General features: G+C 42.0%; 2 protein-coding genes across 5 annotated transcripts in view; one reads left to right on the top strand and one right to left on the bottom strand.

Annotated features, from left to right (window-relative positions):
• C7H10orf53 (chromosome 7 C10orf53 homolog) overlaps positions 1-11,720 on the top strand; it is a 20,460-nt gene extending 8,740 nt beyond the window's left edge. The window contains exons 3-4 of the mRNA XM_039481971.1: positions 3,129-3,230; positions 11,599-11,720. Of these exons, the coding sequence (XP_039337905.1) occupies positions 3,129-3,181 (53 nt within the window). The 3' untranslated portion in view covers positions 3,182-3,230; positions 11,599-11,720. The remainder of the gene's footprint in view (positions 1-3,128; positions 3,231-11,598) is intronic.
• A 14,956-nt stretch (positions 11,721-26,676) lies between these two features.
• OGDHL (oxoglutarate dehydrogenase L) lies at positions 26,677-143,897 on the bottom strand. Of its 4 annotated transcripts, none has more exons than XM_039481683.1 (23): positions 143,745-143,897; positions 130,453-130,687; positions 119,630-119,821; positions 107,206-107,308; positions 98,670-98,785; positions 96,548-96,702; positions 90,103-90,249; positions 88,395-88,485; positions 87,691-87,870; positions 87,070-87,198; positions 86,521-86,700; positions 85,640-85,792; positions 83,835-83,937; positions 83,009-83,137; positions 79,186-79,336; positions 66,530-66,657; positions 45,703-45,881; positions 41,372-41,443; positions 34,300-34,425; positions 32,282-32,354; positions 28,858-29,021; positions 27,922-28,076; positions 26,677-26,886 (listed from the first exon to the last, which is right to left on the bottom strand). In XM_039481683.1, exons 2-23 carry the CDS (start codon positions 130,657-130,659, stop codon positions 26,763-26,765), a joined length of 3,057 nt encoding a protein of 1,018 aa, XP_039337617.1. In that variant the 5' UTR covers positions 130,660-130,687; positions 143,745-143,897; the 3' UTR covers positions 26,677-26,762. The 4 variants fall into 4 exon arrangements, with proteins under 4 accessions (XP_039337617.1, XP_039337616.1, XP_039337618.1 ...); XM_039481682.1 differs by lacking the exon at positions 143,745-143,897 and adding an exon at positions 143,567-143,716; XM_039481684.1 differs by lacking the exon at positions 143,745-143,897 and adding an exon at positions 132,644-132,780.
• Between the last annotated feature and the right edge of the window lie 282 nt (positions 143,898-144,179).

Raw genomic sequence — 144,179 nt, 5'->3', positions numbered from 1 at the left:
ATATGCAGAGAGCTTGAAGGAGTGAGCCCTATTTCTAAACAAAGTTAAAAGTTTTTAGTTTATACCGGGGGTGGGCAAACTATGGTCCATCCAGGCTTTGGATCCGGCCTGCAGGATTGCCACTTCTGTGGCGCAACAGGCCCCACGCCACTCCCGGAAGTAGCCGGCGCCACGTCCCTGCGGCCCCTTGGGGGAGGAGCAGGGGCAGAGGGCTCCACACGCTGTCCTCACCTGCAGGCACCGCCCCCAGCAGCTTCCATTGGCCAGGAACGGGGAACCACAGCCAGTTGGAGCTTCGGGGGAGGTACCCACAGGCGGGGGCAGCACGTGGTGCCCTCTGCCCTCCCTCCCTCAGGGGCCACAGGGATGTGGTGCTGGCTACTTCCAGGAGTGGCGCGGGGCAGGGCAGGCAGGCAGCCAGCCAGTGCATGCCGCTGCCACACTGGAGCTGTTCCAGGTAAGCAGCACCGGGCCGGAGCCTGTACCCTGAATCCCTCCAGCTTCCAACACCCTTCCCATGAGCCCCGTGCTGCACCCCTCCCCCCTGCCCTGAGCCCCCTGCTGCACCTTGCACCCCTGCTGCACCCTACACTCTTCCTGCACCCCAACCCCCTTCCCTGAGCCCCCTCCTGCATTCCATACCCTCTCCCACACCCCACCCCCTTGCCTTGAGCCCCCTCATACACCTTGCACTGCTCTTCCACCCCAACCCCTTGCCCTGAGCCCCTTCCTGCACACTGCACCCCCTCTCACAACCCACACTCTCTCCCGCACCCCAACCCTCTGCCCCAGCCCTACATTCATGGCCCTGCATGGAATTTCCCCACCCAGATGTGGCTCTTGGGCCAAAACGTTTGCCCACATCTGGTTTATACAATACAGAAGGACATGTCCTCTTTTTAATTTCTTACAAAGAACCTCTCATATTTGAATAAACATTAAATAATTCAAAATATTGTACTAAATTCAAAGTTGAAACAGAGTGCCTCTGATCTATACTGTGATCCTTCAGGAACATGCAGATGTGAATGATTTCAGGAGATACTCACTGTTAAGAATCTATAGGAACCCCAAAGTTGTTTATTAAACAGTTGGTCAGGAGCTACATTTTTTAAATAAAAACTCACCAATAACCTACTGAGGGTTTCATTCTGCATTCTTTGCACACCCAAATCTCCCATTGATGCCATGTCGCCAAATTCATCTCTGCTATTAGCAGCTACTGCTCTCATTGACATTAGTGGAAGCTGAGCCTGCTTTTGCCAGGATAGAGTTTTGGGTCTGGAAGGAATGTGGGATAAGAGTCTGAATTCTGAATTCAAATAGAGGTAAAACTTCCTTTGGGTTAGAGCAGTGGTTCTCAACCTATGGTTCTCAACCACAGAGCTGTGGCCCATGTGACATCTTCAGGGCCATACAGGTAATATTGGAGGTGGCCCATAGAACACATTCCGGGCTGTGTATGTGGCCCACAATGGTAAATAGATTGAGAACCACTGGGTTAGAGTATCATCACTGCTCTGCAGCACCTCAAACTAAGAAAAGATTCACTACTATCAGGAGTAAGACAAAAACTAAATCCATCAAACTCTTAGGCAGCCTTGTTACAACTTATTAGTCAGATCTTAGGCCCGATTTGCTTAATTCTGCCCAAGCATGTGTGAGGTCTCCTCTACTGTTTTATTGTTACAAAAGGAAAAAATGTTTCAAATACAAATTTAAGTACTACTTTGAGGATTTCAACCCCTCCATCCAAAAGTTAGTGGCAATTAGTTGCCATGGTGTCTTTAGATAGCTGGATATCCTATTGCACTGGATTTTAGCAAAGAGATTTAATGTTTAAAAAAGTTTTAAAGTGACTACTGTAATTTCAAATCTTTATGTTTAGCATGTCCTACGATTAGAGCCATATGGGGGATGACTGAACAAGGAAATCTTATTTGTAGATTCTCTCTACAGTGACTTCCATACCATCTATTGTGAAAGTCAAATCATGAGGAACACAGAAACACTAAATTGTACCAGTAGGAGCCCAAACTAAATTGCTATGCGGCCTTTACGTCTTGACTAATTGTCTCATTAAGACACATTTCTGATCACTGAAATGGATCTCAAGTATTCTTAATCACTGAAGAAATTGTGCCATTAAGTGCCTTTCTCCCTTCTGTCCTCAATACTATTTACAATGGAAAACACACAAAGATCCTTGTTGATTGCAGCACCTCTGTTGCACAGTTGGCAGTCAAGTGGTACTAATGGCAGAATAACACAATATAACTAAAATAGTTTGCCTATTAGAGTGATAATCTTGTATAAGATGATTATGCTGTATTGCATGATTTTCTTTATACTTTACACATGCTTCCAAAAATCTGACTATTTTCCAGTAATTTTTTAACAAGTGGAAAGAAGAGAACAACCAAACTGTCAGTTTTCACATATTTGTAGTTCTGACAGAACGTAAAGACATTTCATAAGTTTTTAACATTTGGTAAATAAAGGATTAAAACAACTGCAGCAAGCATAGATCACAATAGGGCTATGGTTATGTGGTACCCATGTCATTCCTTTTGCAGAATGAACACTAGGAGAGCAAATAATCTGAGTCTTTTCTGTCTCTGATGGGTGTGTGATGTTTTTATCTATAAAGCATTACACTGAATGTGCACCTGAGCTCCCATTTAAAAAGGTGTAATCTAGCATCACATAATATGCTGCGGACACACCATTTACACTGTTAGGTCAAAGTCCTGGCCATTATTTCCAGTGGCTGTATGAACCATGCCTTGATGCAACACATTTTCTTTGCAAGATCTAAGAACTGCCACGAGCAGTTTTAGTGCACATATGACGGGATGAAAAAGGGAGCAACGCTCTGCAGGAAGAGCAGCCAAATGGATAACACACTGGTCTGGTATGCAGGAGACATGGATTCTATTCCTGGCTCTGCATCTAACTTGCTGTGAGACTTTGGGCAGGTCAGGTCACCTCCCTGTGCCTCAGTTCACAGTCTGTAAAACAGGGATAATGTCACAGCCGTCCTTTGTAAAGTGCTTTGAGGTCTACTGATGGAAAGTGTTATCTAAGAGCTAAGTATCATTATTGTTATTTCACTTCATTTTTTTCAGGCTGTGAATTCTCAGGACTCTATCACAGCCATGGCAAGAATTACCACTGGTAAAAGAGTGTAATTTAATGGAATTCAATGCCTTGGAGAGGACTAGCAAAAGGCACGTGCACCATTTCATTGAGATTTAAGCGTCGCATAGGCCTTGTGAAAAGCAGTAAATATCTCCCCACATGGATAAGCAGAATATATCTTGTTTGCTCACAAGCCTCTTCTGCTTATTTTATACATTGAAGTTACAGTATCCCCCATGATAATCACTCATTTCCCATAGGTGCCACAGTCAGTTATTTACTTGGAAGAATAAAAAAAAAGGGCTGATGCCAGCACAGCTCTGGGAATAGTGTTTAATCAGTAAGAGGTCCATCAATGGGTATTAGCCAGGATGGGCAGGGATGCTTAAACATGCTGCCTCTGTTTGCCAGAAGCTGGGAGTGGAAGAAAGGATGGATCACTTGATGATTGCCTGTTCTGTTCATTCCCTCTGCAGCACTGACCACTGTCGGAAGACAAGATACTGGGATAGATGGACCTTTGGTCTGATCCACTATAGCCATTCTCATGTTCTTATAGGGACACTGTCAGGATGTTTTATCTTTAATTGGTCTGTTATCTGTTACTAACAGCACTTAACATTATTAAAATCCAAAATACTAAGAAGTCTCATTTACTTTTCACCATGTATGTTGATTGAATATTTATTTTTTGTGCTGCACTTATCTAGGCAGTGAAACTAGAAAAGGCTGAATGTCAGTTTTATTCTTTTGTTTCTCATGCACTAAACCTCTTTCTTTCCCCCTGCCCCATCTGAAATGGAGATAATCCTCACCTACATCATAGGGCTGTTATGAGGCTTAATTCTTTAATGTTTGTGAAGTGTTTTGAGATTCTCTGATCAAAAGTGCTGTATAAACACATACTACAGTACTGCAATAATCTGGATGCAAATACTATAGGGGAATGTTTAAACAGAAAAGTACAATTTAGTTTCACAGCTTTTAACCAGTGAACAAATGTAAGATTTTTGTGCTTTAACTAACATATTTGAAGTATCTCTGTAATTGCTAATAATGGTTTAGGGTTATTCTGAGATGCTATATTTAGAATCTTGAGAGCATTCCCTTCCAAATTATATTTTTTTTTATTATTATACTGGAAAATAACAACACACAATACAGAAGTGAGATTTTTCTGTTCTGGCAAGGAATATATGATTCAAGATAGCTAATTACTCCAAATAGGCTCATGCAAGAAATCGTGAGCTGCATTACTAACCTGCCAACTGAATGAAAAAATGTTTAACTTTGTTACCTTGTGCCGTATGTTAAAGATAAGGAAATATTTCCATTCATACATACATGTATGCGCAGAGGCACTAAACATATACAATGTTATATATACATATGCATGTTACTGGCAAGGAAATTTGAAGTACAGTTTGAAGTATCATGAATTTGTAAGGGTGGTCATGTGCTTACTGATTAATGATAGGGCATAGAAAATACCAGAGAAACTCAGTTTGCTCTCTCTTGGGTTTCATAACAAAGACAGATACCATAAAATTACTACAGTTCTCTGCATAAATATATTTATTGAGCTCATGAACTTTGTAGTAGTGGGTTCACTAAAACAAATAGTATTGTATTAGTATGTCTAATAAAGGAATTGAATGGTCTTTGAAACAAGACCTAAAAATAACCACCCCCAGTCTGGAATTTCTATGTCTTTTCTTCTCATACAAATGAAGATCACAATAGTGACACCCAAGAGAAAGGGAAATATCCGAAGAATTTGATGACAGTCTCTGCAGGAGCAGCTTTATTTATATGGGACCATATCCTGATATCCATGCTTAGGTAGATCTTCCACAGAAGCCAGTGGAAGTTTTGCCTGAGCAAGAGCTTCAGAATTTGGCCCATGTATAACAAAAGAAGTCTCTTGCCATTATAAAATCTCAGTATATTGTAGTGTAAAGATTCTGGGTTATTGTTAAATAAGAATTGATGGTCAGAAATGAGCAAAGCTATTTTTCAAATAGCAGTATTCACATTGTAAGAGAAGTTAGTTACCCAAACACTGCATAAGAATCTGTCTAGCTACTGTTTGGAACCACTGGAACAGCGTTAAACAGCATTAAAATGCCACTTCCTCTATTTGATTAGTCAGTACTATTATCAGAGAAAAAAGAATCTGATTTAAAAGCATCAGAAGGCAACACACAGCTTCAGCTCTGAATTATCTTAAACCAGAATTAGAATTGTGTCAACAATAAGATTTTGACAATACAATACATTTCCTCAGAGTAATTTAACAGCATATATCATGCAAAAATTCCTATGGAAGGCTACTTGATTAGTAAAGCTGCAAAATATTTATGACTCCTTTGGTACCTTAAGGTGAAAAATAAGGAAATAGCCTTACACCATTTTTGTATTTCACATACGTGTATTTGTCAGGTATATTGCACTGAAAAAAAACAGACAAACTCACACAAAGACTGCTTTACAATTGATTGTTAGCATCAGAGAATATCCCAGGAGTCATATGCAACTCAGCCATATTAATAAGATATTTCATGCTTTGAAAAGCTATTCTGCTGCAGTCCAGATGCCAAATTGCTGATCTGATGCCAGCATCTGTGCCATAAAACTCAAGAGCAACTGTCAACTGTTCACAGTGCAACACCACAGGCTGAACATTGTAAATATTGTTTAATTAAAAGAGAACTGAATGAAAGTTACATTATTTTAGCACCAAGAACCTCCAACACAGGAAGGTTTAACTGCACAAAAATCCAAAAGAGATCAGCCTTGTTTGCCCCTCCCTTTTTTTAAATTATTCAAGCACTGATGTAAATCCTTAATTAATGTTTAGTAATAAATATTGCATCTCTAAAATGCCTATTGGGAACAGTTTGTTAAACATTTCTTTCCATTCATTGGGGGTTATGTACCACCATTTTATCCAGTTGTATTCATTATACTGTTTCAAGAAAACATGTTATTTTATTTCATCCTTCTGAATAATAGTATCAACAGAAGCGAAGCTACTCATCTGAGGAAAAAGTATAATATACACTGGAAATTAATGTTAAAAATAACTGGGTTACTAATCAAGTTTCCTTGTAAAGATCTGGCTGGTGTACAATAAAATGATACATATACTTAACTGTAAAGGAAGATAGTGAAATGACTTACTGTAGGTAAAGTATCAGAGACATAATTGCAAATACAGTGTAAATTACCTTTGCAGTGACATACAATACAATCTTCCAAATCCTATGGTATAAGAGTTTGTATCTGACTATTGATTCAGAATCCTCAAGTTATAGATGAGTGATCAGTATTTATCTCTTGACACTATATAATCAACAGAAATAGGCCCCAGACTACCATTCTTTCCCCATGCAAGTACAAGTACAACTTGTATGCAAGATGAAGAACTTCTTATGTTGTGTTGAAGGGGGCCTTAATAAGGATTTTGTGGATTTCAGATCTCCACAGTCTCCTCTGTATTGCTGTGGGTTGCTTGTGGAGATGAGCAATGTGGAAGTAAACGGTGTGGGTATTGCACATAGTATCTATGATAAATCCTTGCCTTGCACTAAAACACACAACTTACTGCATGTTGAGGATGAAGGCTTAAAATGCAGAGAGTTACAAAATGAAAGAGTTGAGGTTCCTACAGAAATGGTAATGTAGCCGCATTGCATACATATAGTATTGCATTTAATATTGCTACTATTCCTGGTGTTTAGTTAACTGTGTATCATATACGATAACATATATAGGACATGGGTGCCAAATCAGGAATATCCCAACTTATTGACAACATGGAATGTAAAAGCCCTGTGCTTTCCTTGAACAAAGTCCAGTTGCTCTGCTGAACCTGAGGAAAAGTAGGCCTTTGTTGGGGTGTAGTTTGCCTTTTCCACTGGAAGCGGGTGTCTTGTCACTTTCTGTTTACAGGGAGGCATGTCTGGACTGGAACTAGAGGTATTACTCTACCTAAATACACCTACTACTTGGGATAAATGACCAGTTCCTTAAAAAAAAAAAAAAAAAAGCTTGGTCTTTTGGTGTGGGTCTCTGGAAAGAGCAGACCTATAGAGACTAAGTCTTCAGTATGAGAGAGGTTGAAGATAAAGAACATTTCCTTGCCTCCACAGCAGGATGAAAGGCTTTGCTATCAGCATGTTGCTATTTTTGGTTTCAATAACCAGGAGGAGACATTTAAAAATAAAACATTTTTATAACTCTAGACTCAAACAATCTTGTCCTTCAAATCCCACAAAGAAGGATCCCAGTCATAAGAACAGCTGTACCGGGTCAGACCAAAGGTCCATCTAGCCCAGTATCTGTCTACCAACAGTGGCCAATACCAGGTGCCCCAGAGGGAGTGAACCTAACAGGTAATGATCAAGTGATCTCTCTCTTGCCATCCATTTCCATCCTCTGATGAACAGAGGCTAGGGACACCATTCTTTACCCATCCTGGCTAATAGCCATTTATGGACTTCACCACCATGAATTTATCCAGTTCTCTTTTAAACACTGTTATGGTCCTAGCCTTCACAATCTCCTCAGGTAAGGAGTTCCACAAGTTGACTGTGCATTGCGTGAAGAAGAACTTCCTTTTATTTGTTTTAAACCTGCTGCCTATTAATTTAATTTGGTGACCTTTAGTTCTTGTATTATGGGAATAAGTAAATAACTTTTCCTTATCCACTTTCTCAACATCACTCATGATTTTATATACCTCTATCATATCCCCCCTTAGTCTCCTCTTTTCCAAGCTGAAGAGACCTAGCCTCTTTAATCTTTCCTCATATGGGACCCTCTCCAAACCCCTAATCATTTTAGTTGCCCTTTTCTGAACCTTTTCTAGTGCTAGAATATCTTTTTTGAGGTGAGGAGACCACATCTGTACACAGTATTCAAGATGTGGACGTACCATGGATTTATATAAGGGCAATAATATACTCTCAGTCTTATTCTCTATCCCCTTTTTAATGATTCCTAACATCCTGTTTGCTTTTTTGACCGCCTCTGCACACTGCGTGGACATCGTCAGAGAACTATTCACGATGACTCCAAGATCTTTTTCCTGACTCGTTGTAGCTAAATTAGCCCCCATCATATTGTATGTATAGTTGGGGTTATTTTTTCCAATGTGCATTACTTTACATTTATCCACATTAAATTTCATTTGCCATTTTGTTGCCCAATCACTTAGTTTTGTGAGATCTTTTTGAAGTTCTTCACAATCTGCTTTAGTCTTAACTATCTTGAGTAGTTTAGTATCATCTGCAAACTTTGCCACCTCACTGTTTACCCCTTTCTCCAGATCATTTATGAATAAATTGAATAGGATTGGTCCTAGGACTGACCCTTGGGGAACACCACTAGTTACCCCTCTCCATTCTGAGAATTTACTATTAATTCCTACCCTTTGTTCCCTGTCTTTTAACCAGTTCTCAATCCATGAAAGGACCTTCCCTTTTATCCCATGACAGCTTAATTTACGTAAGAGCCTTTGGTGAGGGACCTTGTCAAAGGCTTTCTGGAAATCTAAGTACACTATGTCCACTGGATCCCCCTTGTCCACATTTTTGTTGACCCCTTCAAAGAACTCTAATAGATTAGCAAGACATGATTTCCCTTTACAGAAACCATGTTAACAATTGCTCAACAGTTTGTTTTTCTATGTGTCTGACAATTTTATTCTCAACTATTGTTTCGACTAATTTGCCCAGTACCGACGTTAGACTTACCGGTCTGTAATTGCTGGGATCACCTCTAGAGCCCTTTTTAAATATTGGCGTTACATTAGCTAACTTCCAGTCATTGGGTACCGAAGCTGATTTAAAGGACAGTTTACAAACCTTAGTTAATAGTTTGCAACTTCACATTTGAGTTCTTTCAGAACTCTTGGGTGAATGCCATTGGGTCCCGGTGATTTGTTAATGTTGAGTTTATCAATTAATTCCAAAACCTCCTCTAGTGACACTTCAATCTGTGACAGTTCCTCAGATTTGTCACCTACAAAAGCCAGCTCAGGTTTGGGAATCTCCCTAACATCCTCAGCTGTGACGACTGAAGCAAAGAATCCATTTAGTTTCTCCGCAATTACTTTATTGTCTTTAAGCGCTCCTTTTGTATTTCGATTGTTAAGGGCCCCACTGGTTGTTTAGCAGGCTTCCTGCTTCTGATGTACTTAAACATTTTGTTATTACCTTTGGAGTTTTTGGCTAGCCGTTCTTCAAACTCCTCTTTGGCTTTTCTTATTACACTCTTGCACTTAATTTGGCAGTGTTTATGCTCCTTTCTATTTGCCTCAGTAGGATTTGACTTCCACTTTTTAAAGGAAGTCTTTTTATCTCTCACTGCTTCTTTTACATGGTTGTTAAGCCACGGTGGCTCTTTTTTAGTTCTTTTACTGTGTTTCTTAATTTGGGGTATACATTGAAGTTGGGCCTCTATTATGGTGTCTTTAAAAAGCACCCATGCAGCTTGCAGGGATTTCACTTTAGTCACTGTACCTTTTAACTTTTGTTTAACTAACCCCCTCATTTTTGTATAGTTCCCCCTTTTGAAATTAAATGTCACAGTGTTGGGCTGTTGAGATGTTCTTCCCACCACAGGGATGTTAAATGTTATTATATTATGGTCACTATTTGCAAGCGGTCCTACTATAGTTACCTCTTGGACCAGCTCCACTCAGGATTAAATCTAGAGTTGCCTCTCCCCTTGTGGGTTCCCGTACCAGCTGCTCCATGAAGCAGTCATTTAAAGTATCGAGAAATTTTATCTCTGCATTTCGTCCTGAAGTGAAATGTTCCCAGTCAATATGGGGATAATTGAAATCCCCCACTATTATTGGGTTCTTAATTTTGATAGCCTCTCTAATTTCCCTTAGCATTTCATCATCACTATTACTGTCCTGGTCAGGTGGTCGATAATAGATCCCTAATGTTGTATTTTTATTAGAGCTTGACATCTCCATTCATAGAGATTCTATGGAACATATGGATTCCCTTAAGATTTTTATTTCATTTGAATCTACATTTTCTTTCACGTATAGTGCCACTCCTCCCCCTGCACGACCTGTTCTGTCCTTCCGATATATTTTGGACCCCGGAATGATAGTGTCCCATTGATTGCTCTCAGTCCATCAGGTTTCTGTGATGCCTATTATATCAATATCCTCCTTTATCACAAGGCACTCTAGTTCACCCATCTTATTATTTAGACTTCTAGCATTTGTGTACAAGCACTTTCAAAACTTGTCCCTGTTTATTTGTCTGCCCTTTTCTGATGTGCCAGATTCTTTTTTATGTGACTGTTTATCATCTGATCTGGCCCTTACATTATCTTCTTCTGTCCTCTGCTCCTGACTATAACCTGGAGATTCTCTATCATCAGACTCTCCCCTAAGAGAAGGCTGTGTCCGATCCACACGCTCCTCTGCAGCAGTTGGCTTTCCCCCATCTCCTAGTTTAAAAACTGCTCTACAACCTTTTTAATGTTTAGTGCCAGCAGTCTGGTTCCACTTTGGTTTAGGTGGAACCCATCTCTCCTGTATAGGCTCCCCCCATCCCAAAAGTTTCCCCAGTTCCTAATGAACGTAAACCCCTCCTCTCTACACCATCGTCTCATTCACGCATTGAGACTCTGAAGCTCTGCCTGCCTACCTGGCCCTGCACGTGGAACTGGGAGCATTTCTGAGAATGCCACCATAGAGGTCCTGGATTTCAGTCTCTTCCCTAGCGGCCTAAATTTGGCTTCCAGGACATCTCTCCTCCCTTCCCTATGTCATTGGTATCTACATGTACCACAACCACCGGCTCCTCCCCATCACTACACATAAGTCTGTCTAGATGCCTCAAGAGATCGGCAATCTTCGCACCAGGCAAGCAAGTCACCATATGGTTCTCCCGATCATCACAAACCCAGCTATCTACATTTCTAATGATCGAATCTCCCATTACTAACACCTGCCTTTTCCTAGAAACTGGAGTTCCCTCCCCCGGGGAGGTAACCTCAGTGCGAGAGGATACCCCAGCACCATCTGGAAGGAGGGTCCCAACTATGGGAAGGTTTCCCTCTCCTCCCATTGACTGCTCTGCTTCCCTGGGCCTTTCTTCCTCCTCAACAGTGCAGGGGCTGTCTGACCGGAGGTGGGACACTTCTAGAGTATCCCGGAAAGCCTCATCAACATACCTCTCTGCCTCTCTTAGCTCCTCCAGTTCCTCCACCCTGGCCTCCAAAGTCCGTACGTGGTCTCTGAGGGCCAGGAGCTCCTTGCACCGACTGCACACATACGCCACCTGCCCACAGTCCAGGATACAAATTGCTGTAGGAATTTTACTATTTGCACTTTCTTTTTTATTTTGACTGTACAACCTTAATGTTTTACAAAGTGAAACTTTTCCAGTTAATACATATTTCATTTCTGTATATAATTCACAGGTCCAATTATAATGTAACTTACTGAAGATGGAGCCAGGGATGGTGCATGGCCCTTACTTCCAAATCTATATACGCAGTAACATTTGGAGTGTGTATATTGCACCTCGTAATATTAAATGGGCTTTAATGACCTTTTAATTAATGTTTTTCTCTCTCTATTCACTCACAAAATAATTCAGTTGAAAGAATGAGAGTACTCAGGAGGAGTGAAATGAAGATTAAATTTAGGAAACTTTCAAATTTACTTAAAACTTTACAGCTACCCAATCAACTTTAATTGCCCACATGTATCACTTTCCTGTGAATATCAGAATAGATTGTGCTGGGGTGTGCATGCCACAGCAACCCTGATAAAGTTAATGAGGGCCCAAGAGCCAGGGCACCAATTGGGGGGGCAGGGCAGGGCAGAAGTTTCATACAGGAGGTGTGCAAGTTTCCAGGTGCAGCTCTTAACTACAGCACAGCAGTAGTATGAAATGTAAGTTCTTCAGAGGAGAGGTGCCCCTGGGGCAGGGAGTCAGTATTTTGTTTACAGATGAAGGATGATTAAAATAAAGGGCTGGTGATTAAATTAAGGATATAAATTAAGGATATAGCCTCTAAAAGAGAAATCCCTCTGTAGGGGGGAGAGAGAGGAGGGGTTGTTTTAGAGAGAACACAGGGGTCTCAGAAAAAAATACAGCAAAACACTGAGCCTAGGACATTCAGAAAAGGAACAGGAGTACTTGCGGCACCTTAGAGACTAACAAATTTATTTGAGCATAAACTTTCGTGGGCTAAGTGGGTTGTAGCCCACGAAAGCTTATGCTCAAATAAATGTTAGTCTCTAAGGTGCCACAAGTACTCCTGTTCTTTTTGCGGATACAGACTAACACGGCTGCTACTCTGAAACCATTCAGAAAAGGGGGGCATTTGGGGGCATAGGTGAAAAGAAGGGATCAAACCCAGGGAAGGGCTAGCAGTGTACAGAGAAGTTCCCACGCTACCTATGTGGCCCCCTCACCATAGTTTCTGAGGCTGCGCCTCACACTGTCTAACCAATTTCTCCTCCCGCCCGTCAGTGAGGTAGAGCAATGCTGTTATCCCCATTGTACAGATGGGGCACTGAGGCACACACAGATTAAAGGCCAGATTTTCAAAGGTATTTAGGCACCCAGTGAAATTTTCAAATGCACTTAGAAGGTTTGGCGCTTTGTAAACCCTACTAGATATCTAGCTGCATCTTTGGGTGCCTAAAAAGCTTTGAAATTTTGTCCTTTAAGCACTGGCCTGGGGTCAGACAGGAAGTCCCTGCAGGGAGTAGAACCCAAGTCTTTCAGGGCTAGCTCCCTATCCAGCAGACCAGCCTCTCTCTTTGCTGCATGCTGCAAAAAACGGACTCACAGATGGGAGCAAACCCAAGGCACCCAGTTCTCTGAGACTCCAGAAAATGGTCCCAAGATGGATGTCATCGTTGACAACATGAAAAGCAGCACAGAGGGTAGGAACAATGGAGAATGAGCATCAGATGAGCGGGGATCACTTAACTCCCAATAGATGGCAGGTAGAACAATGGTTGTGGTGCAATTTTACATTTTAACTGAAAACTATTTTGTTCGGTCATTTTTTGTTCTGAGTTTGAGAAAAGGAAGGAATGAGAGTGTCATAAGTATCAGATGTGTTTATGCCTCAAATTCTTAGGGTTTCAGCTGTATTCAGGCCAATTCTAGAACAAAGAAAAGAAACTGCATCCACAAAGTCCATAAAGTTGACGATTATTGTCATGATTTGCCTTATTCACTGGGCACCATCTGTGTGCTCAGCACTGTTCAGAATATGCCAGAAAATCCAGTCCCTGAACCAATGCATATAGTAAGACGTGTAACTCTGGATAAGATGGCTCAGATATTTAACTATGACGTGTATAGTTATTGACCACACATGTTATCACATGTTCACTGTGATGTTTATATCTATGAGTGGCAATAGATGTTTTAGTTGATTAAGGACTGGAAGATTTTACCCTCCAATTTTCTTTCTAAAGGAAGAGCTGCCCAGAGCTCCAGTGCCTGTTTATTTTCCTTTCCTGCCTGCAGTGGCCCTGATATACCTCAGAAGTCTCAGGTTTTTTTTTCCTCAACTTTGAAATACAGAATTTTCTTGGTGTTTGGTTTAAAATATTCTCCTGTGAGAACTGCAACTCAATCACTGTAGTGTTGTGTTTAAGAGCCTTCTGGGAAGTAACTAGCAGTGTTGCCAACAGAAGTAAAAGCAGTGTTGCCAACTCTCATGATTTTGTCACGAGTCTCATGATAATTGTTTTCCTTAACGCCCCAGCTCCTGGAGTCAAGTGGATATGTGATGATTTCAGCCTTTGTTCTTAAAGAAAAATGAAGTTTCTAGTCCTTGTGGCCGCGGAGAAAGCTTCAAAATTTGACCCCCATGCACCCTAAAGGCTCAAAAGCAGAAGGCAAATAAAACAAATTTGGGGTTATTTTTTACATAATTTCATTATTTTAAAGCCAATCATGATTTTTGGTGAGCCGGATTCATGATTTTTGAACATTTGGAATTGGCAATACTGTGAAAGTGACTTGAGAGTGTAAGTTTCACTCCTGTTTAAGGTCAGTTTCTAGTCTATTATTTGTAGTGAGATGACACCTCTAGAGCCCCAGGCAGGTGCAGTATATACTCATGGGGCCTTGCCCTAGTAGGATGTTTCCAAAGTTAAATGATCTATTTCAAGCTTGGTGAACTGCAAACAAGTGATAGAAAGTCACCTAGATTTTTCTACAGTTGTTGTATTCAAGAGTTAGTAACAAATATACATTAACATTTTAAACCTAGCCAGTGTTACTTAAGTGACTTGACACAAGATGTGAGAACATGTTAGTATTAGGAGCTGAGTGGGTCTAATATTTATTAAATCCTCTCTTTTTTTTAAATATAGGAATTAGGTACAGTGCTCCTATCAGCTAATTTCTAAGTTATCTGCAAAAAACAACAAACAAACAAACAAAAAACACCCTAGAGTTTTCAGGTACCTAAGTAGTCCTTGGAATCATGGTTAAAGTTGCCCCCCCACACACACACACCAAAATCTGAAATAGCGCCCCTGTTAGGCCAGTTAGGTCACCTGGCATCATCTGAGAGAGGGAAGGCCAGAGTTAATTAAGATTGAAGCCCAGCTGGGGAAGGGCTGGAACAGCACTGCAAAGACAAGAAGCTGAGAGCAGAACGGGGGTGCAGGGGAAAGTCTGTAGTTGCTCCCTGGGGGACAGGAACAAGGCGAAGTCCAGGGGGAGAGTAAGTCCTGAGAACCTGTCTTAGAATAAGGAGTCTGCAAAAGAAGCTAGAAGTGGGTGAAGTAGCCACAGGGGGTAGAGTAGGTGCCCATGGTAAACCCAGAACCAAGCAAGAGACGAAAGTGAGGCTTGGTAGGAAGATGCCCAGGGAAACAAGAAGAGGGGGCCTGGATTTCTAGTTATAGGGTCCCTGGGCTGGAACCCAGTATGCCAGGTGGGCCTAGATTCCACTGGCGGTCACTGGTAGAGTGGCATAGAACCCTAAGCTGTGGTTAAAAATTGTCTGGAAACAGTATTTGGACAGTTGTCCTGCTGGACTTTGTAACCCTGGAAGAGGTGGACTAAATGGTGACCTGACCACCAGGCCACGTTACCATAAAACAGACTACTGCAGAGCAAGTAATGAACAGCAAGGGGGTACCTGGAGTGGTAAGATGGTATCTGATATAGCAAGTGCTACATTCCCAGAGCAAGATGCATGGAGATAGGCTAGCAGTTAGGGGTAACTCCGTTACAAATTCTAAGCAGTTTTACACCTAACATTTACCAATTAAAACAGAAAAACACACCCTGAAAATTTTGCTCTGCCTCATATTCTAGAGCAGTGGTTCTCAGCCAGGACACTGTGTACCCCCTAGGGGTACACAAGGGCTTCCAGGGATACATCAACTCATCTGAGAAAAAATGATCTAATCTGGGGGTTGAGGGATGGGTTTGGGGTGGGAGGTTGCAAGTGTAAGGCTGGTGTTAGGGGGAGGCAAGCAGGGCAACTGCCCAGGGCACCACACCACGGGGTGGGGGGGGGCACGAAGGTAAATTACATGACTCAGTCTCTGTAAGCAGAAGATGTGTGAAGCAGGTACATGATGGCATATACCCATTTGGAGTTCAGCTTTCAGACTCACTCAACCATCTGCAATGACAGAAGATTGCTGTCCACTACTCATGGAGTTAACCTACCTTTCAGGTGTCACAGATGTTGCATTTTGGATTATTCTCCCCGTTGTGCAGCACCACTGTCAGGCGATGTTCTGTGGACACAAGTAAATTTAAAATCTTCCCTATAAGTTATCCTATAGCCCAGGGGGAGGGTGCACTGGTCCAGGACCCAAAGGTTTTTAGTTCACCTCTTTCATACTGACTGTTTAGTTTTGATGCACTTCACAAGCCAGGCTACTGAGAATGTCCTCATCTCTACTTTAGGAGGGAGGCAAGCTGCATTCTTCCCATTTTACACATAAGTTAAGAGGCTGCACAAGCTTACTTCTGGCAGAACTCAGGTCTCTATTATGGCACATCCAAGTTTCATCCACAGTGCCTCTCAGACACTGTGTGCCAAATGTATGGACTTATAATTGTTCTAACCTCTAGCCCACGCTTCCCCTAGGGCCAGGAACAGAACCCAGGAATACTGTTCTTCACTCTATCACAGTTTAACAAATAGTTGTATAACAGACTGGCAAAAAATGTGTCACATCCCCAGTAGTGACTGATCCCCACCCCAGTAGATTGAGTGAAAGAGGCTTACACTGTGGAGATGAGGGTCTAAACACTACTGGTGACGTGCTGGGGTGCAAGCATATGTTTGCATGTGATGGGATTTTGGGTTTTCTCCCTTTTAAACAACTGATTTACTTAATTCACAAAGTAAAGAAAACAAAGTTAAAACTCTTTAATCTGGCAGGTGTTGCACAAATCAGTCATTTGAAAATAGATTTCAATTGCTTCTGTCACAGATGGGCAGGTTCAAAGGTTGAGAGGTAAGACAGCAATTCCTATAGGTTCTGCTAGTTATTCCTACATTCACGGGAGTCTAGAAAGTGCCCTTTTTCTGTGGAGAAAGAGAATGCTACTCTGCTAGGAGCAAAGTTGGTGGAACACAAATTTCTCCTACTCCTGAACATGAGTAAAGGGAATCAACATGTTTATAGGCCACCTAATAGGATGTGGAACTAACAGGATCCCTGCAGTAGAAATTCTGTTTGTGTTTTATTTGAGAAGGTATCTTCAATGATTATTAAAACTGGTCCTGTCTCCCCAACCCACCACCAAAGAGACTAGATCTTAATTTACCTTTAATGACTACATCACTTTTAAATAGCTCAGAAAGCAATTGACCGATGCACTTTATCAATAATTAAACAGCTTTTGAGAAATTCTGCAAAACATTTTCAATGCAAAGCAACAAACCCAAACACATTTTCCTTTCCTGTATAAATCCCCCCCCCCCCTCATTTTTTCATCCTCTCTTTTAGGTAATAAACCACATTTTAAAATAATGGAACAACAAGATTTAATGCTTCATCTGAACTAAGTGTCAGGAAGTGTTTAAAATCAAAAAGGTTAAAATAAGAAACGGGAAACTAATGTACAGTGTCAGTATGTGGAAAAAAACCCTGCTCTTCGCTCACTGCAGACAAATATGTTCATTTTGTATTTTAGTCTGCAAGGGATTTCCGATCTTATTTTTTTTCTGAAGACTAAGGAAAGTTAACCGAGTCTGTGTCCTTGATCTTTAATGTTACCTTGTTTTTTAGCAAGAGAATCACCCTTATATAATCCATGGGCTCCATCAAATCAAGATTCCTGTTGCAATGCAACACCCTACATGCTGAAATATAAAATGACTGAGGGCAGATAAAATAATACTTAAGACCTTTGATTAAAATGGGATTTCAGGCATTGAGATTTAAGGCATTGTAAGACACATGTAATTTCTCTCCTGAATTGGCCTCTGCTACCACTAAACCTACAGAAGTGGCAGAACGGGAAACAACGTACACAAGGCACCAGACTCAGCTGCAGCGATTTCACTAGTCTACATGATGCATCTGAAGAAGGGGGGTTTTTAGCCATGAAAGTTTATGCCCAAATAAATCTGCTAGTCTTTAAGGTGCCACTGGACTCCTCGTTGTTTTTGTGGATACAGGCTAACATGGCTACCCTCTGATACTAGTCTACATGTTTTTCTGGTTTTGGAATGAAATTGGTGTTTGTGAAAAGTGCTGGATCAAGAATCCAAGACCTAAAACCTTTTCCCTACAGAAAATAGGCAGCCCAGAAAGCAACAGTGCAATCTTCCCTTGCCTGGCCTGCTGCCATGCCTCATATCCCCTAGGGACCACTTCAAGGGCCAGTGAAGACTGGTCATTCTTAGCCTCCTCCAACAAAGGTGCCACTGAGAATAGTGGAGTTTTAATAGGTTTTATGGAAGTGCAAAATTCTTTCATCTAAGGATCTCAAAACACTCTACAAAGGAACCTCAGCACACTCACACAAGGTAGGTAGCACTATTTTACTGATGGGAAAACAAACAGAGGTTTTCTGCATGGCCACACAGCAAGCAGGTGAAAAAGCGATACGTAAAACCTGAGTGATTAAATCAATTAAGCTCCAGGTGGGTGCAGTGATTTGAACTACAGGTCAAATGAAATGTTTTGGATATTTGTACCTTTAAAAAATGAAATTGAAGTAAGATTCATAGAAGTCATTTTGAGCTGAAACATTGAAATGTTTCAAAAATGCCAAAACAAAATGTTTTTGACTTTTTTGGGTCCCCCCCAAAATGAAACAATTCAGTGACTTGACACAAATTCAGTTAACTTCTGCTTCTCCCTCACCCGAGCCAAATGCATCACCCAGCTGTGTGTGTAATGCCAAAGCATGGTGTTGTTCTAGTGAAGATTATCACCATGTTTGCAATATCACTCAAGTAAATAAAGTTTACAGCACAAGTCTAAAGGAAGCCTTTTCTTCCTCCAGTTATTTCAGAGACAAGGTGGATAAGGTAATATCTTTTAAAGAGCTCTGTGTAAGCTCAAAAGTTTGTGTCTCTCACCAGCAGAAATTGGTCCAATAAAAGATATGATCTCACCCACCTTGTCTCTCTAATATCCTGGGACTGCTATAGATACAACATTCTAGCTATTTGAACAGACCTGCTACTATAATGGTTTGTGTGCTCTTTTCAGGATTAATGTGTACATAAAGGATTTAGGATACCTTCATGATTTCATGTGCATACATAGTCTCACACTAGGTTTGCTATTTGATTACATTCTAGTCAAATGTCCAGTAACAAGTTGGAAAAATCAGGGACTTTTAGTTTACTGAATGACACTTGGATATCATTAGTTTCAAAGAAAGAAAGAAAGGTAAAAGTTGTTGGGGTTTACCTAGAGTCTCTTCTCTGGATAGTTCTTGAAAAACCACACACCCTAAAATAAATATTTTTAGACGGGTGGGGTTTTTCCTGTGTTTTGGGAGTTTGTTGTTTTTAAAATAGATCATCAATCAACAGGCTCTGCCATTTCTTTTCCAGTCATAGATGTTACCTGACATTGCCTTAGGATGAGTGCAAACAATGTTTGAAAGGTCCCATCATTCTAAGAAAGTGATTTTCCTTTGTTATGGCAGATTGGTGATGCAGACAACATAGAAGGCAAAGCAGAAAGGACTCATTCAGCTACCACTGTTAAAAACAATCAAACTCTTAATTTTCTTTGTTACAGACTGGAAACAAAAAATCCATATCACAGGCTGTTCACCCTAGCAATCTGCTGTGGATACACACAGTGAGAGATCTCACTGGCAAATATGACACACTGGATACGTTCTTATGCTGTGGTGGTTTGCATTTTTCCCTCTTAATTGAGTGAAGAAACACCTTAATATGTCACTTAATAATGACTCGGATTTCAAATGCACAAGATTTGCAGGATGGAGCCTATAATACTTGACCTCTTTCCAAGCACTATACAAATATTAACCACTTCTGTTTTACATAACAGATATACTAGCCCAAATACTGCAAGTACTAACAGCCTTCTGTTTCAAAGTTTTCAGGGAGCCATCTAGCTTATTTCATTTGTTTTAAAAAGAGTGGGAAATGCCAACCCTCTGGCTCTCAGTGGAAACTTAAGTTTGGAATTGATGCACAAGCACGCATTTTTAGGAGCCTTCATTCAAGGTCCACAAACGTTCTTCTATTCAGAAGTCATGTTCCGGCACTGCAGCAGGATTATATATTAAACAAATTAAAACAGAGCTTGAGCATTACTGGCAGGATTTTGGCTATTCATTGTCATGCCTTATTGCAAACTGTGAATCTCAACTGAGAGTTTTGAAAGTTTACTGTCCCGTGAGTGGAGCCAACAGCTAACGTCTAAGCAGTACAGACTCGCTAGGTAAATAACCTTTTTGTACCAAAATGTTACTCCAAAGAGGCCTCTAACATCTGTTTAAAAGAAGGCTCTGATAGTTTATAAATCTGCTTTGAATTGGTACAGAGTAATGTACTCCTTTAACCGCTCTAATTTTTTTATTAGGTAAATATTTTATTTATTTTAACCTCAGTGTCATGCAATTATTTTTTATCAGATTGTTCAAAATCATCTACTGCTTTACTTTTTTCTACCCTATCAAATAGCCCAATTCCTTCCCTTTTACTAAAGTGAAATGACCTCCACTGAGGTAGAAAACAGACAGAGAAAGCAGAAAAAATGAGAGATGCCAGCACTTTTATGAATGGGATGCTAATACCAATCCCCAAAGGAGAAACTGTCAAAAAACAGCCATAGGAGAATTTATATATTTTTTTACATTCTTGGATGGATTCTTTTTTTAAACCATAATGTCACAATCTGAAACACAATGAAAATGGAAACCTGTCATTCACTACTTTTATTTCTATGTTAATTTTGTTTTCTACTTTTGTGAATACAGAGCCATGTGTGCATCTATCACAGAAATGAAGACTGAAATATTTCATGTTGTACTGAGATGGCACACAGAGTACAATAAATAGTCCCACCATTATTTAGCTGCACCCAGTTCTTGCCACTGAAATATGCATTTATAACAGCATTGAAATAACAGTCAGTGGCCACAATCCAGTGCAAGACTAATCATGTTCTCAGCTATAGGAATGACCAGGAGACAAATTTGAGTGGTCTAAACTTGCAGTAATTTCCCAGCACCTATAAAGATTGTTAAACTTCAAACACTGAATCAACTATAACGTTTCAGAGGTGAGAGAAGAACAAGCAGCCCAATTTAAAAGGGACACTGTTAAGGCTCTTAAATGTACTAAGCTTGGTTTTGGATGCCAGGGATAGGTGAGCACTTCATCACACTGTCCATCTGCTCTGGCAGATGGATCATTCCACTAACCTGCTATCTCGCAGGGAGAGGGGACAGATCGGAGGAGGTCTACACCCATTTGTGATCCTGAAGAAAGCTAGTGTCCTGGTTGTGTTCTTGGCTGAAACTCACAGCTGCAAAATTAAGTTTTAACAGGGCTATTGCTCACTTTGAGGAGATGGACTTTGAGATCTGAAGGACAGTTAAAGAAAACAGTAGGATAAAGTCTGGGCCATCAATCCTAGTGACATCACAGGCCAAACGGCAGCAGCAACACAGGGGCGGACCTTATTGCCCATGGACCAAGCACACCCCAGTGCTGCAGTACACAAAGGCTGAGTAAGCATGCGTTGGGCAGGGAATACAAGATGGGTTGAGGGAAAAATTCCTTCAATTTGCTTCCCAGTGGCTTGACATGATATGATGGAATAACTGCTTAGCTGCTATGACTGCAGCCCATGGACTGTAGCAGCAACAGGGAGGTATAGTCATGTGGTGGAATCACAGGCCACGCTTCCTCTCCAATATATGGTGGCTGTGAAGTACCCCATACAGCCTGTGGCCTCCTACCCTGCACAGCTTACTGTTAGGATATAGATATTCAGGCCTGTCTGTAAAGGCCTATACTTTAAGAATTTAGGTATATGTTTATCATTTAGCTAGTTATAGAGGTATAAAAGAAAGAATCAAAATCACTATCTGCTTGTGTAAGGGCCTTCACTCACTTTGACAGTCTGAGGCCGTTCTTAAGAGAATTATGTTACAATATGTTAGGATTGGTGTAGTGAGGCGGCCTGGCTCCCAGCCACCCCGGAGAGGGACGAGGCCCTCTGGATGCCAAAGTGGGCGGAGCCACTGGAGCCTGCGCCCGCCCCCCAGAGGTCAAAGCTCAGGACAGGAAGTACAAAAGCCCAACCCCAGGGCTCAGAAGCAGGCTGGTCACCAGAGAGGCCAGATGCTGGTGCCCTAGCTCCCGCCTGGGAGACTCCTGCAGCCTGCGGACCGACCTGAGGACTGGCCATACCAGTTGAGGATGGACGCCGACCAGACGCCGGAGAAGCTGGTAAGCCCACCTATGAGAAGTGACCCAGAGGAGCTGCCAAGCCTACCGCTCGCTGAGTAACCTGAGGAGCCCATGGTGCTTGATGCCGTGGAAGACGCCGACCAGATGCAGGTACTGCTAGAGGGGGAGGTAGGAAGTAGCCCAGGGGCAGCCAACCCTAGTCTGGCTGCGGCACACCCAGAGTCGATGTCAGTGTGTTGCGGCCAGGATCCCCACTGACACAGCAGCAGGCTGCTTGCCGCTGTTAGGGCCCCGGGCTGGGATGAAGTGGAATGGGCAGGCCTGCATCCCCCCTGCCACCCCATTCATGGGTGGCAGTCTCCCCCTCACCCCGACGCTCAGGACCAGGAGCCTGGGTTTTGTTCTTGAATTATTTGCTCAGCCCCTGCCTGAGGGCCTGAGCCCTTGACTGTTTCCTGCCCCACCAGGCTAATTCTCCAATGCACTGGACCTAAATAGTGAGGCAGCCTGACTCCCAGCCACCCCGGAGAGGGGTGACCTCCAACCGAACCCCTCTACAATTGGTTAGATAGATTTCAGTAAAATGATTGGTTAAGGTAGGGTGACCAGATAGCAACTGTGAAAAAAATGGGACAGGGGTGGGGTAATAGGAGCCTATATAAGAAAAAGTCCCCAAAAATGGGACTGTTCCTTTAAAAACAGGACATCTGGTCACCCTAGGTTAAGGTATAGCTGAGAATATTACTATATAAATTAGGGGCAAACAGGAAGTAAGTTGGGATTTGAAAATAAGGAAAAAGGAATTTGGATTTAAGCTTGCTGGAAGTTCACTCCAATAAACACTGAATTGTTTGCACCTTTGGACTTGAGGTATTGTTGCTCTCTGTTCATGCAAGAAGGACCAGGGAAGTGGGATGATGATGGAATAAGCCCTCTAATATTTACTATGGTGATTCTGGAGCTGCCTGCACCTGCAGAAGGAGAGGGCTACATGTGGCCCAAGGAGGGGAAGATTCACTGCCACTGCAAGACCTTTAGGGCTGGAAGATAACAGCTAGAGTCCAGCAGAGGGACAAGCCAGCCATAATTGCCAGAGAAGAGGATGAGTTGTGGTGTTCCTAGGGAGATCAGCAGCTTTCATTATAAAATCCTGCATGTGAAACTAGCTCACCTGAGGTTAGTCTGCCTGCTCCAGATAACCCACTTTGTAGGCCTCCTTAGAGCTGCTGGCCCAGGGCAGGAAATAAAGTAGAAGAAGCCAGGCTTCTGATACCACTAAATCCTATGCTCTAAGAGAGAGCAGGAGAAGGGGCAAGACATGACAAAGTAGGGATCAAATGTATTTTCAGTAGCACTCTGACAGATGGTCTAACATGCAGGGTCTTTGTGGTAAAACTAGCCACTATTTCCCCAGAGGTGTTCCCAGGGTTTGACTCTAGCCGGCCAGGCTGGCTCTATCAACAGGTGGTTGGTCCCCTGGCCTTAACGAGGTCTTCTAAGGACAGCATGTTTTCCTTTCTTTGGCCACAAGAGGTGCCTATGACAGCAGAAGCAGCAGGGGCTTATTAGTACCAGAAGAATGAGACAAAACACAGGGATCAAATATCTAAAATAAATTGACATTGTTTTTCCTTCTGAGCTATCTAGGTATCTATACTGCACTAATGAGTGCCTAACAGGTTAATTAAGTGTTCAGAAGGATCTTCTCTCACATCTATCGCTTCCCCCCCCACCTCCTCCCTGCTCTGATTTCCCTGCTCCCCTCACCTCTTTAATGCCCTCTTTCTTTCTTTCATTCATTCATGAGTCAATCCAGCTTGAAATGCAAAAGTGAAACTCTGAAGCATAGGACATAAAATTAGGATGGGCAACATTCTTTGCAACTATCTAATTAGAGCCACATGCAATTATTTTGACAAGTTGCTGGTCTACATTTTTGTGATTTCACTGCATGTGATTTTGTGCCTTCAAAATGTTTTTTCCCCACAAGGCTTTGAGAAATAATTTTTTTGCAACGCCATGTTGGGATATGAAGTGTGTCTTCATCTGAATACTATTTTGAATTTCAAAACTGGATTATTTATCTAAACGGGACTATTTTTTGTATGAACATGAGCCCATTGTCTGCTGAAACTGCATAACGTGCTAACATTAGCATGCAACTCCATTTGCAAGTTGAATCAAGTTAAAAATGTCTGCAAGAAAAAAAAGGGATCCTGTTTTCAAGGTAACAATGAAAATTTTTGAAGGTTTTGACTAATTGGACCTTTCCCTAAAAACCCCCACAATCAAACTGTCACCAATGTTTTCAAACTTCACTGCAAGCATTTTGTACAGCCCCCGTTTTCACTCTTGGATATTTGTAATGATTTCAGGTATCTACAGAGACCGAGAAGGAGCACACACATTAAGAACACAAGGTTCTACCTGGCAGCATGTTTCAATCACATCGTCTCAGCTTCTATTCCTCTAAGCCTGAAATCATGCTGTATATTAGCTGTTTTACCAGAAGATCAGCCTGGCTGTTGGAAATGGCTAGTTTTTACATCCATATTTCAGATTCCAAGGAAGTCATAGCTGAGGAGGCCGTTAAGAAAATGAAACAATTACAAGTCAATAAAAACTCAAAAGCCTTGGGTCAGCGAGCAACAGCAAAACCACCAAACTTCAAAAAAACAAAAGGCCCAATTCCCTTCTCATATCAGTGTAATTGAAGAGTAACTCCACTGCTGTCAACAGTTACTTCAGCAAAAGTGAAAAGAAGCAGGCAGGAGACTTAGCATTGCACAGAATAGGGAACCATATAGAGAAAACTGACTTTCCATCAAAAGTGAATAAAGGGCCAAATCTTTGTTCCCCTTACCCCAAGTGGGCATGAAAGCACCTAGGAGATAGAAAAGCCACATTCTGGCAGTAAAGTGGAAGAATGGGCTTGTCCAGAAGCAGAGAACCTGCATAGAAAGACTCTGTACTATTTTCTCTACCATGATGCTTAGAATTGTGGGCAGCCACAGGAGCGGAAATGGATCCATGCATAACCAGCGGATTTCCTTTAAAGTCCCTTACTAGCCTCTGCTTCACTGCCTTGTGCTCTCTCATGTCTCTCCAACTGCTCTGTCAATTGTCCCTTTGTGCTGACTCTCTTCTCCCACTGCCAACATTCCTCAAGATTCTGTTCCTGGTCCCATTATGTCCCACATCTACCCCTCATACTCATGTGACCCCAAAGCTTAAATTCTATCTCAGAGACTCCCAAATCTACCTGCCCCCAATCCATGACCTCTCCTGCTTAAACCCTCCCACCCCTTTCTCCCTGCTCCACTGCTGTAAAGGGCACCCCCATCCTCCAAGACTCTCAGCCTTGGAGTCAAATGTAAGTCTTCTCTCTAGAGGCCATCACCAAAACCTAGCTGGTTCTCTCTCTACATCATTCCCTCTATGGCTTTGCGCCTCCTCACCACCCTCCAATGTATCCAAATGGCCGCTGCTAAAATCATCTTTCTTGTGTGCTGCTAGGATCATATAATTCCCTTCCAATTGCTTCCTCTTGTCACCATGTTCAGGCTTCTTGTCCTCAGCTTCAAGACTCTGCATGACTCCATCTGTGCCCACATCCCTGCTCTAATTATATATGATCTACTACAGCAATGCTTACCAACCCCCAAAGAGATTAAGCCCCATTGTGCTAGGCATGTAGATACACATAGAAAGAGACAGTTCCTGCCCTAAAGAGCTCACACGCTAAGTACACAAGATAGACAAAAAGTGGGAGTCATTATTCCCATTTTACAGAAGGGAAACTGAGGTGCAGAACAGTAAGTGGCCTGACCCATGGTCACACAAGTAGCATGTAGCAGAGCAGAGAACTGAACCACATATTTCTAAACCCCAGTCCAGCAGCTTAGCCACAAGCCCACCTTTCCTCTCCATCTATTCTTATTGTCTTCACGCCACCCTTCCTGCCTCACTATTCTCTTATGCTCCCAGGCTTGTCTTTGGTTTTTCATGCTGCTCCGTGAGTCTGAAAATTCCTCATTTCCCCCTCTTCATTCAGAACTCCGAAACTCATTTCTTCTATAGATCATTCCAACATTATCCCACCAGAGCAATGCTACCATACCTCTGTCACTATACATACCAAACCTGCCATGCTCTATGATGGAACCAATCTGCTGGCCATCTAGGGTATTTCCTGTCTGAATGGCCTTCTGTCTACTGAGACTGTAAACTCTTTAGGTCAGGGATCATGTCTCCCAAGTGCCAAGCACACGGTTAGTGCCTACAATAGCTATGTAGGGTTGATCAAATAACTATGTTGCCTAGAAAAGGAATTTCTTCAATTAAACTTAAGGTGGGAATTGGGTGTCCTGTGACTCCAAAAGACTAATATACTTTCCCCTAACTCCTCACCACTTTAATTTTTTCCATTGTTTTGGCCTTATTATCCTCAGACTTGTAATTACCTTTTACAGACATTGGCCTTATTACCCCCATACTTGTAATTACCTTTTACAGACATTTGTAAAGGCTTTACTCCTTCATTTATTCCCCAGTTTGCCTACAGCGCTTTAGAGGGGAAGATCTACTCACAACCTTTTATCTTAGAAAACCAAAAACCAAAATCCTCAATAGTTTTCCCATGTGCTTTTATTTACTCCTTTGGAAGTGGGGTTTTATAACAATGCTGCATGGAGATGGTGGATGGTGTCTCAGAGTCAGAACATCTTTCCTTCAAAGGCCTCCAGGTTGAAAACTGTGTCCAGGAATCTCCGAAGCGACACCAGGTGAGCATTCTTGTTACCCGTAGCGGGAGCAGCAGCTGGTTCTCGGCCAACATACCTTTGTAACACAAGAGACAATTGGGTAGACAACAGTGAGGAGAGAAGAGACAGAACACTAAAACTAACAAGGATGCGTACATGCAATGTAGACAGAATATACAGCTAAACAACAGCTTTAGAATACGCAAGTGTAAGACAGGAAAACTCTCCTTTCTTTTGCCCATGAGAGACTTGCTCTCATGCCTCCAGTTCTAGGTCCACTGGAAATTTGAAGTGATATTGCAAGTTTCTGGTTATAGAGCAGACCGCTTCAACAAAGCTTCGACAATTTCACTAGCTAAGGACCTGGCCTAACAGATCTATTTGATGTCTGGGTCTATGTGAGTGGAGGAAGGGATGGCTTTCACTAATTAGATAGGCTGCTATTGGTGAGGAAGGGACCAGAATCTGGATCATTCTTGTACCAATCTCCCTTCAGTGATATAGAAGCAAACAGGCTGGAAAAATAATTGTGAAGGAAGCTTAGTGGCTCAGATATTGTTCCATTCAATAGTTGTTTCCTCCAGAGAAGCACAATTTGGAATGGGATTTTTAGAAGGGAAAAGCAGAACATTCAGAAGTACAAAAGATAAACAAAAGGCATGAAAATGTGATCGGGCCAAACAATATAGACAGTGGTGAAGAGGGTGCTGGCTTGATAAATTGCTTTGGATTTTTATTTAACTAAAAATGAAGTCACCTGTTAGAGACTCTGGTTTGGGATGATCACCAGGCTCTCTCTATTTACAATAGCAGGCATGGTTAGAATGTACTGCTGTACTGTTTATGTACTGACCCACCATAGTAGGTGAGCAACGCAGGTGCAGACCAACCAGAGCACGAGAGTTCGGTGTGGACCACACATTGGGAACATAAAGACCAGGTTGAAACAGAAGAATGGCGATGGAAGCCCCCAAAATCAGACCTTTCAAGGTCTGTAGAGTTTGACTTTTCCGTACATGCATCACCCCATCTCAAAGTAACAAACCAGTATGAAGCCTGGAAGGCAGATCATGCCCGTGATGCAAAGAAAACACAGACGTAAGTTTCATACCATATGGGCCGAGTGTGATTAACAATGGTGCGGAAACGAGGTTTGACGTAGTCATAGTAGCCAATGTTCTTGTGCTCTTCCTGACACCACACTAAGTCAGCTCCAGGATACTTCTCAAGCTCTTCCTTTACCAGATCGAAGGGGAATGGAGAAATCTAAAGAGATAATACACTGAAAACAAATGGCAATGCTTTCTTTTACATGGACAGATATCACGTAAAGCAAGGTTGTCCCTGGCAAATATAGGGCACTGCAATTGTTATTATCCATTTACTACTAAGATACTTAGTACCTGTATGTTCTTGTAAATTATTGCACTTCATTCTAACAGAGTAAATATAAGTAACTACAATGTAACCTCCACTCTAAATTAAAAGACAAATAACCACATTCTGCAACGTCACGGTACTCACTACCATTGGGAACAGCAAGTATAATAGCACACTTTTCTGCTACTCTGTAGTATAGTTGTTATGCACAGGTCTTCATGGAAAATGTCTTCTGTAGCGCTGAATCCTTTGCTAAAGATGCTTTGGGAAAACTAGAGAGCTGTACTATTTGGTCATTCTTGGCATACATGACTGTTTTCAAGACACATTTTGATCTAGCAGGTTGAGCATGGGGCTAGGAGCCAGAAGCTACCAAATTCTAATCCTGGCTCTGCCACCACTGATTCGCTATACAGCCAAGGCATTTAACCTCTCTGGGTCTCATTATCACTACAATAAAGATAGGAAAACTAGACCTTCCCTAGCTTACAAGTGCTTGTGAGGAATACTTAATGTCTTGGAAGATACAACATGCTATACAAATGTTAAGCATGATCATTATCATCATGTCTTGCAACTGCTAATGATTTAGAAGTTGGCTCAGTCACAGTCCTTGGCTGAGACTCGTTTCAAAGTCTGAGTTTTCAATTAGGTTCAGGGCACTCACCTGCTCCAGCCTAGTTATAGCCACTTGTTTCTCCAAATCTTGATTCTTTCTCTCTTTAATGAGATCATAGTACACCTTCCCTGTGCAGAAAATCACCCGCTTAACCTCATTTGGTGCATGTGCTGCAGCCCCATCCTCAGGAATCACACGCCTGAAACTGGTACCTAGTCATACCAAAAATTAAAGTAAAAATGCATTCCTCTAGTGATGGTCACATTCAGTCAAGAAATTCTACTGAGGCCGGCCCAATCTTGAGTGATCCACAGAGTAATTGTGACAGTGCTCTGTACACAAGAGACTATCATCCCATCCTCTGTATTCCTAGATCTTTTCAGACTCCAGGTTTTGACACAGGTTATTTAAATACAATCCAGTTTAAAGAGGGAGTCCATTAAAGGGTTTCTGATAAACAGCTCTTCACAACTTAATGGGAAGGAGGACTTCAAGACTGGTATCTGTCTTGTCATGCCCAGGTACTAGGCTCACATTATCACAGGTCAGGGAAACTGCACCTGTATTTCCCCTTAGTGGTCCAGCAAGGGCACCCATTCTCATGCTTCTAGCTCCCCAGCCATTGCCTTCCTTGGGTGGAAACCCTCATCTCACCCCCTTCTGATGAGGATATTTCCAGGCTGCACAGTTCCCTGCCTTCACTGTGTTATTCCCAGGAAAGACAGGCTACCCAAGCACCTCTGCTTGCTTTTTCTTCAGAGACAGTTAACAGCGTGACTAACCACAGTCACAGACACGACACAGCTCTTTCGATGCAAGCCTTGAGGTAAAAGCACTTCAGAAAAACAGCAGAACCTACACACATGCTAATAAGCTTACCCGAGATCACCCTCTCACTCTGATAAGGGTTCTGGTTAGTGACAAGTCCTTCCAACCCTTCCCTAAGAACTGAGGCTCACCTTGGACCAGGGTTCTGTCCATTTGTTGGACCAGAAAGGTGGCCCTGAACCAGTTTAAAACCAGGCTATTTATCAAAAATACTTTCTTTGTCTGTTGGTCCCTGGACAATCCAGTTTGAATTTGTATACACAGACCTCTCCAGGAGATGGAATTTCTCTGAGGATGTTGCAACAGGAGTGAATTTACCTAATCACCTCCTGCTGTTCTTCTATTTACTCTTCCAATGGAAGTATCCAGAGTCCCTCAATAACACACAGATGATTGCATTTGTAATGCAATGCACTCCAAAGATATTAAAAACTCAATTTAATAAGGTTTAACCCAATTCAATAAGGTTTGTCCAGGATATTACCGGATATTGTTAGTCTGTAACATACATCACCTATTTATAACCTGTGTTTTTGGTGTTGAGGAGCTGGTTTAATAGCGCCGCATAGCTGACCCAGGTATATTTTTAACAACTAAACATGCCACCTAAAAAAAAAAATCTTATTTCCAAAATAATCTTAGCTATAGAATTAAGTAAATACCTTCTAGAAAGCCTGCAAGAATGCTTGGTATATGCCGTAAATTTACTTTTCATTCCAGTAAAATAGGTTTTTAAAAAGATGCGTTTGTATATTTATTACACCAGCAAAAACCTTCAAGTAGCCAGAATGGATGGTTATAATGGAGCTTCTATTATGTAAGCAAGTACATAACTAGCATCTTTGTTGTACTGTGTGATCAAGATCTTCTGTTTGAGACATTAAAACAGAATTATCCAAAATGAAGAATTAATACGGTACGTGGGTATATAGCTTTGAGTACCGGGATAAAATTTAGATTGCTTAACACGAAGGACTTCCTGACAGTGGGATGTATTTTCCCTGTGGAACAATCTCCCAAGAGAATAGGTAGAAGCCCTTTTGCTTGGGACACATAAAGCTAGAATGTACTAGAATTACTCCCTATTGATGGCCTAATAGGTCTTATCCATCGCTCGCTTCTATGATTGATATAGAAATATAGTTTTAATCAGCCAACTGTCAGGTTGCAAATAGCAGCATGACCTCCAAGTCTGAACCAACACAACACACCCACTTATCAGGAGAATAAATGTGTCATTCATCTTAGGGAGTAAAACAGGCATAAATGCTTGAAAGAAAAACTGATTTATGTCTGAATTATCCAGTCTGATGAAGAACCAGAGTTAATCGTTAAAGACGACTCAGAATCAGTGCTTTATCGGGTCAGCTAGAGTTAGACTCCTCAGCCTTCACAGATATAAAAGAAGTCCATCTACAGCAGTAACACAAGTACATCTGAATTAGCAATTAACTAGGAGCTTTGGCCGCTATTGTGGGCTAATGTAAAATAGACGGGGAACCCAGGAAATAAACTAAGAGTGGACAGCGTATAAGGGAACCAAACCACAATTATTAATGAATCCTGAATTTCATTAGTGTGAAGTTTCCAGACTGACTAATTCTAAGGGCTACAACACAGTAAAATCTAGGAAAATCCCTTTGATGATCAGCACTGCATTCATACAAAGCACACACTGTCTTTTCCTGGTGACAATCTCCTCAAGAAGAAGAGAATAGAACAAAGATGAAACCAAGCAAATACTAAATGGCAACAAATGCTTCATTAATTATCATGGAGGTTGGTGCAAATGACACAAAGGTTACAAACCTAAGCTCTAAGGAGATGAAAATCTGACCAATAATTCTTCCTTTAAACACAATGCTAGAATACCAGTGTGTCCAAGGACTCAGCCTTAGGCACAGGGCCCTGCTCTTTTGTTTACACTTCCTGATCACTCAGCTATTCTGCATCTCTCCTTGGGTGGCAAATTCACACCCTTTTTTCCCTGGCTGCATGGAGACGGTGGGCTTGCCACCACTGCCTCCTGGTGCTGTCCAGCACAAAGAGCAAAGGTTCAGACTGCCAAGCGCTGACTTAACACCTCGCTTTTACTGGCTAGGATCTTCCTTTAGGTTAGCAGTGGGATAAGGCAGGCCCAAAACTGAGAGTGGAAGGAAGTGACAAGTCAATGGAACCAGAACCATTCCTGCTTTTGACAACCATGGAGTTGTCAAAAGCAATACAAAGAACATTTCAACTTTTTAAATAAAGACAAGTGATGAAAATGGATCCCTATAACCTTATGAGGATGGGAAGATCCCTGCAGAGAGATGAATGCCACCCGCCACCCCACCCTCCCGTTAAGAGAACAATTGGCCATGAGATATGCCATTATATATTGAAACTGAAGTCTAAGAACTCTCATTATTTGGATGCAGATTATTTTGGCACAGGAATTATATTTCTAAATCCAGGCCAGATCTCTCCCACCCTTGCACACAGGAACTCCTAGGGAAGTCAGTCAATGAGAGGTGCATGCGAGCTCCTTGAGGTGAAGTTAGCTCTCTCTCTGGACTGGATACTCAGCATTCTGAATACATAGTTTGGCACGCTGACTGCATACAGGTGATTGTGAGTTCACAACATTTGTAACTTGACCTACCAGATACCATTTCGTCAAAACTGGATTTAGCTTCAGGATGTCTCAGCAGCGACTTCGGTGTAAAGATAATAAGCTGTAAAATACAGATTGTTACAACTCTCAGAAGCTGCTGCTTGATCCACTGCTTGCTGTACATACACAATATTATTCTTGACACACAAATGGATACTGCATGTATTAGACACAAGGAATCTCTATGGCTGGGATTTTCAAAAAGCCCCAGAGCAACTAGGCACCCAACAACTACTGAATTCCCCAACTCCTTAGGGTCCTTTTAAAGTCCCAGCCTACATAACTATTGACCTCTGAGGACAGAAAAAATTAGTGTGAATTATAAATTTTTGAGCTGGACTATGGTAGAGAACCATCAGAAAAACCTCTTGCACTTCTGTTTAATGATAAACATCCAACTGCGTATTTTAGGTTTCAAATTGTACAGAATCCAAATTGCTTCAGAAACTTGCACCGAGATTCCTTAAAAACACTAGTGCTATTCAGTGCTAATGGGACGGCATCGAACAAAGCTTAAGTCACATTAGGATCTGGTGTAACTCAAGGCAATTGCCCTTGGAAAGGGTCTCATTCTTAGCACAAATCTTCCCAGAGTGGAGAAGTAATTAGAGGTGTGCTAACTTGGCCTTAAACCTGAACTAGAGAGGATGAGAATCTCAAACTGAATGAGTGCTTAGACAAGCCCTTTGTCAACTGGACTGTAGCGGGGTGGCTACCCGCTCCTGCCCTTTGGGGGCTTTAAAACAGCCCTGGGAAGGGGCTTTAGGCTGGGCTGATTGGAGAAGTGGCTGCAGCCGGGGCCACGCCCCAAACAGAGCTACCGGGCCTTATAAGAAGGCCAGAGAAGCCAGAAGGAAGAGAGTCTCTCTCTGTATTCAGAAGGAGAAGGGCCTGGCTGCTTAGGAGCTGAGACAGAGTACCTGAGTGGAGCAGGGCTGGGGAAAGGCTGAGGAGCTGGGGAGCTCTGGCCTGGAAAGCCCCAGGCTGCAGCCTAGCATTGGGCTAAAAGGGTACTGGGGATTGCAGTGGGCAGCCCAGGGGTAGGCCAAGGCAGCAGGTCCAAACCCTCCTTGCCAGTGATGAACAGGCTGATACTGCACTCTGCCCCAGGACGTGGGGCTAGAGAATGACTGGCAGTGGCCAATTCTAGGCAAACTGGGGATAGTAGGGTGGGGGTTCCCCTGGGAGGGGGAGACCCAGTTAAAGGGGCACCCCCGGTCCTGGGAGGGACATGGGGGCCAGTAGCTGGAAGGTGGATCATCAGCCTGCAGAGGGCGCTCTGGACGCTGGACTGAGCTAATTCCCAAGGACGAGCAGCAGGAGGCGCCGCAGGGGTGAGTCCGACTCTGTTACACGGACCATAAGGGCACCAAAACTTAATTATAGAGAGACCAGGTTCAACTTCATCTTTAATGCCTTATCTACATTGTGGTTTTAGCAACCAGTATAGCTATGCCAAAGAAAATCCCTAATGCAGATGCAATGCAAAGATATGAATTGTGACATACTATACAGTTTACCCCAGTTGAAATGTGGACTAACCTGCACCAGAGCAAGTCATGATTTACATCAGAGCAGCACGTTAGCTCTAAGTGTCTGCAAGAGTGACAAAAATCATTGCAGATAAGGCTAATAAGAGCCTGTTTTGCAGAAGGTGGCCTCCTTTTGTGCACAAACACACACACTTTTCAAGCACTAGTACCTATGTCTGCAGGTGACAGAATTTACAAAAGCCATTTGAGCAACACCCAGGCATTAGTGCTTAAAAAAAAAAAAAAAAGCACACAGGTGGACAAAAGGAAGCTAGGCTGAAAACCAGGCCTTACAATTCTAGAAAGCAACGCTGAGATTTCATTAATCACGTCCTCAGTCTCTAACTTGAGTTTCATTGAGAAATACTAAAATGCACACATCTTCCATTCAGTTATATGTTATATACAAACAAAACCCTGCATGCAAGTGGTTTAGTATTATAATTAGACAACAGTATCAATTAAGCTACTTACTGGTTTTCTGAATGGCAGCAAGATCTGTCTTCTGAGGACATGAAAATAATTGGCTGGAGTTGAACAATTCACCACAATCCAGTTGCATTCATAGAGCTGGGAAACTTCAAACTCTGCACTGAACTCCTAATAAAGACATTAAAGGCATCAGAAAAGCTGCCTCCTTTCTCTTCTTCCAAACTCTGCCCCCAATTCACTTTTTTAGGCTCCAATATGTTATGCATTTTGGTGCACAAGGAAGGAACTATAGTAACCTTGGATGCACTTACCACTACCAGTGAGTAAAACTGCAGACTCTCCATTCTTGAGCTTCAAGATTTGTCTCCCACACTTACCTGATCAGGAGCTCGGCAGGTTTTGGATCATAATCACTATGTACACACAATCCAAAAGGCAAGAAAACCAGCATGCTCCCATCATGCTTCCATTTCCTACTCCCTATAGTCCCCTCTCCTGAAAGCCTCATCAGTAGATCTCTTTTCTTAATGTTTTGTTGTATAGATAAGTGCCCCAGCAACTCAATCTCATTCTTTCTCAAGTCAAACTTTCTCCCAAGATTTACTTCAGCTCAAAATGTATCTTTAAAGCAGTGGTTCTTAACCTGGGGTGCACACACCCCCTGGGAGTGTGAGATGCCCTTTCTGAGGGTGTGAGACATGCACGTAAGTACAACTACTTTGTTTAATCAAATCTATGTAGTTATTAAAAAAATTTATAATGTTAACTATTACTGTATTCTTAATTTTACTGCAAAATTAATATATATATATATATAATTGCAGACAAGCATTTCATGCCTTTTTCCTGATTGATGATAGCAGGGATGGTTATCAGCCATATTGCACCATCTACCATACCATAAATTGGTAATAAGATGATTGTGGCTACCAGTCCTTTTTGCTGTTCCAGTCCCCACTTGTGTGATGAAGTTATAAAGAATGCAGGAATAAGACACAGTGATTTGTTAGTGAGATAGCATTCAGTAAAGATATTTAAACCTCTCTTTCATTCTATAGTTATGATATATCTAGGTTTAAAGAACTGACCTACTTCAATGATTTTTGATAAGGGAGTGAGAACATATTTTGAGAACCAAAGGGGTGCAGGCTGCAGTAAAGATTAAGAACCACTGCTTTAAAGGGACAGTCAAGTAGGAAAACAAAATCACACTTGGATCTGAAAATGTTGTACCTATTATTGTTACAAATCATGTGTATGATTATTCTAACAGAAAGACTAGAGGGTGTATAAAAACCTACCTCTACCCTGATGCCTACAGATATCCACTAACAACATGAAGGCAGGTGATGAACTGTGATCATGGCGATTGCTACTAGTCAGCTTATTACATCTACCAATTGTGCACACAGCTAACCCATACTAAAACATCCTATTATTATCCGTGCAGCTGAAAGTGCCATCTATTATTAAGGTTTCCCATAACTTTTTATAAGACCTTATTTTCAGTTGTTTAAAATTTTGCCAAACTTTAACAGTTTGTGCTAAATGTTTCCATGCTGGGCATCTGCCTCAGGCTGATTGAGTTATTTATTTATTTTAATTTCAGCCAAAACAGTTGAGTCATTCCTAAGAAAGAAACTAGGGGGAAATGTTTTCCCCATGTTAAAAAAATGCTGGCAACCTTTCTTCTGAACAGCTCTAGTGCCTGTATGCTGTGGAGCAGGGACTTCTTTCTTGGTAGGAGGGTAGCCTTTGTTTAAGGGATGCTACTCCTGTAAAAATCTGCCAAATTTGCCAAGATACAAGCTTTTGAAAAGAAAAATAATCAGTTTACACATACTTGTCTTTTGCATTTAGCTGCCAAAATTAGCAATTTGGCAGCTAAAATGTCAGAGGATTCCATCCTCACCATGTGCTCCATTCCCTCACAACTCCTTATCTGACCAGACTGCAGGTATGGCTACACTTGCAGCTGTACAGCGCTGGGAGTTAAAGCTGTCTTTGTACAGCTGTGTAGGGAAAGCGCAGCAGTGTGGCCACACTGACAGCTACCAGCGCACTGCTGTGGCCACATTTGCAGTGGCATTGGGAGTGGTGCATTATGGACAGCTATCCCAGCGTTCAAGTGGCTGCAACGTGCTTTTCAAAAGACGGGGGTGGGGTGGAGTGTGACAGGGAGCGTGGGGGAGAGAGAGAGAGAGAGTGGATTTTTGGAGCTAACACTGTGTCAGCTCCCTGCCTTGCAAGTTCTGACCCCTTCCCCCACCCCTCTCTTTCACTAAATGCAAATAGCCTTCTTTGTTTTTTTCCTCACAGACCAGATAAGCAGCTGCTCCAAAATGGACACATCCCCCGCCCGCCCACTGTGCTGCTTCTCTCCTCAAGCAAACACTAGCTGTGGACATTCCAAAGGGATCCCCTTCCTGCCTCATTCACAGCAAACAGTAGCTGTGTTTGTTTTTTAGATAAGCAGCTCCGGAAGCCCGGAGTTCACAACAAAACAAAGAGTGTAATCTTTACTTAAAAGCATTATGGGAAGGTTCCGGAGGTCAGTTACAGCGTAGTAAGATTAATCACTGTTTACACTGGCACCCCAGCACTGCAGCACCAGCGCTGTTCTCTTTATTCCTCTCGTTGAGGTGGAGTACATGCAGCGCTGTAGCCAGGGAGATACAGCGCTGTATGTGCCTTGCCAGTGCGGACGGGGAGTGAGTTACAGCGCTGTAAAGCCACCATCAGCGCTGCAACTCTCAAGTGTAGCCAAGTCTGCACCATCCCCACATAGTGACTGAGCATGCTCTACCCCAGAGCCACAAGGGAAAAGCCAGACTTTCCCTATAACTGCTGCTCCCAGCATGAGTGGAGCTGAGCACTGGAAAAAAGTTATCTACCTTTCCATAACTGCTGTTCTTCAAAGCGCGTTGCACATGCCTATTCCACTGTAGGTACGTGTGCGCCTCATGCACAGTTGTTGGAGATTTTCCCCTCAACAGTACCCACTGGAGCAACATCAGCACTCTCTGGTGCCTTGCGCCACTGCAGGTATCAAGGACTGCACTGCCCCGACCCCTCTCACTTCCTTCCTACCAGAAAGGCTTGGGGGGGGGAGAAGGAGGGTGGGTCATAGCTTGCCTATGTGCAAAACATCTCAAAGAACAATAGTTACAGAAAGGCTGGTGATAGTTTTTTCTTCTTCATGTGATAGCACAGGTCCATTCCACTGTAGGTGACTCACAAGCCGTTTGAACTCTAGGTGAGCTCGGAGTCTACTTGAACAAGGATTGTAGGACCACCTGTCCAAATCGGGCATCATCTCTAGACTGATGAGAGACGGCATAGTGAGAGGCAAACGCATGGAGCAGTGACCAGGTTGCTTCCCTACAAATGTCCAGTATGGCTACACAAGCCAGAAAGGCTACAAAAGTCGCCTGCAACCTGATGGAGTGAACCTCCACTTTACGTGCAGGTTCGATATCCACCAGTCAATAGCATAAACGAATACAGCTGGAAATCCATGCAGAGATCCTCTGGGTGGATAGTGGGTGGTCCTTTGCTCATCTGAAATTGCAACGAAGACCTGAATGGTCTAGTCTGATCCAGGTAAAAAGCCAAAGCTCTTCTAAATATCTAGAGTATGGAGTTTTCTTCCCCTTTACTTGAATAGGGCTTTTGAAAGGAAGTGTGTAAATAAACTTTTTGGTTAATTTGAAAATCAGAAGCCACTTTAGATAGGAATTTAGGGTGAGGTCAGAGGAAACCTTGTCCCTAAAGAAAATTGCATAGGGAAGCTCTGATACCAAAGCTCACAATGGGACAGGTGGTTGGCAAAAATTGGGGTGGGGAAAGATGGCACTCTGGTAAGTGGTAGACTGCTCTTGACCAACTGGTCAAAATGAATGCTTAGAGGACCCAGTTTGCCTAGAACTGTCAGCTACAGAAGAGGTGGGAGGAGGACGACACATGGTAACTTCTGTTCCGCTTTTTGGACCTGTCCTGGGCACATGGCAGGAAGGGCTGAAACCTCTGAAACTGCTGTGGGTGTAACAGCTTTCTTTTTGCCACTGGTGTATAGATCTTCAGAGACTTAAGGGTCAGCCTTGACTCCTTAAGGCTACGAAGCCTCTCGTCTGTCTTATCAGAAAACAGCAAGGGGCCTTCATATGGGAAGTCTTGAATAGTTTGTAGCACCTCTAAGGGAAGACCTGAATACTGCAGCTAAGATGCACACTGCATAATAATGGAGGAAGCCATAGCTCAAGCTGTGCAGTTTGCCACATCCAGGCTTGCTTGCAATGCTGTTCTGGCAACTAATTTGTCCTCCTCCAATATAACAGTGAACTCCTGCTTTGCTTCATTAAGAAGCTTGTCTTTGAACTTCAAGACATTATCCCACCAGTTGAAATCGTAGCAACCCAGCAGAGTCTGCTGGTTTGCAACACTAAGCTGTACAAATCCTGTGGAGTAAAGTTCCCTGCTGAATGGATCTAGCTGTTTTACTTCTTTCCCTTTCAGAGCAGAGGCTTGGGGTCCCTGTCTTGCTTTTTCATTAGCCACATAAGGGAGCATTGAGGAGGGTGGTTATAGGGACATCCCTTTCCTCCACCCTTTTAGCAGTGGAAGGCAGAGAAGAGGGCATCTTCTGCCATAAAACCGTGACTGGTTTCAGGATAGCCTCATTAATAGGGAGAACTGTTGCAGTGGGTCCTGCAGAGGCTAAAACATCCATGAGCCTGCGAGATCTTTCCAGCACCTCTTCTGGTTGGATATCCAGAGCTGCAGCAACCCTCCTCAACAAGGCTTAATGACTCTGAAATCATTGGGGGAGAGAGAAGAGGGGGAAAATAGTCTCAGTCACTACCGCCTCATCAGGTGACAAGCAGCAGCTAAGAGTTGTTGCGGAGGTCCTTCCTCCAATTCCTCCACAGGAGAATCCTGAGAGCACTTTCCCCCTGCATGGTATCGGTACTGGAGGAGGGAAAATGGTGACCTTCCTGCAGATGCTCCCAGCACCTAGCCAATGTAGAAGGGGCAGGAAGATAGAGGAGAGGCTCTCCAATGTGGAGGGAAACCCCGAGGGATCCAAAAGGGCCACTGATATGGAGGTGGGACTCAGCTATGTGAAGGCAATTGGCCCATACCATGTTGGGCAGGCACCCCACTGGTTGAGGTTGAGTCACAAATGATCCCATCTCAGAGTCCTCTTCCTCAGACCACGGGGAGCTGACCCCATCGGTACCAGGGAGATCATGCTGTTCAGGAGTCTCCCAAATAGCAGGATTAGAAGTGCTCACTCCCACAGTCCTGGTTCCAACCCCAGACCACGGTTTATGTCTTCTACAGTTGTGGCACCTTTTCTGTAGGGTTCCATCCAGAGAGGAGCGCCAGTGATCTCACTAGTACCCCATCTCCAAACCCATGTGCAGTGACATGAGGCACCAGTAGGAGTTCATGCTGCCCCACTGGGTACTGCTGAGGGGGAAATCTCTGACAACTGTGCACACGCCCCCAACCTCTCACAGTTCAGCTGAGGTAGCATGGAGGAAACAGACTTCAATGCAGAGAGGGATAAGAGCCATACTGTGAGGGATGGAAAAGACTTGACAGACAAGGATTCTGGGGATGCAGGGAGCAGACACTCAAACTGATTGGTAAAGAAGACTGGGACTGGAAGCTGGAACAGGAGGGAAGGCTGGGATTAACTGAGCAAGGAGATTGGGACTGGCTGGGACTGAGGATCCTGGGACTGAGAACTAGAACAGATGGGAAGCAAGGACCTGCTTGGGCCAGGACACTGGGCTGGGAGCCAGGTGCAGAGGCTGCAACAGCTTAGGCAAGGTGACTAATTGAGAGCTAGTGAGGAAAACAAGGGGGTAGTGGGGATGACCCTGACTTTGGATGGGGAACTGGAAGGCTGGAAAGACTATCATAATGCACATTCTGGAATTTCCTAACTTCTGAGTGCCTGACTCTGCAATCTTAATAATGTTCTTTTAACATATGTTTTTTGGGAGTAATTATTGTTAACTCATCCTAACACTCCCTGCCTATATTTTTTGTCATCCACCTGTTTTGCTTTGATTTAGACAGTAAGCTCTTTCGGATGGGAGCTGGTCATTTACTCTGTTTGTACAGCACGTCCTGGTCTATAACTGTGGCTCTTGGGCACTACAGGATTGCAAATAATAATTTTTAGTTTGCTTACAACATACATTTGGCAGTGCTGAATATATAATCAGTCAATTTCCCCTGTTTGGGTGGGTCTTTCACACACAAAGCAGAGAAAATAACCATTAAAAAAATGAAGACAATGGGGCTGTAAAGCCATAAAAACTGGAATACAGCTGCAGAGCAGCTGTATCTAGCACCCAAGACTACTTTAGCCTATTTTTTTTTTAACTGGCTGAATTTTAAGTCAATGTTTAATAGTTGACCTTGGAGAAGGGGAATATCTAGTTGATCTTTAGAATTACAGTTTAGCTGAAAAAAAATATCTTGATCAACCTTTAAAGCACTTAGATTATTCAAATATAGTAATAAAATACATTTATAGGATTAAAAAACACTGAGAACTGATCACCTAAACATAACATCACACACACTCGGTGCAGATATTTTTACACTGCATCTGCATTCTGAAGTTCCCAGCTGGATGGTTTGCTCTGTTACAAGAACACTGGGTTTTAGTGCCATCTGATCTTCCTTAGAAATGTGTTACAGACACTGACTTGTGGTACATCCAGCTATATAAACTGAAGAGTTACTGTCCCCTAGGAACACCCATAAAGAAATAATACTACCAGAGACAAATTATATCTGACTTCAGCTTTCAAATGAAATGCAGACTAGACTAGTCATCTTTATTATTTTTATCAAATGAGCTGAAAGTTACAGCAAATATTTGAGCTAAACATTAAAATACACCAACTAGCGGTCTTAAAAGGTGACTTCCAATCCTGCAGGAAAATATTCAAGCTGTTGGGGGAAGACAAGTGCTGGTTGATGGCAATAAATTGATTTCTTAAGTAATAAACCCAACAAAACCTGGTTTAAAATAAGTCTCTGAAAAACTAAGAGCAGGAAAAAGGACAGTGCTGTTGACAAATCTACTTACGGGATAAGCATCGGAATCATCATTGCTCATCTGCAGAAACCTCTCCGGCCTGGCTGAAGAATGCTCTGGACCCTAGTAATCAAATCATTTAAAACAAAACCAACAGTTTAGATGTCTTTCTAGATCACTCTCTGCACAAGTGCTTCCTGTCAGCCTAATCATCATGGAGCAGCCTCGATATAGGCTGCTCACCCCACCCTCCCTGCCAAAACAATGACAATCAGAGAAGAGGGAGAGCTTTGAAGAGAGTAACATGGTGGTGCCCCTGAATAAAGGAGCTGTGATCTTGAGTATCCATCCGATCAGATGGAGATGGGTTACATAGAACTCCAATGTCACTACCATTAATTAAAGGTTAAATACTCAATGTGGTTGTGCAAGGTGGTGCAAGAGACTGAGTGCTTGGGGCACTTAGCCTTCCTGCCAATCCAGGACAGAATGGTGCAAGATGATGTTAGGTGGTGTGGTGCAAATCTGTGATCTTTTAAAAATGAGCAGCACACATTCACAAGCCAGTAGGTCTTGCACGCTTGAGACCATGGATCACCTGCTAAGGCAGAAGCTGGATCCTCCAATTATTTATGTCTTGAGCACTAGGTTACAGTCCTACCCTACAGCAGCATGAGTGTGTATGGAGGAGAAGGGAACGTCTCTCTTCTCCCACTAGCACACCAGTTTGACACAAGACAGGATGCTCTAGATGGGTATATGTACTTTGGCCAATTTCCTGGAGAATCATTGGTAACCCATGTTAGGTTGAGTAAAGTTTAACTGGCATAGCTAAGCCAATTACTCCATAAAACCTTTTTATAGGAATTTTATGTTATGCTATAATTAAAATATCTATCACCCAGATAGTGCTTTTCACTAAATCTCAAGGCACTTTACTGAAGTGGGTAAGTGTAACTGGCCCCCCATTTTACAATCGGAAAACAGAAACACAGGTCACAGAGTAAGTCAGTGGTAGGGAATGGAACAGAACCCATTGTCTCCCAACTCCCACTCTTCTCCCTTATTAATAAGGTTGGAGAGAGTTAATTGCAATCAGCAAAAGAATATGGTGTGTGGTTTTATTTATTGCTATGCTGGGTGTCGTTTGTAAGCGTGACAAATATTTATGATTAAGAAGGGCTTTCATACCAGAGAAAACCATAAGGTATCTCATCCTAGAGATATAACTGCATTTAACCTTCCAACTCATATGTTAGTTAATTCCACTTACAAACCAGGGCTTGCTCCCTTACACATCACCTTCTGTTTTTTACTGCACTGATGTCACAATGGGAAATCCCAGAGAACACCACTGTGATGGCTTTGGCTTTGTCTACACTGGAACCTGAATGACAAAACTTTTCTCATTCAGGAGTATGAAAAAAAAAACACCCCTGAATGACAAAAGTTTTCCTGACAAAAAGTGCGGGTGTGAACAGCGCTTTATCAGCAGGAGAGCTTTCCTGACAACAAGGTTACCACCGCTCATTGGGGTGGAAGTTTTTTGTCAGCAGGAGAGCTCTCTCCTTCCAACAAACTGTGTGCCTTTTAGTGGCACATCTGTAACGGCATGACTGTCTCTCTAAAAGGTGCGTAGTGTAGACATAGCCTTAGAAACTGTTGCTAAAAGAACAGGAGAAAGTGATGTGTACTGCTCGACTCCTCCCTATTGTACCGGCAGAGCGAGCCCCTAACAAAACACTCGGTATCTTCCCTAGGCACAAAAGGAACACTAAGATGGAGCAGCTAGCATATCTGTGTCTCTTGCAAGCTGGCCTCAGTTTTGTGGTGCAAACTTGTCTTCTCATTAGTGGATGAGAACCACAAAGCCACACAGTTCTGGCACATTGTGAGTCTAATATTGTTACTACCACTCCTGTTACCATCTATTCATGCGCTGCAAATCAATTCTCTCCACACACACACACCCCCGCAACCTCCTCCTCCTATTTGAAAAACATTTTAAATGGTTTACAAATGAACGAAGTCCAGGTACACGCCCTGATCGTGGGAGCCTTGGGCTCATGGGACCCCTGCAACGAGCCGGTTCTGAGAGCGTGTGGGGTTGGTCGACGCTACACCCAGCTCATGAGACAGCTCATGGTGTCTGACACCATCAGGTGGTCCAGAGACATTTATACCGAACACATCACCGGACACCACCAATACCACACTGAGTAATTGAGACAGCCGACCAGAGAAATAACCCACTTCCTTCCCTGAGGGACTAAGGGACGCACCCCACCCATGTACCTATCCGCTCCACCGATACTGACTTGGACTCCTTATTCATTCCATGGGTGGCGAACCCGAGCCCACTTATTCACTGACACTTTAAAAACCCTTGCACCCCAATCTGGGTCTATGCCGGTTATGCGATATGTATGTATCTTTTCATCCTTGCAAACGATATCTGTAACCCCTCATAACCCAAGCCTGACCCCAGATGTACAGTACCTTCCCTCTCGACCTGTGTATATTTCATTTTAAACATTTACTTTAATAAAATTTTTAATAAACATGCTGAATTCACTGCACTGGAAACAGAAGTGTATCTACAGAGGAGACAGCAAAAATGCAAGCTTCCCCCCAGCGCTTCAGTGATAATCCTCAAACCAGACTCCGCTCATTGTCTGTTTAATTTCTTTGCTGAAACTGCTAACAAGACTGCCAGTTACTGGAGGGGAGGGGGGGGGGGAAGGTTTCAGACCCCCTGTCCAGAATCCATTAGCTAGTTGCACATGAGCCACCGAGGAGCTATCAGTCAGCAAAGTCCTTCAATCACAACCAGCCAGGCTGTATGTTAGCTAGCGACCTAGAGGTGAAAGGATTCCCATCTCATTACCAATACCTCCCCAAGCCATCCTGTCCCTAACAGATTTCATGCTGGAGTCTTTGTTTTTTGTTTTTGAAGAGTCCTTAGGATCCATCTTGGGCATGATCTGACAGTCCTTACTCAAACAAAGCTGAATTCACCAGGATATTTGTCAAGACTGTGCTCTTGTCTAAACAGAAAATCCATATAGAAAATCACCCAATGGGGACGAACCAACAGCAGTGTGCCAGGAAAGGTTATATACCTCTACCTCGATATAACGCTGTCCTCGGGAGCCAAAAAAATCTTACCGCGTTATATCAAACTTGCTTTGATCCACCGGAGTGCGCAGCCCCGCCCCCCCAGAGCACTGCTTTATTGCGTTATATCGGGTCGCATTATATTGAGGTAGAGGTGTAATTGCATGGAATTAAATGTACAGAAACAGAACAGGAACAAGAAGAAACGCCTTTACGTACACTTGAAGTGAATGAAAGAGAACATTTACAGCTATGGAAAGCACATCAGTATCATTGTAGCATGTATTGTAATACTGTAAACATACATTAAATAATACACTGAGTGTAAGTGCATTCTAAAAGAAAGTTACTATTTCAAATAGCACAGGGCAGAATGCTTATGTCACTTTTAAAAATAATTTAAAAGATGCCTAAAAGTTATCCTACTGCTAACTCTTACTTCAGAACAGAGGAAAGTTACATGCAGATTTTATATAGATCTGGTTCCAGACCTTTCGTGGCTAACTCACTAGGAGTTACAGAGAAGAGGAGCAGGCAGCCATTCAAAGGGGTTCTCTCCCTAAAAGAGCAGATTTCTTATTTCCTCCAAGTCACCCAAATCATCAACATTTTTTGCATGCTGCATAAAAACCCCTTGGAACAATGTTCTAAATTAAAAGTAAAGTTTATACAGGTAAAACACATGTATCTGAGAAGCTGAGGTTTGTTTCAGGTCATCATAAAATAAAGTGAAACAAGTGTTGTAAAAACCTATTGAAATTTTAACTGTACCTGAGAATCCCAGGTCGCCTCCTTTATACTTTGCTCTTTCTAGGAACTTTTCATTTTAAGTTATAATTTTTCATAACCACAAAGCTCTAACAAAGAAAAAATATATTTTTTGCATTGACACACGTTGTATTGACCAAGTAAGTCTTTTAAATAGTAGGGGAACAATGCCAGACACCACTGCAAATTAACCCATTTGGAGAAGGGCATAAGGAGAGGGAGACTGAATGTTCAGAAATATATCAATGCTATTTTCCTTTTTGTTCTTGTTCCTGGCCAATTGTCAAGACTGGTCACTGCAAGCACATTTATTTTTGAGACAGAGGAACAGTCTAACGTATGTCAGCAATACTCTCTTTTTTTTTTCCATAAAAGTTATAAGATCCTGAAACTGCATTTGTATGCTGCAAAAAAGGAACAATAAAAAGGTTCTACAGTTTCTATTCTACTACCTTATGCCAAAGCACATTTATTGTTCCAATCAGTGAAAGCCTTACCATTCCTTCCATTCCATGTGGCAAAAGCAGCACAATCCCATTGTGTCGAACCCACTTAGCCTGTCCTGAGCTGATAAACTGGTCTATTATGCACTGCGCAGTGTTGTGGAAGTCGCCAAACTGCGCTTCCCAGCACACCAGAGCATTGGGACTTGCCATGGCAAAGCCAAGTTCAAAACCTAAAAACAAACAGGTAGAAAGAAAAAAGGAAAGACCCTGATTAGAATTATATTCCGTTTTCCATAATCTAAGACACCACCTTTCTATTGTAACTAATTAAACAAAGGAGAGCAGAATATGTATCAAGAATGTTTACTCATCAAGTGCAACAGTATTTTCAATACTACCACTTCTGCTAGAAGGATTAGCAGACATTTGTTTATACATATAGGATCCAATCCTGCAAACTCTTCCTTACGTTAGTAGTCCCAGTCAATGACATCATGTGGAAACTTCAGTTTCCATGAAAAAGCTAAGGTATTAACACTTTTTTTCCTCCTGGTAGTAAACATTTTTATACACAAATCTAGATAGATGCCACCCTTTTAATAAAAGTAACTATAAATATATTTATAGTTAACATTTAGGGTTCAGTTCAACAAACTATTTGTCCACCTTCTGCATTACGCAAGCCTGCACAATGCTACGAACGTGCCTGCACATTTATACTGGTGCTGGTTGGAATCATTTGCTCTGGCTGGTCTTTTACACCTGTAAACTGGATCTTTCTATGATCTTTTAATGTACATTTTATTTACCAAATGGTGACTAGATAATGTGGTGTTTGGAAATGCTTATTTATTGAGTAAGCATATGGCTGTTATCAGTCATTCCCCATTTCCTTTCCTTAGTTACAGAATCCAACATGTTCTTGTGTAATTTTAAGCTAATGCCTAAATTTTCAGACCATTTCGAGAGATTCTAAAGATGAGATTATTATTACAAAGTCAACGGGATTTGCAAATCCGTGGATCATTCCTTAGGTGTGCAAAACTGATCAAAGAAAATAAAAAGTTTCAGACAAGTTTCTGGAGGCAATGCAGCAAAAGTGTTCCCTCCTCAGAGATAAGAGACTAACACCTCCCTCAAGAATCATGCCCCCCTGTGTTCTTCACTGACATCTGTCTCAATACTGTGGTAAGGGAAGCAGGCATGGGGAGCACATCTACTGCGGAGTGGGTATCTCTGCTTAAGCTAATGCAAACAGGAAAATCACTGCAGGTTTCCAGGAGGATAAGCAGGAGAGAGCAGCTCTCTCCCTAGCGCCTCCCAATCAGCAGAGCCAGAACTCCACAGGGTCCATGGGACTGGGATAAGACAGGGCGGGAGCATGCTGCAAAGTCTCTACTTTCCTTCTTTTTGGACATCTCAGCCAAGATGCACCTGATCTGGGGCACTTCCAATCACTGTTCCCTCCGCTGGACTGAAGTCCAAGGTAGGCAGGGAACACTGAGTTGCACAAAGGCCACAAGACTTTGCCATCAGGTCAGCAAGTCAGTAACGGCTGGGACTAGAGCCAAGGTTTCTCTAGGTTTCATGCTATACCCACTAGACAACACTGCCTCTCTATACTCAAACAAATGTACACATGGATTCTGAATACACACTCCAGGGCTGAGTTCTACCCAGATATTCAGAAAGCTCATGGTTAAATGCAGTGGGAAGCACACAAACTGACAGCCATCTGATTCAGTATAAATTACATTTTGCACACTTTGGAATGTAACAGGCCAGACTGCTTTTTGCCTGTTCCTAAAACCGGTCATGTTCCAAACCCAACAGTATCCCCACCACAGGCTATGTGGGCATCATTTAGATGCAGAACAAATGCCTGCTCTTGTTGGAAGAGATCTGTGGCAGTGCTGTAAAGCCCCAGTTCTACTGCAGGGACTGGGGTGATAATGACTGGCAAAGACAAAAAACAAACAAAAAGTTATTAGAATACAAACCAGCTACTGTAATTCACGCTCAGCAGCTGTGCTAAGACACATTAATTGCAAACTGTTAAGAGTATTTACATCTGCTACAGAGCTTTGTGGTGCAGCTTTAAAATGCAAGATTTCAAGCAGAGTCAGACTTCATGAAAATACAGTTAAATACAAGGCATGTAATAATAATCTCCTTTTAATGACCTATCTTAACTTCAAGATATTTTCCCCTACTTATGTCCCACAGTTAATGGCTTATTTGTGAAAATCCACCCATCCCCCCCCAATCCCAGTGCTCCCACTTACACAGGTCATAAGACTAGTGAGAGCACAAATATTCCTACAGCACTGGAGAATGACGCCACATGGGGCTAAATTGCAATACAAGGTGAAGACAGTGGTTATGACGGACAGACCACTCTGCTTAGTCAAAGGGTAAAACTGACCATTTAAAGCACAGTTCCACAGTACGGAGGGTGTGAAGCTGCAATGCCTCAGAAGGAGCTACTGGAGGCAGTGTACCACAGCTTCTTCAGAGGCCCCAGAAAGTGTGGGCCTGAGACTCTTTTGCTGCATCCTTTGATGGGGGCAGTATGTGCTCTAGTCTGGGTTGATACAGCTCTACTCCATGTGTAAAGGGGTAGGAAGCCAATAGCAACTCTGTATCCCTGTTATCTTTAGGCAGACTAGTATCCCAGGCAGTGCTAGCCTCAGGAGTGTAAGCACTAGATTAATGTCTGGGTCCCATGCAGAGGTTGAAGGCTCTGTGCGCCCTCTGCTCCCATTCACACCTGCAGACAAGCCAGGTACTACTTTACTCCAAGTTATTTTCAACAATTTCACATTTAACTGTACTTGTGTAGCACTTGCCCACTGGCAGCCAACCATGAAAACCAACTGCATCTTAAAATACTGAACACCTAAAGTGTTAATTAAAAACCAAAAAGTTAAATTCTACCCTCTGTTTTACCACTGCAAAGCTGGGCCACTCCAGTGGGGCTACTATAGATTTATAGGGCTATGACTGACGGAGAATATGGTTGACCATCTTTAGAGAGGACATCTGTAAGAGTTGTTTGCTTATGCTGAAGTCATGCATTTAATATATTTTTGTTTGTTTTACAGAGTCTAAGCATTTATCTTCAAATAATGGTAGTGTAATATGAGAGAGCCATCCCATCCAACACATACCAAATAGAGCAGCAGATTGGTATAATCAGTCTCTGCTGTCCAAAGGTTTTATTAGAAAATTCTTTGGACATGTACACGTACCATTGCTCAGAAACAAAGACCTGAGAAGAACCCAACTGAAAGCATGACAGTTTGGTGTGAATTCTGTTCCTGTACAGACACTCTCTCTGCAACCTAATTACCCTAAGAGACAAGGTGGGTGAGATAATCTCTTTTATTGGACCAACTTCTGCTGGAGAGAGAGAAGCTTTCGAGCCACTCAGAGCTCAGGTCTCTGACCTAAGGAAAAATTCTGTGTAGCTCAAAAGCTTGTCTCTTTCACCAACAGACATTAGTCCAATAAAAGATATGACCTCATCCACCTTGTCTCTCTAATATCCTGGGACCAACACAGCTACACAATTCCACTGCATACCTAATTACATAGTGAGATTTGAAAAGTGAGAATGCGTCTTTTTCCTGGGGTCTGTCTATATTGATCCCTGCTTTCTTGTTAGTTTATCAATAAAAAATCCCCACCCCACCCCTTTTTGCTTCATTTTGCCCCCTTTTGTTTTTTCCAAAGTTTGCTGCATGTTACACAGAGACCAACACAAAGGTCATTCTACAATGTAGCCTGCATGCGCCCAGCAGAAAGCAAGCACACTGACTCAAGTTACAGAAAACCTAAAGTATCAGAGAGGTAGCCATGTTAGTCTGGTTCTGTAAAAGCAGCAAAGAATCCTGTGGCACCTTATAGACTAACAGATGTTTTGCAGCATGAGCTTTCGTGGGTGAATGCCCACTTCGTCGGATGCAAGAGTGGAAATTTCCAGGGGCAGGTAAATATAAGCAAGCAAGAAGCAAGCTAGAGATAAGGAGGTTAGATCAATCAGGGAGGATGAGGCCCTGTTCTAGCAGTTGAGGTGTGAAAACCAAGGGAGGAGAAACTGGTTCTGTAGTTGGCAAGCCGTTCAGTCTTTGTTTAATCCTAAACTGATGGTGTCAAATTTGCAAATGAACTGAAGCTCAGCAGTTTCTCTTAGAAGTCTGGTCCTAAAGTTTTTTTGCTAGAGGATGGCCACCTTAAGATCTGCTATTGTGTGGCCAGGGAGGTTGAAGTGTTCTCCTACAGGTTTTTGTATATTGCCATTCCTAATATCCGATTTGTGTCCATTTATCCTTTTCCTTAGAGACTGTCCAGTTTGGCCGATGTACACAGCAGAAGGGCATTGCTGGCATATGATGGCATATATTACATTGGTGGATGTGCAGGTGAATGAACCGGTGATGGTGTGGCTGATCTGGTTAGGTCCTGTGATGGTGTTGCTGGCGTAGATATGTGGGCAGAGTTGGCATCGAGGTTTGTTGCATGGATTGGTTCCTGAGCTAGAGTTACTATGGTGCGGTGTGCAGTTACTGGTGAGAATATGCTTCAGGTTGGCAGGTTGTCTGTGGGCGAGGACTGGCCTGCCACCCAAGGCCTGTGAAAGTGTGGGATCATTGTCCAGGATGGGTTGTAGATCCCTGATGATGCGCTGGAGGGGCTTTAGCTGGGGACTGTATGTGATGGCCAGTGGAGTCCTGTTGGTTTCTTTCTTGGGTTTGTCTTGCAGTAGGAGGCTTCTGGGTACACGTCTGGCTCTGTTGATCTGTTTCCTTATTTCCTCGTGCGGGTACTGTAGTTTTGAGAATGCTTGGTGGAGATTTTCTAGGTGTTGGTCTCTGTCTGCGGGGTTAGAGCAGATACGGTTGTACCTTGGTGCTTGGCTGTAGACAATGGATCTTGTGGTGTGTCCGGGATGGAAGCTGGAGGCATGAAGGTAGGCATAGCGGTCGGTAGGTTTTCGGTATAGGGTGGTGTTAATGTGACCATCACTTATTAGCACCGTGGTGTCTAGGAAGTGGACCTCCCATGTAGATTGGTCCAGGCTGAGGTTGATGGAGGGGTGGAAGCTGTTGAAATCGTGGTGGAATTTTTCCAGAGTCTCCTTCCCATGGGTCCAGATGATGAAGATGTCATCAATGTAGCATAGGTAGAGAAGGGGTGTGAGTGGACGGGAGCTGAGGAAGCGTTGTTCCAGGTCGGCCATAAAAATATTGGCATATTGTGGGGCCATGCGGGTGCCCATAGCGGTGCCACTGATCTGGAGATATATATTGTCATCAAATTTGAAATAGTTGTGTGTGAGGATAAAGGCACAGAGCTCAGCAAACCAGTTGTGCTGTGGCATCATCAGGGATACTGTTCCTGACAGCTTGTATTCCGTCAGTGTGTGGGATGTTTGTGTAAAGAGCCTCTACATCCATGGTGGCTAGGATGGTGTTTTCTGGAAGGTCAGCAATGCATTGTAGTTTCCTCAGGAAATCAGTGGTGTCACGGAGATAGCTGGGAGTGCTGGTGGCGTAGGGTCTGAGCAGAGAGTCCACATATCCAGACAGTCCTTCAGTGAGAGTTCCAATGCCCGAGATGATGGGGCATCCAGGATTTCCGGGTTTGTGGATCTTGGGTAGTAGATAGAATAACCCTGGTCGGGGCTCTAAGGGTATGTTGATTTGTTCTGGTGTTAGTGTAGGGAGTGTCCTGAGTAGATGGTGCAGTTTCTTAGTGTATTCCTCAGTGGGATCTGAGGGAAGTAGCCTGTAAAATTTGGTATTGGAGAGTTGTCTGGTGGCCTCCTTTTGGTAGTCAGACCTGTTCATGATGACAACAGCACCTCCTTTATCAGCCTCTTTGATTATAATGTCAGGATGGTTTCTGAGGCTGTGGATGGCATTGCGTTCTGCATGACTTAGGTTGTGAGGCAAGCGATGTTGTTTTTCCACAATTTCTGCCTGTGCACGTCGGCGGAAGCAATCAGTGTATAGGTCCAGACTGTCATTTCGACCCTCAGGAGGAGTTCATGTGGAGTTGTTCTTCTTGTGCTGTTGGTGGGAGGGTAACTGTGTATCAGTGCGCTGTTCAGTGTTGTCCTGAAAGTATTCTTTGAGTCGGAGACGGCGAAAGTAGGCTTCCAGATCGCCGCAGAACTGTATCATGTTGGTGGGGGTGGCAGGGCAGAAGGAGAGTCCCCGAGATAGGACAGACTGTTCTTCTGGGCTGAGTGTGTGGTTGGATAGATTGATGATATTGCTGGGTGGGTTAGGGGTACCACGGTTGTGGCCCCATGTGGCAGGTAGGAGTTTAGACAGCTTACAGTCCTTTTTCCTTTGATGTTTTCCTGTTTGCTGTATAGCATTATCATCAAAGAGGCTGATAAAGGAGGTGCTGTTGTCATCATGAACAGGTCTGACTACCAAAAGGAGGCCGCCAGACAACTCTCCAATACCAAATTTTACAGGCTACTTCTCTCAGATCCCACTGAGGAATACACTAAGAAACTGCACCATCTACTCAGGACACTCCCTACACTAACACCAGAACAAATCAACATACCCTTAGAGCCCCGACCAGGGTTATTCACCCTGATGGTTATGGCAACACCATCACAGAACCTAACCAGATCAGACACACCATCACCGGTTCATTCACCTGCACATCCACCAATGTAATATATGCCATCATATGCCAGCAATGCCCTTCTGCTATGTACATTGGCCAAACTGGACAGTCTCTAAGGAAAAGGATAAATGGACACAAATCAGATATTAGGAATGGCAATATACAAAAACCTGTAGGAGAACACTTCAACCTCCCTGGCCACACAATAGCAGATCTTAAGGTGGCCATCCTCCAGCAAAAAAACTTTAGGACCAGACTTCTAAGAGAAACTACTGAGCTTCAGTTCATTTGCAAATTTGACACCATCAGTTTAGGATTAAACAAAGACTGTGAATGGCTTGCCAACTACAGAACCAGTTTCTCCTCCTTTGGTTTTCACACCTCAACTGCTAGAACAGGGCCTCATCCTCCCTGATTGATCTAACCTCCTTATCTCTAACTTGCTTCTTGCTTGCTTATATTTACCTGCCCCCGGAAATTTCCACTCTTGCATCCGAAGAAGTGGGTATTCACCCACGAAAGCTCATGCTGCAAAACGTCTGTTAGTCTATAAGGTGCCACAGGATTCTTTGCTGCTTTTTTAGAAATCCTAAAGACATTCCCAAATCTGGATCTTTCCCACTACCATCCACTTCTGCCACATTACTAGTGCACAATCCCATTAAAAAAAAACAAAGATGCAGAGCCAAACCAACTCATATTCAGAGGCTGTGTCTCTCTCTAAATCTGGTGTGTTAGTTTGGCTCCTCTATAGTTGATCTAAAATATTGGACAAGAGTAAGTGATTGAACTGATATAACTTAAAATTTATGGGTTAGATTTTCAAAGGCACAAAAGGCAGTTAGGTGCCTAACTCCTGTTAACAGTTAATGGGCACTGGCTGCCTAACTGCCCTTTGGCCTCTGAAAAATCTTGCCCTAAAAACACTGCACATGGGTAAAATCCAGGAGCATTTTTTCTTTAACAAGCAATATTAGTTAAGCAAGTGCGAGACCTATAGAGAAGACATGAAATAAACATACAAAGAAACCTTTGCAATCACGATTTCTGGCTATGATCAAACTTCTTATACCTTTAATTAGAAAAATTTTAGGAACTCTGCAGCTCACACTGACTGATGGAGACCAACTTGGCATCTTGATATTCTCTGCAGACAGTAGGCTACTGCTTCAAACCCATCAGCAAGTGCTCAGTGACAGGCTTCATGTACTTGTCATTTGTGATTTACACCATGGTGACTGGAGGCCCTCCAGGAGCATCTCTCCTATGGGAATTTATTGGATATGCGGATTGCTTCACAGAGTGCTGTGATATAGAAATCAGGCAAAGCATACCTACACCATTGGAGGAGGAAAGGGGATTTTAGCCTGTCACGGAGTTCCTGGGCGATGCTCTGGAACTGCTCCTTACAAAGCCAGTCAGGACTCTGGTGAAGTCTCCTCTCTGTGAGCAGACTATCTTCAGGGCAAGCTCACACGGCTTCCACTTTCCTGGGTCTGACCTTGGAGCATTCAGCATCCTCTGCCCCTCTGTGCGCTTCCCACAGCGAGTCCGCCCAGGCGGGGTCCCGGGGAAGCCACAGGGTCCTGCACCCCCCCTTTGCATTCAGACGTGACTCTTAGCCAGCCAGTAAAATAGAGGTTTATTAGATTACAGGAACACGGTCTAAACCAGAGCTTGTAGGTACAGAGAACAGGACCCCTCAGCTGGGTCCATTTGGGGGGAGGAGGGAGGAAGCGAGCCAGACACCCACATCTGCACTCACTCCTCATCCCCAGCCAGCTCCAAACTGCTTCACCCTCCAGCCTCTCCTCTCTGGGCTTTGTTCCTTTCCCGGGCCAGGAGGTCACCTGATCTCTTTGTTCTCCCACACCTTTAGCTATCTCCTTGCAGGGTGGAAGAGCCCTGGCCATTAGTTGCCAGGAGACAGAGTGCCGGCCGTTTACACACACTGGCCCTTTGCTCTGCAACAATCTCACCCCCTAGAGACTTACGAAATGCATAGGGGAAACTGAGGCACCCCTACCATATTCAGAGGAAACATTAAGAACAGTCCCACTTCGTCACATCGCCACACTAAAAAGTTGAGTGTCTGATACGCATCTGTGTCTAGAACTAGATTAGGATTTAAAATAAAAGGAAACCAAACACACTACAATTAAAAGCCAGATGAGAGCAGTATGTTGCACTTATGGTATAGGACTATTTAATTTTTAAAGTCATCAGCACATGGCTATGAACTTGGCCCTGTAGGACCAATGCAGGATTAACCTCCACTGAAACAAAACCTTTCCCTTTTGTTTAGCTTTTATTCTGTTTTTTTTATATTCCCATTTACATTGCTCTGCATCAATTTCCTACTTCTCTCTTTTTAGACCATAAAGTCCTAGAGAAATCAAGGGACTGCAAGATACATTAATGATATTACAGAAGCACCTAGAGGCCCAAACCAAGTTTGAGGTCCCATTGTGCTAGGTGCTAGACATACACATACCAAAAAACAATTCCTTTGTTAAAGAGTTTAAAATCTAAATTGACAAAACAGACAAAGGATGGGAGTGGGGGAATCTCCACTTTACAGATTGAGAACTGAGATCACACAGGTTAAAGAGAGTGAGACTTGCCCAAGGTCGCACAGGACATTTATGCTGAGTTGGGTTTTGAACCTAGATTGGCTGAGTCCCAGTGCAGTGCTTTAATCACAAGAACATCCTCTTGCCATATTTCACCTGATTTTTTGAAAGTTACAATTAGAAATACATAAACCAAAGATATTTATGTCAAAACTTTTAATGGCCACTGCTGCAATCTGAAAGTCTGTCCTTCCACCTGGGAGGACCAGTATATACTCTCCTGGAATGTTGATGAATGTGTAGAACAACTTGAATATGTCAATTATGGGGTGGGGGAATGAATCCTTTTATACATGAATATACATTGTTTGTATCCACTTTTGGAAAGTGACTTTTTATGCACAGTTCCTATTGAAATTCTATTCCAGATGTTTGGACCCATCTTGATGAAAGAAAGTTGATGAACCACTATGTCCCTGTGGTGCTGAACTCTGTGAACGGCCCATCCATGACTCCAACAGATGCTCCTTGTTCTCTTCTTGCCAAAAGAAGGCTAAAGCCTCAGAAAGACTGGCCTTTTCCCTTCAACTTAATGTCCTTGGATGGTCCTAGCTGCTCATCCTTACCCCCAACAATGCTATCTTCCAAAAGATATTTTAAACCTCAGCCCTCCTTTTCGGTGTGGTCTTGCTGTCTCTAAGAACATTCAAAGAGCGTAAAGCCTGTATACCTTCTTCACTGCAAGTTCCCAAAGGGTATTTACAAAATAGATTTCCCCAGATAGGTTTGAATCCCATTCTAATTTTAAACAAACATTAAGAGACTATTTCTGCTGATTGGGTGACATGGTTGAGAACATATGCAATATGGCTAATTTGTTCAAGGCTTATTTGCACATATGCTGTGCTCTATTAGGACAGGGGTAGTCTAACTTTCAGATGAGACATAAAACTAAAGTCCTGATCACTTGTGGTCATCAACTTTTAATAAGTATAGGGAGCTTAACTCTGTCTCCTGGCCAAAATTTTGACCCAGGTAGTTAAGTTCTGTATACCAATATTATCTTGAAATTTCAAATGAATATGGTACCCTTCCTTACTTCCTGTCCTAAACTGTTATTTAATGTAGCTGTTGAGACAAATTAAGGGGGTGGGGATAAGCTGTAAAATCCCTCTTGGTAGCTGTTCTTTACTTGCTTTACCTGTAAAGGGTTAAAAAGTCCCCCAGGTAAAGAAAAATAAAGTGGGCACCTGACAAAAAGAGCTGCTTAAAACTGTTTAAAATGGGAAAAACTTTTACTTGGTCTGCTGTTCTTTGGGCTGCAGGGACACGAGCAGCAATGCGATAGCAGGAATGCTGTGCAAGGTTTGAACCAGATATGAAAAGGTATCTTCCATACCTAGAAGAAATTATTTGGATGGGGGAATGTTTTGTTAGACACAATCAGGTTTGTTTCTTATTTTGGCGTGTGGATCTCCTCTGTGCTAACCCCTGATGCTTTTGTTTGCTTGTAACCCTTAAGCTGAACCCCCAAGAAAGCTAGTTTGGGTGCTTAATTTTTGGAACTGCTCTTTTAAAGTCTAGCAAAAGCCTAAATTCCAGATGTATTTTTTCCTTTTTTTTTTTTAAATAAAATTTACCTTTTTTAAGAACAGGGTTGGATTTTTGGTGCCCTAAGAGGTTTGTGCATGTTGTTTGATTAGCTGGTAGCACAGCTAATTTCCTTTGTTTTCTTTCTCAGCTCTTCGGCCGGGGGGGGGGGGGGGAGGGGAGAGAATGAAAGGCCTTGAGGGTACCCCACAGGGAGAAATTCCCAAGTGTTCCTTCCTGGGTTCAAGGGATTTTGGAGTTTTTTTTGCAGTTGGGTGGTGGCAGCGTTTACTAAGCCAAGGTCAGAGAAAAGCTGTAACTTTGGAAGTGTAATACAAGCCTGGAGTGACAAGTATTAATTTTTAGAATCTTTCCGGGCCCCCACTTCCTGCACTCAGAGTGACAGAGTGGGGATTCAGCCTTGAAAGCTGTGCACCACTAAACACTGTTATACTGTACCCCAGAAGTGGCTGTGTTTAAGGGGAAGATCAAGTGATCCCAACACACATGTATCCTATACCAGGCTCACAAGGGGACTGGGTAAGGCTTATTCATTTCAGTGTTTGCAAAGTGCTTTGAGATCCTTAGATGAAAGGCAAGGTAGAAGTGCAAGTTATTAGTTCTGTTCCTGTTGCCTGTGCTCTCTCGATCATTCTTTTGTCAGTACAGCAGGGATAGAGGTGGTGTTAAGCAAAGTGTCAACTTGCACAACCCATTCTGTGTTTTCCCCCACAGCAGTTTGCATGACTGTCACAAAAATTTGCATCTTTCAAGAAACAAAAGTAAGGCTGCAGCTTAATTCATATGATTTTCAAGTTTCCTAAGGCATGAAAATTAAAATAATCTAGCAAGTGTTTTTGAGATGGCCACACATCACTTCTTAGTCTGATGTCAGTAAGAGGAAAACCGTAAGGAAAGACTTGCTGCTATATTTAAAGAAATGAAACACCGGGGACGGGTATTGTGATACACAAGCTCTCTTTTAAATCACTAACTTGAATACAGCCCAGGAGAGCCAGTGAAATCATTAACATCTATTTGGTTTCTGAGCCATGGAAACATGGATGCTCAAGAGGTAGGGGAAGCCCCCTTATGCCCTCCAACAGTCCCATTATATGGCCCTATAAGAACCTGGCTCTCAGTTTTTTCACTGTCTACCTAATTTCCTGCTGCAGTTTTAGTTGGATAATGATATTGGCTCTCTCTCCATCTATAAAAAAATGGTGTAGTGCTGCCCTAGTAACATCACTGTCATATTCCAACACAGAGAGAGCTGCATATCAGTGGTGAGATCATTATCTCTATAGAAACATAGGGATCATTCACAATGAAAGGTACTGTGGACTTTTAGAATACTATTGCTGTAATGATTTTTTAATTGTTCACTAGGAAGAAAATGGTTCAGAAAGCCTAAGCACCAGCCTTATTCCAAATGACAAGATGAATTCAAACCTTTAAGACTTCCAAAAAAGTTTACATCAATAGATTAATATTCTTCCTTTCTTCCTCACCTTTCCCAGTCAACCATAAAATCATACTGAATTCCACCTCCAGCCCTAAGAAGGTCCAGGAGTCTCTGCTGATCCATCTGTTGTCTTCAAATATCATGTGTCTGGGAATTTCCTCTTTTCCCAGAATGAAGCATACAATCTACTCAGCTCTGATGAAGCCTCAATGGGAGTAGTGTGTCCAATTCTGGTCATCACACTTTAGGAAAGATGTGGACAAATCAGAAAGAGTCCACAGGAGAGCAACAAAAAGGTTTAGAAAACCAGACCTATGAGGAAAGGTTAAAAACACTGGGCATGTTTAGTCTTCAGAAAAGAAGAATGAGGAGGAATATGATAAGTCTTCAAATATGTTAAGGGCTGTTATAAAAAGAAGACAGTGAGTGATTGCTCTCCATGTCTATTGAAGGTAAGACAAGAAGTAATTGGCTTAATCTGAAGCAAGAGAGATTTAGGTTAGATATTAGGAAAAAAAACTTTCAAACTATAAGGATAGCTAAGCAATGAAACAGGCTTCGAAGGGAGGTTGTGGAATCTTCTTCATTGGAAGTTTTAAAGAACAGGTTAGACAAACACCTCTCAGGGATGGTCTAAGTATGCTTGGTCCTGCCTCAGTGAAGGGGGCTGGACTATATGACGACATCTGAAGGTCTCTTTCAGCCCTAGATGTCTATGATTCTATGGCTCTGAGGCACCTGAGAACTTGGGAAAGTCTTAGAACTCAAGAAGCAAGTATCCAGCCAGAGCTCAACAGAGAGAATCATACTCCCATAAGGAGAATATCATCAATAAGAGCCCTGTTGGAGGTTCAAGAGAATGAAGAAAGATAGGCGTATACAAAAAAGCACATTTAAAGTAACAAATGAATATGTATTAGTAGGCTGAGTGTGTATAAGGGGCCTGTAAATTATGTCTGCTCTCTTCCTCTATTAAGATGTCCAGATAAACTGGTGAAACTATATTCTGGCCTTCTGCTCAATATAGGGTTGCCAGGCATCCTGTTTCAATCAGAATGCCCAGTTGAAAAGGGGCTGTTAAAAATCCGGTCGGTGGCACAGCAAGGGCCCAGGGCTAAGGAAGGCTTCTGCCGGCGTGACGGCAGCCACAGCACACAGAGCCTCACTGATGCACCTAGGGGCTGCAGGGACCTGGTGGTCAGTTCCTGGGAACCACGGTAAGCACTGTCAGGACCCCACACCCCAACCCCCTGCCTCAGCCCAGAGTCCCCTCCTGCACCCCAAATCCCTCATCCCCAGTCCCACCACAGAGCCAAAACCCCTAGCCAGAGCCCTCACCCCAACCTCCTGCCCCAGACCGGAGCCCCCTCCTGCACCCCAAACCCCTCAACCCCAGCCCCACCCCAGAGCCCACACCCCCTCCCATACTCCGAACCCCTCGGCCCCAGCCCGCAGCCACCTCCTGCACCCCAAATCTCTCATCCCCAGCCCCACCCCAGAGCCCACCCCCACACCCCAACCCCGTCCCAGCCCAGAGCCCTCTCCTGCACCCCAATCCCTTCATCCCCAGCTTCACCCCAGAGCCTACACCCCCAGCCAGAGCCTTCACCCCCCACCCCAGCCTGGTGAAAGTGAGTGAGGATGGGGGAGAGTGAGTGACAGAGGGAGGGGGGATAGAGTGGGCAGGGGCGGGGCCTCAGAGAAGGGGCGGGCAGGGGTGTTCAGTTTTGTGTGATTAGAAAGTTGGCAACCCTTGCTTAATAAGCAACTCAATTATGCTTCCAGACTTCCCGATTGCTGAAACTGAATAACCTGCAGCTAAATACTATCTTTATGAGACTTTAATTGAATTGCAATAATCCAGCTGCAACTAAAACAATACACTCAGGTTAACAGAATGCTAATGCCTAGCTCTTATATGTGCTTTTCATCTTTAGATCTCAACGTACTTTAAAAAGGTTAGTATTATCATCATCTCAATTTTACAGATGGGGACACGAGGCCCAGGGAGGGAAGTTATTTGCTTAAACTCAAGAAGCAGACTAGTGAGAGCCAGGAATTGAACCCACACCTGCCAAATCCCCATCTAATGCCCTATCCACTAGGCTGTACTGTAACAAACAAAATCTAAAACAGATTTCGAATACAACCCTTAAACGTACACATCCCTCTCACCTTGCATCTGAAAACAAATAGTTTTTTACAATGCAAAGTAACTAGCCTGTTCTGGTTTTATCACTGAGGCAAATCAGTCTTGTCAGAATATCATTTTAGTGGAGCTATTATACCCCAGATGCTCCTAACAGAGAAAGCAATAACTTGGTGCAGAGCTCACAGCTCTGAACAGGTGCCAGCACTCTGCTTCTTCACCTGCCAGGGAAACAATTTGTGGTATTGTCATGCAGGGCTATTCAATCCATTCTTACTTAATGAGCTCTAATCCACAGAAATTTAGGGAATTCCCAAAACGATTCTGAGTTCTTGCATGTTTACACAGACACAAATTAAATCCACAATCTTAACTCCTTTTTCCTTCACAGGCACACCTCAGTATTAGAGACTTCCAGTACAACCACTCCAAAGCTTCTTGTTGAACAGTGGCTGTGCATGCAGTAGTGGTAACAGGAGAACAAAATAGGGTGACCACACATCCCATTTTGGCTGAGACAGTCTCTTTTTTAAGCCTTGTCCTGTCCTGGCTGTCCTGACCTTTTTGGCAAAAGTTAGCATTTGTTCCATTTGCTCTTGCCAACGGGTCAAAAAAGTTGGGTATGGAGGAACGTGGGCGTGGGTGGGATGGGTGCGGGGGACGAGTGGTGATGCCAGCCTTGCATGGGGAGGGCTGGGGCAGGCAGGGCTCAGGCAAGCAGCAACTCCCAGTCTCGTGGGGGGACGGGACTTGGGTCAGTCCCCCACTCAGGGAGAGGGAGGGGCCTCAGGCTAGCCCCCCCCCCCCCCCAGTGTCCCATTTTCCCTTGGGAAATATGGTCACCCTAGAACAAAATAAACTCTGCTCCTCTTTCCATCTTCCTCTTGAAGCAGCAAATCCTCAGATTGGGAAATTTTGCATTTCCCCCCCCCCCCCTTGTATTCAAAAGAGGACAGCCCAGAAAGGAGAAGTCACTAACTACTCTGCATAGAAAGCCCTCTTCCCACCACTCTCTAATAATCAAACTTACTGCAGAAACAACTGACACCCAAACAGCATCCTGTGTAAATTAAGCCAAAATAAGAGAGTTTCCACATAGAAATTTGTATCAGTTTAACACAGAGATTTAAGTTAAATTGAGGCAACTATCCCACGTAGACAAGGCCTTGATTTAGGGGCGCAAATACCATGATAAGCAAGATACAATATATCTGCTTTAATATCTGCAGTCCTACTGCAACTTGTGAAGTGAGTAAATAAGTCTAGGTATTGTATATGGACTAGAATAATTAATCCCGTGTCTGTGCAACTGCTGTTGTTGGGTTTCTGTCCCATATAATGTCTTTGGTTATTAATGTTTTTTTTGTTTTGTTTTTTACAGGAGTGATTGTGTTACCCTCTTGTACAAAATAGTTTTGTTTGAATATTAACCTTTAGAACAGATAAGATAATACTGAACAGTTCCTATTTCTAGCTCTATACAACTATGTAGATATGAACTAGAACAAGGTGTTGATTTCTCTCCTGAGGAAGAATCTATTCCTTGTGCACAAAACTTTCTGACCACTTAGAAGCTATGACATTACATTAATAAACTATCCATTCAAAAAAACCTTTCCTTAAAAATGTTACTGGCAAAATGGATTAGAATGATAAATAAGTTATGTTTGATCAAAGTTCTTAATAAAAGAGGTAAACATCCATTTGGAGCGCTCTCATCTGAAAACGATCTCTCTCCATAAATACAAATTTGCAAAGGTAAACATTTCAAAGCACCATGATGTATGGTAAATGTTAACAAAATTAATTAAAGTCATTACAGCTAAAGAAAGAGGGAGAGGACTTAATTATATTAAAATTTTAACCCATTCACATACCAGATGGTATTTCTAATAAAACATTTCTAATTAAAAAATCTGGCTTGTCACACTCATCCACTGTAAATTGCTTTGTCCATTTTGTTTCCTTCATTGTTGGAGAATGCCATAGCTATGGATTTTAAAATTATATTATTTTAAAATATCAATATCAGTAATATTAATTTGTGCTCATATGTACCCTTCATCCACACATATTTAAGAAGAACCGCAAAACAATTTTTTTTACTGCCCTTTTAAAATGTATAAAAAGAGTCCAATTATTGTTTACTTGATGCTTTCACACCCTGGAAACATCAGATTTGACTGGCCACATTATACAAGGCAGTACCCTGATCTGATGGAGCGTCTCAACCTAGATGAGAGAAGAAGCCATGCTATTATATATCTATATCTATATAGCTTCAGTGTTCACTTTTTTCAAAAGCAGACATTTGGCTAAGTATTTGTTGTTTTAAATACATTAACACCACCACCATCACCACCCACCTAGTTGCAGAATTTGAATTAGTGCACCCATTAAAAAATGAACAGGATTAAAAAAAAATAGAGCAAAAATATAGAAGGGGATTGCAAAAAAAAATCTTATCCCATATGAAATTCTGCCCTCTTGTCCACCTCAAGTAAGTATCAATATACCCATTTTACAGAGGGACAAACTAAGACACAGAACACTGAAGTGTCCCATCACTGCTCACACACCAAGTCAGGGGAAGAACACATAAGAGCCCAGGAACCTCCAGCTCCTAGGCCTGTGCTCTAACCACACTGCCTTGTTCTGTCTGAATTTTAACACTGTAGACCTAACTGACTTACACACATTAAAATACAATCCTCAAGATGTTTATACAGCCAAATATCCACATAACAGATACTAATCTATTATAAGCCACTGTTATCTATTAACTCTTCATTTTTTCCCTTTTGCTTTCATTTGAGTTGTGAAATAGATATGTAATAGTTCATTATTTATCCACAGAGTCAATAAAACTTACTGATATATTATTAAATGTGTCAGTTTTATTCTGTGCTTCACATATCATCCTCTTGCCACCTACAGCTTGTCAGAGAGGTAATCATTCACCCCCAGCTGAAGGTGAAATGTCTGGCCAGTGCCAAAGTATAATTTGATTCACTACGATTAATGCAATTTCTAACAAAGATTTGTGATCTCAATTTATGTAGTACATTTGGAATAGCACTCAATACACAAGGTTGGAATAGGTTTTCATATCTATATTCCCATCATCCTTGATTTTACTCATAGCTCCGCCTCTCATAATGTTGTTAATAAATTTGCAAAGCCACATTATATAGCTAAAATCCCTCTTTAGCAACTGTATACCCTCAAAAGAACCCCGCAGCTCTATGATGTAGAGATGGTGTATTTTCAAAGTGCCAATACATGAGAAGATGAAACATTCTGAACCATTTTAATTTCAGTTTGGACTCTTGACTGCTTCATAATTCTTTCCCCCATAATCTTTGCTGATGAATTTCTGCATATGTTGCCCAACATCCTTCTGCAAAAATAGATTTTAAGTATGACTTCACCATTACTATTAGTATTTAACAGAAAATTGTATAAGATGGATGCCTGGTGTGTTTCAGCTCTATGCTCCTTTAGTGATCAATGTCAACTATTCTCCAGTAGGAGTTCTGAATTTGCACCCCCCTTTTTTCCCTCCTCTCACACGATGCACAATTAGGTTTTAAGCAGCTGACAGGAACAGTGGTGGAGAAGAAGGGGGGAGGAAGCATTTTTATAGCATGTGTGTAATGATGCTACAGTTTGAGCAGACCTGCATGCATGATATTGTAGGCAGGTCATCATAGTCTCAACATTAAAAAACAACCACCACTTTTCTAGTCCATTTTACATATTTAGTATCATTTTTTTGAAAAGACACAATGGACCCAATCATGCTGTGACGGGTTGGATCGCAGAACCCCCCTTGGGAGCTGCTACCTGATGTGTCAAGACTACTTCTGCCCCTGCTTTTCCTGCCAGCTTGGGACCCCAGCACCCTGTCTTGCTGAGCCAGACATTCCCGTCTGCTCCAACACAGACCCAGGGTCTGAATTACTTGCCCCAAAGCTGCAGACTTAACTGAAAGCAGCTAACAGAAGTGTTCTTGTCTTTAACACTCAGATGCCCAACTCCCAATGGGGTCTAAACCCAAATAAATCTGTTTTATCCTGTATAAAGCTTATACAAGGTAAACTCATACATTGTTCGCCCTCTATAACACTGATAGAGAGAGCTATGCACAGCTGTTCTCCCCCTCCCCCCCCAAGGTATTAACACATACTCTGGGTTAATTAATAAGTAAAAAAGTGATTGTATTAAATACAGAAAGTAGGATCTAAGTGGTTCCAAGTAGTAACAGCCAGAACAAAGTGAGTTACCAAGCAAAATAATATAAAACACGCAAATCTAAGCCTAATGCAGTAATACAATTGAGTACAGTTAATATCTCACCCTGAAAGATGTTTCAATACATTTCTTTCACAGACTGGATGCCTTCCCAGTCTGGGCACAGTCCTTTCCCCTGGTACAGACTTTCCCGCTCAGGTGGTAGCTAGGGGATCCCTCAAGATGGCTCCCCACTTTGTTCTGTTTATATATCTTTTGCACAAGGTGGGAATCCTTTGTCCCTCTCTGGGTTCCCACCCCTCCTTCTCAATGGAAAGACACCAGGTTAAAGATGGATTCCAGTTCAGGTGACTGGATCATGTCACTGTAAAACTTCATTACCCACTTGCCAGCACACAGGTATACAGGAAGACTTACAGATAAAACAGAGCCATCTGCAGTCAATTGTCCTGGTTAATGGGAGTCATCAAGATTCCAAACCACCATTAATGGCCCACAAGTTGTATAATTACAATAGGCCCTCAGAGTTATATTTCATATTTCTAGTTTCAGATACAAGAGTGGTACATTTATACAAATAGGATGATCACACTCAGTAGATTATAAGCTTTGTAATGATACCTTACAAGAGACCTTTTGCATGAAGCATATTCCAGTTATATTAGCATATTTTCATAAAATTATATAGAGTGCAACGTCACAATGGTCCATTATAGAAGGGCACAATTTGGATTAGGGTCTATATCAGGGGTGGGCAAACTTTTTGGCCCGAGGGCCACATCTGGGATGCGGGAGCAGACACATCTGGGAGGACTCCGACTAACGGGTGTGGGCTCTGGGGTGGGGCTGGGGATGAGGGGTTGGGGGTACAGGAAGATGCTCCAAGATTGGACCGAGGGGTTTGGAGGGCGGGAGGGGGATCAGGGTGAGTCAGGGGATAAGGGCACGGGAGGGGGTCAGGGATGCAGGCTCTGGGCAGCGCTTACCTCAAGCAGCTCCCAAAAGCAGCGGCATGTCCCCCCTCCGGCTCCTATGTGGAGGCCCAGCCAGACAGCTTTGCACGCTGCCCCATCCGCAGGCTCCACCCCTGCAGCTTCCATTGGCTGCAGTTGCTGGCCAGTGGGAGCTGTGGGGGCCACACTTAGGGCGGGGGCAGCATGCAAAGTCCCCTGGCTGCCCCTACGTGGAGGAGCTGGAGGGGGGAAATGCTGCTGCTTCCAGGAGCCACGCAGAGCAGGGCAAGCCCCCAACCCCACTCCCCAGCGGGAGATCGAGGGCCGGATTAAAACGTCTGGAGGGCCGGATCTGGCCATCGGCCATAGTTTGCCTACCACTGGTCTATATAATAAGAATCCAGGATTGTCACTATCTTTGTCTCTCTGAAGCCTAGAACGTCTTTGGTGATGGAAATAGCTACGAGCATAGTTGAGAGCTCTTTTTGTTTAGAATATCACCCAATTCAATAAATCACTGGATTTCAGGGTCGTTACCATCCAGTTTATAAATTCTCAGCCATTCTGACTTTACCAACTACACCCATGAGGTGTACAGCCACATCAAGGAATGTATCTATGCCATACCAAGAGACCTAGACCCCAGTGATATCAGAGGTAACTCAACCAATCACCACCTTTATTCTGCAGCTAATTTGCATGTAACGATTGCATTGGTTGTGAGAGAGACAGAGAAAGCACAGATGGTGGATTATGCCACACCAGTGCAATAGCAAGAGCTCTCAGCTACTAGTTGTAATAATAATTTTTATAACCCCACCTTAATCAAGGAAGGACAAACGATAAATAAAATTACTAGAGTAAATTTGACAAAATATTTTTCAGGTAGTTCAATAAAAAGAAAAAACTGATTAGCAGTTATACTATTTCATTTTCACGCCCTTGCCCTGCATGTTCCTACTAGAACAGAAGCGCTAAGATATAAAAAAAGCTGTTTTTGTTGCATTTCCAGCCTGACCAACCGCAGGAAGCACCAGAAATCTAATGGAAGAGCTAAGAGGCTCAGATAAGAATCTGAATGTCTGAAATATTAGCGGAACAGAACCTTTCAATATGTGCAGGTTCAACCATCTTTAATTTACAATTTAAACAAAATTGCTCCTAATTAGCAGTCATCAATTCCCAAATCTCATTTGAGACATCTTACTGCATAAGAAAACTTCCCAGGCATTTTCTGACTTACCTAAAACTCCATACTCCGAAAGGGAGCTATTGCACACAGTGTAGGGGGCTTGCTGTTCCCAGAGGTGATTCATGGGAACACATGTCCTCTTGTCAACTTCTTGATCATGGAGTACATGGTGGCGATGGCTACAAATAGATGTAGACACAAATGATTATTTGGCTATAGTTTTTCATATGTTCCCAAGGATTAATTTACCTTAAATCTTAGAAACTATTTCCTGACAAATGTGACTTCAATGGAACTACCCCTTCTATACACCATTGTAGCTCCTGTCTGAATCACAGAAGTACCACCGTACATAAGGTTAAAGTATTCACATGAAAATGAACGTTCCTTCACTGGCTATTCATAGTTGGTTTTTCGACACCGGAGGGATTAAAGAGTCATGAAAATGCATCAGCATCACTGCAGTTTTTGCTAAAAATATTTATAAAAATTTAGAAGATCTTTTACAGTTAATACTCGGTTATTAAAATAGCATTATGCCTTCTCTATCAGATAGAATACTGTAGTTTTGTTGCTAGGTAATAGGTACAGAAGTTAGATTGACGTATTTCTGCACTCCACACAACATGAAAGATGGAGACTATTGCACAAAAGGTAGCCATTTCACAAATTACAACGAGCTGTGAAATTCTATTAGTCCTCTTCCTAAAATGACTGTGGTTTGTCTTTTTACAGCAAAATCTCACCTATTGAGTATTTTTAAGGACCAAGACTTAGAACAGTTGCATCCTCTTCTTCACTTTGCACTGCCATTCCCACCTTTTACAGCTCTCCAGAACTTCATTAATCAGCATTAGAATGGTGCACCAAGGAACATTATCAAAACAGAGATGACTGAAGTAATTACTGTAATCCATTCACTCCCTGAGCAAGACTAACTGAGTGAATCACACCAATATGTTCAGCTCTACAACCACTAAGGTAAGGAGGGCTATTACACTGATAATAGCTATTATGTGCTGTGTAGCTGCCGATGCTGAACAAATTAGAGACAGACTCTTTCTGTAGCCCCCTCTGTTCTAATGCATCTTAGCAAAACAGCTCTCAAATCTATATAGAAATTAATTAATAGCATAAAATCATGGACAGGCGGGATTATTGAAGAGCAACACTAAAAACAGGAAATAAAGAGTAGCTCTGAGGCAGGAATACCTTCTTGATACTACCTCTCTTCCCCTATCCCTCAAACCCACACGGGGAAAATAAAACTAAAATGTGGCATGCTTTTTGGGAAGACAATTAAGTTCCCTAGTAGATGTTGACTAGAGTAAGAGTAGCTGGAGAACCTCTTCATCAGAATGATACACAGACACAAAAATCACATCTTGATGTTGCCAATCTCTCTGCAACTTTTCATGCTGATGCAGATTCAGGTTCCCTCCCTCCACCCCCTGTCCTCCCTCATTCCTAGGTGCTGGAAGAGAAAGGGACTGTACTTTTATCTGCAGCAATATCCAGCCCCCTTTCTACTGCTAATTATAAACAATATGGAGTGCTGAGGTGGGAAGTAAAAGGCTCATTATAAATTCTACACTTTTAGCTGATCTTTGTATTTACTAGTGAGAGCTAATGGGGTTGTGTCCCCTGAGAAAAGAAACAAGACTGTTAAAATTAACATAATGGGGATCCTGCATGGAGGCTGCTGGATACGGGACAGCCTCCTGTATCTTGCTCCAGATCTCTGACTAGCCTCTGTTGCCCAGTGCCCCACAAAGATATGGCTGAGTCCTGGTGTGAACCAAACAGTCATGGAAAGTACTGCTAACTACACGACTGCTAACACCTTAGGAAGCTACAAGATAGCAAAAACAATAATGAATAACTGCCCTGATGTTTTCATGACGACAGTACAGTACTTCCAGCACTTCTAATTGCTTATCTCTCAAATGTTACTTAATTTGATTTTTACAGTAATCACAGGTTGAAGCAAGGGTACAGTGGATATAATCACAGTTGCCAACTTTCACGTGGTAAATAAGCACCCCAACTTTCACAATAAGACAAAAATCAAGCTAATCCCATTTCAAAACAAGCCCAAAACAAGCCAATCCCCAAGAATCCCAACACTCTATGTTACTAGATCCCCCCCGGCGTGCAGTCAGGGACTGTGGTGGGCCTGCTGTGCACCCCTAACTCTCTCCCCCCCTTGTCCCTGCTTGCCCTCCCCCCTTGCTGGGAGCCAATCCAAAAAAAGAAGCAACAAGCAACAAGCCAAGAACTAGCCAACAAGCAACTCACACCAATTAAGCCAAAAACAAGCCCAATTTCTGCATTTTTTTTTCACATGGGTTGGGCATGTCTGGATATAATGTTCATTCCTCAGTCTCTTGTAGAAGGACTTGTTCTAATATCAATGCATGGGAATTTTGAGAACTCCTGTTAATGATTATGGGAGTGACACACATTTATTATAACACATCAGGTCACATAATCTGTGAACAGCAAACAAGATTTATTTAAAGCTACACAGTCTCTTAGTTGTGCCCCCATGCTGAGCAAATGTTTCTGCCTCATTCCCCTGTTGAAATCAGTCTGAATATTACATGTTAAGCCTTACAAATTTCTACAGGGATTCCCCCCACCCTCTTTTTAAATACCATCATTTGATATATTAGGACCTAGCCTGATTTTTGGGAGTAATTTCTAATTTCATTCCATGTTGTCCAGTTGTTCCTAACCAATTGCAATTAAGATATACAGTCATTCCACTCTAGCAAAAGCACTTGGCAGATCTTTTACTCTGCTGCAGGCAAACATGAGCAGGCTACCATAAATCAAACAGTTATGATCATGGAAGACTTCAGTGTTCAACTCCACAAGCATTTATGTTATTTCATTTTTACTAGGGCTGTCAATTAATCGCAGTTAACTCACACGATTAACTCAAAAAAATTGCAATTAAAAATATTAATCGTGATTAATTGCAGTTTTAATCACACTGTTAAACAACAGAATACCAATTGAAAATTTATTAAATATTGTGGATATTTTTCTACATTTTCAAATATATTGATTTCAATAACAACACAGAATACAAAGTGTACAGTGCTCACTTTATTTACATTTGATTACAAATATTTGCACTATAAAAGTGACAAAAGAAATAGTATTTTTCAATGCACCTAATAGAAGTACTACAGTGCAATCTCTATCATGAAAGTGCAACTTACAAATGTAGATCTATTTATTTTTTGTTACATAAGGGCACTCCAAAACAAAACAATGCAAAAAACTTTAGAGCCTACGAATCCACTCAGTCCTACCTGTTGTTCAGCCAATCACTAAGAGAAACAAGTTTGTTTACATTTACAAGTGATATTGCTGTCTGCTTTGTATTTACGTCACCTGAAAGTGAGAACAGGCATTCGCCTGGCATCACAGATCAGCTAAACATTTATGCGCCTCTTCATGCTTTGACCACGATTCCAGAGAACATGCTTCAATGGTGATGATGCTTGTTTAAAAAAAATGCATTAATTAAATTTGTGTGTGTCTCCTGCTCCATGGTTTTGCCCGCATTCTGCCATGTATTTTGTGTTATGGTTGTCTCAGATGACGACCCAGCATATGTTGTTTGATTTAAGAATACTTTCACTGCAGATTTGACAAAACACAAAGATGGTTCAAATATCAGATTCCTAAAGATAGTTACAGCACTCAACCCAAGGTTCAAGAATCTGAAGAGCCGTCCAAAATCAGAGGGACGAGGTGTGGAGCATGCTTTCAGAAGTCTTAAAAGAGCAACACTCAGACATGGAAACTAGAGCACTTGAACTACCAAAAAAGAAAATCAGTCTTCTGTTGGTGGCCCCTGACTCAGATGATGAAAATGAACATGCTTTGGTCTGCACTGCTTTGGATCATTATCGAGCAGAATCCGTCATCAGCATGGACACATGTCCTCTGGAATGGTGGTTGAAGCATGAATGGAAACAGGAATCTTTAGCGCATCTGGCATGTAAATATCTTGCGACGCTGTTCTCACTTTCAGGTGATATTGTACTATTGGGTTATCCGGGAGAGGGGGCGGGCGGAAGCCCCCAGCTGCCCACCCCCCCCAGCCTAGGGGAGACACACAGGGCCCAGGGAACCCAGAGTGCGGGGGGACAAACAGACAGGGGACAGGAGAGTGGGGTCATAGGGTCAGGAGGAGGGGGCCTGATGGGGACACACCAGACAGCACCCCAGCCCACTGCTCTCGCGAGGCGTCAAGAGAGCCAGCGGACGCAGCCAGAGGCCGCCGGAAGAGGAGGAGGAGCGAAACAAGCCCCAAAGAGGGCAGCATTATCTCCTGCAAATGTAAAAAAAAAATTTGTTTGAGTGATTGACTGAAAAGAAGTAGGACTGAGTGGACTTGTAGGCTCTAAAGTTTTACACTGTTTTGTTATGGAGTGCAGTTATGTAACAAAAAAATAAATCTACAATTGTAAGTTGCACTTTCACGATAGAGATTGCACTACAGTACCCGTATGAGGTGAATTTAAAAATACTATTTCTTTTGTCACTTTTACAGCGAAAATATTTGTAATAAAAATAAATATAAAGTGAGCACTGTACACTTTGTATTCTGTGTTGTAATTGAAATCAATATATTTGAAAATGTAGAAAACATCCAAAAATATTTAAATAAATGGTATTCTATTTTTTTTTTACATGCAACTACTTTTTTTTTTTAAACTGTGTAACAGTCCTAATTTTTTCCTGATTTTCCAAAAGGCTGATTAATAAATTCCAGAGCTATAATCAGATAATGTAGGAGCCTCTTGCTAACTTAGCTAGTTTGAATGACTTCTCTTAAATGGCATGTGGTTTTGTGTGTTCCTTATAGGTAGGTCTACACTGCAGCTGTCAGGTGCTATTTCCAGTGTGGGTACACAGACTTGCACTAGCTATGCTCAAGCTAACGCACTAAAAATAGCCTGGACATTGCAGCTCAGGCTGGCATCCAAGCTTGGACCCGGGGGTCAAGTGAGCTTGGAGTCAGGTGGCTCATCCAAACTGCTACCTGTGCCACAATGTCAAAACTGCTAATTTTAGGGTACTACCCAAGTCTGTGCACCCGCACTGGAAATCACAACCCGACAGTTGAAGTTTAGACATACCCTATATGGCTATGCAGCCGCTAAGTTTTGTACTTCCTTGCATATATATTGAAATCAGGCTGTTTGTTCTAAAAAGAAAATTCTCCCACAAGCTATATTAGAGAGTCAGGATGTTGCCTTGTTGCAGGTCTTTGGAAGAATGCCACTACATTAATCAATCACTTTAAGAGAGCTGACTAATGCCGTGAGTCCACAAAGAACTGAGCATCCTTAACTCCTACCTGAATTTAAGGAGAGCTGGGGGAGCTGAGCATCTCACTGGATGTGCTGAGCACCTTACGAAAACAGATCCTAACACTGAAGCTAGGAAGATAAATCCATTGAAAGCATCTCTTCTTAAAAAATGCTTGTCCCAATGATTCCGTTAAAAAAGTAAAAGATCAAGGGGGAGAAGAAAACCTCAAAGGTTTGATACTAAATGAAGTTAAGCAGAGACATGTGGAGCTACATACCAGAAGAAAACAGGCTAACAGGCCAAATTGGTTCATCATGAGCTACTGTAGGCAATCACAATCAAGCATAGGGCAGCTGCTAGTTCATTCACTACCAGCAATGGGTTTTGCATCAAAGAATTCAATTAAATACATCATTAAGATTTTACTCCATTGAGAGTCAGATCGGGACAGGGGCACCACTTATATTTTGTCAAGCGATCAAATTCTGTATTCATTCATGTCTAAGGCCCTGTGTAAACCACGATTCTGCCTCCCCATTGTTGGGGGTGGGGGTAGGGGGCGGCGGGAATCATAGTATTGAGCTAATTCGACTGCTTGTGGAGGGGATGGGGAGTTGGGGGTATCACTACATTCCACCATCTATCTGTCTCAGCTGCTTCCTGCCTGTTTGGTTGACTGGTGGGGTGAGAGGAGTGGCACTGAAAACATGCAGTAATTAAGAGCCCCACACCAGCTCCCAGCAGGCCTGGGAGAGAGACCGCTTGAAGCATGGGAATAATATTGCTCCATCTTGTCTAATGACATAGTGCATAGCTACAGTATTGTCTGTCTGCATTTGTATTGTGGATCCCTGAAGAGGAGGCAGGAATGCTTTGCATGCCAGGTAGCTGGCTCTGAGCTTTAAAACATTTGTATGATGGAGAATTTCTTGAGAGGACCACAAGCCTGAATTTGAAGCTGATCTAGGTAAACTGCCCCACCCCTGCATGGAAACATCTGTCACCAGAGTCTTGGCAGGTAGAAGTGCTTAGAAGAATACAGTATTGTGCATCTGAGGGGATCCTTCCACTAGTTTAAATGAGGAAAGGATTTCTTGGGGGACCATGACCACCACATGCATGTGGTGTTTCTTAGGTAGATAAAGATTTCAACCACTCTTGCACAGAGCATAGGTGAAGTCTGGCATGCTGTGTAACAAGTGCATGAGGTCACAGAAATATGAGCCATGTTTCACTGATGTTCTTGGGTGGGCTTGGAGCTGGTTGATGAGACCTACTATGGTATGAAATCCCTGCTGTGAGAAGTAGGCCTTGTTGTCCTGGAATTTAACACCACTCCTATGAGCTATGCTCTGAGTCTGAGTCAGTGTGGATTTCTCTCTCTTGACTTAATAGTAGACTTGGATCCCTTGTCTCTTTAGATGAGCTGCCAGCACTGCTGAATACTCTTGATGCCATTAAAAAGACCAAAGAGTAGGACCTGTTCTAGTAGAGAGATGTGCCTACCAGGAATCTGAGGTTTTTGCTATGGGCTAGATGGATTGATATATGAAAATAGGCATCTTGCATCATGAGAGCAGCAAACTGGCCCTGAAGATCCAATAAGGGGATTACGGAGGCGAAAGTCACCATCCTGAAATTGAAATGTCAAATGAAGATTGAGATGTCAAAGGTCCCAGATGGGCTGCAAATCCCCTCTCTCTTTTTGAATAAGAAAAAAAAAATAGGAAAAAAAAATCTCTGCTCCTGAACTCCAAGGTTCCATTGCTCCAATTTGTAGGAGGGGTCCACTTGTTTTAACAGTCAGAAGAAGGGTACCCAAAAAGAGATGCAGAAACTAGGGAGAGGTGGGAAGGAACTGGAACTGAATACGCTACTTCTTGCTTATGATCTCCAGGACCCAATGGTCTGAGGTAATCCTAGCCCAAACTAAAAAGGCCTTTCTGAAAATAAAAGAGACAGCTGTCCAGAGGTGGTGGAAGAGGTGCAAGAATGCAAAAAATTCTCTCGTAGTTCTATCAGGTTCTCAATGATGGCATCAAACCTGCAGCCAGGGGGAAGCCCTAGACTGTGGGGGAGCAGAAAAAACAGCAGAGAGTTGTTCATGATGGAATATCTGTCTCACCCTCACTGGCTCTGAGGTCCTCTATGCTGATGGTAACATTGGAGCACTGTCTAAAAGTCTGCTGCTGGGGTGATCATTTTCTCCTTGTGGTTGGTACACAGAGGCCCTGTAACCGGGTGCTTGGAGGGCCAAGCAGCCTAGTTGTTGGTGCACCTGACCTCTGGGCGAGGTGCCAAAGTCTTTTATGTGGGGGGGAGGGAAACCCAGGCCCTCACTCTCCACCGGGTCCCATTTGAGTCAACCATTGAACAGGGGGACCTCTCAGAGGGGAGTCTAAATCCACTGCCCTGGGCTACTTCTTACCACTGTCCCTTCAGTTTGGGGTGTGCCCCTATAGTCCAAGTCACTGGAGTGACTTGCCTCCAGTAGCACCCCCTCGTGGACCTGGGGCAATGCTGGGGTGACCAGATGTCCCAATTTTATAGGGACAGTTCCAATTTTGGGGTCTTTTCTTATATAGGCTCCTATTACCCTTCATCCTCTGTTCTGATTTTTCACACTTGCTGTCTGGTCACCCTAGGCAATGCCCTGCTGTGGTCCCAAGTTCCTTTGGGTGAGGCAGCCATAAGTTTGGTGAGGCCAAACTCCACAATGTCTCTGTGCTTCAATCACCCACCTACCTCAGTTGCTGGAGGCTCCTGAGGCTCCTCCACAGTCTCCCTTGGCTGGGAAGACAGTGCTTACTCCCTGGTGGCAGCCTTGGCTGGCAGGCTAGTGACCCTCCCTCTCAACTAGGTTGGCAGCTAGTTCATGCCTCTTCACCAGTCAGATTCAAACTGAGCTACGTTCTCTCTTATTCTCTCCCCTCGAGGCCTGCCATTGGCTACAGGTATAATGGTGCAGGGCTAGCTGGGCCCAAAGGCTCTCTTTAACCCCTGCCGTGCTGGTGGGCAGTTTCTCCATTTCATCACAGACCCAAAGAGCTCAGAACCATCCCTGAATCTTTGAAGGAATGGAGGGCATCATCTGTTCAATGTTAAATAGTTCATTGCCCTCAAATTGGAGGTCCTTGATAGTGGCTTGGCCCTCCCTGGGCATCCTTGAGGACTGAAGCCATGTTGACTTCCTCATGGCTAATCCAGTGGCCACAGTGCACACCAGTGTCAGACATGTTCAGCGCAGCCTGTAATGACATTTGGACAGTCAACCATTCTTCTACCGTGATAGATTTAATCCTGGTACTCCTTCAGGGGGCAACTTAACCCAGTATATTTGGAGAGACTATTTAACCACCTTCATATGGAGGCTAGCAGATGAATACACCTTGTGGCCCGAGACATCTAATTTTGCTGGGTCCTTCTCTCTTAGTATGGACTTTGAAGGTCCCTGCTGTCTTGATCCCTTGTGAGCAGCAGCCACTATGTTTGAAGAAAAAGTGACATACTGAACACCACTCCAGGATGTGTCCTTTTCCCATGCAGTGGAAGCATCAGGAATGCCTATTGTTAATAGGCATATAAGCATCATGTGAGGGACAGGTCTCAAAACCTGGAGATTTAGCCTCTGCCACTTTGCTAGTATCCCTGTATGAGGGAATAGGATCTAGCCTAACTGAAGTTTATCTAAGGAAAAATTCTAAATTTTATATTAGATCTGTTGCTTAATCACAATTAACTCATGCAATTAACTCAAAAAAATTAATCGCAATTAATCAGTTTTAATCACATTGTTAAACAATAGAATACCAAGTGAAATTTATTAAATATTTGTGCGTTTTTCTACATTTTCAAATATATTTATTTCAATAACACAGAATACAAAGTGTACAGTGCTCACTTTATATTATTTTTATTACAAATATTTGTACTGTAAAAATGATAACCAAAAGAAATACACCTAAAAGGTAATAAGGTAATAATTGGAGATATACCAATCTCCTAGAACTGGAAGTGACCTTGAAAGGTCATTGAGTCCAGCCCCCTGCCTTCACTAGCAGGACCAATTTTTGCCCCAGATCCCTAAGTGGCCTCCTCAAGGATTGAACTCACAACCCTGGGTTTAGCAGGCCAATGCTCAAACCACTGAGCTATCCCTCCCTCCTGCCCCACCTCATACAATACAATGCCATACCATAATGCAATCTCTTTATCGTAAAAGTGCAACCTACAAATGTATTTTTTTTATGTAACTGCTCTCTAAAACAAAACAATGTAAAACTTTAGAGCCTACAAGTCCACTCAGTCCTACTTCTTGTTCAGCCAATCACTCAGACAAAAAAGTTTGTTTACATTTACGGGAGCTAATGCTGCCCTCTTCTTATTTACAATATAACCTGGAAGTGAGAACAGACTGTTGTAGCCGGTGTTGCAAGGTACTTATGTGCCAGTTATGCTAAACATTTGTATGCCCCTTCATGCTTCGGCCACCATTCCAGAGGACATGCATTATTTTTTTTTTAAAACAAGCATCATCAGCATGGAAGCATTAATTACATTTGTGACTGAACTCCTTGGGGGAGAATAGTATGTCTCCTGCTCTGTTTTACCTGCATTCTGACATATATTTCCTGTTATAGCAGTCTCAGATGATGACCCAGCACATGTTGTTTGTTTTAAGAACACTTTCACTGCAGATTTGACAAAACACAAAGGTACCAGTGTGAGATTTCTGAAGATAGCTACAGCACTTGACCCAGAGTTTAAGAATCTGAAGTGCCTTCCAAAATCTGAGAGAGACTAGGTGTGGCACATGCTTTCAGAAGTCTTAAAAGAACAATACTCCAGCATGGAAACTACAGAACCCGAACCACCAAAAAAGAAATTCAACCTTCTGCTGGTGGCATCTGACTCAGATGATGAAAATGAACATGCGTCGATCCGCACTGCTTTTGATCATTAAAGAGCAGAACCCCTCATTAGCATGGACGCATGTCCTTTGGAATGGGGGTTGAAGCATGAAGGGACATATGAATCTGTAACGCAACAGGCACGTAAATATCTTGTGACATTGGCTACAACAGTGCCATGTGAACACCTGTTCTCACTTTCAGGTGCAATCGTAAACAAGAAGCGGGCAGCATTATCTCCTGCAAATGTAAACAAACTTGTTTGTCTGAATGACTGACTGAACAAGAAACAGGACTGAGTGGACTTGTAGGCGCTAAAGTTTTACACTGTTTTGTTTTAGAGGGCAGTTATTTTTGTATATAATTCTACATTTGTAAGTTCAACTTTCATGATAAAGAGACTGTATTACAGTTCTTGTATGAGGTGAATTGAAAATTATTTATTTTGTTTTTATAGCAAATATTTGTAATAAAAAGTATAAAGTGAGCACTGGACTCTTTGTGTTGTGTTGTAATTGAAATCAATATATTTTAAAATGTAAAAAACATCCAAAAATATTTAAATAAATGGTATTCTACTATTGTTTAACAGTGTGATTAATCATGATTAATTTTTTTAATCGCTTGACAGCCTATTTTATATATATTTTTGCTAATGGGTGACTAACTATATATACACCATGTACTTGCCTAACTACATAACTCTAGTTCCGACTCACACTAGCACAGAAAGAGTGGACACCACAGGGGTTCTGTCATGCTGCCATAGGCAGTAAGAAGGAATTGAAGGATGGCTGAGCCTGCTCTGCCTTTTATGTCCTTGGGGAGAACAACTACAATAATGTCAAGGACTCCCCAATCTACATTTCCATTCTCCTGGCCTCTCTCCCTCCACCAAATCCCAAATCTCAGCCTGGCTCTCCAGCATTCTCACCTAGATGTCTTGTCATCAATTTAAACTCCACTCAGCCCTCTAACCCTACACCATCCATGCTATGTCCAAAACGTTCTTCACCCACTGCTCTAACTATGCCATGCTCAAGTTACTTGACCTCAGGCAAAAGGCCATTTGTAACTCTGCCCCTCCCTGCTTTTCCATTTGTTTCTTATTGCACAGCCTCCTCTGTCAGTTTTCCCCATAATTATCAGTGCCTTCTTCCACAACGTCCTAAATGCACAGACACCCTCCAACACCACAGCCACCACCTTCTCCACAGTCAAACCCCACTTTACTACTTACCTCTCCTGTAACAGCTATAAGAAATTAGCCGGTTACTGATTTTTAATTTGGGGGGTTGGGGCATGCGAGGATAGCTGACATGCCTTTAGTTAGAAAAAATATAAATGTATTTAAAAGTTGTATACACTGGGCTGTACCCATTCCCCTCCCCTCAGTATGTAACTCATCTTTGATTTAAGCTCTTCAGGGAAAGGACTGTCCCCTCATACAAGTTTAACAGCACCTAGCACAATGTAGCCCCAGATCTAAACAAGTCCTCTGGGCACTACTGCAATATAAATGTTAAGCAATAATTACTATGATTAAATATTAATAAAAACAAGTATTCATTTGCTGCTAATTGTATATCCTTCCATCCTATGGAAGTCAGGGCCGCCCAGAGGATTCCGGGGGCCCCGGGTCTTCGGCGGCGGGGGGCCCTTCCGTTCCGGGACCCGCCGCCGAAGTGCCCCGAAGACCCGCGGCGGGGGCCCCCCGCCGCCGAATTACCGTCGAAGCGGGACCCACCGCTGAAGTGCAGCCCGGTCTTCGGCGGTAATCGGCGGCGGGGCCCCACCGCGGTCTTCGGGCACGGCGGCGGGTCCCGAACGGAAGGGCCCCGCCGCCGAATACCTCCGAAGACCGGGCTGCGCTCGGCGGCGGCCCCCGCTTTCCCGCCCCCAACCTCTTACCCCCGGCTCCCTCCTCACCCGGAGTCTCAGCGCCTCGCCGGAACAGCCGCAGCGTGTGGCCGGCGGGGCCTGAGCTCCGTCCCGCTCAGAGCCACATGGGGGGGGGGGGGGGCTGGGAGCTTCACGCCGAGCGGAGGGAGCCGAGCTCAGCCCAGAGCTCCCAGCCCCGCCCCCTCCCCACGCGGCTCTGAGCGGGGCGGGGCTCAGGGGCCCCGGCGGAGACTCGGCGTTTGATGCGCTGAGGCTCCAGGAGAGGGGCGGAGGCGGGAGCCTCCGCTGTTCTCTTGGGGGCCCCTGCGGAGCCCAGGGCCCGGGGCAAATTGCCCCCTTTGCCCCCCCCTCTGGGCGGCCCTGATGGAAGTATATAAATAAAAAAAATACAGACGCCTGATTGATTGATACACACAGCATACAAAACATATATGTAATCATTTACTGTAAGCCTATAATTCCTTCCAGAGTATCCTAATCCATAGGAGAACCCCAAATTGTATTTCCATGCAGTTTTTCAATCCACTAGTATTTGGCAGCAGCCAACTTGGTACTTACCTAAAAGTTCCCCTTTCCACATCCTGCCCACTCAGTCGGACATGGATCCCTTCTTTCAGCAAAGATCCAAAAGCCATGTATTCTCCCAAGGCCCAGTCAACCACTCTGTTCTTGGTCATTTCCAATCGGCCTTTCAAGATCCGAGAAAGCCCTATATGGGGGTAACAGTTGGGAATTAATGAGGCTAGTTTACAAAATGTTCCACATGCATATTATATCCACATCTCTCAGAATGCAGAGGCTGAGCCAGGGAAATGTGTCAAGTTTGAATGGTTACTCCCAGTTAGATGCTGACCCACTGTACTTGGCAAATCCAAACCAGCAGCAGCACAAGTTAAAAAAACCCACACAGATCTTAGTATATCCAAGAACACACAACCATGCTTAAAATACAGATCAAGAAGAGGGGGCTAGAAATAGCTAGCTCCCTAGGCAATAGCTGACAGAACCAACACTTGATAGTATTAAACTACACAGTTATTTATACCATGGTTTAGTGAGATGGAAATAAGGTGAGATACAGAGTTTGCCAGGAAGATCGTTGTGCAGCAATACAAAAGGATTTTTTAAATAGATTTGGTTCTATTTTGTAGAAGATTGAAATTAGGAGACTGGGGTTGGTTCGGTTTTTGTATTTTACACTACTAGACTTGTCTCAACATGGACTTTTGTTTAATTTGAAATGGATATGGATTTTCAGTTAGCATATGGTTTATGCACCAGCTGTTTTCCACAGGAAAGATTTTGTAATTTCTTCATTCTTTACAATTGCACAGAAATTTTAAATAAAAAAAAAAAGCACAAGGTGTACCCTCACTGACTTTCACAGAGAACAAAACTGAAAACTCCTTATGTCAGTGTAAATCAAATTGTGAGACTACAAGCCTCGCAAACTGGGTGTCATATGTTACTCTGGTCTCTATTTCTGCCTCCATATTGATACTGTTACTAAACCCTGCCATTCGCCCCCTTTGCAACACCTTCAAAATCCTTCTCTCTGCTTCTCCCCATTCCTATCACAAAAACCCTTGCCCTTGATACATCTCATTTCAATCACCACAACCTTCTCATCTCCAGCCCCTTGAGTCTTTCCTTTTTAGCCTGCTTTGAATCTGTCCAAAACATTCATCTACACTTTCCATTTACCCAACCTTTTCCAGCCCCACTTCACATTCCTTCACAAGATTCCCAACAATCATCCTCATCTTTTAAATTCTGTACATTTAGCTTCTGCTTCCACTTCCACTCTAGTGTCTCTTCATCTGACTTGTGTCCCTGCCCAGGTTACCTAACTAACTACTTCCTTCACCACATCCTCGTCTCCAAGTTGTCCTCCAGGGAGCCCCATTCACGTGAAACCCCCTTTACTGACTCAGTCAACCAGTTTGCAACTCTCTTTTCCTTCAAATCATACCTTTTCCAAAATGCCAATATCCTCCCTAACAAACAATATTCCCTTCTCCAGATAATCAGGTGCTCTATTTCACCACTCAAATACATACCTTTTTCTAACTTTCCAGCCCGTGTCTCTAATTAGTACACTGACTGGTTTTTTACACTGTCATCTCTTTGCAGAGGATTCTTATCTTCAGACCTCTCTGTAAAGCACAATATTGATGCTGTACAAATAAACATAACATGCCTTCTCACCAAGTGACCCAGATTGTACTGATGTGGATTTTACAAGAAATCTGTATGTTAAACATAGCAAAGGATTATGTATTTGAGGACTGACTGCTACACTGTGTACAATCAGAATCTCCCTCCTGATTGGTAATCATAGTTAGACTTAGACAAATTATTTATGTTAATTAAATGCCACTTGAACACAAACACTGAAGATGTTTAATTGAAAGCATTGCTGTAATGTCGTTTTAGGAATTTTAAATCACATAAAACACTCCCAACCAATAAACTCAAGATTCAGTCACCAAAAATTACTTCAAATCTTAAACAGCTCATCTGGTGGTTTACAATTAATGCGCTATAATGGGGCACTTGGGGAGGTCCATTCCTCAACCTGGATTCCCAGTCAGAGATTTGCACAGTAAAGTTCTATCAACTGTGCAAGGCAGAACCACAGACTGGCCACTTACTACAGCTACTGCCAGACAATCTGAGCAGTGGCTTTTAGTCTGGACAAAAAGCACGCAGACATCTTCATGGAGCACCTCCCATTCAAACTCCTCAACCCCTTTCCTTCTCCATCTACTCTGTTGCCTTTTGAACCACCTGAAAGAATTCTGTGGACCACAGTCTGAGCATTACTGCCTAAGGCTACATCCAGACTAAAAGCTTGTGTGTATACGAGCAGGGGAATCACACTCATAGTATACAGATAGTCTTAGAGGAATGCCACTCCACAGAGAAGTAGAAAGCTATGTTTAATTAGAAGGTGTACAATCCACACCTAAAATTATTCTTCCAGTAATATTAATTTAAAACTAATCAAAGTGTCACAGCAATCCAGTGCCTCTTGCACAAATGCGCACCAGATTTTTAAAGTTACTACAGTAATTGCTTCAATAAACATGCTAACATAATTCGGGATCCCCTTACCACTGCTTGTTACATTTAATATTCCTGAAGGAAAACGTACGCACAGAAGGTCCTATTGCAACTGCTGACATTGAGAGATTTCCAGATGTATATTGACATTTCTTTTTTTGAGGAGTGCTTAGAGAATCTCATTCCCCTCTATAGAGAGAGGATCCTATGCTGAAGAACAGCCCTCACACCCAGGTGAACTTCCTTCACCTGATATGGACAAGATGAGTGGGAGTTACTGTGTCAGGCAGTTCCATTCTTCCCCAAAGGCTGAGCATACTACCTTTCTAGTGCCTCCAGATTCTACCATCCCAGGGAGAAAGAAATTATGCTCAGACCATGGCATGCTAGTGCAGACCACTACCCATTGAGCTAGTCATATGTTTAACTTTTAATCATTAGAGTTACTAGTTCAGAATTAAGCCCCTTGATGCTAAGGGTTAAGATTTTTTTTTCAGAAAGCACTTGACTCTCAGTAGCAAGACTTAATGTAGTCACTGGACTACGTGTCATGTCTGCCCACAAGCTGAAAGAAAGTTTGACCAAACTTCCTCACACTAAGCATAATACAATGATATGCCATGTGGTTGTACTAGAAAATGATTCCTTGAAACAAGCAGTATTGTCTGACTGGACTAAGCTGCATCCTTGTAGGAAGAGGAAATTATCACCTACAAGGAAAGCATCATAAGGAGTGGTCTCCACAATCATAACTGTGCCTTTAGTATATTAAAAACATACTCAGATTTAGAACCTCCATTTCAGGAAGCAAGTTAGATTTGTACTTGTAGTACAGACATCTTTTCATACTATGCATTAAAGAATACAAGCACATGTCCATCTGCACAAGTGAAGACATGCATTGCACATCTGGGAAAAAAAAGATGTCTTGATTAGTCTGGTTAGTTACAGTCTTACCCTCTTCACTAAGAAAGATTTAGCCAGCTGCATGTTATAAAGATGTTTTCACTTCCCTCCACATTATAAGACCACAGAGAAAAGGAATTTACTTTAATGAGGTTAGGAAAGAGATGCTATGATAACAAAGGAATATTAAATTCTTGAAGGAGAATAGTTCAGTAGGATGTTCACTGCCACCTTCCCACCTGTCAGTAAGGTGGCATATGTGAATTGTGAAGGCAGGTCACCAGCTCCTTCCTCCCCTTTACCAATGTACCTCAGAAGAGCAACTACCCTGTAACTGATGTGCAGAAACAAAGCAAGGACAAAGAAAGCAATGTCTGACATTTCAGAAATAGCAGAGAATCCAGCTGACCTCCATGTATTTTGAAACCCTCAAGGGGCACAGAGCTAGCTCCATTGCCAATGTGGTTCAGCATGTCTTCTGGGATGCCTGTTGGAGGACAAGTCATGCTCTTTGGTTCTCCATTCAAATTAAAGAACCCTGGAAGGAGAAACATTATAAGGCATTCTGGATGAACAGAGGCTTCTAATTATTAAGAGAACTGCTACACTATCTGTAATAAAAATAAAAACATAAGAATTTTACTGTTAAAAGAAACACTCTTAAAATATCCTAATGTTTTCAACAGCCAAGAGCCATTTCCACACCTTTTAAACTAGGGAATGGATTATTTCCAGGTCCTATACAGAACAATTCTTGGTCTCTCACACACACAATATGGCTCTTTTGTTTGCTGTTTTACTTTCACTCATTGAGAGTGAAATTCAACCATGTGCAGAGAGGCACAAGGCACATGCACCATTTCAGACCTGCTTAAGGCCTGAAAATAGAGGTCCACAGAGGTGGAATTTCCCTCTGAAGGAATAAAGGCAGGTAACATTACAGACAAATCACTTCTCTGTTAATAGTAGACTGAGAAAAGCTCTTTTCTAAGTGATAAAGTGTTGCTTTTGCCACATCCATTTCTAAAGATGTACTGACAACTGCACCTCTGCCAAACTGTTTTGGCATCCTTTCATTTGCTAGCATATGCAAACCAAGAACCAAATCCTTCACTTCAAAAGGATGTAGTGCCTGGCGAAGGGCTCAATAAAGGTGGCAGGATTTTTGTTCAAAAGGAAAGCACAAATGGCACCAACCAGTCTCACTGGCATTCAGGTATTTGAAGGACACTTACCAGGCCAAGGTGAATCAAGCCAGTGTTTAATGTGTAGAATTTTCTTATCCTTAGATCTAGTATAAGCTTCTTCACAGATTTTATCATACTTTGCAATTTCTTCCTATAGAACAAGGAGTTAGAGATAAAAAAAACAAAAATGACACACATGCGTCTGACGAAGTGGGTATTCATCCATGAAAGTTTATGCTCCAATACATCTGTTAGTCTTTAAGGTGCCACAGGACTCTTTGTTGCTTTTTACAGATCCAGACTAACACAGCTACCCCTCTGATACTTGCTTATAGAAAGTGCATACCATTCCAAAGTGATGAAACATCCACATTACAACACACAAAATTCCAGTTTTTGATCTCAGTTACGCCAGTGTAAACCCAGAGTAACTCCACTGATTTCAGTGGAGTTACTGGAGTTTCACTCAGCTCAAAAACTCTTAAAACACATTTATCCATTTCTTAAAACAAAACCACCAAGCTATTTGGTTCTTTGGGCAGATTCTGCTGATGAGAGATCCAACACTAGAATAGCAGGTGGTATTCCATGTCAGCATCAGAACAGCACACGTAATTTGTCATATGTATGAAGATTAAGGTTATCCAACTGGCTTCTGGTGTCACTACAGGGATCAGGAAGGAATTCCCCATGCACCTACGTAGCTTAGCTGTATAACTGTCTCTGTGCATTATTTGGGTACTGTGGGCAGACTGGCTCAGAGCCACAAAAGTATTTAGTCTCCCAACCTCCATTAATTTCAGTGGAAGTAAAGAGCCTACACACCTTTGTGTTCCAACTTTTTAGGAATGTAGGATTCTAGATTGAACCAAAGATCACGGAGTCTGGTATCCTGCCTCAGGCAAGAACTGTGCCTAATAGTTAATCAGATGGCCCAGATCCACAGTCTCCCCATGCAATCCCTTGCTTTACAGTGCTGCTACTACTACTACGTCCACTTCCACAAGCATAAAAGTACAATATAAAAAGAGTTAGCCAGTTTAGTATGAATAACGATATAGTAAAAAAAATGCAGATTTAATTTTTATATGGTAGTTCAGACTTATCTCTTTGAAGTCCAAGTGCAACAAATTCAATACAACTGAGGAACAAAACTAATGAGTTTGTTATCCTATTCTGAGTAAACATCAGCATATTGCCTACAATTGCCAATTACATAAGATGCTCCAACAAGAAGCTCCCATGATTAGAGATGCGGTAGATATAATAATGAATATTTCAGACACCTCTGAATTGGTGTTGCCACAGATCCAAGGCAGGGAGGTGAATTCTGATTCCCTGTATCTCCCCTCCACTCAAGCTCTTTCAATCATACTAATTTGCAATTTTCAAAGGCTCCTGAAGCACTAACACAGCTAATATTAAACAGTCTTAACAGCCCTATCTTATCACTGTATCAGTCTAAGAATTGAGGAGAACCTGTTTTTCTGGGTACCATGTATTATTTTAATTACTACACAGCATTTCCAGTCCTCCTAGGTTGACAGTAGCTATGTATATAGCAGATCAACACAAGTGACTCAGCTTCACCAGTTAGAGACAATCATCCATTTTTCTCCATCTTTAAGCCTTATGTAATGTAATCAATGAAAATTAAGCTCATCTCCTGCCACACATTTCTCCAGTAGTACTATTTTCTATTTTATGTAAAACAAAACAAGACAGTCAGAAAAAGGCATAGAATGAAGGCAACAAAGTAGTGAAGCAAAAAGTAGTTAAGGAAACAGCATGCCGTCACTTCCTTCTGCGAACAGCATCACAAACAGCCTTCTAGCTCTGCTGACATACTGTACCTCAAACTCCTGTAGTGTTACAGTCCCATCTGCAATAAGTTTGTCAGCATACTTCTTCAGCACTGGCACCTGCTTGTGAATCTGCTTGTACATCAGGGGCTGGGTGAACAAGGGTTCATCCATTTCATTGTGGCCTCTCCTTCGGTAACAAACCTACACAGGGAAGATTTATATCTGTCAATAACGAGAGACATGAAACTAATCTCTTAACATTTCCTGCTTTCTAGAGATTTATGGGCTTAAGGCATTAAAGTTGTTGCTTAAAGAGACATTAAAATCAACATAAGTCTCTTTGGGGTAAGGGCTCCCTCTTATTTTGGGTACAGCATCTAGCACAACAGGGCTCTGGTTCTGGTTGGGTCCTCTAGGCCAGAGGTTCTCAACTGAAGGTCCACAGACCCTGGGGGACTGCAAACAGGTTTCAGGCGGTCCACCAAGCAGGATGAAGCCATGGAGCCTCACCACCTGAAGCCCTGAGCTGCGCCGCCTGGGACTGAAGCCTGAGCCACTAAGCTTCGCAGAGGCCCCTGTGGCATGGGACCCCAGGCAATTGCCCTGCTTGCTACCCCCTAATGTTGGGTCTGGCTTTTATATGCAGAAAAACAGTTGTGGCACATGTAGGCCATGGAGTTCTTATAGCATGTTGTGGGGGGTGGGGTTCAGAAAGAAAAAGGTTGAGAACCCCTGCTCTAGGCAGTATTATAATACAAGTAATAATGTAAGGTAGGGAAAACTGCTTAACAGTCGCATTCAAGCCAATAAATGCAATGAGCATAGCAATGTTTATAAACACTTAGTAACATATTTGACATTACTGACTTACTTTAAAAGACTAGCATAAAATATGTAAAGTGAAGAGTTAAGATTAACCCAGTACTTACTAAGTCTACAACCACGTCTTTATTGAATGTGTTTCTCCATTCTACAGCTACATTGCACACATACATCACTGCTTCAGGGTCATCAGCATTCACATGGAATATGGGTGCGTTGACCACACGGGCAACGTCTGTAGGGTATGGAGATGAGCGGGCCATTCGGGGATCTGTGGTGAAACCAATCTAAGAAAAAACAAGCGTCTGTTAATATGTGGGAGAAAGGGGTTCTTTTTGCTTTTGTTATGAATGCCTGAAGTCTTAGTTTAATACTTAGTTATTTACATGACAGTAATTATAGGCTTTTCACTTTGGAAGGTAATTTCTTCTTTAATTCATCTAACACAATGCATCATTTTTACATACTCATTTGGGTTCCACAAAATCTGTGTCGCCTACGCTGAGCACAGCCAGATGTGCTGACCATTTTCAGGGTATAATCATTCTAGTCAATGAAAGAGGGCTGGTATATACAATCTATCATGACAAGAACAAAACAAAGGAATATATGGGAAATCATTAGACCCAAATTGCTTAAGAAATTCTGTTTTTCACCTGGTTATTGACCACAACATGAATAGTGCCATTTGTGGTGTATGATGGGAGGTCACTGAGATGAAAGGTTTCATAAACCACTCCCTGTCCAGCAAAGGCAGCATCTCCATGTAGTAGTATGGACATGACCTAAGATAAGGGAGGAATGGAAAAAAAGCATTAGGTAACAGGAAGTGTAACTGTCAGTTCCTCAGGGCATTAACTTTTTGTTATGTATTATTACAATGCCCAGCACCATAGGCCCTGGTCTATGACTGGGATTCCTAGGAAGGACCACAATTCAAATTTAAAAAAATGTAAGAAATCAGAACATGCATGCTTGGCTGCATTCAAACTGCTTTGTTTGATTCCCAATTGAGTGAAAGTTACAATCTGAGGTTTCCAAGTTCAGGAACTAAATTAATCAACCTGGTAATCAGTCAGAGAATTAGGAAGTTTTACCCTGTGCTAATTTAAAATTATTAGTTTAGTTCAAAGGCCAACATATTCAATTACACAAAGAAAAGTTTCGGTGTCTTGAAGTACCTCCCACTTCTGCAGCTCAAAACTTTTGTAAAGTGGGCTATTAGAAAAACACACACACACACACCAAAAGTTATCCTAGCATGCTTGTAATTTTACCTTTTTCCCTTCTGTATCCCCTCTGTAAAACTGCTCAGCTTTGGTCTTCCCCTGAACAACAGGGTTTACTGCTTCCAAATGAGATGGGTTAGCCACAAGCGACAGAGTGATGTTCTTATTTGTTGCTCGGTTGATCCTCTCATGGTACATTCCCAAATGATATTTTACATCCCCAGACCCCTAACATACAGAGACAGTCAAGGTTCATGTACACCAGCCATATAAACTACTTCCAATTCAACACTTGAAATTTCCACTTCATACTGAAAAATGAATCTGGCTAGCTGTTATGTGTCACACTGCATGTTATTTTTACTGAAAATAATTTAAAATTTTAAACATTTGTTTCTGTTTTAATACCTCAGGGTCAGAACAGAACACTTAATATTAACTAAGCACTGACAACATGCTTGTCTCTGCAAAATAGAGGAAGATGGTTGGAGCTAAAACAAATTATGTTAGAGAGATACCCTGTGACTTGAATTCACTGTTTAGAGTTAATGACTAGGAATCTTTCTGCATTTGAAAGATGTGCTATAGCGTTTTGTAAAGAATAAAGTTACCAGTAAACCCCATTGATTCTGATCACTTTACAAAACAAAATTATGCACTTTAATAGTTCCTAGTACTGCATATTTACATGGACAAGAACATCCAGAACAATTCAGTACTTATTCTCTATCAGTAATAAAGTTGCATGTTACCTCATCAGCTGCTTCAAGTTTTGGATCAAATTGACAGAAGATCTGCTCCAACTCCTTTCGGATGACATTGGCCAGTACATTCAACCTACCTCTAAACAACAATAGAAGGTTCTTTGATGAAATCTTACCATACAATTTTGGAAATTAAAAAAAAAGTGTATTTTAAACATCTAAAATACTGCCCCTTCATCCTCCAACCACTCCCCACCCCTCCCACACACCAGTGTATCCCTACTGCATCTCCATTGGCACTCCATAGTGCCTCGGTATTTAATGGCAAGCTAGAGATTTCTCTTCTGTGGGTTTCTATCACAACCCTAACGTGCCATCAGTAGAGTGCTATTATCTAGACCAGTTACTTGACAATTATCACAGATGAGAGACTGGGGGAGTTTTACTTATTTGGGGGGGGGGAGGCACCATATTTTACCTTCGGATACACCTGCAGAGCTACTCTCATGCACACCCAAGTGCAGGCAGGATATGACCCTTTGAAAATATATTTTAATTAATGGTTATAGCAATAAGCTACAGAGGGCTGTACATTAATTGGCTATTGTTGCTTGCTTCAGTCATGTGAGGCAGAAGGCCAAAAAATGCACCAGTAGCCAACTAATGACCCCTGGAGTGGCTTATTGCTACCACAGAACAGCTCCTTCATTTTACATTTCTTGATCTTTGTACTTTAGCTAAAAAAAAATCCCCACAGTTTTGTGAAATTAATATAACATTCTGTGAGTATGAAAAGTAGCTCTTAGTACAAGGTTATGAGAAAATAGCATGGAATAGTTATGAACCCTTTCTCCTACTATGATGAATATAATATATTGTTTGCTAATTTTTCCTACCCCTTCTTTTAAGGTTCCCTGAATTATAAGTACCCTTTCTCCCACCTATGAAAAAACTGACTACCCTATCAACAAGAATCAGCGGCTCAGCAGCTATGTTCCAAATACCAAAGTGTTTTCAAAGTTGATTCTACTGCCACCTGTAGCAGATTGAAACCTGGGAATCAAAGAAATCCCACAAGCAAATGTGCATCTCATTTTTTAAATAAAAGGATGTTTATTTCCCCTTTTTAAATGACTCTGCCCCTGCCTAAGATCTTATTCGTCAATAGTATCAGAGGGGTAGCCGTGTTAGTCTGGTTCTGTAGAAGCAGCAAAGAATCCTGTGGCACCTTATAGACTAACAGACGTTTTGCAGCATGAGCTTTCGTGGGTGAATACCCACTTCTTCGGATGCAAGTGGGTATTCACCCACGAAAGCTCATGCTGCAAAACGTCTGTTAGTCTATAAGGTGCCACAGGATTCTTTGCTGCTTCTATTCGTCAATAGTGTCCCCATTCCTGGTAATGCCTTCCAGAGTATAGATAGGATGTACCAATTTCCCACATCTCAATTCCAAGCTCTCCACAGTGGGGAATGAAGTATAATGCCTGTCAGACTCACTTCTATTTCAAAGCAAGTACTTGACTAGTCTCCCATGATGAAAGCTTTAGCCCCTCACTGAGAGATAGCTCCCTTAGGATTCTGTGATACTGATACTCAGTATATCTTTTAGCTGGGATAACTAACCTGTTTTACCAACCTCCCTAATAACATCACATTCCCAGTCTCTAAAAGTGGCCAGAAACCTAAAGCAGCATATACCACACTGTGCAACTGAGTCCATTATTTGCCTTTTTTATTTTAAATGAACAGTTACCTGTGAGGCATCCCCATTATTACATATTCAACCCCCATTTCACTGGATTTGTCAATGATGGTTTTAAGAGCAGGAATCATTACTTCACACCCTTCCAAACCAAAGCGCTTCTCTGAGGACCACTTGCGGGCAAGGAAGTCTTCAAATCTTGCCAAAAGAGGGAGAAAAAAGCAACAAGTTAAGGAAATGCATCAGATGGTGATTTTTTTTAAAAATCAACTGAAGGGCATTTGGAGAAGTAACATAAGATGCCCACTGTAATTTTAGAGAAGACTTCTAAATACATACTCATATTTCTCAGAGCATGAATTTTATTGGGGGAAAGTAAGTCTATAAAAGAGGAAGGATCTCTCTCTCTCTCTCCAACCCACCTTTAAAAGTTCTCACCAGCACTTTGTGAATTGATCCTGACACTTGGAAAATATTATGATGAACAAAATCAAACCATAGAAATTACGGCAAAAATCTCAGGTCAGATTTTGATTTTTCTAGTCTGCACTTCCTATATGCATGAAGTTCCCCCTGACTACAAAGGGGAAAGCCTCACAAGCAGGCAGAACGTCAGAAGAGTAAACCACCCTGCAGATCCAAGTGGAGACAAAAGAAAGTCCCATATCGTCTGGATGTAACAATGAGTAAATAATTAAGGGAAATGGCAGCATAAAAACTTGCAGCAGAAAACATGTAATTCCAGAGGAAATCTTGGAAACCCTATTCAGCGGCACAGCTCCTGAGACTAAGTAATGTAACAGTTGGTAATTTGCCAAGAGCCGCTACACTGGAATCTATGCCTCAGGAATCAGTAACTACAGACATAAAAATCTGTCCTTTACTGACAGTTCTATGTTGTTCCATCTTTTAATGGGTTAGGGCCAGAGGCACTGCACACAGTTAAAGTGGCTTTTAACAAACGCTGAAAGGATCATTTATAAAGCCTAAAGATATTGAACACAAAGAAAAATAAATCTCCATGAAATAACGTTAGTGGTTACATCATCAGTGTAATGCAAGGCCTGATAATGTCACAATGTCCATTAATACACATCTCCAAGTATAATGCTGAAGATTACCTTCCTTCTGATCTAAAACATAAAAGCCATAACAGCAGTGAAATGGAATGTTGCCAGAAAACTCTCCTAAGCTCACCCAACAGTTTAGATCTAAGGCAGTGTAGAACCTTAAGAACAATGGACAGATCCTGAACTGATGTTAATTTGATAGCACCATTAAAATCAATGGAACCACATTGATTTACAAAAATTAGAGGGTCTGGCTCCTTGAGAGCAAAAGCCCTCTAGACAATGGGGTGAATTAAAATGGCAGCTGTATCTGCGATTTTCCATCCTTTCGGGGCTTCATGTTAACCCAGTAGTGCACAGGGTAACTTCCCCCTCCCTTTCCAGTTAGCAAGTGTATTTACCAGAGCACATTGCCACTAACTTTGGAAGCATTTTCAACATTTCAAAGTGACACCTTGCACTTGGGACATCTTGCGTCAGGGTCAGGGGGATTCTGGTTATATATGTTTAGAAATAGCTCGTTATCCTAGTGTCCTTACCAAATGCAAGTCGGAAATGTTCACGAGAGGGCAGGCAGTAGGTGGACAAGGCTAATAAGTTGTGTTCACCATGTATTAAAGCCTTGCATACGATAGAACAGTCACAAATTGATAACATTAAAGGGTCTCCTCCTTCCTGTCTCCCTTCATCCACACATGGGAATATGGAAAAAAAAGTTACTAACCTTTCCATAACTGTTGTTCTTCAAGATGCATTGCTCATGTCCATTCCATGTTAGGTGTGCACGCCCTGCATGCACTGTCACCAGAAATTTCCCTCAGTGGTATATGTTGGGCTGGCTTTAGCATCCTCTGGTGCCACATGCTTATGTGCCGGTATAAGGGGCACTGCTGGCCCTTCACCCTCTCGGTTCCTTCTTGCCGGATAACTCAGACAGAGAGGCAGGAGGTGGGTTGTGGAATGGATATGAGCAACACATCTTGAAGAACAACACTTACGGAAAGGTTAGTAACCGTTTTTTTCTTTGGGTGATTGTTCATTTCCATTCCACGTTAAGTGACTCACACGCAGTACCCAAGAAGCGGGGCTTGCAGTTCCTGGACATGAGGATTGCAATACTGCTCTCCCAGTTGTCATCTCGAGCCTGTTGGGTGATGGCATAGTGGGAGGAGAAGGCACGCACTGACAACCAGATCACTGCTCTGCAGATGTCTTGGGCCAGAAACACTGATGAGGCCTGAGTTCTCATCGAGTAGGCAGTCAAGATGGCAGGAGTTGGGACGCCTGCCTGCTTGTAGCATGTACGAATACGGGAAATTATCCAGGATGAGATTCTCTGGGCTGAAACAGGTAGGCCTTTCATCCTATCTGCTATTACCATGAAGAGCTGAGTGGATTTACAGAACAGCTTGGTCGTCTCAGTGTAGAAGGCTAGGGTATGCAACATCCAACGAGTGGAGATGCTGCTCCTCTGAATTCCTGCATGGTTTTGGGAAGAAAACTGGCAGGAAAATAGCCTGGTTACTATGGAACCACAAGACTACCTTTGAAAGAAATACCGAGTGGGAGCACTGTTGAACCATGTCCTGGAAGAATACCATGTACAGTGGTTCTGACGTAATGGTCCTGATTTCGGAGACCCTTCTGGCTGAGGTAACGCCACCAGGAAAGCGACCTTCCAGGAAAGATACAGCAGAGAGCACAATGCTAGTGGTTCAAAGGGAAGGCCCATGAGTCTTGACAGGACCAGGTTTAGGTCCCATGGCAGAATTGGTTTGTGAATCTGAGGGTAAAGTCTTTCTAATCCTTTAAGGAAGCAAATGGACATCTCATGTGAGAAGACTAATTAACTATGCTAAAGAGAAACCACTAAATAATGACTTGCCAAAGCACAAGGAGTTGTTCCAGCAATTGTCATGGCCGGTAAGAAGGAACTGAGAGGGTGCGGAGCCGACAGTGCCCCTTATACTAGTGCATAAGCATGCAGCACCAGAAGGAGCTAGAGACAGCCCAACGGATACCACTTCGGGAAAAAATTCTGAGCACAGTACACACGGTGTGTGCATGTCTAATGTGGAATGGATATGAGCAATCACTCAAATAAGAACAAAAGCTTTCTCTTCCCCTTCCCCTGGTAACATTTGGGTTCTAAAATATCATTTGGAAAAACAAATCCTTTGTGGCAGTTCAAGAGGACAATATGCTCGTATGTGGATAGTAAGGAGGTATCAGTGCACCTCACCTGAAGGACTGCCTGTAACATCTAAAGAAACATAAGACTTGGTTACCACCACTAGAAGGGTGTTCTACGGCTTTATTAGTATTTTGATCAGATTCTGACTAGTCTATATTCTGAAGAAGAGAAAAGGACATGTTGCCTAGGGCCTGACATCTTAGATGTAACCTCCAGGTCCACAGGATATTTGAACCAGTCAAGTCAGAAACTTCCCAAACAATCAATTTGGTAGTCTCCTCACACCCTTCAAGGGACAATGGCAGTTAATTCAGGCCAAGGTTGTTAAAGTTGAAATTTCACCAAAGGAAAAAAAAATCTGTCAATAATTATATAGATATATGCAAAACAAACTTTAATAACCTAAATTTTTCCCTGAATTAGCTGAAATTCAGGTTGAACTTTCACAAATATATTTTACACACACACACACACACACACAGAGTGATTTGTTTGTTTTTTTAAAGTAGCAGCTTTCATTAGATTTACACATCCTCCCTGCCAGACTGTGAAACTAAACACCATGGGGACTTGTACATGAGAAGCAGAGAGGGAGAGAGACAGACATGCCTAGAAAGGCCTTGATCCCGCCAGCTGGTGTGCAGCCATTAGAGTCTGGCCACATGAATCAGATTGGACAATCAGGGCCTAACATTTCCTATGTTTATCATTTGTGTGAGTCTCCAGAAATATACAATGGACATATTTTCTAAAATAAAAATTTGAGTTAGGTGCCATTTCTACATCTACCAGGAAACAAATGAGAAGATGTTAGATTATTAAAACTGAATTTTAAAATCTAAAGTGATATTAGCAACATGTGAAGGAATAAACATTTTAAAAAAATGATTCTTAGCATGATAATGCCCCCTGAGCTACAAGACTGTAAACTCAAAGAGTATGAAGCAGATTTTGCACAGCAATGGATTTAGCACTTTCAACCTTTTTCAGTAGGAATTGTGTCCACAGCTGGCTGGGACAGTAATTCATCTAAAATACTTCTTTCTGGATTTTCCATAGACAAAACAAAATTTGGTAAAGTGTTTGGCTCCTTCCTGTTGGTCAAAATCAGGTCCCTCCACAGCTTACACAGGCAGAGGTAATGTAAATTTCTGCATCAGGAAGATAAATGAGGAAACGTCATACAGACAAGTTGTTTAACAACCCGTCACTCAAATGCCATGTTCACCTGGCTATTAAGTGTCTGACTAAAATTCCTTTCTGTTTCATTAACATTTAAAATTGGACAAGAATGATGCACTGCTGTCTCCCCAACTGAAAATATTGCCAAACTCCACAGACAGTGACAAAAACTTCAGTACCTTCTGTTGGAACTTCATTTGTAACAGTTTTCTACTGCCTCTCCCTCTCTTTTTTTTTGCGGGGGGGGGGAAAGAATCTAGTAAAGAAACATATTCCCATTAATCACTCTCTAAATCAGTGTCACTATCTTGTGCTGACTGCAGTGTTTGTCAAAGATGCCAGATGGCCAGCACTGAGAAATGAAGTCCTGTCCTGTGGTTAACTATGTAGAGAACAGGCAGCAAGCCTTGCTCCCCATGCAAGAAGGTAGGGAGGCCTTCATACTCTATGACCTCGCAACAGAAACAGTCAATATGGGTGCCAATGGGGGGAGTGATTGTTGAGATGTGGATTTCGGTGTACTGAGAACTAGATGCCTCCTTCAACTGGTTTAAAATTCAGATCACTAAACAGACAAGAGATGAAAAAAAAGGCTGTGGGTTCAGACAGAGTGCCATGGTAGAGCTGAATTTGGCATAGCTCAGAAAAGGCTAAACAGACATGCCTTTAAGTTACCTTTATGCTTCCAAATCCTGTTCTCTCCTGGTACAGCTTTCTGATACCTGGGAAGTGCGCTAAGCTAGTTTTCAAACTTTTTTTCTGGGGACCCAGTTGAAGAAAACTGTAGATGCCCATGACGCAACGGAGCTGAGGATGAGGGATTTGGGGTATAGGAGGGGCTCTGGGCTGGGCCAGGGGGTTGGGGTGCAGGAGGGGGTCACGGCTCTGGGCGCAGGCTCTGGGATGGGGCCAGGGATGAGGGGTTTGGGGTGCAGGATGAGGTCAGGGCTCTGGGCTGGGGGTGCAGGCTCTGGGTTTGGGGGGGCTCAGGGCTCTGGGCTGGAGTTCAGGCTCTCGGGTGGGGCTGGGAGGTTTGGGGTGCAGGAAAGTGTTCAGGTTTGAGGGGGGCTCAGGGCTGGGGCAGGGGATTGGGGCGCAGGGTTGGGGCACGGACTTACCTTTGGTTGCTCCCGGTCAGCAGTGCAGCTGGGGTGCAGAGGCAGGCTTCCCACCTGTCCTGGCACCATGGACTGCGCTGCATCCCAGAAGCGGCCAGCAGCAGGTCTGTCTCCTAGGCAGAGGTGCACAAGTGGCTCTGTGCGACTCTCGCCCACAGGCACCGCCTCCCCAGCTCCCATTAGCTGGTGCTCAGGGCAGAGGCAGCACATGGAGCCCCATGGCCCCCCTGCCTAGAAGCCGGACCCACTGCTAGCTGCTTCCGGGGCTCAGCACGGTGTTGGAAAAGGTAGGCACTAGCCTGCCTTAGCTGGGCAGCACTGCCAACAGTACTTTTAAGGTCCCAGTCAGTAGTGCTGACCAGAGCAAGGTGACCCAGTGCCTTACATACGCGATCCAGTACTGGGTTGCGACCCATAGTTTGAAAAACACTGCGCTAAGTTATGTCTGGCTGTCCTGACCCCAAGGGGCCATTCTGGCAGTAGAGCATCAGTTGGTTGCAGGGATAACCTGGCCACGCCACCTATGTCCGATACAGGTTGAAAACGTCTACTCTACGCACCACCTGGGCATTCTCCTCACACCAGGGAAATTCTGAGAGGGCCAGTTACAATGGCTTTTCAGTTTTGGGGCACCCGAGTGGGGAAAAGTACACAGAGTATCGTGGACAATCAGGTACTTTAGAAGGTAAGACTGGCTGGGAAACCTCAGCAACCGCATTCAAAGCCACTTTTCATAGTTTGTCTGAAAAGAACTCTAAACTACTTATATGGAGTGGTTTATTAAAACATTTGCCCAAACCTCCAACACAAACCAGTGAATCTGCTGCTAACTGTGTCACAAAAGCCATGGAAATACCCAAGAATGTGATCTATCCCTTCCTCCCCTCAAAAGAAATAGAAAACAAAATGTTGCCGGACAAACCCCAACATACCTCATGGAGCGCACCAGCCTAGCTAACAATGTCCGTTTTTCCTCATTTGTAAACTTCATGACACCAGGAGTTTCAAACTTCTGCCGGATCCACTGGCATTGCTCCACGTCATTGATGAACATGAATTCCAGTCCAACGTGCTGACAATATGTATTCTAGGAGGTGAAACATGAAGTCCAGAAACTTACAATTTTGGGAGTTCATGGACTGGGAGAAGTAGGACAGGTATTTTAAAATTAAAGCAAATAGTTTATTTACATTATCATTCCCACCACCTCCCTGTATTAAACTGTGATTTCCTTCCTTTTTGTACTAATTCTTTCTAGGGGCTGTAAGCAATTTGGTTCTTTTACTAAATCCTGAATTTGCCTGTTCCCAAGCCCCACAAACTTTCACCACAGAAACTAATATTTCAGTCACTTGGAATCTGGAAGATTTTTCTCACCTGGTAATAACCATTAAAAGTAGGTCAATATATATGCTCTAAACTAATTAATGAAGTTCATCTAACTGACAACAAAAAAACTTATAGACAGATCATAGTCATTGCTTTGGATGCTCCAGGAAAAAATTCAAATTGGTTATCAAAATGTATCGAAAGGGTTTTAAAAAAAAAATCAATCACCTGAAATCAAGTAATAAAGACAGTGAAAGATATTTATGAAGCCCCATGCAAATTGTCTGATAGCTGTCAATTCTTAAAAGGCTAGGAATCAGTTTCAGATTTCCAACTACACTGACAGGGTAAGGGAAGTAATCTAATTTTGTCTTTAATAATGGAAAAAAATCAACATATTTTGGAAGTAACTCCTTAGTTCATCATTGTGTATATTTATGTTTTTCATTATTTATTTTAGAGGAAATGTTCACTGGACAGATATATTATACATAAAAGAAGTTAATAGGAGCACCAAATACAGAGATTTTTACAGGAAAAAAAGCACCAAATCCAAATATACAAGAGAGTCTGATTGTGATAATGTTGACAAAGCCAATCCAAACTTCTGCAATTAAAAGATTTTTTTTTACTTTATAGCATGTTTTGTTTTATGAGTATGTGATTTACAAATAGATAAAAAAGCCTGGCACTTTTAAAATTGCCACATAAATAGCAGGGAGATAAGACAGTCAGGCACAAAGCAAACTGAAAAGATACATGCTAAGGCTGCAATGTAGAAAATGCCCATGGATCCCCTACAGTGCCCCTGTATGTGCTATGAGTCCGATCCTGCAAAGTACTGAAGAGCCAGTGGTGAGAGCATTCAGTACTTCATAGGAGCATCCAGAAAGATCAGGCACTGTACTGATTCATTTCTAATGTTCTCCTTTCTCATTTTGGGTTCTTCCTGCATTATTTTGTTAACCATTTCGAGTTTCACTGAATTCATACGGCATAATTACATCAGCTATTGGAGAAAAAATATAACTATGCAAGAGTTGGGAGGAAAGCTACTATCATACAAGCCGTTTCCAATCTATACTGAGGTGAGTTTAGGGCCCTATCCCAAAGTCATTACACAGGAAAGAGTCACACTGATGTCAAGGCTGCAGGATCAAGCTCATAATGCATCCTGGGGAAATGCATGGAACGGAAGCTAGTGGCCTACAAGGAGTTTGTCTCCGAAAGACCCAAAGAAAACACACAGGAATGTTTTAAGGGCCCTTATCCTGCAAAGCAATCGGCTAGCATGATCCCTTTGCAGGAATAGGCCCTATGTTAGAATTATGCTGCATGGCCCACCACCACCTCCTCCATTACTCTGATTATTTGGGGCATTTGAAAAATGACCCGACGGCTTGTACCATTTATAGAAACTCTAGGGCAGTGGTTCTCAACCTATTCACCACTGAGGGCCGCATATGTACCCCACAATGTATTATGTGGGCTGCATCCAATACGATCTGTATGGCCTTGAGATGACACATGGGCTGCAGCTCTGTACTGATTGGGCTGCAGGTTGGGACTCACTGCTCTAGGGTCACCTTTAATGCCATGTGAAGTTCTCTTATGTGTCTTATCAACTGAAGTGGAATGGACCAATTTCATAATATACAAACTGACAACAGCAGCTCGCTTCCATCTGGATGAAAGCAGTTACACAAAATAAATCGCCATACTGACCTCCAGCCGCTTGATGATCTCTCGTAAAGAAAGAGCAGTCTCATCTCCTCCTATGAAGGTGATTATAGGCAATCGAAAAACCTTGTCCAAGTCAGATTCGTGCAAACCATAAAGCCCTACAGAGTGTCAGTTGGTGAGAGGGGGAGGGGAGACAAAAAGCACAAGATAAAGCGGCAGTATGTCCTGGTCAAGACAATACACAGTGAAAGTTTAAGCAGGCTGTAACACACCTTACCCTTGGGGAAAAGGGAAAATATTTTCAATTGCCAGATTGTACTGCACACCACACATTTGGAGAAATCCATATTTAACAAGCACATTGGCAGAGTTTTCAAGATATTTATTAGATGAAGGTGCAAATTTCATCTATTGATTGGTACCTGCTATGCAAGCAAGTGGTACAATATTCCAATGGAAGGCTGCACGTGACAGAAAACCTTCAACATGGGGAATAATATGGCACCTTCACTATGTTCCAAGTTCCTGTTACTTTAGGGTTTTTTTTTTTAATTTCATCTTAACTCACTTCTGCCATGAAATGTGGCAATACACGAAAAAAGAGTTTTCAACAGATTCAAGATGCATACATAGGTTAACCCATCACACCATAACCCTTGTCCTACCTTCACAAATTTTTACTTTATGATCCTCACTGGTGTAATTTCTAAATTTAAACTGGAAGCTTTTTCAGGGAGGGACTGGACAATTCCCTTACTACTACTTTTTTTTGTGCCCAATGCATTTTTGGGAACAAAAAAATACATACTATATTTGAGTTTATTCCAGGTACTTCTGGCAACTCTCCTCTTAACATCTCTCTTTATAATCTTTTGAAAACAATGATAGGTGCATAAAGTTGTATTCCCTGAAACTCTTCCTACAACCTAAAAGTGTAAAAATTAGAAAGTCTATAAGTAAGATCATAAATAAAATAATTAGTAGCCTTTTGGCCAATAGAATGCTTTTATACAACCCACTGGGCAATACAATAAATTACTGTCCCCATTGCCTAAAAATAGCAGCAGCAGCAAAAATCAGAAGTAATTATACAGACTGAAGAAAATCCAGATTGAAGGAATAACATACATATTTAATCAGAGATGCAACAGAAGCTGAGCTATAATTGCATTAAACACACATTCAGTCCTTGGTTTTTGAGACTGCCAACTAGAATGCCAATTAGTTTACAAGATGGGGATATTCACTGAGATTTTCAATGTATTTTACACCTGCCATCAAACAGCTTATCTATGTTACATTTGACCTGGAAGCCCACAGGGGGAAAAAATCTTAGAGTCTCATTTTAATGTTAGGAGGTGAAATTGACCCTGGCTTTGCTATTAGTAACAGAAGTCCTACAAATAACTTCAGATTTGAACCAGATGGTACATAAATCAGTTTCTCTGGAGGCCAGGTACTGTGAAAAGAATGCATCGTCTCCACCCTTGATTTAGGGATCTCTGAATCTGCCGAGGCCAAGAAATCAGTTTCTGCAAATCTTTAACCTATCTTTTGCAGTTCCAAGAAATGAGGGATGTACAAGACCAACAAGCATCACAGCATGGCTCAAAGTACATGGTGAAGGTTCTGCACGAGGAAACTTAATCTTAACCCATTACAGATTGAACACATACTGTAAGCAAGTACTTTAGCATTCATTGACTGACAGCCTGAATAATATCCAGAGACCTAAGAGTTAACAAGGAAAGAAAAAAGGGATCAATGTTCAAATTCTAGAAGGGGAAAGAGAATTAAGCAATTTAAAGGCCAAACCACTATGGAACTCAGTGTACTACTTAACAATATCAGTGAACTGACACTGTTGCATGGTATTACCAATATGTAATCTTTTCATTTAAAATAAGTAAAAATGGTAACTGTAGATAAACAGCACTTCATTTTTCACTTTAAATTTGAAAAAGGCGCATATAAAGACACACAGAATTGAATCAGTTCAATTTACTAGTACTTAGGAGATTTATTTCTGAGTCTGTGACACTAAAGCAAAGAACGCAGTGCCACCAACTTTACTTTTATTTGTTTCCTTGCTGACTCACTCTCCGACTTAGTAGGATTTTCATGTGCTGTCATGCAAACAGTGGAACATGTAATAGAAGTGATGTGTGCACAAATAGCACAGCTGTGTCTTTTACCTCAGCACTGCATATTTACTACAGCATCACTTCAGTGAGGCTTAAGCTCAAAGGTTCCTATTCCTTTAAACCTGAAGGTATTTTTAGGCATTAGTATTTTGCAAAATGTGTTCTTGCAACTAGCTGTATTGTAAATATAACTCCTAAAGGGAACTGATGCATGGGACACTACATACAGGAGATATGTATTACTGGCCACGATATTCAAGTATCTTGCGTGGTCATTAGAGGCTCTTCGTAAGTTTCCCTATTGGTCTATCACGAGCTACGGGGAATACTTAGCAGTGAGCCAGGAATCCCATCATCCACACTCCAACTTCCTTTTTCTGCTAACATATTCATATCATACATCCCACCAGACACACGCTTACATGCCACCATCACTTATAAACATGCCATCCCTTCCTGTTTCACAGTGTAAGCATCTAGTTTCTTTTTCATGTGATGTCACACTCCTGATAGGTTTTCAAGATGCCCAGGATTTCAAGTAGCATTATTTCTGAGGTTCAGAGAAGCCATGCCAAAGGTCTGCATTGAACTTGTACTCAAAGTCATGCTAAAGGTTCATGTATGCGCTGGATTCCCTGAAGCAGGGGTTCTCAACCTCTCTTTCTGAAGCCCCCCCCCCAACACGCTATAAAAACTCCACTCCCCACCTATGTCACAACTGTTTTTCTGCATATAAAAGCTAGGACCTGTGTTTGAGGGTAGCAAGAAGGGCAATTGCCCAGGGCCGCATGCCACAGGGGCCCCTGCGAAGCTACATTGCTCAGGCTTCAGCCCTGGGTGGAGGGGCTCAGAACCTCTGGCTTCATCCCCATGCAATGAGGATTTGGCTGTTTGCCCTGGGCCCCAGAGTCTTAAGCTGGCCCTGCTTGGCAGACCCCCTGACACCTGCTCACTGCCCCCCAGGGGATGCCAGACCCCTGGTTCAGAACCACTGCCCTGAAGGACTTTTGTGCTTTCCCTGCCATCTCTCTTCCCAGTAGGCTGCGAATGAGAACATAAACTAATCTCTCACATGCAATGCATGTGTCTGGGAGCCAAATTCATCAGGGTTCTGATGGTGCCTCATATTGGAGGAAATAAAGACCTCTCACTTTTAATTAAAGTGCAGACTATTTTTCACAATGAAGATAATACAGCTGGGATCCTGAGTGCCTGAGGCTTTCCTTTTATAGAAAATGTAAACAACAAAGAGGAGAAATGAAATCATCCCAAGAGGGGGAAAAACCCTGCACTCCCCTCAAGGCAACATGTGTGTCACTTTACCAAGAAGGAATCACAAAATGGCTCCTTGACCCGCATAAGGCTAGCTACTAGCATGACACCCGTGAAGCCACTAATCTGTGCCACTGACAATGTATGTAATGCACCTTCTTCACGTTGTCCGAGTATTGAGCTCTCACATAAAGCCACCAGAGACTGGTCAGTCAAGTCACCTCTACAGTCATCTAGTCTGTAATTAACATCACAAAAGATATAGACCACCCCCCTCCCTGGTAGGTCAACGCTCCATATCCCAAGCATTATTAGGTGACACTAAGTATTTCTGCCACCTCTGTTTTAGGTTGAAACCCTCCTCTTTTCCCAAAATCCCTGTGACAACAGCCCCTCCCCAGCGACAGCTGCTTTTTGTGCCTCGCATTTCTAACAGGTACCATAATCAGGAGTAGCAGACTGCACATAGCATAAAGTGATGCAAGTATTTTAATTTTAAATTACCTATATTTTGTTAATTTTATATTAATTGAATAAAACAGATATTATTACTCCTCAGCTCCTAGCATATCATAATTATTTTGCTTGTACAAGAGAGCAGACTCAGATAAGGGAGCCTCCCCAAGGACTAAGAAAGGGGTTTCTTCAGCTCTTTCTGCTCTAGAAGAAATTACGCTCCCCTGGAGAAGCTTAACAAAAACACCTTTGCAGGGCTGCAGGTATTTTGGCATCCTCCTTGCTTGGGTCACCCCACGAGTTCTGCCTAACCCTTTTTAAGGAAGTGATTATACAGCCAACTTCCAAAATTCTCTAATAAAAGGCACATAAGGGGCATAAATGAGTCCAAGTTAAAGAGCACATATACACACAATCTTTGGCCAAGCAAATCTGAAAAACTGATCCAGACCAACTGAATTTCCTTAAAGATGATGATCAAATGAGGAAAAACAAAATGAGCCAAACTCACTGGAATTATGGAGCTACACCAGAGATTATACTGACACACCTGCCATGAGAGGCAGCGAGAGCCATGTAATAACCTGCATTGAACATGTAGCTTTGACTCCCTCATCTGCACTCTGCCCATTAATCCATCCCCTTAAGACTTGTTTTAACACTCCAAACATCCAAGCAAAATCAAATAGCTACCATGTTTTAAAAAGAGTGCATGAACTATTTCCTGCCTTGATCCAGCATACGAAATTTATACACATAAATTACATGCACCTAAGGCCCAGGATGGACAATATTCAACCCTGGACCAATAATTGGTTTCAAGTCCAATAATCTCATGACCCATGAGGGCTAGAGATAGTTAGACTGAATGAAGCAGAAAAAAGGGCTTTCTACATAATGTAACTTCCACCCAGACCTGTCACTGTAGGATTTATTTATAATTTATATAGTGGCACAAGAATGAAGTAAGAAAACGTACTGCAAATATTTTTTCCACTGAGGTTAAAGTCATGTCCAGTTCTTTCTCCAGATGGTCACTTACACCACTAGTGTTAATCATTGCTTTGGTGGAGGAAATGGAACTTGAGTTCTCTACAACACTAACTCCCACATGATGGATGCATTGCACCAGTATTGCACCAGGTTTCTTGATGGATTTCAGCAAGACAGACATGATTTTTTGCCATCCTACTCTCCTTTTTAATTTTTCATTATTGAAGACAGACCCATTTTAAATAGATCAGCACCTGTCTCTTTCCCTGTTCTGAAAGGGGGCTGGAAGGAAAGGCTCTCACCCTCACAAGATGATCATATCACCCAGAAAACTGGGAGTCTCTCTGTTTTGGGGGACTCATCTCAGTTAGCTTTACATATTACATGACATTCTGGGATTTAAACTCAATCCAGTTCTGCTTCCTCACAAAGCTTTCATGATAGCGCTGCACTTGTCAGTGCACAGCAAAACTCTGTGCAGGGCAGATGCAGGCCTTTATGAAATGCCCTCAAGCCTGTTGCTGCCATTCCTGATAGCAGAAGGGACTACAAGAGAGAAAAAAACTTCATCTCCCAATAGCAACACACAGACAGACACACACACACAAACTTCAAAGAGGGAAGCAAAGGTAAAGTCAGGGAAAATGCATCAACCAGAGAGAATAGAAATCCTTTGACAGTTTAGGCTCATAGCTTGACTGTAATGACTGGACACGTGACAAAAGGTTCGGCTACCCCAGAATGAATCATTAATGACACTGTTTCATGCATGACTAAGAAAGCTAGAACTGGGTACTATTATTTAGATCTAATAAAAAAAATCTGAACTATCTGTTTGCTCTCACTGCCCTAGAATACTACTGGGTTTTATGTAACTGGCCTTTGGAGTGTAGAGCTAACGGATATCGCTGGCTAGCAGCATTCCTCCTGCACACCACTCTAACCAATTTAATGCCATCTGCTTCTTATCCTCTCCCTAAACTACATGAGTCACTTTAAAAATTAAAAAGGAGAGGGGGAGAGATATAAAGTGTAAGAAAGAAGATACATGGAGATGGGAATGTGCACTGCATGGCTCTCCTTTAGAAGTGTTGTGGGCAGGCCAATGATGGCCAGCTCTCCCCCCACACTTGAAGACAGCAGCACCAGGAAACCCTGCTCTCCTCCATAGAGATGATGGGCTAGAAGAGGAAAGTCTGCTATTGGCCTACACCCCTCACAAAGATCAGCTCCCTTTCCCAACTAGAGGAAACGAAGGTACTTCCCAACTCACGCACACAAGTATGTCCCCATTTGTGGGACAGTCCCCCTTTCCGAAACAGCAGCTCCCATTTGGGGAAAGAACAATGTTGAGGCACTGAATATTCTCCACCAAGGCCTTGAGTTACGCTTGTTGGTTGTTTTTCTGAGACAATATAAGAAACTAGTAAGGACTTTTACTACAGACAGTATTCATGACAGTAGAGAAACCACCACAGTACTAAGGGTAGGTGGCAGGGGGGATTAAAACATGCAATTTCAAGTTTCATCTGTCTTCAGGCTGCTTGACATATTATTTCTACCTTGTTTAACTCACAAGGATTTAATTCATCAACCCTATTTGCAGGATGTTAGTATTTGAAAATAAAATTACTAAAAACACATCAAAAATCAGTAAGTGTCCATTGTCATTTCATTCAAATTAAGGATCCAAAGAGAGAGGGAGAAAGAATCAATGCACTGTGTAAATATCTCTTTACTTTATAGGCTGGAGAGCTACATCGATTTTATATCGTAGAAGGAAGCCGAGAGCCTCATCTATCCTGATCACCAGATCTGGGAAAGGCAGTAGGGCCAAGAGGATTACAGATGTAAAATAAAATAGAGATCTGTTAGAATGCTGCTTATCCACTCTTTGCACCATATTTGATCTCCTGTCCAAATTTTCCCATACAAAAAAAGAAAGATTAGATATTAAGTTCAACTTACGTATCTACCTTTAAGACAAATAAGGAGATAGATTTTAGGCTCCAATGTTAGTAGATCTTTTTTAGCAGGTGCTCTTTATTCTAACATTTCTTTATCTTTTCAAAACATTGGCTACTATATTGATCATGTTGCTTCATCTCTGAAACAAATGCCATCTAAGAAAGCTAAAGCAATTCCTGGAGAACCAGGACACGCTGCATTATTCCTCTAAGACAGGATTTCTCAAGCTGGAGTCCAAGTCAGAGAGTCATGTCCAGGGCCGCCGGCCCCACTGATCAACTCCTCCCCCTCCCTCCCAGTGCCTCCTGCACACCGCTGATCAGCTGTTCAGTGGCGTGCAGGAGGCACTGGGAGGGAAGGGGAAGAGCAGGGATGGGGCACGCTCACGGGGGGAGGGGGCAGAAAGAGGCAGGGAAGAGGAGGGGCATGGCCTGGGGCTGAGCAGTGGCTTTGGGGCGGGGGTCTGTGAAAAATTGTAAATCAAAATGGGGGTCTTTGGGTTGCTAAAAAGTTTGAGAACCACTGCTCTAAGACACTGTTAAGTGATGACTGCAAGACTGAGATTTACAATCAGTGTTCAAAATTTTACAATCTCTATTTTTCTTCTTATAAGATACAGCTTGGACAGATTCTTCTAATTAAGAAAAGAAGATGGGATACATATTGAGAGGGTAAGACACTAGTTTGGGCATCTCTTCATTTATTCAGAGAACTTGTATCAAAACTGTTTTTAAAAATATGTAGCGCCTGTCTCATTCACAAAAAGATTCATTCATGAAAATGCAGTCTGCTATTCCACAGAACTAATTAAGGAACAGGAAAAACTACCAATCACTGAACTATTGTATTAAGATTTTAGCATGTTTATAATATCACTCTTCAGGCCAATATGTTTTTTGGAAATATCTAAGTCATAATAATAAGACCATAAGACTAAAGATAATAATTATTAGAAACTAGCCCTTATGTGACAACAAATAGGATGCATTTTGACTTTGATTCAGTTGACAATTAAGATCTCGGCCACATAGCACTCAAACCAGAGTGATGTGCAATTATAGAAATGTCTATATCTATTAGTCGCTTTAGATGTGGACCAGAACCATGCACTGTGTATGATTGTTTCCTATCCTTTTAATACAGTAGGAAGATACCATGGGCATTGTGTAATTGTTCATTTACTATGCACTTGTTCTTAATCCTGTTGTCCCCCACACCCCTCCACCATAAAAGTTCCAACTAAATACCATGCAGTGGCAACCAGCTGCGAAGGGAGAAGCTTCACTGGAATGATTTAGCCATCCTCTTGCAATATATCTATTCAAATTGCCAAATTCACATTATATATTACCATCTCATCAGCCAATCCGCACTCTATTCCCTAATGTTCTAAAAGCATGCTTGATCTCCCCAAGCTTGGAACAATGAGCTACAGCTGCTTCCACAAATAGGTAGCGCAAGAATGAGGGAATGTTCTATTTTCAAATTTCCCTAAGGAGTGGTCAATGGTTAGATTCACATAAAACGTATCGCAATCAAAGCAAAGTCACAGTGATTTATCATAAAATAATACACAAGGTTAGAGGAACATTTCACTAATTAATAGTTGTCCTATCTAAGAAAAACAAAATACTCAGTTGTTGTAATTATCTTGCCTAGTGACTCTCTCCAGAGGATACATTGTACCACGAGACATGCCTCTGGCCAAACATATTGATTTATATAAAGTAGTTTGAGGTTCTCACCCAGTTTATCAATAGTAGTGATTAAATCAGATGGAACAAATGAATCCAAGTCTGCATCCAAGATTCCTAGGGGATCCAGCTGAGCCACATGATGTCCACGGATCTAAATGGGTGCCATTAGGTAGGAAGAGGGAAGAGAGACACCAAGACAAAAAAAATCATTATAAATCAAGTCAGTAAAAAGGGAAAACTCGCCAATGTTTGTGCTCCCAACACACAGATAGCTCATGGAATCACACACACAAAAACCATACGAACAGTCATACTGGGCCAGACCAATGGTCCATCTAGCCCAGTAGTAGTCAACAATCCCTCAGAGTTTGAGGATGATTATCACCCATAAAATGATAGCCAGTTATCACAGGTGGATCTGTAGGTGACTAATTAGACCAATCCCTGATCCACAGCTCTTGTCACAGTTGAGGCAGGCATTTCCCTTTGGAAGGGCAGATTTGAATTGTAGAGTCAGCCTGCTGTGCATTCTGTCCTCTTTTCCTATTGCTCTGTTTCCTGTTGTCAGTGGCCAGTGCCAGATGTTTCTGGCAATTGGAGGTTTAGGGACATCCAGTGCATGGGGTTGTGTTCCTGATCATCTTGGCTAACAACCATTGATGGATCTATCCTCCATTAACTTATCTAATTCTTTTTTGAACCCACTTATACTTTTGGCCTTCATAACATTCCATGGCAATGAGTTCCACAGGTTGATTGTGCATTGTGGGAAGTACTTCCTTATATTTGTTTTAGATCCTGCTGCCCATTATTTTCATCAGGTGATCCCTACTTCTTGTGTTATTGTGAAGGGGCAAACACCACTTCCCTATTCACTTTCTTCTTACCATTCAGATTTTACAGATCTCTAACATATCCCTCCTTAGTCATCTTTTTTTCTAAGATGAACGATCCCAGTATTTTTTCTTCCCCCTTGTATGAAGCTGATCCATGCCCCTAAGCATTTTGTTGCCCTCCTCTGCATCTTTTCCAATTTAATAATTTTTTTTGATGGGCTGACCAGAACTGCATACAGTATTCAAGGAGCAGGCATACCATGGATTTATATAGCAGAATTATGATATTTTCTGTCTTATTATCTATCCCTTTCCTAATGGGCTCCTTACATTCGGTTAGCTTTTTTGATTGCTGCTGCACACTGAGTGGATGTTTTCAGGGAACTATCCACCATAACTCCAATGTTTCTTTTGTGAGTGATAACAGCTAATTTGGATCCCATCTTTTTTTTAATGTATAATTTGGATTATTTTTCGAAGGCGCAATATTTTATACTTAACATTGAATTCATCTGCTATTTTGTTGCACAGTCACCTAGTCTAGTGAGATCCCCTTTGTAACTTTTTGCAGTCAGTTTTTTACTTAACTGTCTTGAGTAATTTTGTGTTGTCTGCAAATTTTGACACTTTGCTGTTCACCCCTTTTTCCAGAACATTTATGAATATGTTGAATAGCACAGGTTCCAGTACAATTCCTTTGGGGACCCTGCTGCTTATGTCTCTCCACTGTGAAAACTGAGCAATTATTCCTACCCTTTATTTCCTATCTTTTAACCAGTTACTGATCCATGAGAGGACCTTTCCTCTTATCTCAGGTCTGCTTACTGTGCTTAAGAGCTTTTGGCGAGGGACTTGAAGGCTTTCTAAAAGTCCAAGTACACTGTATCAACTGGATTACCTTTGTCCACACACTTGCTGACACCCTCAAAAATTCTAATAGATTGGTGAGGCATAATTTTCATTTACCAAAGCCATGTTGATTCTTCCCCGCCATATCGTGTTCACCTATGTGTCTGGTTGAAACTATACTAAAGAATAAAAGTATCAGTCTGCCTAGGACTGATGTTAGGCCTGTAATTACCAGGATCGCCTCTAGAGATGTTTTTAAAAACATGTGTTATATTAGCTACTCTCCAGTCATCTGTTACTCAGGCTGATTTAAGTGATAGGTTACATACAACAGTTAGTAGTTCTGCTATTTCATATTTGAGTTCCTTCAGAACTCTTGGGTGAATACCATCTAGTCCTGGTGACTTATTGTTTATTTTATCAAATTATTCCAAAACTTCCTCTACTGATATCTCAATCTAGTGCAGTTCCTCATATCTGTCACCTAAAAAAAATAGCTTGGGTGTGAGAATCTCACCCAGCTCCTCTACAGTGAAGACCGATGCAAAGAATTCATTTAGCTTCTCTGCAATGGGCTTGTCTTCCTTTTGTGCTCCTTCAGCACCTCAATTGTCCAGTGGACCCACTGACTGCCAAGCTTTCTGCTTCTGATGTAAAAAAAAATTGCTGTTAGTTTTTTGCATTCTTAGCTAGTCGCTTTTCTGATTCTTTTTTAGCCTGCCTTATTGTACTTCTACACTTGATTTGCCAGAGTTTATGCTCCTTTTTATTGCCCTCAGTAAGACCAAACTATTAATTTTTAAAATATGCCTTTAACCACCATTTTCCCCTGGATTCTTTAGTTATGGTGGCTTTTTTTTTGGTCCTCTATTTTGTGGTTTTTATTTGGGGTATATATTTAGTTGGAGACACATACCCCACTAACATTAAATTTCACAATGTAGTGCCCTATGAACGGAAAATAAGGAGTACTGTCACTGGATATATGCCCAATAATCTCTATTATGAACACTGACCTCAACACTGGGGACAAAAGAAATTATGTTCTCTCTATCTTGCTACCTTTCAGTTTAATTTTTGAATTGTACATAAGCAGCAATTTCTGATGGAGATTACAATTTATCTATATTCTGTAAAGCTCTGGGCAAATTTAAGGAACTATGTATATATTTTATAATAGTAATTTGTCACTCTTTTCATTTCCCTTTTCAGGTACTAATATAAAACTTCCACACACAGCTTGTTTTTTTTTAAATTAATGGATAAATTAAAAGCAACAAAGAATCCTGTGGCACCTTATAGACTAACAGTCTGTTAGTCTATAAGGTGCCACAGGATTCTTTGTTGCTTTTACAGATCCAGACTAACACGGCTACCCCTCTGATACTGGATAAATTAAGAGTCACTTGACTACAATTTAATTCAATATACTAGTGTCCTAAACTTCAGTGAAAATAAACTATAATACCAAGGGCTGAACTAGAATTTTAGTATAAGAGGTAGCAACTGTGGACATTTCTTAAAATGCAGTTGTACTCTTCAAAGTGACTCTGTTAAAATGCCATCATGGAGTTTTGTATTTGCGTCTATTTTCCATATGACGTGCTTGGTTTACAAAGAAAAGAAACAAAACAGCGTTCTACAATTGCCAGTCTTGTAAATTTAGCATTGATCAAGCCAGAGTTGTTGTGCATTGTCACCAGTATTAAAAGTTCCACAGGTCACATTATGCTCTTGACACCTGTGCAACCTCATTGTTCACAATGGTTACACAAGTGTATTTGATTGGAACTGAGCAAACAATTCTGTTGATGCTCAAGATGGAACAGAATCTTCAGCTCCATCAGTGTTTAGCTGTGTTTGTTCTGCAGCATTAACAGAAGAAGTAAAAGTAACTCATTTGGGGCACTAGCATTAACAGCTATAATTCTGAAAAAAAAGCAGAATCTGTCAATTAAAATGGTGCCATTTTATGTACATCTTTTTAGCATACAGCCACACTTTCAAAAATGTGAAGTGTGGAGGTAACTCCACACTCCAGAAAGGAAAATTCAGCATTTCATTTCTGCAGCAGCTATATATGCATACACAAAGTGCCCAGTATTCATAAGTCTATTTGATGATCACATGGTTCATTGAAAGCACAAAAGAGTAACATTGTCTATTACAATATAAAATGCTAGATATAGCATATACGTTTTCTTTTTTCAATTGCTACTTCACATTGATTTAGTTTACAAGATACAAATGGGGAGGGGGAATTCAGGTTCAATGTTGCAGCAGTGTGGGAGAAAATATTTTTTTAAAGTCTTTGTCCCCATTCATGCATCTTTCCCAAGAAAGAGCCAAATAATAGAAAAAACATGTTCTGATTCCAGAATTCTAATTATTGCTCATGATAAATGAAGCTAAAAGGAAGACAAATTGATCCCTATATGACCAGTTGGACCAATCAGGGCTGAGAGCTTCAAGGCTGTGTTTAATTTTTAAAATTAAATATGACAAGTCATAGAGTCTGGAAACTGCCATGTGAAATTTGCAAGCAAACCTGGGATTCTTGCTCATGGGTTCAGCAGAAATTCGGTATATTGTAGAGCTGATTAAACCTGTCACCCAGGAATCAAGTTTACAGACTACACTTTCTCCTTGTCGTTCAAGAGAAGTCCCACTCTCCAGGGCTAGTTCCATGGAATAGCACAGAGTTCCCCTACATCAACATTTACATTAATACTATTTATATCAATGTTTAATATATACACACACACACACACACACACATGCCCTCGCTACAAAATAAGTGGGATATTAAGGTTCCTAAACTCTACCCTATGCATATAAAATTATGGCAATGGCATGCAATAGAGTTTCTCAGGGAAAAAAAAGGTAGCCCAAAAGAATGGTGTGGAAATTCAGCAGACACAGTCTGAAATGAGAGCCATTAACAACTGGCTACTGACTAACCCACCCCCAGACTTTGGACAAGAGGTAACGGTGCTGGGAAGTTGTCACTAGGACAGTGATGCAGGAGTCAATAAATGTATTAAAAGTTAAATGTAAATTATGCTTATGCAGTCCCTCTCTAGTCAGTGGACCACATGGGAAGTTCTTGAATATGCTACTGCCTTTGAGCTAACAGAGCTAAGTCTTTTAGCTCAGGCAGTAAAGGTTCATGCTTTTATGAACAGAGGTCCCAGGTTCAATCTCCGCTATTGATGATCCAGCGGGGATGCCATGTTACACTAAATTGCTTATTATTCTGGTAGTATTTTAGATTAAGTTAAAAGGTGAAAGAAGGCTTTCAAAGCAAGGAATGCATGAAGTGCAGCAAGACTGCCACTTTTAAAGGCTTTGTAGAAAACTGAACAAGAAGGTAAAAGTCCATTGTACCCTTTCTAAATAGGAAAACAACTGACTAGGACTCCCACTAATAAAATAGGGGGGAAATGTACATTTTTAGAGCCATTTAAAAGTAAATTAAGAGAAATCCTCTTGTAATCAGCTAAAATGGTGCAAAAAAGAAAAATGTGCCCTTTTGTGCCCAGTTTTCATGAGATAGTGTTTGGACACAAACTGAAAATTTCAGTTTCTGCTATCTCTCTCCCTGCCCTTTGATTCTGACTTCCTGAAAGCAAGGAGATGCCAGTGCTTTCTGCTGAATCAGTTAGATGGATACAGCAATTTCCTAGCTCAACAGCGTTCCCTCCCCTCCTTCACCATGGAAGCATATCCATCCTCCTCTGGGCTAGGATGACATCTCCAAAGTCATGCTAGTCTCTCACATGGTAGGGTAATATTCTAATATCCTGATCTCACTAAAGTAAGTGACAAAATTCACTGATTAAGACCAGGATTTTATCTTCAGGGCCCAATCCAGCAAACACTTCTGACCGAAACCTAATACTTATTACTGCAAGTAATCTCATCTGAACTCATGGTAGTAAGCAATATTCCCTGTAGGTAGAGCTTGCAAGATTGAGCCTCTCAATATATTTCCATTGGGTATTATTTTTATTTTCTGTCATTTCCAGGTTTTATCCTGATCAACTGCACAAACTCAGGAAAGAGGGAAGTAATAAAAAGCAAAGGGAAACAATTTTCTATGGATATTGACACTTTCAATTATCTTCTGTTAATTAATCTCTAACAGATAACTATTCCAAGACAACATAACATAAATCACGTGAGGTATAACAGTAAAAGTCTCACAAAAAGCCATCTGGCTAAAAAATATTTAATTATTACATTCAGTGACAGTAAATGTCAAAAGAAGTACTTCTGCACTACACTTAGATTTATCATTTGAATAATATTTGCCACTCTTGGCAAAACAATTTCAAGACACATTATTTTTAGGGATGCATGTAAATCACAAGTCTGACAGTGTTCCTGGTTTTTAATGTTAATACTAAAAATAAGCTAAATTATTGAAGTAGGAAAAAAATTGTGAGAATGCTATGTGAAGAATAATGCATACAAATTTACAATGTGTTGTGAAATGAGTTAATACTTTACATACTAGTGCAAGGGTGAATGCACAGAAGGGAATTCTTTTCAAAGGTGTTTTAATGTTGTCAAATATTGGTTTCCTCCTCACCCTATTAAGGAAAATTCCAACAATTCCAATAAACCAATTTAAGCTTAATTGACTCTATGCCTTCAAAATCAGAGGGTTTCCCCAACTGTTTTGTTTTGCAGACCATTTCATAAGAAAATATTTCATTCTACAGACCCTAGGACAGGCTACTTCGAACAATCCACCCAACGTAGCTTCAAAACCTTTGTTTGAACTAATAAGATATAACAGAAGATGATATGGAAGCAGTTTGTTTGTACATTTTATTGTATTATTGTGCTTATACTTTTTTTTTAAAAGTAAAGAACCCAACTGATTTCTTGAGATCACACCAAAGTTCAGCCTGTGTTTAGAATCTGCTGTGTCAGTGAGGACAAAAAACTAAACCCAGGGTAACCAGACGCAGGTTCCAGTGGTAGTCTTTGGGGTAAATTGTGAAGTGACATGAGTGGTAATATAATTTACACATCAGGCATAAGTGGTACAGTGGTTTTACCTGCCTCAATTTGGCAAAATGACTAACTTACACCTCATAGATGATGGTGAGTGGGAGCGGTAAAGAGGTGCAGCAAAAAGCAACTGATGGGAATGTCCAAGATACAGCAAGTCCCCTAACTCTACATTGTTTCCCGGAAGTCATGCTAGGAACAGTCTGTACAAAAGCATATTTTAGAGACCCATTTATATTTATAGGGAAAGAAAGAAAAAGTGATGAGGCATTTCCATGAACTACATTAAAATTAATGGTTAAGATAGCATTGTAATTTAGTAAATATTAAGTAAGGTTCTATAATTAATCACAATGAAAGGCATTTTAATCAATCATTTTAATGGAATTGTTTGTCACCCGTAGAGAACTAATACAGAAGGGCAAAACACAAAAACCTCATATGAGCCCCTTCAAATTGCCTGGGGCAGGAATGCTCCTATTCAAAACTCAGGGTCAAATAATTTTGCACTGGATCCAAAAGTTGAACAGTCTTATTTTTCAGTTCATATATGGCTGAAATTCTTGAAATAATGTTTCTTGCAAGATTTCAGCCAAAGGTGGTAAAAATCTACTTAACTTCTTGAGAGATTTCCACTATTTGTGTCTAAAATTTCAGGCAAACAATGAATAAGATTTAAGTGTAATTACAGAACATAAACACTAGCTCCTATTTGGCTTCAAACGTAAACATAATCCCAATCAAGAACTGAAGGATATATGACTCTGAAAAAGGAGGATGAAGTTTGAGGTGATCACAACAAAGATTCAAGACTTTCTCCCTCTCCCCACATTGGTTTCAGAGTGTGGCAGCAGCAAAATAAGAAAAATATATCAATACAGATATCATCCCTGTCAACATCTATGTATAGTAACAGATGGAAAATTTGCATCAATATTCATATACAGTTTTTGCACAAATTTAAGCACAGATTATCAGAAGCATGTGCTTTAGATTTATTATGCCTTGTGGAGAGATAAGGAATCTTATAGTTGATCTTATGAGAGAAATCAGGAAATTTACTTGGAAATATTTTAGTGTTTTTTTGCGGGGAGGGGGAGGAAAAGGATTAACATAAATTACTATCCCATTTTGTATGAAGTCCTTCTTCACAGAATCTAGAATCCAGTATTAGAAAAAAGCAGTACATTTATTGAATTTCCCAATAGAAGGGCCACAAAGCAGTCTACTACAAAAAGCACAAAACTAGCAAGTCCAAGAAATCAAGTTTTAGATCTTTCTCCATTATATTTAATTACACTGCTCTACAGCCAAAATGCTTCTGAAATAAATGTAGTCAAACTTTACTAATTCTGGGTCACTGAGAACGAAAATGATGCTTAAAATTGTTGATGGGCTCTAGTTTTCAAGACATGCTATTGGGTCAGTATATACGACCCTTGACTTGGGAATAGCAGAGGATAAGTGAGTTATAAAGGGAAGGGATCTCAATTTAAACCAGAAATGACTAATATACATCTTTGACTGGATCTATGAATAAATCTATGACTGGGTTTGGACAGTACTTGCTTTTTAGGCAAAACACTGAATGATGCAATCTGAAGCTGGTATTGCGTCATACATGATATGAATTGCATCATGTTATTCCTAGAAGTCATGGATGATGCAATCATAACGAAGCTTACATCACTCTGCTGAACAAATTGCCCTATATCAGCTCTAGAAATCATACAGTGTTGTGCTCTCTTATTTGTCAGTGTTTGATTTTGCAAAGGGACACATTTCTGTTTAGCCAAAGTGAGCAGAGATGCCTCGTACTTGTGTGAACAGTGCAGATAACTTCTGCTATGTTTGTGGTGAAGTGACTTTTGCATCACAAAAGCGCAGTATAACCACTATGGTTAAGAAAGCCTATCACCTTTATTTTGGTTGCAAAATTGGAGATCAGGACAAGAGGTGGGCCCCACACATATGCTGCAACACTTGTGCAACAAATCTTCGCCAGTGGTTGAACAGGAAAAGGAAATCTATGTCTTTTGCAGTGCCAATGATTTGGAGAGAGCCAACAGATCATACCAGCAATTGTTACTTCTGCATGGTACCTCCCGTTGGGAAAGGTGTGTCAAAGAAGAAAAAGTGGACTGTGCATTATCCAAACATTCCATCAGCTATACGCCCAGTACCCCACGGAGAAGGACTGCCGGTTCCTGATGCACCAGAATCATTCTCACTTGAGTCAGACGAGGAAGAGGAAGAGGATGAAACTTCTGGTCCTGAACCATCAATGTCACAGGACCCACATTTTCTCCCATCCTCCTCCTCTGAACCACACCTCATAACACAAGGTGAACTTTAAATTTAAATTTAATTTAATTAATAATTGGAGATATACCAATCTCCTAGAACTGGAAGGGACCTTGAAAGGTCATCTAGTCCAGCCCCCTGCCTTCACTAGCAGGACCAATTTTTGCCCCAGATCCCTAAGTGGCCCCCTCAAGGATTGAATTCACAACCCTGGGTTTAGCAGGCCAATGCTCAAACCACTGAGCTATCCCTCCCCCCGAATGACCTTGTCAGGGATTTGGAACTACCCAAGAGTAAGGCAGAGCTGTTGGGCTCCAGACTACACCAGTGGAATCTCCTGGCAGGTGACGTTAGGGTTTCCATGTTCCGTGACCGTCAAAAGGATCTTGTCCCATTCTTCTTCATGGAAGGTGATCTTGTAGCCTGCAACAACATCGATGGTGTGATGGCAGCCCTCAACATCATTCACGATCCAGATGAGTGGATGACTGTTCACTGATTCATCGAAGATGAGACTTAAAGCTGTTTTACTGCATAATGGAAATGTTTTGCCATCAATTCTAGTTGGTCATGCAGTCCATATAAAAGAAACCTATGACCGGGGCGGCTCTAGCAATTGGCGCCGCCCCAAGCAGGGCGGCACGCCGCAGGGGGCGCACTGGCTGTCGCCGGTCCCGCGGCTCCGGTGGACCTCCTGCAGACGTGCCTGCGGAGGGTCCGCTGGTCCTGCAGCTCCGGTGGAGCATCCGCAGGCATGCCTGCGGGAGGTCCACCCGAGCCGAGGGACCAGCGGACCCTCTGCAGGCATGCCTGCGGGAGGTCCACCGGAGCCGCTTGCTGCCCTCCCGGCGGCATGCCACCCCAAGCGCGCGCTTGGTGCGCTGGGGTCTAGAGCCGGCCCTGCCTATGACAACATGAAACAACTTTTGAGGTGCATAAACTATGACCAACATCAGTGGCAGCTTTGTGGTGATTTGAAGGTTGTTGCTCTCTTGCTTGGTCTGCAGACTGGATACCAAAGTACTGCTGTTTTCTCTGCGAATGGGATAGTCGTGCAAGAGATTCCCACTACATCAAGAAAGATTGGCCACTCCGACAGTCATTGGAGCCTGGAAGGAATAGTGTTCAGCATCCACCACTTGTTGAATCAAGGAAGATTTTGTTACCACCCTTACACATCAAGCTGGGTCTGATGAAGAACTTTGTCAAGGCCATTGACAAAACTCAAGCAGCTTTCAAGTACCTCCGTGGAAAATTTCCAAGGTTAAGTGAAGCTAAGATAAAGGAAGGTGTCTTTGTTGGTCCTCAGATTTGTGAACTTCTTCGAGATGATGCATTTGACCATGCACTGCGTGGCAAGGAAAAGATGGCATGGAAAGTCTTCCAGTTAGTGGCAATAAATTTTCTCGGAAACAACAAGGCAGACAACTACAGGTTGTTGGTGGAAAACCTCCTCAAGGCATACAAAAGCCTTGGTTGCAACATGTCATTAAAGATACATTTTTTGCACTCTCATCTAGATTTTTTTCCACCGAACTGCAGAGCAGTGAGCGACGAGCACGGCGAGCGATTTCACCAGGACATTGCACCAATGGAGAAATGCTATCAGGGCAAATGGAGCCCATCAATGCTTGCAGACTATTGCTGGACAGTGACAAGAGATGCTCCATTTAATGAATACAAGAGACAAGCCAAGAAGCGCAGAGTAGACACTGAATAGGACTAAACTATGTACATAATAGTTTTTTGCCTTTTGTTTCATAATAAATTTTGTTTATATAACCCTTTTGCTGATTTTTAAAGTGTTACATAAACAGGACAGGTGAAATATTATCATGTAAAGCAACCATAAACACATGAAAAGACCTAGGTTTACAATTTATGATTAAAACTCTACTATCTACACAATATACATAGACATAAAATGTAAAAACTTAAATAACTTAGAAACAGTAGCCAATCAGTTGTTTTAATTGTCATACTTGAATTCAGCACATCAAAATACATAATAAATAGCACATTTTATCTCTGAAACAGACGACTTCTCAAAAATTGTAGACCAGTGTTATCTGACAGAGAAGCATTTACAATTGATAGCATCTCTTCAACACAATTTATAAAGAGGATTAGATACATCTATAATCACCAAAATGCTTTTAAGTAATCCTTTCATTATTTTGTCATGGAGATCCCTAAAATACACAAAGACACCTCTATTGCATCAATTAAGTCAGGAAATATATAGTCCCAAATAAAGGAACGTTTGTGTTCTCTGGGTATTTTGTTTCCAATTGCTTTTTTTAGCATCAAAGCAACCAAACATTCCGTAATTCTTGCTGCCACATCAACAAAATTTTGCTATAGATTTTACATAAGTGAAGGAACAACAGGCTGGTGTGAAACTGACCGTGTTTTCTGCATAGACTACTTTTATTTAAGTGACTTCTATGACGGGACTATTTACATAGGTCTTTGCACCTATTTACCATACTGTAGTATGCATTAATTTAACACTTTGGAACATATTTAGCATCGGGATAAGGATGCTACTTCTCAACCAAATGACACCATAGAATGAACTGAAAGGGAAATAACCTAAACAAGTCACAAAACTATTTTCTCCAACTTTCGTATTCACAGTGATTGGGATTCACATTTTGCTGAATTTGCTCACTCATTCAAAGTATACTGCTTCCTTTTTTCCAGGGAAAGAGAACTCAGAAGGTAAAACTGATATATATATCACAGTGGCTTTCCCTTGTCTGAGAACAGATTCAGATAAAGCAAAGCATATTGTGGAGAACAATGAAGAGTTTCATTTCACTACACATACCTTAATGAAAAAAATTAGACATTAATTCAGCTACTGTTTAAGCTACTGCACAATATGCAACGGATTGTATTATCACTTATTACACAGGAAAAATCTGCTCAAGCGAAAAAGCTGGATTTCAGAACATTTCTTTATTCTGACTCAGTTCTCCATCTGGATGGAGTTAGATGAGCAGGTGGAGCGGAGGATCAGCTGCTTTGGTGAAGAGGAAAAACCCTAGAGGTGCTCCAGTTCCACAGTGATGCGTGAAATAAAAGAACCAAGATGAATTCAACTGTACCTGCTCTGATATGGACAACCTTTGTGCTACTGTCACTTAACTTTATCCCAGTTGTCCAGACTGGAACAAACAGAGGTTATCGGTCTCTTAAAAATGTTATGAGGATCAATATGTATTGTAGTACCACTTAGTGAGGTTCAGGCCTATAATGGGGTCCCCGAGCTACACGCTGTATAAACAGTATAAAAAGACAGTACCTGCACCAAAGAGTTTACAATTTAGGCATAAAACAGATGGAAAAAACACAGACGGGGGAAACACAAGAAAGCAATCAGTTAATATTTGCAAAGTGCTTTTAAAAGGAAACTCCCTCCCCCATATAATACTAAGTAGCAATAGTACACTTACTTGATATGCTCTGATCAATGACTGCACAGCCAGGTGGTCCTCAACCAGTTTTTCAGCTTTACCTGGTGTCTTTGCCAATCCATGACTCTGAAACAACAACTCTCTGCTTTTCGAAAGATCTGGTAAGTGTGTCTGGTAAGCTTGACCAGGAGGAGCCCCAGCGTTAGCATTTCGGAAAAACAAATCCCAAGACTGGACAAGGTTGCAGAGAAGAGGGATGAACAGAAAAGGGGAAGGAAGGAAGAAAATTGCTTTATTAGATCAAATAAAACCCATGATTCAAAGCAGTAACTTTCCACGTGACAGTGAATGTGGCAACATAAGAATGGCCATATTAGGTCAGACCAATGGTCCATCTAGCCCAATGCCAGATGCTTCAGAGGGAATAAACAGAACACGGCAACTGTGCAGTAATCCATGCCCTGTTGTCCAGTCCCAGCATCTGGCAGTCAAAGGTTTAGGGACACCCAGAGCATGGGGTTGCATCCCTGACCATCTTGGCTAATAGCCATTGATGGACCTATCCTCCATGAACTTTTCTAATTTTTTTTAACCCAATTATACTTGTGGCCTTCACAACATCCCCAAGCATTGAGTTCTACAGGTTGTGTAAAGAAGTTTGTTTTAAATCTGCTATTAATTTCATTGGGTGACCCCCTAGGGCTCTTGTGTTAGGCAAAGGGGTAAATAACACTTCCTTATTCACTTTCTCCACACCGTTCATGATTTTACAGACCTCTATCATATCACCTCTTAGTTGTCTCTTTTCCAAACTGAAAAGTCCTGGACTTTTTAATCTCTCCTCATACGGAAGCTGTTCCATACTAATAATTTTTGTTGTCCCCCTCTGTACTTTTCCCATTTCTAATACAGCTTTTTTGAAATGAGGTGACAAGAACTGCACACAGAATTCATTTGGGTGTACCAGGGATTTATACAGTGGCATTATGATATTTACAGTCTTATTATCTATCCCTTTCCTAATAGGGCCTAACATTATTACCTTTTTTGACTGCCACTGCATACTGAGCGCATGTTTTTCAGAGAACTATCCACAATGACTCCAAAATCTCTTTCTTGAGTGGTGACTGCTAATTTAGTCCCCATAATTTTGTATGTAGAGTTGGCATTATGTTTTGCAATATACATTACTTTGCATTTATCAAACACTGAATTTCATCTGCCATTTTGTTGCCCCAATCACCCAGTTTTGTGAGATCCCTTTGACAGATCTTTGGCCGCCACATGCATTTTGTGCCGCAATTTCAGACAAGATTACATATACACTGCCGTGTATCCCCTCCCACCCTCATGTTCTGTGGCAACTCCATGGTACCAGCTAAATGTAAAACTATTATTGCTGTTTCATTTCTAGGGATTTTACTTCTGCTATGCTATAGAGCTGTCCATTATGCCACTGGAGAATGAAAAATAAATTCCAGCTTGCTAACTGTACAGATAAAGATGACCTGTCAGACGGGCATTTCAAAAAGTCAAGTAGTATAATTTTTTTTGCAGGGGGAAGATGGGTTGGTTGGCTATTTTAGAGAAATCTAAAGTGCAACATTGCTAAAAGCATAACATTATCCATCCAGTCCATTTACCTATGATGTTAATGCAGGCAAACATTAGATATATAACCAGGAGAATTCTATTATTGCATCTATAAGATTTAAATCTGAAAGCTTTGATTAATAAAACAGGCAGGTTTCATTAATTATATTATAAGGGTTTTTGGATACTCCAGTAGTCTTCTCTTCAGGTCCAATCCTTGAGCTGTTCACTCAAGCAGATGTCTTATCGACTACATTTAGAGTTTTGTCTGAATGAGTTCAGGATTAGGCTCTTTTCTTCAGCATCTCAAGCTATTACACGGTCAACCAGACTTCAGGCTGTGATTTCAAGGTTATGCAAGTGGCTGTGATGCATAATTTACAAGGATACTCATTTCAAAAGTCAAAATGTCACAAACAAAAGATCCACCTATTTGCATCAGCTAATCCTATTCAAATGTCTCCAGATTAATCATAACCATTTGAATTTAAGTCATAATATCCAGTTCCGCCTACAATTAACAAGCCTGGAGCTAATCCCTTCTCTGGTGTTAAATTTATTTCTCAGGCAACACATACAAATTCCTTGAGGTGCAACACAAATGCTGGCTTAAATGTAATACAATGAATAAGGAAAAAAACCAAGACAACAATCCCCTTCTTTTTCCACCACCACCCGGGTTCCCGAGCTGTATCGTTTCAGAGGAGAGTGTTGCTCTTCTAATCTAAACACATATGTTGCCGCACATCATTAAATGTTTTGATGATGACAGAAGTGGACAGCAGAACAACAGGACAAAATAAAAATAAAAACAAAAAACAAAACACAAACAATCCTGCATCATCAGGGGTTGCCTAGTAAATCTGTTCCACCTCTGATTTCTATCACTGGATTGGAAAAAATTGTTAATACTTCCCTCTTTCCCCCCTGAGCTAGTCAAACTGGGGAAAATTCTATGGCAAGATTTTTGTTTTAAAATTTTAAAACAAAAATGGATTTAATTAAACAAATGCCTAATTAGAACCTGACTGCTTAAAAAAACAAAACAAAACACCATCAGAAAAACCCTTCTGCACTGAACCCTTACAGCAAAATATGACATTAACCATCACATTTTAAACCCTTTGTCAGATATAGAACTACCACACAACTTGTCCTCATTGTTGTTACATCATCATCCTATTTCAACATTACTGGAAACCAAAAAGGACAATTGTGATTGCTTTCAAATAGATGGTATTTTCAGATACAGTAGAAGGTAAATGCCATGATGTGGAATTTAATTGCAATGCAGTCTCACTAGGCCAACTGTTAATCTTTATTTAAAGAAAAACCCTGAAAAGTTAGAAAAACTTCATTTTTCCCTAGTGGAACCAGAGCTCAAACACATGGTCTACAGAAAGTCAGAACAATATTGACTAGGTTGGAGACATGTTCTCTAAACTCTTTTACAGCTAATGGATTTGATTGTCCTTTGTAACCAAGGGTGCAGTAACCAGAGGTAGAAAGTCCGCCCAGTGGGGCCCAAAATGGGTTATGCTGACAGGAAAGAGGACAGGACAGGGCACCCAGGATGCACTGAATGAGCATATTCCAAGCTAGCCTCAACCCACAATGCTCCAAGAGGCTCCAAATGCAAGGTACAGCTTTTCTCTTTTCATGGTACCCTTAGAGAGAAAGGGGGCCTCCGTTGGTGCAAGTACACACACAACAGTAACCAAGTTCCCTCCCTATATGGCATCCCAGGCCCATGTGTCAGAAGGGTTCTATTCTTGGGTCTGACACAAATTGGGTAACCCATACAATCCCTCTGTGCCTGAGCATTCTCATCTGTAAAATGGCAATACTGTTTCCCACCTCACTGGGGTTTAGTGATATTCAGTATTTGTGAAACACTGAAATTCTAGGACCAGGTATTATTTCAGTGGCTAGAGCTGACAAAATGTTATTTGTGGTTTAGATCGGGTGTTTTAAGAGACTCCCAGCTCTAGAGTCTCTGATGTTCTTTATTCTTATTTACATTAATTTTAAACCTATTTGCAAACAATTTACTATGCAGTTGCTTTGCTGTATTGTTCCAGGGAGCCCGAGTGACTGAAAGTTCTGCACTGTATACACATGGCCCGGAACTGGCATAAATCAGAGCAACTTGTTAACCAAACAGACTGGGCTCCTCTATTCCCTCCATCCCCCATCCACACCCATTAAACTTGAAGCAAAACAACACTTCTCTAATTCCTTAGAATGCTTTGTTTCATCTCCAGCCACCGGATATGTTTTAAATGCATCACTTTGGCTAGCAAAAGCAGGATGGATACCTCCCGCCTCCCCCATATGATTTTTTCTTGAAGTTATTTGGTATTCATGCTAATTTTAAGCTAGTAGCAATAACCCACTACTTTTAGAAGTTTATTCATTCACAAGAGGAATTTGGTTTGTAATCTCAGCATTAACTCTTCTAGAGCACACAGTCAATTGCACTATTGATGAGCTGCAATTTCCCTTCACTCTTCTCCCCCCCCTTTGCCATCCCATTTATCTAGGGAAATTCAGACTTCTTACAGAGTCATATTTTGTCAACTAACTCGGTAGTTTTGGGGTTTTAATTCATTATTAAAAGTTCCTTTCTGAAATGCACAGGATTCAGAGAAACAAGAGGAAATGAGCTAGTCTTTCAACCAGATGTCACTGGACATAGAGTTCTGCCCAGCAGGGTACTTGTACCTAGGGGCATATTGTCAAACACCTGTATCTTCAAAAATGGTGCCACACAGACTGTCACCATCTATTTATTCAGGATTTATATTTAGTCCATTAGGAGTTTTCCCATCTGATGCTCATTGATGCTGCTGGTTAGGTAGAAGCTCCTTCTCTACAACACAGCCTCCCACTTAATGCCCAACAGCTTGATACACACCTCATTTTGAGGGGAAGAGAAATATTTTAGTGGGGATTCAGTTGCTTATCTCCCCTCCTCCCCCACCCCACATTTTTCCTGCATAAGGGAATATTTGAACCCAAGAGATGGAAATCCTTTCAATTCTCATAAAAACTATTCTGAAGTCACTGAAAAAGAGGTCCTGTACTTCCCCATCAATTAGGTATGGGTACAAGTAGATAGGTTGAACATCTGCATTTAATGCTTGAATACTGGGCCTTCACTGTATCCTAGGACAGGTACTAGACAGATCAAAACTGTATGACTATTCCAATGTAGTACCGAGTCCACATTTTACTAATATCATAAGAAAGGTATTCTGACTCTAGTGTAGGAAATCTGAGAAGGCATACCGCCTTGGGTCTTGGAAGTGCATATCTCTGGAATGATACCACATACATCAGAGTAGAAGGTTATTTCTATAATTCATGGGATACTACCCATTTGAAATTCAAATTCCCTATAAATGATTCCATGTCAATCTTAAAGACCTAGGCCCTGATCTTGCAAACACTTATGTACATGCTTAACTTCACTAAATCCCATTGATTAAATTAGCATCCAATCCCATTTGATTAATCCCCTCCTAACTAAACCCTACCCAAACAATTTAAACAACAAAATCCAGACAAGTATTTGGGTTATTTGAACTTTTTTTAAAACAAAGTTAGCAACATAAGCAAAGCATTATCACTTAATTCATTGCTTCTAATCAGACACAACACAACCAATTTGAGTTTGTGATGACTCTCTCTTTATCCAAGAAAGTTTCAGCAGGATACCAAAACTAGATCTTCAGAGTACATAGTTAGTAGATTCTAGATGACTGGAGTTGAGCTGGTAGACTGGACTGCTCATCCAAAGTACTCTGTAATCATACTTGTATTAAGAAAGGTTTCCTGAAAGAGTACTTCCATATTAGTTACTCAGAAAGGAACGTTAAAGATTCACACATTAGAGTACACAGAGTTACTCTTCAAGTTTCAGGTAGTGAGAAATGCTATATTAAGCTACCTTATTATTAGTGTCCTTTCTGAATGGTCATTAAAATTAAGAAGTTTCAAACAGCTTATTAGTTCATGTTTCTAATTTTCACAGCATATTTGACATACGATATTCATAAATTCAAAGTTACAGTCATAGAGGGGACAAATGTAACATTTACTGTCATGTCTCTCACAAGGTTTTACATTTAGATATAAAAACAGTATATTACAGGGCAGACCTACGAGGAATGGAATAATATGGCTCTAGACAAATGGCCTTTGAGGCTGTTGGTGCGGAAGTCTATTCAGAAATTATTAACAGCTGTTTTTAAGGTTTAACACCACAGTCCCTGTTCTCGCTATGCAAATTCAATACAACAAGACTTCAGGAATAGCTTCAGAATGGTTACATCTGAAGATACAGGCAGATGAGGCACATGGGGGTATAGTTCGCTTTTGCTATTGACGTTCTTGACTGTATCGATTTGCTGAGCAGGTTTGACATTTCATCAGACAGGAGGGAAAAAACGCACCATTTAGCTAAAGAAAATTAGTTTTTCCTAGACACGCATCCATCAAGACCTTCAGAAACTTGTATGGTATCAATCTTGAAAGACATCAGAATGACATCAGTATTCTGGAGCTCTTGTCTATCAGAGTCTGTCTCTATCAATAAAGCTTACCATGCACCTGAATGGATTGAGATCCACCTAGTTCCATAACCATTCCAAATTGAAAGAGTAAAATTCTTTAAGATAAAAGTACCACCACAGATCTGGTTATTTAAGTTATAGTAATAGGAAGAAGAGACTATCAATGGAATTATGACATTAAATGAAGCTATATAAAAAGGAATTAAACCTTTAATAAGTTTTGTTGTGCCCTGTATTTTCAATATTTCTTTCCAAAGCAGCAAATCTATTAAATAAATGTGCTTTTACTCTCAAACAAATATTAACACAATTCAAATGATTCAATGACAATGTCTTGTTACTACTTACTGTAGAGCAGTAGATATCAACATACATAAAAGGTAGGCTACTTGCTATTTTATATTCTAGCATCACTCCAGAAAAATCTGAAGTAGTTTTATTCTAAAAAGCCTATTTCCATGTTCTACTAAAATGTACTTTGTCCTGTCATGAAACGAAGGCACAATAAAGCCTTAGAACATGATTCCTTGAACTTATTTTTAGTATCACATTCATACAGCACAGTCTCTCTTTTATAGAGACTGATTTCCAAGCATACAACATAAGGAAGCAATTACACACTCACAGTAGACTGGCTGCATACAGGAAAACATGGTAAACATTATGTACTCAATATCAAACCATGCAGTTCTGTAATTAATCTTATAATAGTAATAACTGAGCCTTGACAAGCCTCCTCCCTATGATCTATGTCCCTGACACCACTCTGTGAGCAGAAATGACATCTTGTTCAGAACTCATGTCATTTTATTACCATAGCTGTTTTAGATACTACTTTCAGGAGGAGGACGATGAACAAAAGCAACTCAGAAAAGGATCAACCAGGGAGGAGGGGCGTGGAGGTGTAAAAAAGTTTCCAAGAGAAATCCCATCACACTTTCCCCTTCAAACTCCCCTGGAAAAATTATCCTTATTCTCACTTCAATCTTCCAAAAGGTTCCTAACAATCTGCATATCAGAGTGAGATCTATAAGTGCCAACAATGAGAGTGTCAGTTTCAGATTATATATACATACACACACACCCCTTCTAGTGTCCTTCTGAAAGAAATAATGTAGGGAGCAGAGATTCATGGAGATTTATAGGAGTTTCCAGGAAGAAGTGAGTGGAATCAGCTTAAAAATCTTACCACCTCCCAGATTTCCAGCCATGCAAATCCCATCAAAATCAATAGGACATGCGATGTTAAAATGCTGTGAAACACTTGGAAAAAGATGTATGATTCCACATCATTTTGTAAACAAAGTAAGGCATATCCTCTGTCCTGATGATCTTAAAGTCTAAAGATCTTATCCTGCAAATCTTTGAGAGAATAGTCTTCAGCCCTTTTCTTATGTTAGTCATCCTCACACGGGTACAGGATCAGATTTTAAGATAGAAAAAGACAAAGACAAGTTGCCACACAATTTACCACAAGAAATCTACACTCCGTCCATTGTTATCTTCACTCCTTAACATATACCGGTAATCAGAAAAATGGCTTCCAAATTACTGCTAGCAAAAAAAAGTGAAAGGTCACATCATCAATTTACTGTGTTGAATGATGTTGTACATATTCCTTTTGATTAGTTGAACACCAACACACAGAAAACCATTTGTCAAATTACATTTTGTTTTCAGCCTAATTAAAACAAGAGATGAGTAAGTTCCATGGAGCAGTCAGGCATAAAAAGAGTGAACAATTTCCCTTCTTTCTTAAAAGAGATGCTAACAACAGCCATATGCCCCAGCAATTTAGAGGAGAAAAAATGAAAGCCCTTTTAATACTTTTAAAACTGTCCATGTCATTAATAACCAAAATTGTCACCACCTCAGAAGTGTTGAATTACATATGTGAATAAAAGGAGGTGGTCTCAGGACTATATCCACTGAATTCATAAACCCCACCATCCCATACAACACTTGTTGGGGTAACTTTGCTGACAGTTTCTTCATAAGAACCAAGGCCAGAAAGAGCATGGAAACTGAGCTACCTCTCTCAGCCCTGAAGATGGGCCCTCCAGCTCAGAGGTAAGGTAAAACAGGGACGTTTGCACAGTCTGTGCTGTACTTGTTCTGTGTCACCAGTGCTGTCACCTTTCACCAGAACTAAATTCACACATGGACAAACCAAAAGAAAAATCATAATTGCCAATTTTGGCCTCCCTTTTAATTATTTGTATGCCTCATTTTACTCATTTATAGATGATTTATCAGAGTAGAACCAAGTTCTAAATAAGACATTTATAAAAGTGTTTCTTAAGCACAAAACACAATAGCAGTGTTCCACCAAACACTTTATAAGCAGTTTACACTATTTCTTACAGAGAAAGACAGGAGAGTAATTTTCTGTAACTAAATAAATTGTTAAGATTCCAAACCATGCAAAAAACTAAATTCATAAAGGCAAATACTTTAAGCTAATTAGCGTCCTCATACAAACAAAAAATTTTGATAATTGACAGAAAATGTCAGAGTAAGAAAAAAATGTAGGGCTACCAAGCAATTAAAATTAATCACAATCACAATTAATCATGCTGTTAAATAATAGAATACCATTTATTTAAATATTTTTTTGTTTTCTACATTTTCAAATATATTGATTTCAAATAAAACACAGAATACAAAGTGTAAAGTGCTCACTTTTTTTTTTTTTACACAAATATTTGCACTGTAAAAAACAAAATATATTTTTCAGTTCACCTAATACATATACTATAGTACAATCTCTGTCATGAAAGTAGAATTGTGAATTACAAACGTAGAATTGTCAACAAAAAATACGTCTACTACTCTTCTAGTCTGATGTATGTGGTATCACTCCAGCTGCCCACTTCTTATTTACAATGTCACCTGAAAGTGAGAACAGGTGTTCGCATTGCACTGTTTTAGCTGTCGTCGCAAGATATTACATGCAGATGTGCTAAAGATTCATATGTCCCTTCATGCTTCAACCATCATTCCAGAGAACATGCATCCATACTGATGACGGGTTTTGCTCAATAACAATCCAAAGCAGTGCAGACCTATGAATGTTCATTTTCATCATCATGAGTCAGATGCCACCATAAAAAGGTTGATTTTCTTTTTTGGTGGTTAGGGTTCTGTAGTTTCTGCATCGGAGTTTTGCTCTTTTAAGACTTCTGAAAGCATGCCCCATACCTCGTCCCTCTCAGATTTTGGAAGGCACTTCAGATTCTTAAACCATGGGTTGAGTGCTATAGTATCTTTAGAAATATCACATTAGTACCTTCCTTGCATTTTGTCAAATCTGCAGTGAAAGTGGTGTTAAAATGAACAACAACATGTGCTGGGTCATCATCTGAGACTGCTATAACATGAAATATTGACAAAACAGGTAAAAAACAGAGCAGGAGACATACAATTCTCTCCCAAGGAGTTCAGTCACAGATGTAATTAAACACAATTTTAACAAGCATCATCAGCATGGAAGCATGTCCTCTAGAATGGTGACCAAAGCATGAAGGGGCATACTAATGTTTAACATATCTGACATGTAAATAACTTGCGATGCTGGCTACAAAAGTGACATGCGAATGCCTGTTCTCACTGTAAACTAACTTGTTTGTCCTAGCAATTGGCTGAACAAGAAGTAGGACTGAGTGGACTTGTAGACTCTAAAGTTTTACATTGTATTGTTTTTCAGTGCAGTTATGTAAACCAAAAAATATAAATATATACACACACACATTTGTAAGTTGCACTTTTACAATAAAGAGATTGCACTACAGTACTTGCATGAGGTGAACTGAAAAATACTATTTCTTTTGTCATTTTTACAGTGCAAATATTTGTAAATAAAAGTAATATAAAGTGAGCACTGTACACTTTGTATTCTGTGTTGTAATTGAAATCAATATATTTGAAGAAGATGTAGAAAAGCATCCAAAATATTTAATAAATTTCAATGGGTATTCTATTGTTTAACAGTGCGATTAAAAACTGAGATTAATCATGATTAAATTTTTTGAATTAATCATGTGAGTTAACAGTGATTAGTCGACAGCCCTAAACAATATTTTTCATTAACAAAAATACAAAGTATAGAGGTAACAATTAAGAAATATCTAGCAGGTGTCTGGAATTTAGAGACATGTATAGAGTGAAATATTTTCCAAACTATAGGCAGAAATTTAAAGAAGATAGTTTTACAAAACATTTAAGGCTGGAATTTCCAAAGCCAGCAAGGAGAACTGAGCACTCAACTCCTTTAGGCAGCTGTAAAATACCACTCTGGATACATATGACTTAAGTACAGCAGAGGACATGTTGTGACCCTATTACAAATATTAGAAGCTTGAAATTTCTGTAAATAATAACTAATTTTCTTCAATAAACTGCTTAAATAATCATATTGCAACAAAAATTCTGAAAATCAGATGTCTGCTTCTGTTAATATTTTCATAACACAAGACATCTCATTCTTCAAACCAGTTCACCATATTTGGGGCTTCCTTATATTTTTATTTTGCTGCAATTCCATATCTTGCAATGATCAATACATACAATTAGTTTCATATTTTTCATTTAATAGAAGATCTTTTACAAAATAGTCAACAAGTTAAGTGTGTAATCAAGATTTATATACTTTTTATCTTAACAGTAGAATTTTCAGTTAACATTTAGACTTACCTTATGCACACTTTTAGGGTTTTCAAGCCACGTGTAGTACATTTCCTCTACATAATTTGAATTACTTCCACTCAGGAATGGTTCTGTGGCTCCTGATGACACACATCGTTGGCTCTGCAGAAATACCTTTCTGACTACATCTTGCTTTACCAAAAATTGAATGCCATGAGGTTTCAAGGTAGCTACAAGAAACCTCAAATGACTCATGTTTGTTCATTAGGTAGAAGATCGAAGTCTATTAAAAAGACAAAAATAAACATAATTGGAAGAATGTCCAACACACTACAATATCTTACTATGAAATCTAGCCTTATGCCATACATTTCCTCTTTAACAAAGTTGAAGATATTTTGTATTTAAGCTTGAAGACAGTGGAAAGTCCACTTATCAGTGATGAAGCCTATGCTCTGATATCCCTGCTGTCTACAGCTGTGAAGATGCTGCTAAGGAGTTGCCCATTCCCATATCCAACATTTCATCTCCCAAACAGCTGACAGAATCTGGAACTGATGACTCTGAGGGCTTCTATGACTATAAAGAGGGAATTGCTTGACCTATGTACCCCAATGTCCTGGATGCATGAAGAAAACAGACTCGCTCGTTCACTCACACCCTTTGGTGATATTGGCAGCTGTAGTGGCATTTTTAAAGACCAAACCCCTTAGAGTTATCCTAGAGGGCTTCCTCTCACATCTTGCACCTGAGAGGAGAAGATGGAGCTGCTGGTCACAAATTCATAGCTCCATGTGTTATGGAGGGAGTGCATGGAACATTAAGAGGGACCTGAATAAGTGTTCATGTTGGCTTTAGGTTTAAATAAGACAACGCTACTGTGAGGAGTGGCTTGTCCATGATCACCTAGATTATGCTTTTGAAACAATTTATGATTTGTGTAAATGAGCACTCCTGAAAAGTGAAGAAGGTACACTGTTATGCCCAACGACCACTTAGTTTCTTTGCGTGCTTGAACTGGACAAGTGAATTTCCTAGAATTTGAGGGAAGGGGGAGGGGAAAAAAAATCACACACGCAAAGATTTTCATCTTCATCTGAGAAATTCTGAGCATTAGAAATGTTGTGTATTTGGTTGTCATGGTTTTTGTTCCTATGGCAACTGAGTTAGATTATTAGGGGATAGCCCAGCCGGTTTCAGCCGGTTGGGTGAGCTCTGTGTCTGTAATAAAATGGTAGTTTTGTTAGCCGTCTGCTGTCTGGCCTCGAGTGATTTCTTCCTAAACCGGCTGCCCCACCAAGGATATAACAAGAAACTTCCAGTGATGCCAATTGAGGATACACAGCTCTCACTCAGAATTAGAGTTCCTAAATGTAAACTACAGTTTGAAACCTAGACAAGAATCCAACTACACTATTAGACAAATCAAAATGCAGGAAGACCAACATTAATGTTAGGGGAAGATGGTAATTTTGTTTCCACTTTAAAACAAACACCTGAAAAACTAAAAGAACATAATGATATTATGTAAAGCAAGAATATTCAAAAAGTTAACCCCGACTTGTCATCCCTGACTTGTGCTATTGTGCATAAGTATTGCAAACATGATGATCAAAGCATAGTAATCAGCTACACTGATCCACTGAGACTGGTCTTCGTATGGATTATCTAGTTATACTGTCAGTTTTAGCTGTGAATTTCTTTACTTGGGTCACTAACTAAACAAATCACTAAAACAAAGTTTTTAAGGAAGCATATTCAAGTTTTAAATACACTTAAAAGATTCTAAAAGGACACCAACTTAAAAATCACCTGTCTGATTTTTATTTTATTATCTACTATAGTTATTTACTACAACTGACATAGATTAGAGGGAAAATATTTTTCACTTTGTGCATTTGAATAATTGGCATGAAAATATTTCTGAAGACATCACAATCACCACCACCTGGAGAAAAGAAAAATATTCCCTCCCATTCTCACAGGCAACTTTTTTATTTCTAAACATACTATTAGAAAGTGCACAGAAGGCACTGTTTAGGACTCATGTAAGAAGCTTCTACCCAATCACTGCCCAAACTGGGAGCACTAAACTCATTTGAAAAGGGCATTTTAAATGTGCTCCTACTTCTTATCATAGACAGATTCAGCCCTGTGCACTCAGAAGGCAAGTGTTGACAGATGTGTGAGTTAATGAAAGAACTACTCCTATGCACATCTGGAGAACATACACAAATACCTGCTTTGTTCCTGCTCAATCAGCAGATCATCTCCTCATGCCAAAAGAGATCTGATGAAAATGCTAGCCATGAAAATCCTCCCCTCCTTTCTCTCAGATCCTCTCCTGATTCCAGATGTCTCTCCCTCTGCTGCAAGCAGCCCCAAGATGTTATCCTAAGTCATGAAGGTCAAGTAATTTACTCTTAGGAGATGCATGCTTTTAGCACAATTGCTATTCAATATTTAAAAATCTTTTGCATTTTGGTAATACTTAAGAGCTAACAAAAGTAACACTGTGTGAAAACCTTTGGGTCAAAATTAATGCCTTCACCTCAGACCAGAAAGAGTACAGAAGTACTCAGCCTGTACAAAATATGTTAACCAGCAAAGCAGTGGAAATAATTTTGTGCAATTAGAAAAGGCTCTCTACAGTAGTGCAGGAAAAATCCCCTGACGGAATCACCAGCATGCAAGGTGGTTTAGCAAAAACTACACCAACTAATCTCACTGAAGTTCAGGCAGCAGCACTTCCAGGACCACTAAAAAGGAGAGGCTTGTAACTGCTGTGAAATCCCTTATGATGTACAAGACACCAGGCTCGGATGGGCTTGGTCAGACTTCAATAAAATTTTCTTCAAACATATATGCAATCCACTGTAGAGAGTACTCACACAGATAGCCACAGGTCAACTTCCTCCAGCTTAGATTCAAAGATTATAAAGCCTGAAGGAATGTAATGGGGTACCCCTCACAAGCAGCCCTTCTGGTCAGGCGTGTCTGAAGTCTTTAAACAGTCCTGGCCTTGGTCTGAGGCCATACCCCCAGGGCTTCCTCCCTGGAGGCAATGTTTTTGCCCTCCCTGAGCCCTTCTCTCAGGGCATAACTACCTTCCCAGTGGCTGTTGGGGGGCGGGAGGAGCAGGCCCTCCCACTACTCCAGGCCCCAACCCAGGGACCTTTTAAGTAGCAGCCATGTGCCACATCCCTTTAACTAACTACATTTCCCTGTGACACTTCTCTGCGGCCCTTTGCTTTGTGAAGTCCGAGCAGCCAACCAGGAACACCTTCCTTGTCCCTGGTCCCTGCCAGCAACTATCTGCCTTAGCATTTGCAGCCAGCCAGGAGGCCCTTACTTGCTTCCCCGGTTCCTGCCAGAGCAGCTGCTCTGTCCAGCCTTTCAGCTCCTGCAGCAAACCAGGATCACCTCTTCCTACCTCCCCCACTCCCTCCTAGCACTGAGCTGTGCATGGTACTGCAGTTCCCTTTCACCAGCTAGGAACACCATTTGCACTCCTCTGGCTCCAGCAAAGAGCTGACTCTGGTCTGCACTGCAGCAACTTTCATGCTAGCCTACAACCCTCTGATTATTAGCTAGCTCCTTCCAGCCTCCTGCATAGTCTTTCTAGGCCAGTTGGAGGACTTTGCTCCACTGCTCCTGTCCTGGGACGGGTGTGATGGGGGCCTCTGGGTGTAGTCCACCCTACCACAAGGAACCATTGTGATCCTCTAGTCTGACATTCTGCATAACACAAGCTATAGGACTTCATTGTATTAATTTGTTTGAATTAGAGCATCTCTCTTTTAAAAAACATCCAATCTTGATTTAAAGATTTCTTGTGATGGAGAAATCACCACATCCCTTGGTAAACTGTTCCAATGGATAATTACCCTCACAGTTAAAAATGTTTTTGCAAATCTGAATGTGTCTAGTTTCAACTTCCAACTATTGGATCTTGTTAAACCTTTCCATGCAAGATTGAAGAGTCCTCTATTATCAAATTTCTGTTCTCCACCTAGGTACTTATACATGGATCAAATCACCTCTTCACCTTCTCTTTCATTAACTAAAACAGAGGGCGCTCCTTGAGTATATCACTATAAGGCACGTTTTTCCAATCTTTTAATCATTCTCATGGCTTTTCTCTGAACCCTCTCCAATTTGTCAGCATCCTTCTTGAACTGGGGGCATAAGAACAGGACACAGTATTCCAGCAGCAGTTGCACCGGTGCCAAATGCTGAAGTAATACAACCTCCCTATTCCTACTCAATACTCCCCTGTTTATATATCACATTAGCCTCTTTGGCCACAGCATCACACTGGGAACTCACATTCAGCTGATTAGCTTCCATGACCCCCTCCCCAGTCTTTTTCAGAGTCACTGCTTCCCAGGTCAGAGTACATATGGCCTGCATTCTTTATTCCTAGATGTATGACTTTGCCTTTTACCATACTTAAACACATTGTTTGCTTGCACCCAGCTTATCAAGTGATCCAGATGGTTCTGTATCAGTGACCTGTCCTCTTCATTACTTATGACTCCCCCAATCTTTGTCTCATCTGCAAACTCTATCAGTTATTATTTTGTGTGTTCTTTCAGGTCATTAACAAAAATGATAAACAGCATAGGGCCAAGAACTGACCCCTGAGGGACACCACTAGAAACACACCAGTTTTGATTATGAAGACTCCCTGCCTACACTTACATTTTGAGAGCTATCAGCCAGTTTTTAATCATTTAAAACATCATCCTGCTTTTTCTCCAAACACAGAACAGAAATATATATTAAACACTTTTGCCTTCTACAGTATCTAGTAATGAAGCAATACCATTGTTAGGATTCCTTTTATTCCTAATGTACTTACACTCCTCCTTATTGTCCTTAACTTTGCTAGCCATTGATTTTTCCTTGTGTCCTTTTGCTTGCTTTATTGGTTTTCTACAATTCCTAGTCTCTAATTTATATTCAGCGCTATCAACTTCGCCTTTATTCCACTGATGTCACTTCATCCCGAAGCAGGTTGATTTTTTGTTTTAAAACCAGTATAGTCTCTCTCTGTTATGGATTTTTGAGCATTTAGTAAAATATCCTTAAACAGTTCCCAGTTATCATTCATTTCTCTGTTGACAACTATCAAAAGAAAGGAAAGCCCTGCATCATTGTTAGACACAGGCTACAAAATTCCCTTATCAGGCAAACATATATTAAAGAAAGACATAGGGCAATTTAGTCCGGTGTGCACTCCACACCATCATTTTTCCTTTCATTATAACAGATATCACAGTTCTGAGATACTGCCACCTCACACATAGAGGTCTGCAGGTACCTGGGATTTACATGCTCTCTGGACCTACAACTGTGATACACAGTTTCTCCTCATTAAAGAATAAGCATGAGTGCAAAGAACACTCCTGGGGGGATTTTGCGCCAAAAAATTACAAATTCTCTACATGATATTTTAAAATTCTGCGTATTTTATTGTCAACACAATATAAACATGCCAGTTACAATTATTTTGGTAATTTATTTCAAAATACCTGTGAGCAAGTATGTCTGTAACAAAACAGACAACAAAAAAGATTCAGGAAATATTTTTTGACAATTAGATTTCTTACTAGCACATTAATACAGAACTTTGAGTAATAATTCATTTAAACTACAATACAGAAAGGTATTTCCCGCACCCCTCAGAAGCAGTGCAAGGGCTTGGGTGAGTCGAGGGTAATGGAGGAGCTGAGGGAGAGGAAAGTAATTCCTGGGAAGGAGCCTGGGAGTGAACCTGGAGGGTTGATGGATATGAGTGGGAAAGTATGGAACAGGTTGCGAGGGGGTTCTTTGGGGAGGGGGGGGAATTATTAGGGAATTGGGGCACCTCCTCCATGCAGACCATGGCTGACCCCTAGCCTCTCCCATTCAGTGGGAGCCTCATTGTTTCCTTGTACTCCCATCTGTCTATCTGTTTCCATTTGTTGTTACATACTTTGATTGTAAGCTCTTTGGGGAGGGACTGTCTTTTTGTTTTGTCTTTGTACAGTGCCTAGCAAAACAGAGTCCTGGTCATGACTAGAGCACCCAGGTGCTATGGTAATACCAATAAATAATAAATATTTGTGAAACAGATGATAGTCATACAAAAATCCAAAGCCATTTGGGATCATATTGGCAGAGTTAAGAATATATATTTTAGACCTCTAAGTGGTATTTTCTAGTATATAGTTTATTTAATATAATGGTATTAAAAGCAATTATGTGCATATCATATCATCTGCCACAGCATAATGTAAAAGTCCTCTATTTCTCATGTCAATATGTTATCAAGGAAAGAACTGGGACGTCACAATGAAGTATATGACTTCACAGCAGGAACAAGAGAGCCAAGAGGTAAGTGGGTACAACTCTTTGCTTATACGACATCACTTTGCTCACTGGCAGGCATGCATAAATAAATAAAGGCATGAAAAAATACAGGGATACAAAGTATGAACACTGAATTAGTCCTTGAAGAGTCATTGTCAACTGAAAAACCATACTTATATATTGGATGATGTTTCAACTACCTATGCTACAAGTATTGGTAATGTTGTTATAGCAAAGAGTTGAGAACAACTGCAACTGCAGAAGGGAAACATTTTTAAATGATGTTAAAAGCACAAAACTTGACCGGGGTATTCAGAGCAGATGTAACACCAAAAGCTACTTTTACCTCATTTTTAAAAACATGGACTAGATCTCAAGTTGATTGTATCCCTTAAATATTCTAGCAGAGAAAAAAAAACAGCTATCTTCCACTTGTTCTTGCAGTCACCGAAGCAAGGTGACTCCAGCCATCTTCCACTTGTTCTGCTTAAAGTTCAAAAGAGGGTCAGTGTCCCATTTTAAGAGATAATTGAATTATTAAATATATAATCCGCAAACTCAAAGACAGATTAGTTGTTTTCTATGATGGTACAAAGATTAAGGCAAAATGTTACCAGACATATTATCCCTGACTAACAAAAAAGTGATACCTCATTTTACAGAGATACGAAACAGAAGTGGACAAAGCTATCTCTGATGTAACTCCAAAATCAACAAGCTTACCTTAAGGATTAATTTTGCTCAATAAATCTAACTTCCTCCTGGTTCCTCCCTTGTGTTTGCTGCTGTCCAGCACAGACATCAGCTGTCAGCATCAACATTTAGCAAATCAGAGACCACAAGTGTGATCACAGAGCATTCTGGCCTACTCAGCCCTCAGCTCATCATTCAAAAACCAGCACAAAGGGCAACAGACAGAATCAAGAAGCAGTTAGGATTATTCCATTTCACAATGCCTCCTAAATCAACCTTGAAATGAAAACAGTGACTGGCAAGGGAGCATGCTGAGTTAGGAGCAACCAAAAGGAAAATATTAATTAAATCTCTACCAGGGATTGAAAAATGAGAAGGGAGTACTGAACTGGAAGGAAAAGCAAACTTGATATTTATTAAACAAAATAAACCACTCCAGCATTAAAATAGAGGAGGAAAACAGACAGCATTAGGGGATTTAAGTTTGAAAGCCTATACAAAGCCAAGTTGGTATGCTTTAGAGAAAAATAAAGTTGGTAGCATCACAATAATTACTACCATCACATTCAGTTTCCTGGAGTAGTTAGAACAACTAGTTGAAAGAAAGGAGAAAGAAAGCCACTTTTGTTCTTCAAGGCTTGTCTACACTATCACCTAAGTCGATGCAACTTATGTCATTCAGGGGCTGCTCCGTCAGTGTGACCACCAAAAGCGCTGTTATTGGCCTCCAGAGGTATTCAGAGGTATCCCAGAATGCCTGTTCAGCCACGCTGCTCATCAGTTCCAACTCTACTGCCCTGGCCTCAGGTGACCAAGCGTCAGACCCGCCCTTTAAATGCCCCGGGAATTTAAAAAATCCCCTTCCTGTTTGCTCAGCCAGGTGTAGAATGCAATCAGTGAATCTTTCCAGGTGACCATGGCTCCATGTGGCAAACGAGCCCCAGCATGGAGCAATGGCGAGTTGCTGGACCTCATCAGTGTTTGGGGGGAGGAAGCTGTGCAGTCCCAGCAGCGCTCCAGCCATAGGAATTACGATACCTATGGGCAGATATCAAGGGCCATGCTGGAATGGGGCCATGACTGGGACACGCTGCAGTGCAGAGTTAAAGTGAAGGAGCTGCAGAGTGCCTACTGCAAAGCCCACGAGGGAAACCGCCGCTCTGGCGCTGCCCTCACGACCTGCCGTTTTTACAAAGAGCTGGACGTGATACTTGGGGGTGACCCCACCTCCACTCCGAGGACCACGATGGACACTTCAGAGCGGGGGGGGGGGGAGGAGGAGGAAAGCGAGAGTGAGGGTACTGGGGTGGGGGGAGACAACCCCAGACTCCCAGGAGGCTCTTCTCAAGCCAGGAGGAAGGTAGCCAGTCGCAGCAGCCGGTACTTGGAGGAGGACAAACAGAGGAGCGGGTTCCCGGTAAGTGGCTTTTATTTTCAGGATTGAAATTTTTCGGGAGAGGAGGGAGGGTTAGGGCTGCATGCATGCCTAGATGCGGAACAGCACATCGATGTGGTCTATCACGTTGCGGTAATCGGCCTCAGTAATCTCTTCAAAAGTTTCAGCCAGAGCGTGGGCAATGCGCTTGTGCAGGTTTCTTGGGAGAGCCACTGTGGTCCTTGTCCCAGTCAGACTAACGCGTCCGCGCCACTGTGCCGCGAGGGGTGGGGGGACCATTGCAAGACACAGGCAAGCTGCATAGGGGCCAGGGCGGAATCCGCATTGCAGTAGAAGACTCTCCCGTGCTTCCCAGGTGACCCACAGCAGCGAGATATCTTCCAGGATAAACTCCTGTGGAAAATGTTGGGATAGTGTTCAGTGTAGGTGCCCCCTGCAGCTGTTTGCTTTCCCCAATGCACAGAAACCCCGAGGACAATACAGCCCTGAAATAATCAGTCCCCCTTACTCACCATTTCGGGGCTCCCGTGGGTTATGTGCGCTCTCTTTGGGATGGGAAAATTATGCTATTGTGAAGACTGTTACCCTCCTTAACTGCAGGGGAATAACTGTCTGGTATAAACAATGCTGCCTCTGTTAAGTGTTGCATTTTTGCCTTTACAGATGCAACCTTGAGATCTCGGCTGCCCGTGTTATCAACGGCTGAGAGACTACAAAACCTCCGGAAGAAGCCGCGAAAAAGCAAAGACGACATGCTGCAAACAGTTGTGCAGCACTCTGTCACAGAGAATCAAAAAGTGCAGGACTGGAGGGAAAGGGAAAGCAGGATCCGCCAGAGAAATGCAGCGGACAGGAAGAAAAGCACAAAGCAGCTGATAAGCATCCTGGAGCGCCAAGCAGACTTTATCCAGGCGCTCGTAGCCATGCAGACGGACCACAACCAGGCCCGTCCCCCCCCCCATGCCGCCCTTGTCCCAAAGCTCTTTCCCTTGTGTCCCCATGTCAGCTCAAAACCCCCTTCCCCAGCATCCAGGTTCTTACCACCACCACCACCACCACCAGCTGCCTCAACACCTGTATGTTCACCAACCAGCCCTGAGAACTACGACCCTTACCCTCTGCACTCAACCACCCTCACCATGCAATATAGCCATCCTGAAGTGCAGCAGTCATTGCACAGCACTCCAGACAGGACATATTCAAACCTGTGACTGTACAGTTCCCCACCCCACCCCCCTGCCCTTTTAGGTTCCCAAAATGTTGTGTGTCTGTCAATAAAGTTATTTTCTTTTCAATAAATGAATTCTCGGCTTTGAAAAGAGTCTTTATTATTGCAGAAAGTCAAAGATACCTTAGCCCAGGAAAGAAACAGGCACTGCAAATCAGCTTAGCATACACAGATTCCTACTAACATTGTAACCACTGCACTTCACTCCCGTGCAAGGCACCAAACATTACTGTTGGTTTTCAGCCTCAAATTCCTCCCTCAAGGCATCCCTAATCCTTGCAGCCCTGTGCTGGGCCTCTCTAGTAGCCCTGCTCTCTGGCTGTGCAAATTCAGCATCCAGGCGTTGAACCTCGGAGGTCCATGCTTGACTGAATCTTTCATCCTTCCCTTCACAAATATTATGGAGGGTACAGCACGGGGATATAACCGCGGGGATGCTGCTTTCCCCCCCAAGTCCAGCTTCCCATACAGAGATCACCAGTGCCCCTTTAAACGGCCAAAAGCACACTCCACAGTCATTTGGCACCAGCTAAGCCTGTAGATGAACCGTTCCTTGCTGCTGTCAAGGCTCCCTGTGTACGGTTTCATGAGCCACGGCATTAACGGGTAAGCGGGGTCTCCAAGGATCACAATGTGCATTTCGACATCCCCTACTGTGATCTTCCGGTCTGGGAAAAAAGTCCCGGCCTGCATCTTCCTGAACAGGCCAGTGTTCCGAAAGATGCGTGCATCATGCACCTTTCCAGGCCAGCCTGTGTTAATGTCAATGAAACGCCCACAGTAATCCACAAGCGCCTGGAGAACCATGGAGAAATACCCCTTCCGATTAACGTACTTGGATGCTAGGTGGGGTGGTGCCAGAATAGGAATATGCGTCCCATCTATCACCCCTCCACAGTTAGGGAAACCCATTTGGGCAAAGCCATCCACAATGTCCTGCACATTCTCCAGAGTCACGGTTCTTCTTAGCAGGATGTGATTAATGGCCCTGCAAACTTGCATCAACACGATTCCAATGGTCAACCTTCCCACTCCAAACTGGTTCGCGACCGATCGGTAGCTGTCTGGAGTTGCCAGCTTCCAGATTGCAATAGCCACCCGCTTCTCCACCGGCAGGGCAGCTCTCAATCTTGTGTCCTTACGCCGCAGGGTGGGGGCAAGCTCAGCACACAGTCCCATGAAAGTGGCTTTTCTCATCCGAAAGTTCTGCAGCCACTGCTCGTCATCCCAGACTTCCATGACAATGTGATCCCACCACTCAGTGCTTGTTTCCCAAGCCCAAAAGCGGCATTCCACGGTGCTGAGCATGTCTGTGAATGCCACAAGCAATTTCGTATCGTACGCATTACGCGACTCGCTATCATCGTCGGACTCCTCACTGTCACTTTGGATCTTAAGGAATAGCTCAACTGCCAAACATGATGTGCTGGCGAGACTCGTCAGCATACTCCTCAGCAGTTCGGGCTCCATTTCCCACAGAAATCGCGCTGCACAGAAACCGTTGAAAGAGGCAAGATGGCGCCAAACGTGTACGAAAAAACAGGGATTGCTGGGATGTGAAGCGATGCATCACGGGGCGTTGGGACAGGAAGCAGAATGACCCGCACTCTCCGTCCCCTTCCCACAACTCACAGCGCCAGAATGGGAAGAGGTGCTCTGTGGGATAGCTGCCCATAATGCACCACTCCCAACACCACTGCAAATGTGGCCACACTGCAGCACTGGTAGCTGTCAGTGTGGCCACACTGCAGCGCTTTCCCTACACAGCTGTACGAAGACAGCTTTAACTCCCAGCGCTGCACACCTGCAAGTGTAGCCAAACCCTATATCAGCAGAAGATGCTCTCCCACCAACATAGCTTCTACCTCTCATTGAGGTGGAGTAATTATGTTGACTGGAGAGCACTCTCCAGCCAACATAAGCATGTCTTCACCAGACATGCTACATTGGCACAGCTGCTTCAATGTAATGCAGTAGTGAAGACAAGCCCTTAGTCTCCTTTGTGAAATGTAAATGCATCAACCTACCATGACCACTGAATACAACAATGTTATCAGTCTGTTATTCACCTTGCCCAAGATGGGATAATCACAGCTAATCAGATTGTCAAAACATTCATAGTGATGTATCAAAATTTTGCATAATAATGAAGGCTAAACAGACTGCTCTAATTGTTTCAGCCTTGCAGGCCTCTCACTCAAAGGCCCTCACTTTGAAAAGCTAGTAATCAAGTTATGATTAGCATTACCATTCTCTTTTGCTTTTCAGTACAACTCCTGGATGAATAAGAGAAGGGGAAAACTATACACTGAAGACCTTCCTTTACAGATTCAGGATTAAATCAATCCTAAGGGCACAATTAAAAACGTATTTCCATTCCAAGTGCCAGATCGTAAATACCTAGCTCTTATATAGAGCTTTTCATCAGTATGTCTCAAAGCACTGTACAAAGGAGGTAAACATCTTTATTCCCAGATGACAAAGCATCTTTATTTTGCAGATGACAAAGCAAGCACAAGAAGGTGAAGTCACTTGTCAAAGGTCAGCCGGCAGGTCACACTGAGAATAGAATCCAGGTCTTCTGAGTCCCAAATCTGTACTCTATCCACTAGGCCATACTACCTCCCATAGAAGTAGATGGTATTATGTAATTACATACAGTATTCTAATCATGAAAGTAAAATAACACTTTTTTAAAAAAAACTTTAGAGAAAATCTTGAATGACCACTTAAGTCTCCATCTCTTTGCATACGAAAGTGATTTTCCATCAACACTATTAGATTGTCTTTTTCAATTTACTTACTCTTTTTCATGTTTGTGCTGCTGCAACCCATAGGGAGGTCACACAATGCAACACAGAGTAGTCAAGGATTACTTGACTACACAGTAGTAGCCAAATTACATTAGTCCAAAACATATGTATTGTCTAAAGCAGAGGTGACCCTATTAATTTGGATTACGTGTCTGGCTAGACCACAACAACTCAAGTCCATCATCATAAACACCCAGCTTAGCCACCATGGTCCAGAAGCCGCCTACTGTAAGAAGCCTGCTGTGCTTGGTATTACACCAGCATAGCAGCACTAACAAACAAGCACTTATCCCTAAAATGCCTCCCCACGCCCTAAAGAGCGTTTGCTGGCCAAGGAATTCAGAAGAGGATTTTTATTCTTCATCCAGCCTTTTCCCACCCCAAGGGCAAACCGTGAGGCCCCACCTGTGCCCAGAGTGACCCATACCCGAGATGCCCAGGCCTTGCCCATTGAAAGCAATAGCTGCTTTACAAAGATATCGCACATCCTTCTCCTCCAGCCAGGTGGAGTTACCTGCCTCTTCTCTAACGTGCAATGCCCAGCTGATCCACACAGCCCCTGCCCCTCTCCCCGCCGCCTGCCCCACCTGGGTGCAGAGCCTTGACAGGCGCCCCTTTGGCCCAGGGCCCCACGGTCTCCCCCGGGCCGCTCCGGCAGGAGGGCGGGTGACAGACCTGTGCGAGGGGCGGGGAGGCTCCGGCAGGTCCTAGGGGCGGCGCGGCGCGGCCCCCACTTGCCGGGCCGCTACTGCAGAAGAACGGCCCTGACTGTCTCAGCGCCACAGGGCGGGGCGGGGCGGGAGGGGAGGGGGGAGTCTCCCGTCTGTGGGACGGGCGGGGAGAGGACAATTACCTGTGTCACGTGGGCGAAGGATGGCCGCGCGCTTGGAGTCTATACGCGGCGTCCGCTGGGCGCGGTGAGGTCATCATACGATGGGTGGGAGGGGCCGCGTGGGGAGCGAGCGAGCGCCTGGCGCTGTCCTCAGGGCGGTGCTGAAGAGAGAAAAGAAGGCGGGAGAGCTGGGAGCGCCCACCTGTCCTCCGCCGCACGGGTCCCTCGCCCGCCAACCGCCTCCCCCTCCGCCGCACGGGTCCCTCGCCCGCCAACCGCCTCCCCCTCCGCGCGGCACGGGACCTCCCCCGCCAACCGCCTCCCCCTCCGCGCGGCACGGAACCTCCCCCGCCAACCGCCTCCCCCTCGGCGGCACGGGACCCTCCCCCTGCCAAACCGCCTCGCCCTCCCCCACCTTCCCCTCCGCCCCACGGGACCCCTCCCCCGCACAGGACC

This window comes from Mauremys reevesii, linkage group 7, assembly GCF_016161935.1.
Source record: "Mauremys reevesii isolate NIE-2019 linkage group 7, ASM1616193v1, whole genome shotgun sequence".
Classification (NCBI taxonomy): Eukaryota; Metazoa; Chordata; order Testudines; family Geoemydidae; genus Mauremys; species Mauremys reevesii.
Note: the sequence above shows the minus strand (reverse complement) of the source record. Positions and strands in the feature narration are given on the sequence as shown.

What these genes read in the sequence shown, in the direction of transcription:
- OGDHL (XM_039481683.1), bottom strand. Translation starts at nt 130,659, where the DNA reads ATGAGTCATTTGAGGTTTCTTGTAGCTACCTTGAAACCTCATGGCATT. An exon ending in AGATCATCAAGCGGCTGGAG is followed by an intron (nt 96,703 to 98,669) that starts GTCAGTATGGCG and finishes TTCACCTCCTAG; the next exon opens with AATACATATTGTCAGCACGT. An exon ending in AGGCTGGTGCGCTCCATGAG is followed by an intron (nt 90,250 to 96,547) that starts GTATGTTGGGGT and finishes TCTTTTGGCAAG; the next exon opens with ATTTGAAGACTTCCTTGCCC.